Raw genomic sequence first — 144,179 nt, forward strand, 5'->3', positions numbered from 1 at the left:
GACACCCGGTCACCAACTTCTTATTCTCTTCTCTTGCATAAACATGATCACGGCCGTTGAAAAGAATATCTTTGAAACCGTTCAAAGAATCTTCAAATCCAATCCTCTTTAAATTCGGGGGTGATTTCACACCCTTTTCAAGCTTGCCAAACCACTTTTTCTCCTCCAAAACAGCCTCTTTCACTCCCTTCATTTCATGAACCACCTGCAGAGCGTAAAGATCATTCAAATCGAAAAAACACTTTTCATCGAAAATGACAAATTTACTTTTCTTTGATTTTATAGTGTCAATCATTGTTTTAATGTCGTTCAAGGATGGTAACAAGCTCATTTTTAGTCCGTTCTCTAAACTTTCGATTTTCGAGTGCCTGCTGATATACTCTGTAGTTTTTCCTCGTCTCACGGTCTTAGGTATTTCACAGTCAAGGAGTTCTATCCTTTTGATCGAATAACGACGTTCTGTGTCTTTGGCGAGTTCCTTAAATTTTAAATTTAATGAAGTGCATTTAGAACTGAAATTTTTCTCAAGTAATCATAGGGCCAATTATGAGTAACGAAAGAAAGTATATAAGAAATAAAACATTTAACATTTTATCTAATAATGTTACGACTGATTAATAATGATGAATTGTACGAAGACATAAGCATTGAATGGCACTCTTTCGTGCCAAATTGTAGGGGGAGGGAGCTCAAATTGCAATTTTTCTGATTTTTTACCTAGATATCACTTTATCTCATCAAACCCCCAAATTTCATAACTTTTTTGCCCAAAAATTGCCAAAAAATCTCAAAAACTTTATTATTTTATTAGGGAAGATGAAAAACAATCTCCCCACTAATAACAGCCCCTCTACAATAAGGCACAAAAGAGTGCAATAATCGTGCAAAAAAGTAAGTGCACCCTCGATCTAATCGGATCAATATGATGTACTATGATATGGATAAAATAAATTTCCAATAAAATGTTTTATACAAAAAAGGGTACTCACCATTGTTAAAAGTTTGGAGCACATGTTTTCAGCTCTAGCAATACAACAAGAAAGACTTGATTTGTTACTTCGCAGAAAAAAAAAACACAACATCGAACGTTCGAACGTTCGAATTTTACAGTGCACTCCCTCACAGTTATAATGTTAACTTTCACATTTATTCAATACATATATGGAATTTCAACTTTTAACATCCCGATGTAGAACAAAAGGATGCCTTACTTTTGTAGGTATTCGGCCGCTTCAAACAAAGACTTTAATAGTTTGATAGCCAAGACGGTGTGAATAATTTTATTTTTAAACATTTCAGGAATTCGTCCGCTGGCTCAGATTTAGATTCTCAAATTTCAAAGTTTTGCAGGTCTTCGGCCGTTTGTGTAAGTCTTCGGCCGCTGAAAACTGATTGAACATTAAATTTGTAGGTCTTCGGCCGTTAGCGTAGGTCTTCGGCCGCTGGAAAACCGCGCATTAAAGTTTTAAAGGTATTCGGCCGCTAGCGTAGGTCTTCGTTCGTTGACGGAAAAAAAATCCGCGGCGGCACTACTCAATAGCAGTGTAAATGCATCGAGAGCGCTAGATCTACTTTCTCTCCAAAACTTTCGATGATGTAGCGCCGTTAGATTTTTAACAATGCAATGGCTTCTTTACGGGTACCAATAGACGATATCGGCTTTACCGAATTCTCCCCGAATGATTACCCATGATGTATTGTGCAAAAAATTTCACGGACGATATTGATGACGATACCAATGCATCATGGGTAATCATTCGGGGAGAATTCGGAAAGCCGATATCGTCTATTAAAAAAAAACTTCGATCAAAGATGGCGGATATAGCTTAGGGATATTTATAAAAGTGAGTGCCTTAACTGGGTTGATTTTTGTTCTGAAAGGACTATTTTATGCAAAATAACTCTTTTTTGAATATTTCATGCATTTTACGCTTTGAACGCCTCCACTCTCCAAATTAAATGCCCGTTATTAAGGGCTCTGACCATAGTGAATTTTGATATTTGTCATGTACAAAATATGAATTTCTGCCTGATGTAGCAAACAAAACTTTGACATGTTATACATTTTCTGTTAGGCCAACTATCCTTGAGTCTGAAAATTTAAATTTGTATAGACATGTATCAAGTGCCGGACTTAAGGATATAACTCCTGACCACTTTATTTAAAAGAGTATAAACAGAATGCTTTTTGAAAGAGTTTTAAAAACACCTTTGTAGGTTGGTATTTCTTCTTCTTTTTTGTTAATATTCAATTTCATTTCTTCTAAAATTTAAAAAAAGACATTGTAATGGTGCATATCATGAATACATCTTTTCGACCGTAGTCGCGCAGTCAGGCGCGTGCCACTTTTATCCCACTAAACTCGATCCAATCCTTTTTTGACACATTTTTCTTTTGTCTGTAGATGCGAAAAAAGGATTGGGACGGTTTTAGTGGGATAAAGCGGAGAAAATAATTCCCGCACGGCAATTGGCGGCTACGAACGAAAAGGTGTATTGGCCGAATATCGAGAGTCCACTCCTAATTCCATCACCTCTCTTAAGGGCTCTGAACATAGTGAATTTTTCATATTTGCCATGTACAGAATATAGATTTCTGCCTGATGTAACCAACAAAAACATGGGATCTTATACATTTTATATTAGGCCCACTATTCATGAATCTGAAAATTTATTTGCCCGAATGTAGAGTTTACAATTATCTAAAAGTACAACCTTTTAGGATGGGTTTTCGACATTAGACTGAAACTGATTATTTTGTTGATTTTAGTACACGCTTTTTTTTATAAGAATAGTGTACTTTGGATGAGGGTCAAGTATTCTTTTAAGAAAGTGCCAAAATTGAGAGTGAGATATTCTTATAACGTACGTACTTTTATAGACTTGACCTTTTTACAATCATGAGAAATGATCAATTTGAGAGTTTTGGATTTTCGAGTGAAGATTTGGGTTAAAATTACATTTCTTCCTCAAAGCTTCAATTTATCTCTAACAAAGGAAGCAGTTTTTTCTGTTAACCAAATACAAAATGCTGTATTCTTATCAAATTCTGTGAAATTCACCCTAGAGGGTATTCTTGGGGTATTCTTACGATTTGGCCAATTTTCACCTTGATATTCTTATAGAAGATATTCTTATTTAAAAAAAGCGTGTATTTTGCCTTGATTCTTCTTTAAGATGAAAAAAAGCAAAAAGTCTGGTATTTAGCTGGATGATCTACCTTCATGCTACGGTCGCTTTTAGTGGCCTTTACCTTAGTGACTTACTATAATATTATCATGTAACAACAGGGCTATTCATTGTAATAAAGAAGTACATTTCTCAATCAACTTTGCTTTCTCTCCATTAATTTAGTTATCATGGATTTAAATGTTAACTCCCCTGAGAGGGATCTCTCCCAAAAGATGTTCAAAGAAATTGGAAGCAGAGGATCTGATAGTGCTAGCAGAATTGTGTTTGTGTGCACCCCCTGGCTCCGCAGAATTCTGTTTGCGAAAAATATCAACTATATCAGCCATGGTGCAGTGCACTGAACATTGAAAATGGTATAAAACTATAAAAAGAGAGACTTGATACCTAAGCTGGGTATCCAGACTCAAAATTTCAGATAAAAAATTTGTGGTGGAAGTGGAACAGTCTGGTACAGTTTGTTTGATACTGTACAGTATGCGAGTGAACCTCTGTTGACAGAATCTCAAAACTTTGGAAACCCAGGCAGACACACATAATTTATTATATACCATAAAACCTCTTTTACAAAATCAAAAAGCTTTTAAAACTACTTTAAACTACATCAAAACATCAGCCAGATTTACAAAGGCTCCTTTCCATCAACCATTTTGTTTAAAAATGAACCTGGGTTTTCATTTTCATTTAATCATCATTTTTTACAATGTCAGCTTTTTCCATAAATTAACTAGACAGTGGAGTTAAATAGTTTACGATCTGGATATCCAGGCTACTTGATACCTTGAAAGAAACTGGAAGTTATTGAAAGTGTCAAAACACAATATTGACAAAATAAAACAAAAAAGGAAAAACCAGAAAATTACTTTTTTTGTCATGGACAATAAAAAATTGGTCTAATTGGGCTTCCAATCCTTGAATGTGCCACATTTGTGGTCAAGGTGAGCATGCTATAATCCTTGTAAACAGTACATATATTGACAATGATTTGACATTGAACCTTTCAAAAGGCTTAATAATAATAGGTCTTTTTGTTCTCCCAAACAACTATTTTTTAATATGCGGAACTGAGTCAAAAGGTCATTAGGTTCTCCCAAATGACTGTTATGAGTGAGTGTGATATTGTTTAATGCTAGGGTTTAAACATTTAACAGCGTTGAATGGATAATGACAACTCTCAAATCAAATCTATTGGCCTTTTTTAGATCGGTACATCTGTATTAGGGAGTGATAATAAATCGGTAATTGGTATTTCAAGAGCATCTCGGTATCGGTAAAAGACCCTTTTTTATATCAGTATTTCGGTATTTTTGGTATTTTTGGTAACTATTAAAGATCATGTGAATTTTGACAGTACAAAATATTGAAATTTTCAATGAGAAAGGGCACGCCTTTGTTTTCCATGTTTTTCGGCCGACTTCTTGCAGTCTAGACTTAAAAGATTACAGAATTTGGAGTGCAGGCCGATCTTACTTTTGTTTTTCAGTGGTTTCACTTTTGATTTCAAGCCAACATCTTAGTAACCGGTTGCTTGCCCATAGTTACAGGGCTTTGTGCAAATAACTAAACATAGAAAAAATGAAATGCAACAATCTTATTGGTGGAAATCAAATAAATAGTCCACGAAGGAGCGCCACAAAGCAGCCAGTAGAAGAGACCACTTTCGTTTTTGTTGCAGATTTCGATATACAGTAAATTTTTCACAGGGATTATTTTTCAATGTGTTGTGTCAACTTGTCAGCATTGTATTGATGCAAAGCCAAAGATAAAAGAGGTAAAACTAGGCAGCCTAGCTTCTAATCCAGACGGTAATCGATAATGATCGAAGTAATTGATGAATGACTACTTATCGATTAACAATCGAGTTTCGAGTAACAAAATCTCAAAAAGATTGTGAGTATTCGATCACTTTCTTAACAACCCTTTGAGGACTCGATAACCGTTTGAGTACTTTGAATGTTATGGATTACTTTGGATAACTTCGATAACCAATTGATTACTTCGATAACCAATTGCTATCATATTATCTTTAAGAAAAACCAAAAACATATGATCGAAGGTAATCGAAAAGTAATCGAAATGATTGAACAAATCAAAAATGGTAAAAGAAAGTTCCATAATCTGGAGTCGAGTGAGTATTCGATCACCGATAAAATCGATAGGTGGTCACTGACCTTCTTCAATTATCATCGATCATTATCGATTACTTTGATCACAATCAAACCACGTTTGGTCTACTGTAATCCATAGGAGTTTAAGTCTAGACTGTCTTTTGAATAAAGGGGAAAAAATCGTCCAGTATCAGTATTTGAGGAAAAAAGTTATCGTTATATTGGTAATCAGCAATCGTTCACTAAATATTTGAGACAAAGGGGAGTTCTCGGTGTAATTTTGAACACCACAATTGATTATTGAGCGCCTTAAACTACAGTTGGAAAGTAGAGTTTTAACTCTGAGTTTTAACATGAGACTTAAGACTTACGACCTTCAGTACAGTCAAGTATCAATATTTGAGGTATTACGAAAATCGCTACTTTTTGCCGTAATCGCTTTCGTTTTTAACATAAGGTCTTAGCAACGGGTACCACGGGCATAGTTACGGGGCATTGAGAAAAAATCCTGACATAGAATTTCAAAAAGATTCACCCTATCATATTCTACATTACAAAATACACCTGTTCTATGTTGGGTTTTTTTCTTGGTGTTTTGTAGGCTTAATTATCGTCATGCAAAGTAAATAAAACCCCCTGGAAATCCTTAGGTTTTGATAAGCAAAATACTTACATACTATTGTTTACTTTTCAGGTATTCATCCAATCAGAATTCACGCTCAGAAACTTTCAACCAATCAAAATTCAACCGTGACGCGGGAAATGATCCAATCAGAATCCCGAAGCTAAAGACTACCGCCAATCAGAATTTGTTAGCGAGTGGTATTCATCCAATTGGAATCGCGTAACACGAAAGCGAAAGTGAAAGTAAAGGCGGAAATATATTCTTTTTTCTACGTGATTTGCATATATTTAGAACAGAAAGAAACGCCAATTTGTCAAAGATTTGTTTAAAACCACCTTATTTTTTGTTGAGTATTGCCTAAATTTATTGAAAAATATGCTTTTCAACATTAATCTTAAAATCTCTTTTATTATTAAGTATCCCCGGGGCGCTCAACGCCGAAAGAAAAATAAGCGGGCGGAACCGCCCTCGCAGTTTAATCCCTGGATTGAAAAAACCTGGAGAAAACCTTTTCCGTACATATAATGTAGCTAAGGAAGTAGTGATTGGAGGTTTTTGTAATTAGACAGCATGACAAAGGTTTGTTATATTTTAGCATAACAAAGACAAACTCAGGAGGTAAGGTAAATTGTGTTTTGACTGCTTTTAACTGTTTTTCTAATAAAGAATATCTTCAAACTTGACTTCACTGACCTTAGGATCTCTGGATTCAAAAGCTCAAATTTGCTCGAATGAGGCTTGGAATATAGCCTAGAAGCCACCAAACCCCTCTAAAATCGAAATATTCAATGGAAGAAAGTGGAAGTGCTAAAATAGCAATTCTCGCCGGAACTTTAAATTCTGAAAAACGTTAAAGTACACTAAAATCTCAATATATTTCGAGGGAGATTGAGGGTAAAAAATGCTCTGTACTGTATATCAGTATTACAAAGTCCTGTACGTCCCCCACAATCTAATGTCTCATGATAAACAAAAAATTCTCATTTATAACTAGGAAATCACTTTGAAAATTCTCAAATACCCTGATGAAAATCAAGGCTCGGATCCCCACTAGTAGAGCTATTGTTTATACTGGTACATGTCTTTAAAATGGCAAACATCAAAAAACAAACATTGTATATACCTACCTCAGGATGATTTACAATTGGTAATAACCATAAAATGTACCCAACCAAGCCAAATACACCAAACCCAATAAGCAGGCTCTCCCGAAATTCCCTTGAGCAACGATATTTTGGAGGGGATCTTCTGCCTCCATTCCAGCATCTAAACATTCTTACAGTATAGACATTATTAATTTTTCACATGCTGCTGCCACAGACCTTTATATATCCCTCAAATACTTTTGGTGATGTATCAATTTTTTTTTTGAAGCTAAATAAAAGTTAGAAATTTATAGAAAATTTCATGGCAAAAGCTCTATTATTTCAGGAGCTATTACCATTAATTTGACCTACGAACAGAAAGAGCCCCCCCCCCCCTCTAGTACGAATTGGGTTAAACAAGTTCGTATTGTTCTTTTCAAATCATGATATATCATCTGAAATAGGTTGGGAGTTTGATTTTGTAATCTAATGATACATTAAACTGGCCCTTAAATAAATTCTGGCCTGTAAAAAATACCAACACATCAAGTAACTAGATCAAAACAATAAAATCTTAATTGGCTTATTATCATTGTCTATCACTGGTCAAAATTTCAAGTTCATCGTTCTTTCCAAACGCTCAAAACTGGGTTGATAGGGATGGAAAAAACAAGTTAAAATTCATTCGATTTAAGTGTATTGATATTCCATCAGCAATCGACATTTTTCGTCAATTTTCAGCTAATTAGACTATATAAAATAGTCTAATTTATTACCCTATCGACTATTTTGATGGTGTTCTTGACTGTATAAGTAAAAAAGAAAAATTCTTTATTCGTCTTTTAATTTCATTGTGAGTGTTTTTTTTTGCTTTAATTAACGAGCCAGAAGCTGAAAACCATTAGATCGTAATTCATTTTTATAAGTTACGCTTAGGCGAGACGAATTTAATTTGTTGTTCTACGGGCAGATCGTTAGCAAAATATGGGTCGGTCGGTCGGCAAAATAAGAATAAATTCTTCATTTATCAGGGTTGGTAAAGTACCGAATATGTTTTCAAAAAAATATCTGGTCCAAAAATTCACTTCTTTTTTTATCTTCGATGAAGATAATAAAATCTTAGTGTATGGAATGCTTGATTTTTGAAATTTTTCAATTTCTTGAATTAATTTTCAGCTTTATTCAAATTTGATTATTACAAATAACTAGTGTGTAAAATATATTGTAGTTGAAATTCAATATTATATTTTTTTTTGATTTTAGCAAAAATAGGGTCGGTCGGGCCCGTAGAACAACAAATTAAATTGGTCTCGCTTTATAAGAAAAATAAAAATTACTTTTCTTAAGCACAGCCCATGTTGAAAGCCATTTCCACTTTGATAAATAGATATTGATTTGTTTCTTATAAAGATGATGCTTAAAAGAAAAACAAAAACTACCAAATGTTTGGCATAGTCAAAAAACAATACGATTGAATACTTTGAAAAATTAATGTTATTATTAAAAAAAAATCAAAAATACTTAAGTCCAAAAGATCAGGTTTTACAGAAATGTAATTACATATTTGTGTAGCTCCAGCAGTCCGAAATTACATATCTGCGCATAACAATCGCATTAATTTGAAAATGAAGAACCATTATAAAAACAACTATGATCAAATAGACTGTGACTGATTTTTCCGACCCTTAGAGAGACTTTGAAAGGTGAAAAAACCGACCCTTACCGTCCGCACATACCCATCATCCATTTTTGCCTAAGTACTCTCCCCCCCCGGGTGATCATGATAAGAAAGAAAGGTAAACCGCCAGAAACCGCAGAAAAACATGGCGACTATTATTTGGGTGATAGATTTTTTAAATCCTCCTAATGCTTTGGCAGAGAATTCATAGCGAAAGCTACTTGCTAGTAATATCTAATACAGTTTCTTTGATTTACTTGACCATAGACTTGACTTAGATGATAACGCAGTAAAAATAGTATCATAACTAGACGGTTCCCGTCGTCGCAAACACCGGTTTAGCTGATGCTCTCTAACTTTATTTTTAAGGGGAATTCGAATGAGTTTTCATTAACCACGGGAGTATATCTATTAGTTGAAAGATTTCTCGTTAATACCCTTTTATCTTCACAGTGTATAAGAATGGAAAAGATATAGGACAAGACAAATAGTAAAACACTAAAAGGGTCAATGACAAGTCGGGTGTTTAAGATAAAAACTGCAATTATTGCTCTTTTCGGAAATTATTGCCCAAAACGGCAATTTTTTCAACGATGAAATGCTGAATCACCAGAAAAATAAAAAAAGTAAATATATAAATGAAAATTGCCGTTTTCGGCAATTATTGCTGTTTTTGGAAATAAAAGTTGATTTTATTATTGAACACGTGGTATTTGACACCCTCGCGATAAGTAGGCCCACTGTGCCTCGTTTAGCTTTGTTTTCAACTGGTTTTTGTTGGAAATGCAGATAACAAAATCAAGTCATATGTAAACAAATTTACAACGGGGGTTTTTTATCTCTTTCTGGCTGTGTTTCAGCATCGATGCAGGATCTTTTAACATAGTATTTTAGAACTTTTCATGTTATTGAGCAACGAAAAATTGAAAAAATCACTTTTTAAAATCCGAAAAACCTTTCCCTCGATGCAATCTTATATCCTTCAAAACACCTTTAACATCTTTGCCCTTATAAGGTCAACACTTTTCTGCTGACTCTGCATTTCACCGTTAAAAAATTGCTGTTTTCGGCAATAATTTCCGAAAAGAGCAATAATTGCAGTTTTTATCTTAAACACCCGACTGATGACTCATATTATACTAACTTTTCTTTAATTTTCAGCGCCCTATAACTTGATTTCTATTTGGATGGATACCATCAAATTTTGGTCTCATGGCGGTACCCTTGGAAGGTGTATTCATTCCACTATCTTATGGTTTCACAGATTGGTAGCCAAAGAAAGCTCTCCAAGATTAAATGACAGATAAATTCCAATCTGAACATATTTTGGAAAGCTCTGAAATGACGAAAAGATAAGTTAATCACCTCAAACATCTCAAAACAATCAATAACTATGCCAGATATAAAAAAATATCGATAAAATCCATTTATTTTTATCTTAAGAGATTCGCATCTCGGACTTCGATGAGTAAAGAGCTCTAAAGATTTTTTGGCGCTCACACCATCTTGAACATTCAACATGTCGATTACAACAAGAAATCAACAAAACCAACAAGAAAAAGAATTTATGAAAGAAAACTTTAACAAAATAAATGAAAAACTTGACAAATTAACACTAGATGAACTCAACATCCAAAAAGATATAACCGAACTAAAAAATGTAATCATAAAAAACTTGGTCGAGTCAAACAAAAAATTGCAAAAAACTGTTGAAAATCTAAAAAATAAAGTGAACAAGCTAGAACAACGTGAGAAGGAACAAACAATAAACATAGAAAAGCAAAATCAATATGGAAGGCGAAATAATGTGGAAGTCAGTGGCATATGCAATGATGTAAGAGATGAAGAACTGGAAGATAAAGTAATTAAGATTTTGGAAAAGATTGATGTGAAAGTAACGAAGAACGATATAGAGGCATGCCACAGACTTCCACCAACAAGAAACAACAAAACAAAAAGAACAATTGTCAGGTTTGTGAACAGAAAAAACTCAGAAAAATGTTTAAAAAACAAAAAGAAACTTGGAAATGTCAACTTTAATGAACTTGAACTACCGGACTTGCCAATCTACATCAGTGAAAATCTCAACGACCACTTTAGAGAACTTTCTTGGATGTGTCGTTCGTTAAAAAGAGAAAACCTTATCTTTTCCTACAAGTTTCAAAATGAATCCTTGGTTGTCACAGCCAAGGAAAACAGCAATGCCAAAATCAAAGTTTCGCATAAGGACCATCTACTAAAATATTACAACAATTTCTTCAACCCAGATAATAACATTGAAACTACTGAGTAGCTTATTTCATATTTTTTGCATGTCTTCGGGTCTTCGAACAATTTTCTTACTTCTCCGCCATATTAGTTTACAATTTTTTTCATAACAAATCAGTTGCTAAGCACTTTTGTCCAATACGATTTTTCAAGATGGTGTGCTAGCTATGGTCTGTACACTAGTGTTGTTTTTCTCATTCAAAGACAGTGGTGCTTTTTCAAATTCCGTGGTTTTTTGCTTTCCTGTCAGAGGTTTGTTCTTTTTTCTTCTTTAAAAATCTAGATTATTTTATTTTATACCTATTTGTGTCAGTTTTGTTTGTATAAGTTTCTTCCATCCCTTTTATTCTCTGCCTGACCTGTGCTGTGTGTCCCGAGTGTGTCTGTTTTTTAGAATCTATGCCTGAAATATTCCCTTGCTCAGTTTGTACTAAGAATGTCAGTGAAAAATGTAACTCAATCCAATGTGATATTTGTGACCATTGGATCCACCAAAGAAAATGCTCTGGTCTCACGTTAAAACAATTTGAAGTCCTTTCCCTTTCTGGGACCTGGTTTTGTCCGAATTGCATCAATTACTCCCTTCCTTTTCCTGTTGAATTAAACATTAATAATTCTAATGGTGATGCTCCTGGTGACATGAGTGATAAACTTCGATCCTTAATATCTGATCTCAACAAGGTCGTCACTAGCCTTAGTGACGAAATTGATGATGAGCTTGAATTTCAGTTTCAAGCTCATAGCTGTAGTTATGTTGACTGCGATGAATTCAAATCGCTTGCAGCCAACACTCCATCTAAATTCTCTGCCTTTCACCTGAACATTGCTTCACTTTCAAAACATTTTGACGACCTTGAAGATTTGCTTGCCCTCCTCAATTCTAAATTTAGTGTCATAGGGATTTCAGAAACCAAAAGCCTTGTTGACACCGAAACAGAAAGTCCTCTCGAAAAAAAAGAGGACTTTGCTATACCAGGTTACGAAAAGTTTTTTACACCAACTGAATCTTCTAAAGGTGGAGTAGCCTTATATATTTCACACTCTTTCTCTTACAAACCTAGGACAGACCTAGACCAAGTTTGCTATTCTTCATGTAGTCTTGAATCATGCTTTGCTGAAATTATCCTACCAAACAGTACCAATATCATTGTTGGTACTATATATCGCCATCCAAAAATGGTTGGCTTCAATCAAGATTTTCTAAAACCTCTGCTTAGTAAAATTTCTTCTGAGAAAAAGCAACTCCTCCTTCTTGGAGACTTCAATCTTAATCTTTTAAAATGCGAGGATGATTCAGAAATAATGTCCTTCATGGATATCCTCGATTCTAATCTTATACTTCCACAGATCCTTTTACCAACAAGAATAACTGAGGACTCAAGGACTCTCATTGATAATATTATTTCTAGCCCATCTGATAATGGAACTGTATCTGGCAACATATGCTTTTCCATATCAGATCATCTCCCCCAGTTTTGTCTCTTTCCATCATTTGAAGGTAAGTTTCCCGGTGAAGATAATACTTTTTTTCAGCAAGACTGGTCTCGTTTCAACCGAGAAGAATTTATTCTGGATTTTCTTGAAGTTGATTGGGACACCCTTTTTTTGAGATTTGGTCATAATCCAGACTCCTGTTTCAATATTTTTAATGACAGAATGAAAGTACTTGTAGAGAGACATCTACCCACAGTCAAACTTACCAAACGTCAAGTTAGATCAAAAACAAAACCATGGATAACGCCAGGAATTTTGAAGTCAATAAAAAAACGTGACCACTACCAAACAAAACACGCTAAGGCTAAAACTAAGGAGTCCAAAGATCGACTCTATGAATTATATCGTAGGTATCGAAATATGATAGTCACTTTGACTAGACGTAGTAAAAAAAACCACTACATCAGATATTTTGATTTCCATTCTAAAAACTCTAGAAAAGTCTGGTCTGGTGTTCGCGATATAATCTCAACAAGGGCTAACTCAGAATCACCCATTTCAATCATCACAGGTGACTCTTTGACATCAGATCCTGAGAAAGTAGCCAATTCCTTCAATGATTTCTTCACTACTATAGCTGATTCTATTCGTGAAAAAATGCCGCCTTCTTACAATCACTTCAGCAGTTTCATGAAAGATCCAAATCTGCATTCCATCCTCTTAGCACCAACCACTAATCAAGAAATTGCGAAGGTGATTGGCTCTTTCTCATAAATAAAGCAAGTGGTCCTCATAGTATTCCTATAAAAATCCTTAAACTTTTAAGACTTGATATTTCTGTGCCAATATCGGCGCTGATAAACTACTCCTTTCTCAGTGGTATTTTTCCCTCTACTCTCAAAATATCCAAAGTTGTGCCTGTCTTCAAACACAAAGGTTCTCCCCTTGAAGTCTCTAATTATAGGCCAATTTCACTCTTATCTAACATTGAAAAAATTTTTGAGAAAGTGATGTACTCACGTCTTTCTGATTTTCTTGAAAACCATAATCAAATCTACTCTCGACAATTTGGTTTTCGTAAGGCTCACTCTACTGAGCATACACTCATTAATATTGTCGAACGTATCCGAAACTATCTTGACAATGGTGGGTTTGCCTGTGGTGTATTTGTCGATCTACAAAAGGCTTTCGACACAGTTGATCACGAAATCTTACTTGAAAAACTTGATCACTACGGAGTCAGAGGCATTGTTAATGACTGGTTCCGATCTTACCTCACTAACCGCTCCCAGTATGTTTCTCTTTCAGGCTCAAATTCCCTTTTAAAATCTATTAATCATGGAGTTCCTCAGGGTTCAGTCTTGGGTCCTCTGCTGTTCTTGTTGTATATAAACGATCTTCACCGCTGTATAAGAACCTCTGAAACATATCATTTTGCTGATGATACTCATTTACTAAATTTTTCAAAAACTGTATGGAGTCTTTGTGGGAGGGTTAATGCTGATCTCAGAGTTTTAGTCAGCTGGCTTAATGCCAACAAAATTTCTTTGAATGCTAGCAAAACTGAGTTTGTTATTTTTCGTTCCCCTTGGAGACAGATGGACTGTATTCCAAGAATTAAGCTTTGCGGGAAAATTCTATCACCAAGTAAGAGTGTGAAGTATTTGGGTGTTCACCTTGACAATCATCTAAACTGGAAGGTTCATACTTCTTTCGTTGCTGCTACATTGAGAAGGGCAAATGGGGCAATATCCAAACTTCGTCACTATGTTCCAATTCACATCCTTCTAAACATTTATCATGCAATTTTTGCTTCTCATGTTCGCTATGCTAGTCAACTCTGGGGACTGTGTGACAATACTGTCACACATAGAATTCTTACTCTTCAAAACACTGCACTAAGACTCATGACCTTTAGTGAACCAAGAACTTCTGCCACTCCCCTGTTTGCTGAACTTAAATTACTCAAAATCTTTGATCAGGTGAAAGTAATGAATATCTTATTTATTCAAAAATACCTCCAGGGTAATCTTCCATCTGATGTCCTATCAACACTTAATTTTGATGAAATTGATCACAAAACTGGCACCAGGGGCAAAGCTATTAAACTACTAAAACTTTCAACGGTCAAAACCACAAATTTTGGACTTAACTCTTTCTCTCGTCTTTCGTCAAAACAATGGAATGAGTTACTAATAAATCATCCTGACACTGATTTTCACAACCTTGATACTGATGAACTAAAATCTTTAGCTACAAAATTCTATTTAGACAAATACAAAGCTGAAAACGAATAATCTTTGTGTGTGTGTGTGTGTGTGTGTGTGTGTGCGTAATTGTGTGTGCATGAGCTTAGTGTGTTTTCCCAGGGTGGGAGGGGGTGGGTCGTGTAACAGGAAGAACTTTATAGATAAAACTACTCAAAGAAATTTTCATAAAATAAAAGTAAAAATATTTCTTATATTCATTATTTTGTGTCACTATTAATATTATGATAATCGTTTATTCATTTGTTCTTTAGTTCTGTAATAATTTTTCAGTTTCTTCTAGGTTCCCCATTGTATTAGAGAAATCTATTTTTTTTTTGTAAGGGGTTATCCTGCTGTGTTGCAGCGAAAATATATTCAATATAGAGAGCAGGAAATCAGTTTAAGTGTCTTTTAAGTGTGCAAAAATTCCTAGGATCATATATAAGTCAGATATCAGGAAATATTGATGATAATGGTTAGGTAGTGCATAGCTTTAACTATTTTGAAAGATCTAGATGGTTAAAAAACTTTTCTTCTTATTATTTATGAGCTCCCTAAAATATGCTCCAGATTGTGCTAACAATATTTTAAAAGTTATTGGCCCAGCGCTAGCCTGGGAATCCAAGCTCATAATTTTAGAAAAAACAAAAAATACCTCACCTCACAAAGTTCTAAAATTATAGAGCTTGGTGCAGGTAGATTAGTCTGACACAGAATGTTATAAACAGTCTGTGTGTGAACCCTTGTTGACAGAGTTTCTGAACTTTGGAAACCCAGGCAAACACACATAATCAACTTACCATAAAAACTCTTTCACAAGCTCTAAAGGCTTTCAAAACTACTAAAAACCACATCAAAACATCAGCCACATGTATTTAGACTTCCAGCCAACAGCCATTTTGTTTCGAAATGAATCTATGTTTTCATTTTTATTTGTTTTCCTTTTTTCTGCAGAGTCAGCTTTTTCCATAAATTATGCGCGCGCATCGAAATTATCAAAATGCGCGCGAAAGTACTGCTAAGTAATACGCCAAAAGCTGGCCAATCAGGCCGAACCTGCATTGCAGGGAAAAATGTCCCTGCAAGCGAGCTACCTGCACCAAGCGTTAAACAGTCGAGTACTATTGCAAATTAGGAGAAATGCGGGTATTTCGCTTAAATAGGATGAATTATCCTAAATAAGATAAAATCGATAGCTTAGTTAGGAGAAATAGAAGAAAAAGTTGATTTTCTGAACAAATTCAGAGATCCGCGTCTTTATTACTCTCTAAATCAATTGTGCTCATACAGAAGATCATTTTAAACCAAAAGTTAGCTTCTTATCAGCGCGGAGTGAAAAAATATAAGCATTTATCCTATTTTGGATAAAATGTACTAAATAGGAGAAATAGTATTTTTGTTTACTCTCTTTCCCGTAATAAAAAAGATAAAAAATTAAAAAGGTTTGAGTGGACGAAAAGTGTCGAAAGCGTTCAATCGTGTCTGTTACAAGTTTAATACATCTTAATTTCTATATCTTCAAAACATGAGTCAAGTTTTTACTAAAAGAATTAGATGTTTAACATCTGAAGTGTTTCAAGAAGCCGATTTGGAAGATATTGTTCAGCACAACCGATTCAGGTTCGACAATAATCTCCGTAAAAAGCCCTTTTTAGGGTTTTATTCTACAGTCAATGGGTATCATCGCTTTCACGTGAGACCCTACTCATGCAGGATGACTTGTATGAGAGAACCAGAAAACAATTATGACCCAAAGGCGATCAAAATTCTGAAAGAAGATGGTACATGTGTTGGAAGGATGCCAGCGACATGCTGCCGCATTGTATCCAAGTACATCGATCTTGGCCATATAATTAAAACCAGTGTTTACTGGAAAAATGATAAATGGCAACATGGACCCTCCATTGATTTTGGTGATGGCCCTAAACTCGTTTCTTTTTATGCTTTCGAGTTCGAATCCGTCCAGAAGAGAAACGAACTCGCAGAAGAACTGATGAATAAATTAATTGCCGTTGAAGAAGCTCACGTCCCTTGAACAGTAGCGGCCTGGCTTAAATTTCTTGGTGGTGCAAACTATGAAATTGGCGCCCCTGGTATTTTTGTCCTTCTTTGCGCCCCCCATCATTAAGTGAAGATATTAAACTATCTTAACTTTTTCTCCTTATCAGTACACAAAATTCCAAACATTAAACATGACTACTTTCTAACGCGAGATGGTCTTACTTTACTCTCCATTAAAATCAATGGCTGAAAGAGGCCCCCAAAATTCAGAAGTGGGGAGGAAGGGTTCGTTGTAACTTTGGCGCCGCAGGCAAAAAAATTTGATGTAAGAAAGGTCAAACAGTCTAAAAGATCTTCTAAAACGGAGAAAGTTAGTCAGTAAATAAGATCACAAAAACCACAGCGAGAATTAACAAGTTTTGATCATTTTGGCAATCTCTCATTTTGGGGGTGAGCATTCTCTTTAACCCCTGGTGGATACGCAACAGTTCTCTTACTTCTGATTCAATAGTGATCGAAGTTTTGAAAAAATTAAAGAGAACAGATTGTAAGAGGGTAGATAAGCGCCGCAGGCGAAAAAAATTAACATTTTACTCATAGAAAGCGCTATAAACGTGCGGAAGGGCGCCAAATTGCCCAATTAAACATGAACAAAATTTTGGCGCCCCCTTGAAAAGCTCTTTTGGCGCCCCTCTCAGATCTTTCTGGGTGGTGCACTGCACACCCTGCACCCCCTGCCAGGCCGCCACTGCTTTGCATGTTCTGGAGGTTTTTTTTCAAAATAGAAAACCAACACTTTCTCCGTCTTTTATTCTTTCATTCAGACTTTTTTCACTTTTCATCTTTAGTCAAGACATTCACGTCATTGATGCAAGAGCTGCTTGTCGAATATCCTGGATTTTACACTTTGGGTGGTCGTCTTAGTCAGCCAACCTCAACTTCAACTTATGGGCAGGTCGTTCTGATTTTTCTATTGTTAAATTATTGTTATTCAATTGTTTTGTTAGATTTTAGCTGGATTTGATTTGGATTTCCAAATGTTTTTGTGAAGTTTCAAACAAAAATTAATAAGCAAAAAAAGTAAATACCCTTCACACTTGTGACAGTCTTTGACATGAGATGAAAAATTTGAAGTTTATAATCTCTTAAAGTTTTTGATCATCTTATCTGCATATCTTCTCTTTTCTCTCCAACTAGTCCAAACTGATCTAAAATTATCAATCCAATACATTTGTTAGTAGATATTTATCTTTTGATGATAGTTTTATTATATGGTTAAAAATATATATGATTTTGTAGAAAAATATACATTTTTTAGCTCATAAAAAAGCTAAAATGGACAACTGGTGCTAGATTTCTCCCTGTACTTAGCTTACCTTATTTGCAGCTATATAGACTCTCATTGAAGTAAACCTTTCTTTAGAACGTGAGAAAGTGAACAGTATATTTCAAGAGAGCTAATATCTAAGAATAAATTTCCAAAAGACTCGAGCTGTCAAAGAAAACAGTAGCCATTTTTTTTTACCATTTTTTTGATTTGTCTCACTGCTCGTTCTACGTTCGTTTTCAAGCACCTTTTTACGGCGTCGATAGTATCTTTTTGAATGAAACACCGATTGTCTCAATTTAGTCGGTTCCGTAAACTTTTCCCTCTTTTTTTCTTCCCTCATTAATTATTCATGATCATAACTAACATAGTATAATAGAAAGAGAAGCGTGCAACCTCCTCTATTTTCTATCTCTTTGCTTAGTGGCCAAATAATATATCCTGTTTGTACTGGCTGAAGGGGGAGTACCTTAAGGGAAGAAATTTTCGCGAAACACACCAAAATTGTCAAATCGCGAAATTAAATTCCGCGAAATTAGATTTTTTTCTTCTTCTTTTATTTTGTTGTTTTTGACCAGGTGTTACCGTGGAGGTATAAAGAAAGACAGGAGAAGTATGCTATTGTAACCAAGCTCGCCCTACGATTAAAAAAGTTACGATGTATGCATGCTCATAATCTCATATATCGTGCATTTTTAATGAGCTCTTTTATCCATAGGTTAAATCTTATTGGCTCATTTAAGCTTTAGAAATTAGATGAGACGAGATTCATTGTTTCTGACATCAGTGTAAAAAATTTGGACTAAAAAAAGGCCTGTAAACTTGGCAATCCTTCATCAAATATAAGATTTTTCGATCAATGTTTTCTTTCAGGTGAACTCTATTGCTTGATACTTCCTCCAAAATCTCCAGCGATTTTATGTCTACAAATTGAGTCTGAAATCGTTGTGCTTATAAAGAACTTTTCATTTTCTGGCTTGAGAAAATATCTTTCAAAACAAATTGAACGGATAGCGAAATGGAACATAAATTTGTTTCGTGGACGAGTTTTATCTAATTTTCGTATATTAAAAGGCTAGAATCTTCAATACTGATTATTAGAATGTTCAGAGCAAACTTGAGTTCTACTAAAAAGTCTTATTTCATCGGGCGAGCTTAGAATTTCTTTTGATACATTTTATAAAAGAAATCAAAAGACTTTAACGACCAATTACCGACACATTCAACTCCTGTTTTCTTTATACCTCTATGGTGTTACCAAAAAATATGGACACAATTAATTTTTAAGCATTATAACGTGTATTTTTTATCAAATATATAAATAAAAATAAACAACTCCGTGATGCTTAAAAGTTAATCTAAGTTGATAACTTCTTCTCAATCGCGAAATTAAATTCCGTGAAACTTTTGAAATCGGCTCATTCGCGAAATTAAATTCCGCGAAATTTACCATTTTGAAACTCTGATTCGCGAAATTAAATTCCGCGAAAATTTCTTCTCGCGAAAATTTCTTCCCTTAAGGTAATGTATTTGTGGTAATTTGTTATTCAAAATTTACATAGGTTATTTACTTTTTATTTAAATTATACAATCTTATAATTTGTATGTATGGATAATGGGTCTTGGGACCTTTTGATACTTAAAATCTAGATAGATAGATATAGATAGCTCACATTATTTGAAGCAAAACTGGAAAGTTTAAGTCAAAAGCACAACGCTCACAGAATTATGCTAGATTTTGAGATTTTTCGCATAAATTATGCAAAATTTTTTATTTTGCATAGAAAAACTGTAGAAATATTTCCCAAAATGTTAAATTAATACTATGAAATTTCATTAAATTACTCTTTAAAATTGCCTAATATGTTTGATTTTTGCATCAATTTCCGCATAAATTATATGTAAAATGGTGCATTTTGATGTCCTAAATGTTTCAGATGTCTCAAATTTTCTTTAAAGTTGAATGATTATTGACCCTCTATCATTTTTGAGAGTTTGAACTCAGAAAATTAGCCAAAAACTAGTGTGGATGAAAAATATATCAATGTTTAATTTAATTTTTGCATATGCAGCTTCTTGACATATAAGTATTGCTTATATATAATGCGTTAATGTCATTTTCTTTTCCATACATGATGACGAAACTACCCTCCAAATTTCAGGTAATTTCATAACCACATAAAAAATTATTGGATTTTGAAATTGGAAAACCATCAAAAAGTGTATATTTCGGTGCTATTTCATATGCCATTTCTGGGCTAAATTGTCAACCTCAAATGTCCAAAAAGGTGCTATTTTAGCGGAATCAAAATCTCAATATCTCCGGAACCGCTTATCATTAGGAGGTGTATGACCCTTCATTTTTTTTTTTTTGAAGCTCTACTACAAGATGAACTATAGGTTTGATTGCCAGTCAGAATAGTTTCAATTTGACCCTGGAATGGCTAACATAAGATGTCCTTGTACACATTTCATTTGGTAGTCAAACATTATTTGGGTGAAAACAATTTCATTCATTCAACAAAAAGAGATTAGATACAGTTTGCAGAACATGGCCAATCATCCAGATTTCCAGGGCAGTCTTAAAATTTTCAAAGTGCAAGACTGCAAGGTAGATTTCTAAACAAAGACCCTTAGCGGGACTTTGGAAGTCCAAAAAAGGTACCCTTTAAGGCCTGGGGGAGCACTCAAGGTAAATGACCTACAAAACGTTCGGCCCTTAAGGGTAGGTTTTTCATAGTTCAGCTAGTGCACTGTAAGGGTAGGAAATTGTGATAAAAGGCCAATTTTTTGGTAAAATTGGCACAAAATTGGTCAATTTTGGAGGAAAAATTCCACGTTTTCTTGGAAAATTGCAAGAATTTTCGCCCTTACAGGCGAGAAATTTTGAAAAAGTGCACTGTAAGGCGGTCATCGAAAAATTGTTCTATTCGCCTCACCCGCCCGCATCAAATTTTCCGCTGATTTTCCAGTGCAGAGATGCAGAAAAAAATCTGGGAAAAGCAATTTGTTCTTTTAAAGTATAGCTTTTTTCTCATTGCTCTGAAGACCATCGAAAATTTGTTTTGCTCGCGTTACAACCCGCCCCTGAGTTACTGACGTGATAAAAAAAAACCCGGGAATGTTTTTGACCGCCCGTCCGCCCGCATGCATTTTTAACACCCGTTGCGACGCGAACAGAGCATTTTTTCGATGACCGCCTAAGGGTATGATTTTTCATAGAAATTCACTGCACTCTAAAAGGGTCCGATTTTATGGGCCAAATTTTGGGCCGAACGTATGGTCGTTTTCAGATCGAGTGCCCCCAGCGCCAGCCCGGGGGGTACTACCCTTGTCGACCGACGGGGGTGCTCCGCTGAGGTTCGAAAAATGGACCCTACATACGTGGGACTCGAAATTTGCGAAAAAAGTGACCCTGAATGGCATGGGACTGAAATTCCAAAATTTTCTCAAATTTTCTACTTTTTCCCCAAATTTTCCAAAAAAAGGCACCCTACGAGGGACTGATTTTTCTATTTTGGTGTTTTTGCGACCCTACCTGGGACTCGTGGAGGTTAAAAAAGGTACCCTGACCAGCGGAGCATCCCCGTAACCCATCTTGCCCTAGTACCCCCCCGGGCCCCCAGGCCTTAAGGGCAGCACATACCGTACCCTCCATTTGCCTAAGTACCCCCCCCCCCCCGGGTTCACTACACTGTCACTGTACAGGTACAAGTTTAAAGGCCACAAATACAGTAGATTTCAGATCAAGAGCACTCACCTCCTTGTTCTTTTCAATAGAATATGTTGAGATGATACTAGTTAATCCAACCAAACCAAAAACAATGAGGAAAATGTCTATATACCTAACAAACAAATACTTTATCCTCGACCGAGAAAGCATCATTGTTCCACCTTTTACTGGACAGTACTATGGTACTACTCTGCTACTGCACCAAAAGACCAAAAAAATTATGTTTATGCTGAGCGTGTTGTTTGATTGGGTTTCTGTTTGATTGGCAGTTGCTAGGTCCTGACCGCAGGTGAAAAAATTTTGTGTCGATTGACATTGGGTGATGGAATGGATGACGGTCAAATTGCTCCACATATTGATATATTCATACAAGATGGCGGCTTTTCCACTACATATTGCTACACAATGCTGTCTATTTAAAAAAAAATCTACGTAATGACTAGAGGCCCGGAATCTTCGAGTTTGAAAAATGACGTAATTGCTGATGTCAGCAAAAATTCAAGGGATAGTTTTAAAACATCTTGTAGTTGTATGTATGCAGCATCATCGAACAATTAAAAAATAATTCTCATAGATAATGATGTACATGATGCGTTTTCAAGCAATCTAGGCATATTCTAAAGTAAATTTCAAAATTTTTCTCTTGCTTTGGGCGGCGAAACTCTTGGAACACCGCACCGGGTACGGCAGGTACGTCACTCGCCGTACCAGATATTAGCCTCCGTCTCGGAAGAGGACTGGGCCCGAATTTGCGGACGTTTTCACAGTTTCACTTTCGTTTTCGGCTATACGACAGCGTTTTCAAGCAGAAAGCAGAGGAAATCTGTGAAATTATGGCAGGGAATGCTAACCTATTTTTCCAGTGTTTTTCAAGATTGGAGCAAGATTATTGTTCTAGAAAGTTCATAAAGGCCTAATAGTTTCAGATTAGTATGATTTTCATCAGAAAAAAAACATTTACACCAAAGCTCCTTATTGATATGTGAAGGCTACCAAAAATAGCAATGTCCTCCATCAGAACAACTTTAACATAAGGGACAAGGACAGTCAAGAAGTCTACTTTGTTGAAAATTTGCACAAAATACTTAAATGGTACTATGGAAGCCCATTCTATACTCCTAAATGATAGTTGAAAGATCAGCAGTTGAGAGGGTTGATTTAAAATAGAACTCAAAGCACACAATAAAGTATACATATACTTATATTTGTCCAGAAAGAACTGGCATGTTGTTTGCTTTGTTTTGGTGTTTAAAAATATGTACTTATCAGTCCTAAAAAAAATTCAAATTCGAATATAATGAGGGCAATGAGTCTGGTTAAATGTTACTATATTTACAAGAAAGGATTACTGAAAAAAATACTACTGTATATACTACTGATCTACTGATGAACTAAACTCAAAAACTAAAATTTTACCATAAATTTACATTACGACAATTTAAAAATCCATGCAACAAAGAAAAAAACATGGCTCAAAGTTTTAAAAACAGAGCTAGTCAGAGCTTCCATTCAGTAGGTATAGAGCTTTCAAAATTTGAAAACAGATACTGCAGATACTACAAGACATATAGCTACTATATCCACACGGTTTTTTCGATTCATGAAAAAAATAAAGTATTTATCAAAAAAAGGTTCTCTTTTTTTTTGGTAATCAATTCCAACAAACAACAATCAATATAACAGTTTTTTGAAAACCAACCCACAGTGTAAATATTATCAACCAACTAAACCCACACCGCCAAAATTGTAAAAATAAGTCAATATAATTTCTATCAACAATTTCTCGTAAAATGTTTTTTTTCCAACATTCTGATACCAATCATGGCTGGAGGCATCATGTGTAGAGTGACTGTGTGGCATTTCATTGTTTTTAATGATCACGATACCAAACATCAACCAAATAAAACTGACGCCAAGCTAAATCTGTCGATTAAAATTCTCCATGAAAATTATAATTGAAACTTATCTCGTAAAATGCTTTTTTCAACATTCTGGAGGTGTTCAAAGTTTGAGGTATCATATGTAGAGCCAAGCAATCCATGAAAAGTCATTTGCTATCCCATTTGCCATGAGATATATGAGTCAACAAATCAAACAAAAACCAACAAATCATGTCTCTTCACTTTCATGTCACATCGTTTTTATATGGGATATCAGAAAGCCAATCTACAAGAAGAGCCATCTTCCTTTATTATGGAGTGTTCCAAACTATTAGTAGGTTGTTTGGAAGTAAAGAAACCCACACAGTTTGTTTTATTTTGAAGATTTAACTTGAAAACATACTGCATCTTTCCAGCAGAAACTCATGTTTCAACCTGCTACATAACATTGGTCAGTCGGGTCTGCTACTAACATGTAATAGTTTTATTATAGCTGAGCTCGGAATCCGTAGGCAGAACTTGTAACATGTATTATGTGTGTAATTATGTCAGTCGACTTGAATCATGATACATTACTTACATTTCACTGGATGCATTTTCGCTGTGAAATTATCCGCAAAATTTTCTGACCGCGTTCTGAGACGGAGGCTAATTTGCTAACAAATGGTCAGTGCTAAATAAAATCAAAGATTTTGTGTCACAAAACAAGGCATACTTGGCTAACAATATTGTATTAAGGCCCTTTTTCAATCATAAAAGAGCGAAAATTGTCGAAAAATTTCGTGATTGCTTCGCTCGCGTTGTTGTTTTCCATACATTTGCTTCCATGAGAGAGGGGTCGAGCATTGGAATCCCGGAGGGGGGGGGGCACTTAGGCAAAAATGGATGATGGATATGTGCTGACGGTAAGGGTCGGTTCTTTCACCTTTCAAAGGGTCGGAAAAATCAGAACGTTTTAAATTAGTCTCTCTAACGTCTAAGGGTCGGAAAATTCAGGATTTTTAGGAAATTTTTTGATTTCCAGAGAAAAAATTATAATAAAGTCTCTCTAAGGGGGTGGGTCAACTTTTCAGCAAAAATCAGTCTCTCTAAGGGTCGGTTTTCGGAGGTTCCGTCCGCACATACCCCTCATTCGCCAACCCTAGTACCCCCCCGGATTGGATTGGAATTTGAGTATCCTCTGGTCGTACTAAGCTTGTGATGAAGTCTACGGCTTCTCAAACCATGATTGGCCCAACCTCGATTTGAAATTAAAAAAGACTTCCTACGGTTCTGCGAGGAAGAAAACTCCTCACCAAAAGCCCACCCTACGCCAGAGGGGTAGTTCTTTGTAACTTTGGCGCGGCAGACCTAAAACATTGCTTTACTGAAGCTCAAATAGCTGTAAAAGATTCCTTAAAAAAGGTCGACGCTATCGAGAATAAGGTTACAAAACTGCAGAAAACTTCATATTGGCGAAAATGTTTGGCATAAGAATAGGTTAAAAAATTTTTTTTTCACAACACACTTTTGTCCTCAAAATTTTCGCCATAAGAAGGTATAGCGGAAAACATTTTCTTCCAGGTATTTTTCTCAACTCTTAACAGAACAAATAAAATGACTTTCTTTTCAAACGAGTTCTTTTGCCTAATAAACACAACAAGCTACAAGTTAAAACTACAATGGTTTGATAAAAAATAACAATTCCTTCTTATAAGCTCTATATTTTGTCAGGAACATTTAAAATTTTGGTCGGGGAAAAGTGACGAATTTGAGATTTTGGTCGGGGAAAGTGACGAAAAAGCCTCTCTTCTAGGTGACAAAATTTTTCCCGACGAAAAAAAAACCCCGACTAAATAGAACTGCGACATTTTTCCCCGATAAGGTAAGCCGCAGATACTATAGAGTACCTTAATTACACGAATACCTTATCGGCCAAAACTTAGTCGGTCCTTAGTGACTAAATTTTAACGAGGTGACTAAAATTAGAGTCGACCATTCTAAATCTAGAACGCCATGGGAATAACGGTAAAGATAGTGAATGCCAGGTCCTCTGGGAGTGAAAGTGAAAAAAGACTGCTCACTGGGATACCCATGTATCCCTTTTTGTCTAAATTATCCCTACCCCTATACCCCACCCCTCTTGAAGTAAAACCCCAGTGAAACAAGATATTTCAATATTACAGTCCAACCAAACCATGTACACGTTTTTTTTTTTATAAGGAACCTTAACTTTGCTCTGAGCCTGGAGTTCCTTATTTTTACAGAGAATTTCAGTCTCAAAGCTCCTTATCGAGTTCCTTACTACATAGGAAATTTTGAACTTTTTGCCCCTTGAAAGATCAAAATTTGGTCAAATTAGTCCCAATAAGGTACATTATTTTCAAATCCACTTATTCTCAGCCTGAGCAGTTCCTTAACAATTCCTTATTTTTTGAACCATTTTCAGCCTCGGGTTCCTTATAAACGTGTTCCTTATTAAAAAAAAACGTGTATATTGAAACTTTGGAAAAAAAACAAATTATAAATCTTGGTCACAAAACAAACAATTTCAAAACAAATTATAACAATTAATCATTTTTAATATTTACAGTGAAAATTAACGGTGTAATAAAATAAAATAGGATCATTAAGAAATTAATATTGCATAATAGGAGGATTACACAAGATAAGGATTGTTTTGTTTATAAAAAGGTAAGGTTTCATACTCAAATGTTATTTTTTATTTATGTTCAAATTTCTGGACAGTAGGCAGAAGCCCACAAAATGCAAACAAACCAGGAAACCCTGGGAAAACATCTTTTTGCAACATCAAATTTTATGCGAAATGAACAAGACAAACTTATTATAATCATGCCCAAAAAGATTTCCAGATCTAAAATCTAAAATACATTAGATGCATAAAAGACACTAAGAAAATATTGAATAAAGCAAAAACAAGCTAAAATTTACAAACTTAAAATTACAAAAATCAATAAAACAAAAAATAAGTTACAAAAGTGTATGAAAAACATGATTTTAAACAATTAGTAAAAAAGATCTGAGCAAAATTTATGCATTATTTATATACGATTAAAACAAGCAACGAAAAAATTACTGTACAACACGATAAAAATATATCGATTATCGATTATCAATCAATAAATTAAAATTCTCTTCATAATTTTGTTCTCTGTTTTAAAAAAATTATCTACCCCCTTTCAATACGTCAAAGACAAGTATCAACTGGTATCAAGACATAAACTTTTGAAATAAATGTCCAGTTCCCAGAGTAAGGTATTTACAGTGGAAAAATTTGGAAGCCATAATTTCTGCACTTGTGAATTTTGTACGTACATGGAACGTCAAGATTTCAAAAACTCGCCTAAATCATAGGAAAAAAACTCGATGGAATAACATTAAATTTGCCGCACTTGAGTTGCCGAATTCTACACTCGAGGTTATGTTAGAACTTATGTGCACTCGAGGTGAAAACTCGTGTAAACTTGCCCCTGAAAATACCTCATTGATACAATTGTTGTGAAATCATTAGTATCTAAGTACGCATGATATGACTGAACAATCAAGTCCCAAAAATTCCTAATTCCAAAAGCATTTCTGCCCTCGCAAACGGCACCAAACGTTTCCCCATCAGATAGACGAATAACATTGCATCAGGTGATTCCATGATTCCATTTATTTTGTTTAACCCTAATTCTCATTCTGTGATACAATCGTCATAAGCGAAAACCTGGCTCACATGACCAGTAAAACCATTATGTCGAATCCCGCTAACCTTTAAATCAACATTGAGATAATCGATTATTGTGAAATCAAATGTTCCAGCTTCCACTTCAACGGCATTCCAAATGATGACTTTTTGTAATAGTTCTACTTTAACCATTGATGTCGCGGGACGAGTCTCAAGTGCCACATCTGCTAATGACCAACATGAAACGTAGATGCACTCTACCGATCATATCACACTATGCTTTTGAATAATTGGCATATACTAGAAACTAGGCTTGCTTTTATTTCTCGAGCAGCATAGGGTCACTCTGCATGATTAATATAAGGAGTTGATCAACGTATTGTTTCAAACGGTGATTCTCATTTTCTTCGGCACGCAACGCGTCCAATACGTCCGTCTTATCTGCTGTTTGTAGTTCGTCCGCAAGTGTATGCGTTTTCTTAAAAAAAAAGGAAAGGAAAAGTCAGGTTATATACTTCAAATGCAGCGGCGTCTCCATTCGCGCAGTTATAAATCAAAGAAGCAAAAGGAAATTCTGAATTCTGAATTGTTTTTAAGGGTTTGTTGTCTGTTGTTGTTGCAGAGGTTTGAGTTATCGAGACTCTATTGACTTAAAACTTCTTCTCGATTGTTGTAAAGGTCCCGAATAAACGTCCCAACCTGAAAGATTTTCGGACCCCCCTCTCGCTCTTAATAGGATCCCCTCATTTATTTATTTTTGAAAATATTTTCAGTTATCACAAGCTGAATTGCTCTAAATAGCCTGTTCTCAGCTTATCATTGCCTTATTTTGGGGTTTTTTTGGAGTATGATTTCGGCCCGTTTATTAGGTTTTAAAAAAATTCGGTCCCCCCTTTTATTCGGGAGGGACCCCCTACTATTCGGGACCTTAAAGTATCAGCTGCTGTTATAAAAGTGACGTAATGTTAGAAGACACTGCCAGGGGTGCGTATCCTGAATAAAAACCATATTATTTTTGTACCTCCATTTCGATTTTAGTATTCTGTTCAAACATCTGATTACGTAAATCGTCTTGTGCTGTTCTCAGATTGTTGTTCTCCTGAAGAAGAAAAGAAGAAAATCAATTTTTCCAACATTTCAATTCATCATACATTTATAAACTTTAAATATCTTGTTATTTTTTATTATTCCACCTCCCCTTCCAACTTATTAGGACCCCCGTTTATTAATTTTTGAAAACATTTTCGACTTTCAATAAAAAGAGTCCCTATCTTGGTCTAAATAACCAGGCTTTAGCCTATAATCATATTATTCTAGAAGTACAATTTCCACCCCCTGGTAAATAGCCCCCCCCCATTTATTAAAATTTGAAGATTTTTCCAACCACCCCGTTTTTAGGCACCTGAGACTAAGTGGCCTTCGGACTAAGAAAAAAGCAACCATAGGGGTGAGTATACAGGGAGTATACAGTGAGTATACACACCTTTTTGATGATTTCCATTTGCTTGAGTAAATCTTCATGTTCGTCATATTGTGAGATAGCAGCATTTTTCATATATTTCAAATTCTCAATTTCGTGCGTCAAAATCATGACCTCTTCCACCCGCTCATGTTGTTCGCGTTCAAGATCATCCGTCTTGACTTTCAATTTGTACTTGTAGTGTTCGATTTCTTTCTCTTTTTCAATGAGCTCTGCTTGAAGGTTTTCGATTTTTTGTTGTGCTAATCGACGCTCCTGTGGAAAAACAAAACACAAATTTTTTAGACTGAACTCATTATGTGGCAAAACTGCATAACATTTCAAATGGGTGGACACACCTATACTAAGAAACCAAAGAACCTTGTATATTCGAATGGAAACAGGGTGGCATCGGTCGCGGTACTAATATTAGCAAGTTTATGTTTTTCCACTTTTGAGGACGGTAGAGTGACTGAAGCGATAACCCGTAGTTCTGACCCGCAAAATCGAGGACGATAAAAGTGCTAATTACCATCGCCCTCAGCTGGTCAGGATCTAGCCATATTAGAACCTTACCGTCTCGCAGAAAAAACACACATGCATAAACTTGGTATATTGATACATCTCGAGAGGGGTGTATTCTGGGCTTTCTCGGGTGTTTGCGTGTTTTTCATGCCTTGAACATTAAGAATATAGCCTACCTCTAGAGAATTTTCAATTTCTTTTCTCAACATCGGTTCCACACTTTTCAAATTTTCTATGTGCCCTTCTGCTTCTTCTAGTCTAAAAGATGAACACATGTTTGATCAGTTACTTGATGAGGGCGACCCGTAGGCTCCCATTTCTCTAGCTATATACCCGAAGGAAGGGAAGGGCGCCAGTCCTTTCACTAGATGGACTTCCTCTTGATCTATCTCTTTAGTTGCGGAGCATCAAGCAGAGAGGCATCAAGTACCATTTTGGGAATCTTTGGTATAACCTGGCAGGGGGGTCGAACCTTTATGCTACGGGCGCTTCATAATAAGTTCACACTAGAGCCAAGTCAATGAACTCACTAGACGGTTTTTTATAAAAGCACGAGGCTTTCGATGACCAAAGAGTTAAGAATACCTTATCGGGGAAAAAAATGTCAGAGTTTTATTTAGTCGGGGTTTTTTTTCGTCAGGGAAAAATTTCGTCACCTAGAGGCATTTTCGTCACTTTCCCCCGACCGGAATTTCAAATTCGTCACTTTTCCCCGACGAAATTTACAATTTAGTCACTTTCACCCAACTAAATAGTCCAAATGAAATGGTTTCCTTCACTAGCTCGAAAAAAGTAATTCGACATTTAAAGCACTAATTTCGGTTAATTAAGGTGTAAAAAATGTAGATTTTAATTTTGGTTGAGGTTTAAAAAATCGGGCAAAAGTTTTGGTCGGGTTTAAAAAAAATCGGGTAAAAGTTTCGATCGAGTAATAAAATATCGGAGAAAAAATTCGTCGGGGGAAAATTTCGTCACCCCCTCATTTTTTCCCCGATAAGGTATTTTAAGGATTTGCGCTAATTATTGTGAAGCTAGTAAACTAATCATCGATGAATAATGCAAGCAGAGACTGGGACTGAGCCAACACGATATTAATGAACTGAAAGATGAATAGAAATCAATAGAGTGGGGCTCAGGCCCTCGAGCCCAGACCCCTGAATAGGGCGAGCAAACATGAGCGAGAAAAGGAAAGGAATCAAGGACTTGGAAGGAAGAGCTCGAAGGAAGAGGACTTCGAAAGAAGAGCTCAAAGGAAAAGGACTTGAAAAGGAGAACTTGAAGGAGAAGGACTTGAACAGAGACTATTGTTAATTATATGCCAGAGTTATTAATTTAATTGATGTCATTATATCGTACATTATTTGATAAATATTACTTAATTGGAAAAAGACCTAAATTCCCTTCGTCACACTGAAGGTGAACCAGAAGAACTCGCTTCGCAAGAATCAAAGATCCAAAAGGAGGAAGCTACATTACACCAAAGAACGAGAACAGTAAGAGATTGTAGTAGAATACCACTTAATTACACAGAAACTGAACTATTGTTGATTGGTAGTTTGGTTGATTTCGCGATTAAGGACACGTTATTTTGAAAAGGACAAAAGTGATTTTACATCAGAAAGTATTAAAAACTATCAAAACGAGAGTTTTACACAAAATCAATTATTTAAAGTTCAACGAGAAGAGAAGTTTAACGTCAAACTCTCGGTATCAATTATTCAACAAACTTGAACGCAGTGAACCTTTGCCGTAACCAAGCATTGGTTACAATTGATCCAAGCATTGGTTACAATTGATTCAAGTAAAATAATACCTAACATTGTGCAGTAAATTTTGATTTCAATTTTGTGTTTTGAATCGAAAGATAAATAAGTAAAGGAAGAGGAATACAGCATCTAGAGGTAACACATTTGGACAACTTATAAATCATTCAACATGCAACTCGCTAAAACGACAGTGTCGATGAAAGCGAAAACAAGCAAGCAATGACGAGCATCTTCAAGATGAACGTAATCCAAATGACTTTGGACGATATACCACAATTCAATGGAACCAGTAATGAAAATATCAAAAGCTATTTCGAACGTTTCGAGAGCATAGCAACCATTGGCAAGTGGAGCTCCAAAGAACGTTTGAACGTTCTAACAGCATATGGCTTACAAGGTCACGCGATGCACTATTACAGAGCGCTACCAGCAGACGTGAAGCCTTCATACAAACTGATAAAAGAGATGTTGCTGAACTACTTCTGGTCGTCCGATATCAGAATGTTAAAGAAAGCTGAATTAGTCAACCTCAAACAAGAGGAATGTTCATCACTAGATGTCTACCTTGAAAAACTCCAAGAGCTAGTGTATCAATTAAATTACAGCAATGAGCAGAAATTGGACTCACTCATCGCCGGACTGAATGAGGATTTACGAATATCAATCATTTTAAAGAGATTCAAAACCTTCAATGAAGCAGTGGCTTACATCAGATTAGAAAACGCGATCAAGCCGAATTACAATGTGAACTCCACCAAACTGCTCAAAGAGCTGAACGAAAAGATTGACAAATTAGCAGCTGGCGCGTGTACTGTCCAATCTTCCGGTGCAACACCAAGACGACTGTCATTAAATGAGTACGCCGGTGAAAGAGATCTCGATGAAGAAGTATCCGAGGTGATCAAACAAAAGTTACGAATGATAACGCCTCAAACAATCAATACGCTTGACCAACCAAAGATTGCATCAACAACAGACGGAATGAGAGCGATCGAAAGAATGCAAGCCAAAATCAAGAATCTCAAGCGACAACGGAACAGACCTCCTCAACAAAATAGAGGAATCTCCTTAAATGGACGCCGCTACACTTCAACGCGAACGCCGGTAAGAGACCAGAAACCTCGAAAATGCTCAAAAATTTACCCACCACCGAATATTATCTACCGACCACCGGAAATTATTCGCCAACCACGCAAGTCATTTATACAACCACCAAAGATTCATCCACCACCTATCATTATCGAAGTTCACTCACCACCGAAGGTTCATTACCGACCACCAAAGATTATTCGCCGACCACGTATAACATGTCAACAACCGCCGAAATTTCACTCACCGAGCGAAATTGTTTATGAACCGTCAAAACTTCACTCGTTGTCAAGGATTACAAACCTGTCGCCAAAGATATGCCATCTTTCGCTAAAGAAATCGCAAGAAATGATTCAACATTCATCTAGAATTATTCGAACCCCCTCCAAGGTTATCCATCAGCCACCAAATAATTCACAGCATTTGTCAGAAATTAAGAAAACACTGTCCAAGAATGTTGAAAAGTCTTCCAGAATAAACCAGTCCGAGAATATTGTAAAGCCGTCCAAGATTGTTAAAAAGCCGTCCGAGATTGTCAAAAAGCCGTCAGAGATTGTTAAAAAGTCAACCGAAATTGTCAAAAAGCCGTCCGAAGTTGTTGAAAAGCCGACCGATATTATCGAAAAACCGTCCGATATTATGAAGAAGCCAACCGAGAGTATTAAAAGTCCATGTTGTAGTGTTCAAGAGCCGTCCAAGAATATTGAATACCCGAAGAATATTCCGAAATCATACGAGAGTGTTCAAATATCCACAAAAGAGTCGACAGAATGTATGAGGTTTCAACTGAAATGCCGAAAATACCAGATAAATCGAAACAGAAACAAGATACAACTGAGTCTGCTACTGAAAATAATTTTACCAACGTTGTACATCCTGATTATGAATATCATATCGTTGATAAATCTTACAATACAATATCAAGTGAAAAGCCAGCAGCAACCAGAAATCAGTGAAAGAATTCTCAACGATGATAAAATATACGACCAGAACAACCAATGGCACAACCGAAAGATCTACGAGTACAAGAAAAGAATTTTTGAAAAACAACAAATTTATCCCAGAAACAAAAATAAACTTCGTTCATTGTGTTGAGTACTCAATACTTAACCATGCTTGATAAAGTTGATATTTAATGAAACACGAATATTTAAAGAACTGCACAGAGCACCAAACCAAAAAAAAAAGAAAAAAGTTATATCGAGTCAAAATTGCGTACATTGAGAAGAACAGTTAACCGACTACAACCAAGACAAAATTTAGCGCAGAGAAATTGTTGAATAAATTCCGAGATGTCGAATAGAATGCAGATATGTTTACGTACCGAATGAGATTAACAATTAACTAAAGACTAAAATATTGTTAAAAGAGAAACTGAAATTGAACAAATATTTTATTGATTTTATGAAATTTTTAAGAGATGAATTGAGTTTATGTAATACTAATGAATCAGACGATAATTTGTAATTTAGTTATTTTCAAATAAAATATTTCAGCATTAGAAATTGTTAATTATACGTAAAATTTGATATATAAAGGACCGACATCAAAGTTGAAAACAACTTGAAGATCTGCGAAGATGAAAACTTGACATGCAGTCCAGAATACACCGATTGTGTAATGTTTTAATTTAGTGACGAGAACGTCACTGTCAAACAACGAGGATGGTAAGTCATATCAGTGTACTAAGTAAAATCCAGAGAAGAATAAACCATTAAAACGGTTATGAAAACTCGATAAGTAAACAACCACAATTGAGCACTTAATTGCACCAAAACATCAGCACGAAAGCAAAAGCATTAAAAAGTTAATGATTCCTGAAAGAAAGAAGTAAGCGAAACCACGATCCCAAATTTTTTTTGAAGTGACGAGGACGTCACTTGTCGAACGTCGGAGATGTGAAGCTAGTAAACTAATCATCGATGAATAATGCAAGCAGAGACTGGGACTGAGCCAACACGATATTAATGAACTGAAAGATGAATAGAAATCAATAGAGTGGGGCTCAGGCCCTCGAGCCCAGACCCCTGAATAGGGCGAGCAAACATGAACGAGAAAAGGAAAGGAATCAAGGACTTGGAAGGAAGAGCTCGAAGGAAGAGGACTTCGAAAGAAGAGCTCAAAGGAAAAGGACTTGAAAAGGAGAACTTGAAGGAGAAGGACTTGAACAGAGACTATTGTTAATTATATGCCAGAGTTACTAATTTATTTGATGTCATTATATTTTACATTTCCTGATAATAATTGGAAAAAGACATAACTTCCCTTCGTCACATTATTTAGGAAATCACACAGGAATACTCACAGAATGGTGAAAATAAGAACATTAAGAATATTTTAAAGACTTAAAACTCGAAAAGTTAAGAAGTTCCGAAGGTTTCAAAAATCTTTGGATCTTTTTATTTAAAAAACGTGTATGACAGACAATGTATATGAAACCATTAAGTAAATCTGATGTGAGCCACGTTTTCACTGTGTGTACACTCATTTTAAAAACGTTTTCTTCCAAATGAAGAATACTGTTGCCAACCAAAATTCAAACCCGTGAGTGGCACATAAATCCTTCCTATTTATCAAGCCAAAATTCACAGGGAAGAAAAATCAAGAAAATAACGTATTCAAAATATAAACAGTCGATTTTTAAAAATATATCGTTAAGCAAACAGCGAATTGAATTTTTAAAGCAAACATTTAGATTTTAAAAGAAAATTTGAACTCTAGCCTGCAAGTAGGAGCATGACCGAGGATCAATAAAAACAACTATTTTGATACAAAAAAGGGAAGAGTCGAAAAAGCTTTAAAGGATTTAAACAAGAACAACTAAGAAACCAAACTAACGAAGAGGTTTATGCTCGCTGTCTATAGAAAAGTATTACGGGGTCCTGGAAAACGAATATATACATCTCACAAAAAAATAATTTCTAAACTGAACATAATATTAGAAGTATGAAAAAACAATCGAATCCAAAAGTCAAATCAGCTTGCTGGTCAACAAAAACTCCAAAAAGATGATATCAAATCTAATTTACAAAACCAAAACAAAAAGTTGTACACAATCACATCATTCATAAACACGAGAATAACAACATGCTTAAAAAAGACGTAATATTCCATTTCATAACTAATTACCTAATTAAAAAAATATAGTATTCGTTATTACTCACATCAACCCTTTTGGGAGAAGGTTGGAATTTCAGCTAATTAGCTTAACAGAACAGAAATGAAAGTATTTCCTGCAATCTCTTCATAATGAATTATATACTAAAGATAATCTGATCGGCTTATATAAATTACCGGCTAGAGTTTCCGTGCAATACGCTTGAATTCTCTGTAATTCGAGTCTCTATAATTCGATCTATAACAACGGTTTGGAAAACTGTACAACTAGAGTCAATACACCTTTTCGACAGTAGTCGCGCGGTCAGGCGCGTGCCACTTAACTATTTAATTATACCACTAAACTCGATCCAATCCTTTTTTTAGCACATTTTTCTAGTGTCTATAGGTGCGAAAAAGGGACTGGGACGGTTTTAGTGGGATAAAGCGGACAAAAAAATGCCCGCGCGGCAATTGGCGGCTACGGTCGAAAAGGTGTATTATCGTCGGATTCTTGGAGAAATAACCAAAGTTTTTTTCAAAAGGACAAAAAATCTTTAGAATACACGTTTTTTATAAGAACATCCAAAAATTTAGAAGCCCGAAGAGGATGTTCTTAACTTTATGATTTTCAAAGCTAAAACTAGGGTAGCACAGCTCGGAAGAAAGATCTAAATGAGATTGTCTCAAAGTAACATTTATAACAAATCCCGAATAACAAAAAACGATAATGCGATCCCCGAATACATAATGAACTTACTTAATTTGTAGACGATCGATATTTTCAGTGTGATCTCTTTGGACTTTTTGCTGGAAAAAGACAAATAAAGCATTAGTATTGTTAAACAATAATAAGCTACATTCTAGGTCTCATTGGACATTCGACATAAAGAAGTATTTGGAATCCTCACCAACTCAATAGCATCAGTGAGAAAACATTGGACCTGCTACAAAATGTAGTACTTAGCCGATAGACCGTTCAGCTTGCTTGTTTGTCTTATACCACGTGAAAACAATCGATAGAACCTTGATTCTTGAGTGACTCATAAATCCATGTTAAATTGTAAAAATAAATCCCTTCGTTTAGTATACAATCATGGTCGAAATCTATTGAGAATTAAGCTTATTTCCTCGTTTCTCGAAATTTGGAGTTCGGGCGAGAAAGTCGATTTTGGGCCATCTCTTAAATGTAATCGGATATTTCAATTTGGCTCGGGTTTATAGACCTCCACGCTATATTATGAACCTTATTGGACCATTTTTGAACTTTTGGATTCTCACATCCTAAGGTCTCATGTTAAAACTCAGAGTTAAAACTCTACCCTTCCAACCTACTTTAGAGCACTTACAAATCGATTGTGGTTTCAAAACTTTCCGGTGAATTTCCCTTTTTTCTCAAATATTACGACCATGATTGCAGCTTAGTCATGGTATACAGTTAGTATACTTTAGTTATATATACGATAGCCTACACTCAATTCAAATGCATTACACACAAAATAGATGACAATCCACATAATGAACATTGTTGCGGTCTACTTTTGAAAAAGTTCAATGAAAGTGGAGAAATGATAAAATATAAGGGAAGGGAAGTACATTAGTGCAGATCCGTTGATTCATTACCGATAAAATATAATTAATATGTCAAAAATGTCTGCAAAAGCAATATTGTTAGGGAAATCTGAATTTCATATTAATATGAAGGTTAATTCAGTATTACGAGTTCGTATAGTACAATTGATAAGTGTTCAACGTCTATAACTTCCACGAATAGTATTACCTAATTCTAAAAAGTTTTTCAGTTTTAAAATAAGGCCTTGTAAATCTGTAAAATCCATAACTGGAACAAACTTGCGTTACTCATGTGTGTTCGAGTTATGAAGGCTCCCCTGTGTAAGCTAATATTGCTGCAAAAAAGGTCAGCCTTAGGTTCTATTTTTTTATAGTCGTTGTATCAGACAAATGGCTTTAAAGGTTTTCTTTTTACTTAAGTTTCATATCAGGACAGTGTCTGCCTATTTTTATATTGTGCTGATATAAGCAAAAAAATGTTTTTCTTTTCCTCTATCCGACCAATCTTGCTCCACATCCGTCTCAATTCAATATTCAAAAGCTTGTGATCATTGAAATTGATGAGCAAGCATACGATATCACTCTTATTTAAAAACAAAATCTTTAAAGAAAAATCTTCAAGCTCACTCACCAGTTCTTTACGATATTTTTGACTTTCTTCTTGTACTGTGACTTGAGAATGATTTTTCTGGTCGTGTAGTTGTTCTTCCAACGCATTTATTCTATATAAAAAGAAACATTATTGTTTATGAATCACTGAAAATACTCAAATTCGTAAGTAATTATTCATAAGTCATTTTAAGCCACAATCATGGCCGAAATATATTGAGATTTTTAGTGTATTTTAACGTTTTTCAGAATTTCAAGTTCGAATATTTCGATTTTAAAGGGTGTTGGTGGCTTCTAGGCTATATTCAAAGCCTTATTGGAGTAAATTTGAGCTCTAAAATCCTGATCATACCGCGCTATGATCAAATAGACACCTCATAGGCTCAGCCTCATTAATGCTGACGAAAAGAACAAACAAATCAAAAACTTCCCAGCTGGCACACAACGTTGTTTCAACGTTCATCTAACATTATATGGACGTTGTGAACGTTAAATAAACGTTGAAACAACGTTGTGTGCCAGCTGGGTTGGTTAAAGGTTTTTTTTTACATAAGTGTCCCCGTTTCATATCAGACACATGTTTCATATCAGGATAGTGCCTGCCCATTGTTATATTGTGCTGAAGCAAATGACCAATCTAGCTCCACAACCGTGTCAATTCAATATCAAAGGACTTGTAAATCAAAATTGGTGAGTAAGCAAACGATATCACTCTTATTTAAAAAGAATACCTTTAAGTAAGGCCAAAAATGACAGAAATTCAAACAGGAGAAAATTGGACGTCTCTTAATATAAACAGTTCTACTATACACAGCATCCACCAACTTTTGGGTCCCCAGGGGTTGTCAACCTACTTTCTCACTAATTTGCTATCATGATTGGATATCATGTTTTCAAAAACATCTCACACAGTCTTCTTTATTTCCCGTGAAAGTGCAAAAAATGTAGAAATCCAACTGAAATCCAATTTTTCACCAAAAGAAAATATCAAAACGCATAATTTCAAATCCCCTTCATTTTCAAATTTCACAACTTTTTTGAACTTTTGAGAGAAAGTATAAAAGAAAAGTTGCTATATAGAAGAAGAAAAGACTTGAAAATAAATATTTGTTGAAAATCGGGTCTTTTTGTTACAACCAAAAAATAAAGACAAGAAACTGAATTTCGTGCTATCTACTTTGTACGATAAACATTTTATTTTTTGACAAGTTTCAACATTTTAATTTTTCATTCTAGGAGGGTACCAAATTTACCAAATATTCATGTCTGACAAGGTCTACTTTTCAAATTCGAGCGGCACATACCCTTCGAGGCCTTCAAGGTCATTGCCTCCGAGTATTGAACATCTTTCACTGGTACTGACCCTTGAAAGACTGGATATGATCAATTCATTTCGTATCATAACACCAATAAAAAAAGATTTAAAACAATAAAACGAATAAACACTGCAAAAAGGCTAACCGACTGATCAAACCACCATCATCACAAGATTGAGAAATCACAACCATCACAACAAAACAAATCTTTAAAGTCTAAAGAGCTCTCTCTATAGCAGTAAGAGGGGGTAGAGGGGGCAGAAAGAATCAAAACCTTCATAAAATATTGATGCAATTTGATTCAATCAATCATAAAGAACATTGTCTTAATAAATTATTTACTATCGATTATTTTAACACTGTTTGTACCTACATCAAGTTGAATGTACCTCTATTGAGCACTGATAGAAATAAATCAATTTCACACCAATGTTCTTAAACTGAACTTGATTGGGCGATAAGAAGCGATAGAAAGCGATAGAAAGCGATAACTTCTCAAAATTAAAGCGATAGAAAGCGATAGCAAGCGATGGAAATATGAAAAAACAGATGTTTTTGAAGAATTAGAAGAGAAAAACTTAAACTACGAGCAGAAAGAAATCAAACGAATATCAAAGCAAATCTAGGAAAAATTGCAAATTTTTGCTCAAAAATCTTGATTTTTTTTGCTCTAAAAGAGTTTAAAATTTGAAAAAATGCACTGTAAGGGTATGAATTTCACCGATTTTTTTCTGCACTGTAAGGGTGCAATTCTAAAAGCCATTTATTTCGCCGCACATACCGTCAGTTGGTAAACCCACTGCCCCCCCGGGATATGGATTCATCATCAGAGGAAGAAGCCATTCTTTCATATATTTTAATTTTTTTGTAGTAAGCTGTCGTTTGGTCATGTCTGTTATATTTTTATTCGTTGCAGTACGTACTCAAATAGCAGAACAAAATCAAGAGAAACTCTCATATCACACACTTTTGTTTTGAAATTTTTTTTCACGAAAAAAATCATTACTTTGAGAATCTGTGTTCAAAAATTGTCGGAACTCTTTTATGTTAGGCGATAGAAAGCGATAGATATGAAAACTTTTTCATCTTTTTATTCTGGCGATAGAAAGCGATAGAAAGCGATGGAAAGCGATGGAAGGCGACAGAAAGTTATCGCCATGTTTCCATTGAAAATTGAAAAAAAATATTTTCCCTCACTTTCTGTCACTTTCTATCGCTTTCTATCGCTTCTTATCGCCCAGTGGGAACCAAGCTTTAGAGGAGTTAGTTGTGAAGAATACACGTTTTTTATAAGAAAAAAAAGGCTTCGAAGGCCAAAATATTAAGAGAACAAGTTAAGAATATTTTAAGGCTTCGCGGACTCGAAAACAGTCGATTTCGTAGGAAAATACATAACAACGGGGAAAATAAGAACATGTTAAGAACATGTTTAGACTTGAATCTCTAAAAATGTTAAGAACATCCGACTGATAGCAAATTGACAATACAGGCTCAACCTATAAAGACGGAAATCTATTTGGTTCCCCAAAGATTTAAGTTTCGTTTAAAGGTATGATTGCTAATTATTCTTACAAAATAAAGAGTTGTGCCAGGTCATCACTATGTAGAGTGAATTGTTACTAAGTTACCAAAAACGTACCATACAAGACATTGAAACTTATAACCACGTCAAAAACGAAGCCGTCTCATATTTAGCCTACGCAAAACAAAAAGTGATCGTTGCTAAATAAAATGGCTGGTATCCAAAATGAAGGAATCTTTTTTTTATGGTTATTTTTTGTGGTACCCACAGCGAAGTATTGCTATGTAAACGACAAACGGCGCATCAACAAAAAGTATTGAAGGAAAAGTAGATCTAGCGCTCTCGGTGCTGCATTTCATCACTTTTGAGTAGTGCCACCGTTAGAGTACTGCTTTCATATCTATATATAAAGCTCAGTGGAGATATAACCAAGAAATAGAATCATTCACATTTAAGTTTGCTTGAAAAAAAGTTAAGAAAAGATAAGATATATCACAACCCTATGCAAATAACCCGTCGCGTTCGCGCTGCTCGTACCATCATTACTTATTCTCAGAGATTGGGCTTTTTAGGTAAGATTCAGCTGAATTGTCAATATTTTATTTGAGATAGAATGTTATCACGAAATAAAGTAACAAATGGGTAATCGGAAAAACAAGTTTAGAACATGTTTCAAATCACCAAATCTGTTAAAATTCCAAAAAAAAGTTAATCTCACACTCACGTTCTTATGTTTCAAATTAGAAAACAAAATAGACCTTTTCATAAATAACGTTACGAACATCACTTGCCTCGTTTTAAAATTATTGTCATGGTGATTTACTCCCAGCGGATTTTATCAAAGCTACTTTCTATTCATAAAGAATCATTTAATGCTCAAGAGACATAATCACCATTGTAATTGTTTGAATACGAGGCAAGCGAGTACCTCACCAAAAACCGGGATTTTTCATTCCGTTTCTTAGAGAGTTCCACTTTGATGATTTTCGAGAAAGAAAAAGAAGCCTTTCAAGTGTATTGATGCAAATTCGATTTTTTTGCTACTGCAAGAACTTCGAAAGTTTAAAGTGACGCCAAAAAATCGAATATTTGCTCTAAACATTCGAAAAAGTCGCAAAGTGGAATAGACGTTTTTGACGGTCAATTTGACGGTTGACGGTTCAAGATGGCGGAAGTAAAAATGTCGCAGAAGTAAACATGTAAAGAAGAACGCGATTGTAAAGTCAAAAGAAAGCTGATTTCTTATACAAAGTTGCTTGACAAGGAAACTTACTGTAAGCTACAATTTAATAACCGCTTCAACACAAAAACAACGAAACTCAACCAACTCAACCCAGGTCAAGGTGCTAGATAAGGTCGAAAAATCCTGAAGAAAAGACTGCCGCTGCAAGGTAGCCGGAGTGAGAGGGCGAACAATTACCTCGAAGAAAAGACGCCTGTAGTCAAGGGTGCAGAAGGTCAGTTGAAATAGACTGACTGGCTCGAATATATAGCCAGAAGAAAAATCCTCTGCAGCCAGGAGGTAGACGCGTCTCTCCGACAGAGTGAAGAGTCTAGAATACATCAAGACCTGGTGTTTTACGAGAAGACAGGAGAAATGGCATCCAGCCAAGACTCAGAGATCTCAACAACCATAAAATGTGAAAAATGTGGACAAATTTGCAAAACCACTGGAGGGCTGAAAAGACATATGCAGTCAAAAGCTTGCAAGGAAAAAACCCCGCCAGAAGTAGATACTGTCCAGACCAAGGTTCAAACCACAAACACAACAATGACATCAATCAGTGACGAGGTCCTTCAACAAGCCACAACAGATACCAACAAGCTGCCCCCGAAACCTCCTGATCCACCACCATCTGCGCCAGATCCAGTGAAGCCTTACGATTTCAAATGGGGAAGTTGTGATGGTGATTCATTTGTAAAAAAGGTGAACCATTCGTACGAGAAGATTGTATACTGGAAGAAAAACATATTTCTTCTTCCAAAAGGTGCTGCTGGTAAACAATACATCCACGAATTAACCAGGCTGATCAATGCATGGGTAGAGAACTCACCACTGAAAAGTATCGCCCTAAAGGCCATCATGATAATGCCAGCGCTTCTCCTTCAAAAGCCATCCAAAAAGTCGAAGTCGAAAGACCACAAAGCAGCACTGGAAAGAAGAATGAAACAATGGAGTGAAGGATTCATCCTTGATCTTCTTAAAGAAGGATCAACGATTCAAGATCGTCTAAAATCGCCAAAAAAGACTGTGAGTTCGATAAAATCAACATCGAAAAAATTCATTGAGCGGATGTCAAAGGGCAATGTCAATGGTGCCATCAAACTTCTAAGTGATAACATGGTTGATGGTATCGTCCCTTTGAATGATGAGACACTGGAGATACTTCGTCAGAAACATCCTGAGCCACAACAAGCTGAAGACGATGTTCTCTTAACAGACAAACCAATCGAAGTCCATCCTGTTATCTTTGAAGAAATCGATGCTGATGCAATTCGTCAAGCAGCAGCAAGAACTAAAGGTGGCTCTGGACCCTCTGGAATGGATGGAGATGGCTGGAAGAGATTGCTGACATCCAAACAATATGGTCAAGAGTCTACTGATTTGTGCAAAGCATTGGCGAGATTTGCTAGAACTCTTTGTACAGAAATTCACTCTGAAGATTCACTTCAGCCAATCTTAGCTTGTCGTCTTATCCCGTTGAACAAAAACCCTGGCATCCGCCCGATTGGTGTTGGTGAAGTACTCCGACGTATTATTGGAAAGGTCATTGCTTCCGTCGTTAAAGACGATGTCCTTCAAAGTGTTGGTTCCCTTCAAGTCTGCGCTGGTCAAGAAGCTGGATCGGAAGCTGCTGTTCACGCAATCAGACAAATATTTGCCAATGAAGAAACCGAAGCTGTTCTGCTCATCGATGCGGCAAATGCATTTAACAGCGTGAACCGCATGGCGTTCATCCATAATGCCAAAGTCATTTGTCCGTCCCTCTCAACGTTTGTCACCAACTGCTACCAATACCAAGCAAGATTGTTCATCATTGGTGGTGCTGAAATCAAGTCAATGGAGGGAACCACACAGGGAGATCCCATAGCAATGTTCATATATGCTATTGCTATAATTCCCTTGATCCTGAGAAGTGTCGAAAGAATCCAATCAATCTCAGCCGATGCAAAGATTGCAGCATTCGCAGATGATCTTGCTGGTGTTGGCAAGCTGGTTGGCCTTAAGATTCTATGGGATGAAGTCTGCCGACTTGGTCCTAAATATGGATACTTTCCTGAACCTTCAAAGTCATGGTTGATCGTTAAACCTCACAATGTTGACCTAGCTCAAACTGTATTCGTTGGTTCAGATATCAAAATCACAACAAATGGACGTAAACATCTTGGCGCAGTTGTTGGCTCTCTTCAATTCCGCAGAGACTTCATGATGGAGAAAATCACTAATTGGTCAAATGAAATCAGAACGCTATCTAACATTGCAAAGTTCGCTCCACATGAAGCTTATGCATGCTTTATAAATGGCTACAAGCATAAAATCACGTACTTTATGCGAACAATAGATGGCATTGACGATTTTCTACACCAGCTCGATAACATCATTACAACAGAGTTCATACCAAACATCACTGGTGGTATCCAGCCTACAGGCAATGAACGAAAGCTATTTTCTCTTCCACCAAGCATGGGTGGGCTGGGAATACCTATCTTTGCTGAGGAAGCCAAGAACGAGTTCAAAAACTCAATTGAGATGACACAAAGTCTGGCTAACAACATAGCCAACCAAGAACGATCATATAATCTGGATCAAAACGAACAACGAAAAATAAAGAACAACATCAAGGCTTGTCGCAGAGAAAACCATCGAACGAAGGCAGATCACGTGTTCGAGAACATGACAACAACGCAGCAACGCTTACACGAAATAAACTCGACGAAAGGAGCATCAATCTGGCTCTCGACTCTCCCACTCAAAGAGGAGGGTTACCAACTCGACAAAGGTGTGTTTTGGGATCTCATCAAGATACGCTACGGGAAACCGCTAAGCAGACTTCCCGAAACATGTTCATGTGGTGCACGATTCGATCTTCAGCATGCCTTATCCTGTAAGAAAGGGGGTTTTGTTACATTGCGTCATAACATCTTAAGAAACATCACCGCCGATCTTCTGACTGAGATCTGTAAGGACGTACGAATTGAACCTCCGCTTCAGGCGATCACTGGTGAAGAGATGTCAAAAGGCTCTATAAAGTCAAATGAAGCAAGATTGGATGTGAGTGCTAGGGATTTCTGGATTCCATATCAGAAGGCATTTTTCGATATAAGGGTGTTTAACCCATTAGCCGGACGTTATGGAAATATGGATATCGAGAAAGCTCACGAAATTAACGAAAAAGAGAAGAAGAGGGCATACAATGAGCGTGTGATTCAGATTGAGCATGGGAGCTTTACGCCCCTTGTATTCTGTTCAAATGGAGGTAAAGGACGCGAATGTAGAAAATTTTATCAGAGACTCAGCCAAATGATTGCTGAAAAGCGTGGAATTAACTACAATATCGTGACAAATTGGATAAATCGAAAGATTTCATTTGCCCTGAACAATTGTATCATCATGTGTGTTAGAGGTTCACGGTCATTGAGAGACCAAAACCTCACTGAATCAAATGACATTGAAATTGCTGAAGCAATTTCCAAAATCAATTTCTAAATTTTTATTTATTTATTAAATTTCCCAAACTAGCTATTTTTAAAAGAAGTTTATTAGAATTGTTTTATAGCGTACCGGGAATGCCTCCGGCTTTTATTATTGTATAAGTTAAGATAATATATTCGATACTCTATTATTAAAAAAAAAATGCTATATCAAAAAAAAAAAAAAAAAAAAAAAAAAAAAAAAAAAGTGGAATAGACGTTACAGCGTAGATAAAAGCCTTGACGTCTAGTATAAGCTAACAACTGTCAAACTAAAAGAAGAAAAAGAGAACGTCCTACAACAACAGAAAACACAGGTGACTTACTTATTCATGAGCATTCTGTTTTCTTCTCTCATTCTTTTTTGTTTGTCATCATGGTCATCTTGATCCATTTTCATAATCGTCAACTGACTGCTCAACTTCTTTATCTAGTGAAAAAAAAAAAGAATGAAATTTAGTTCAAGAAGTTTAATCCCCAAATACAATGGACTCTCGTTAATTGGAACTTCCATTATTCGAATCCTTCTTTCGAATGAATTCTCATCCCCTTCAAGGATGATCCTTCTTTCTTTATTTAGAATCTCTCCGTAATTCGAACAAATTAGATTCCTCGTTCGAGTTCGAATTAGCGAGAGTCAACGGTATATTCTTCTATTCTGGACAGACAAATTTTTACCCGTCTTCAAACCATAACTCGACTATTTGTGTACAGATTAATTATCAATAATCGATTTTATCGATTGCTTACGTCTGGCTGTCTTAAAGTTTCTTTATTCTCTCAAAATATTCTGTATTATTTAGCATCCTTTTCCAGTGTTTCCATCCACTCCACTCCAAATGCAACCGCCTAGGTTTTCTAATTTTAAGGTTTAGCGCTTCCGCTTTTTCCAATTCCCTATTTACTAGGTACCCGAAAACAAGGAATCTTTTATCAAGTCAAAGTCAAAATTTACAAGACGTTCAAAGAATTCATGATATTCATGACGTAATGTTTCCTACGGAAATACCCCGGTTTAAGCCAGTAGTGGCAAATTTAAACTAGACAAAAGTTGTATAAAATTTGCCACTACTGGCAATAACCGGGGTCTTTCCGTAGAAAACATTACGTCATGAATATCATGAATAGCTCACCTCTTCAGAGAGGAGTCCGAAATCTCCTTCACCACCACCGTCCGAATAAGAATGTCGATGTCCGTTAACGTGTTTCATTTCTTCCATACTCCCATGGAGACTTGTTCGTGCGCTCTGTACTAATCGGGATGCATGATGGTTGCCTGATAAACGTCTTGATAACCTTTTATTTAAGAAAGATGAAAGTTAAGATATAACCAAATTTAAGTAGAACATGCATTTCTGGAAAGTTGATGGATGAGTTGTAAGGGTGAACTTCTGGATATCTTTTAAGAAAATTTACAAAAAACCGAAAGAAATACACCTAAAATCGTGCACTCATTCTTATAATGATAATTCACTCAATACACGGGTTGCAAAATTATATCGGTGCAGTCAAAATATGTGATTACTCGGAAAATTCGAACCAATCAGAAGTAAATGTCATGTAAGAAGTACAAAAAAATTTCGAGTGAAAGCGTGATTTGTCTTCAGCCTTTAATTTTGCAACCTGTGTATTGGGAAGATCACACACATAGCAAAATGAAAATACAAATAAAATAAGAAGCATAACAAAGTTTAACCGAAACACACACCGCACGCAACATTCAAACAAATACTTGCATTAAAAGTGGACTTTTTCACATCATCGTATTAGAAGTAAGGGAGCTCGATATCCGAAATCGATCTTTATTCAAATAAAAATAAGCTGACATGCAAGCAGTGAAATGACATAACGTTTAGTAATATTTAGTAAACATATCATAACTTATTAAGGGACTACGTAAAGTAGCTAAAAACTAACATAAAACAAGTGATACTTTTATGGACCTACCTGGTTATGCATTTAACACATATATAATTGATATCTACGTGAGAATGAACGTTAAACTATCATTCAGAACACAAATAGTGACAATTTATTAAAATTAGTCGTTTGTTTCTTATAAAAAAACGTTTAGAAACCAAAATTTCATGCTCTTGAAATATTCTTTCATATTCAAGACTTCGTGAGCATAAAAAAACATCTATCTCATCAAAAAAATGAGTAATTTGACTAAGAACATTAATGTATGCTTATTAATAGTTATTCTTATAGATAAACATGCGTTTTTTGAGCCAACAAATCTTTTTGCAAAAATCTGCTTGACCCATCTTTTACCTACTTCCATGCAAAAAATCAGAAAAAATCAATGATCCAATTTTTCACAAAGTCCAAAAAACCCACTTTTTAGCCGTTTTTTGGCCCAAATTTGCCCTAAAACATTTTTTTTTTTCGAAAATTGGGCTCCGTCATATTCGAGGGTTTATAGTTATGCATCTTTGTGCAAAAAGTCTTAAAGAATGAAAGAGCCAATCTCGAGAAAAGCTAATACCTAAGTAATTGATAATGTGCTTATAAAAAAATATTGAACTTGGCCAGTTTTTCTATAAAAACACGCCAAGCAACCAAAATTTCATGTCTAAACACACATATTCTTCAAAAGTAAGCCCTCATGAGCAAAAAAAACTTCTATCTCATAAAGAAATTGAGTAATTTGACTAAGAACATTGATGTATGCTTATTAATAGTGATTCTTATAGATAAACATGCGTTTTTTTAGCCAAATAAATTTTTTTGGAAAAATCTGCTTTAGCCATCTTTTACCTATGATGGTACCCTACTTTCATGCAAAATATCAAAAAAATTTAATGATCCAATTTTTCACAAAGTCCAAAAAACCCGTTTTTTAGCCGTTTTTTGGCCCAAATTTACCCAAAAAATTTTTTTTTAGAAAATCGGGCTCCGTCACATTTTGGCCACCACCGTTTTGCACCTTTGTACCAAAAATCAAATGATTCCTATGATTCAATCTCGAGAAAAGCTGGTAACGAACGGACGGACGGACGGACGGACGGACGGACGGACAGAGGTGAATTTATAGGACCTTCACTCCACCGGGGTAGGTCCAACAAGCAATTTTGACAACACAGACAGGGTTATGAAAGGTGCAATGGATAAAGAAAATTTGAAGAAATAATTCTTTTTATCTCGTGCTAAAAAAACCTTCAAAATAATTTCACTGTGTGACGTAGTTTCTAAGCTAAAAACAAGTAGTTTTAAACCCTTAGACGGCTTTCGTTTTCGAATAGTAGCCAGTAGTAGTGACTATTTGAAATTAGGTCAGATTCATACTTTTGTGATTGGTAGGTCTAGGGATCTTGTTAAGACTAGATTCTTGATCTTTGACCCTGCCTTGAATCTACATTATAGACCGTCTAGAAATTGGTTCTGAGTTATGACATTCCAAAAAAGACATTTGACGTAGATCTGAAATATTGGCCGTCTAAGGAATGAATTTAATGATAAACGACGAAGAAATCTTTTACGTGTTAGGCGATAGCAAGCTTCCAGATTCGAATTGCGGTTCTGACGTCACTGACCCGTCCCAGTCTCCCTCGCCAAAGGCTTCAAAACCTTCCTCGGTTGACTGGTACTCGCTGGTTCGACTCAACTGTCTGTGTTGTAAATTATATATATTTTTACGCTCTTTTTTCGGTAATTTTCCGTTGGGTGGATATGTTGAATAGATGTTAGTATTACGTTTCATTTGCGCGAAATAGCTGTTGGGAGGAGCAATAAATTTGCCGTTTTTCATTGGTGAACTATACCTTGGCTCATCAAAATCATAAGTTGAAGCTGTACTATGTGATAACGTATCGATCTATAAACAAAGAAAAAATGTAATATTTTGTGAATTTGTAAATTTTGAGAATTGTAAAGAGATGGAAAAACAGCTTCTTGTAAACAATGGAAATACATGTACCAGGTCCCTTGCCCTTAAAGGAGTTACTTTCGGTTAATGGATTTCTTTTGTTGTTGATAAAAAAAATCTGCATAATTAGCGTGATGTGATGATGTAATTATGCGGAAACTTAAGGGGCTTATATTTTGGGAATACCTCACTCAGACCAAAAGATACCTATATTTTCTTACTCAGAGTTTCCTAGCAATCCTAATGATATAAACGCATCACGGCCACATCATTAGATAAAAAGTCTGAATGCAGGAAGGTAAGAAATTTAATCTGCTTTTCCCAACCGAATTTTATCGAAACCATTTAATATCATTGTGGTGAGAATTTACCGGGCAACAAAATGGTGTAAAATTTGTTACTTCACACTGAAAGTTTAGACAGCAATCTGTTTGAAAAACGAAAATCCACTTTTATGATAATAGCATATTAAAACCGGGCATTTTTAGGACGAGCCGTCTTTCTTGAACTTTTTCTAACGACATAATCAAAGAAAACAAAAGCGTTTTCAATAGAAACGTTTTTCTATTCCATTTCATTTCTCTGGAGAGACGGCAAAAATTCCGTACATACAAATCATTAAAGCACCGATAACGCTATATTGCCGTCAGCCGTATCTTGGCCTTAAAAAAACTGGCTTGGTTAACCAGGCTAATGTGACCAAACAAAAATGGTGATTCAGATTGCATAATGCTATTTTTAAGTTATGATACACTACCTCCTCAAAGAAGCCTTCACTATCAGTAAATGAACGTCCTCGAGCTTCATCATTGGGCTTTTCAGGAATTTGTTCCAAGATTTCCGGAACAGGAGCAGCAGGATCTTTATTTTTTAATGGTAGTTTGACTTCCAGACTGTTGACTCGATCCCGTGGCGAGGGTTCGACATCATTAGCTATAATAAAGTTTCATATTTCGTGAGTTCAGATTATTAAACTACTGATAACATTAGGTCGGGATAGACTAAGAAAATGAGGTCAAACAGAAATAGATTGTTGAGACAAAAGCTAATTCTTAGCTGTTTGTCCCCTTTCTCCCATTTGCAATGTTCAATTCTTGGTGTGAAGGACTGAACATTTTTACTGCAAATTCCTGTGTTTTTCTCAAACATTTTTGGCCATGATTGTAGAGTACAGCTCTTGAATAACCTGCATTAAAGTGACCTGAATAAGAGTCCCCTTTACTTTAGACTCAAATTTTGATTAGCAAATCAGCCAATCGAAAATGTGGTTAATTAATTCTGTCTCTAGAGTAACATCAGATAAACATAATTAAAGAATGATTGTGAATCTGATTATTATGTCCATTATTAGAGTAATTTCTATAATTGATTGAAAATCGAATATAAATGAGATTTATGGGCCATTTATCGCAACCTTGGAATAAAAGGGTTCTACTTGACATTTTCTTTGATTTTGTTAAAATCGTTTGGAAAAAATTGGATGAAAAATAACCTGGTTCCACATTGTTGTTAACCTAAAAACCATGCTTTTCTGAAAGATTGTGTCCTACAACTACGAAAAAATCAATTTAAATGTTTTTACATTCATTCCCCCTGTTTTTATTAAGCAATGATTTTTTTCAGATAGTTTTTAATTTTTTTTTTCCTTTGCTAGAATAAAACAAGGTTCTATTGGTTTTTTTCTTCAATTTTTCTTAAGGGTTTTTCGTATCCACGTTATCCTTCTTCCTTTTTTTTTTGGTATTTTTCCAAGGCCAAACATCTAAAGAAATGCATACAAGTTGCATTAAAAGTGAATTTAGGGTGGTTTTTTTTTTCCCAATTATTCTGCTAAGAACCTTTTTTTCATTTAAATCTTTTTTTGTAAAATTAACGTCTAAAGGTTTCTATTGCCTGAGAACCTTTTTCAATTTTTCTTTCCAACGAAAAAGTCCAAATTGGGGATGAGAACCAATAATACCAATATCTTCTTATTTTGAGAAACTGAAAAAAGTAACAGTAAGAAGGAGTTTTGCAAAATGTTTCTTTCTCTCATGGCCAAGTTTATTTTCTAGGCAAACGCCAAAAGTTGAAATTTTGTGATAGAACCCTTTTATTCTAAGGTCGCGTTATGACTGTGTTTTTAATTTTTTCTAGGAATCTAAATAATTTGGACTTGGCCTTATCTCTGCTTAAAAACAGCTATAACCAAGTCGTAACAGAGAAATCTTAATTTTTCAAAACAATCAATTTTACTTCACCCATACAAAGGTCTCATTTTCTGACAGATATAAGGATATAATATTTATAAATATTTCAGCATGATAGTGTGAATTGGATCTTTGACATGGGATCAAACTGTGTTTTCTTTTACTTTCATAAGGACATGGTATAAAAACAGAAAACTTCTATTTTTAAATCTTAATACTTATAAACTGAGCTTTTTTTTGCATTTTTAAATCTCTCATCTATTTTACATGAAAAACATAGTTTTCCACTTTATTGCTGGAAAAAGATTCCCCATTCAAAATCAAAGGGGATCCACCCCACTGTTGATCCCAAAATTAAAAATTATTCATGATATTTCATTCTTATTTCAAAGGGATTTGTTTAGTAATTTAGTAATTTTTAGAAATGACTTTTCAAGATAATTTTCTAATCCATAATCAGGTGAAACAAACAAACAAACACTACAAACACTAAAGGCTCCTATCCTCCCGCAAGATAAAATGTAATGTAATGTAAAACATACCCTGCTGAAAGATTTGCTGTACTTTAAAGCAAAATTCATCAAATGATATTCTTCCATTCCCACTACCATCGAGTTGCCTTAAAATCAATTCAAGTTCCTAAAAATGAATAGAAATAAACAGGCTCAATCCAACAGACTAAAAGCTAGTTTTTATATAATATTAGGGGGGGATGTTAGGAATAATTTTTAAAGCCCATTTGTCAAAAGTTGCCTTTGGGTATAAAAAGAAGAAAAAATCATGTTAAAACCCTGTGGCACTTTTTTCAAGGTTGCCACGGGCAGGGTGCCACCGCCGCTCCACCAGCAAAATCGAAATTTCAAAAATTTTCAAAACATAGTGAAGTGACCCCTCATTTGAAAGGTATTTTCATGCTGATTAAGAAAATCATGTTTGTAATGGTAAAAAACACTATGACAAGAAGTAACTTGAGAAAGACGTTCAAAAAATTGCGTTTTTAGCAAAATCCTCAAAATTTCGTCAACTTTGCGAAATTACTTTTTGTGACAGTGTTTCTCAACCTCATCATATTGATTTTCTTAATCAGCATGAAAATACCTTTCAAATGAGGGGTCACTTCACTATGTTTTGAAATTTTTTGAAATTTCAATTTTGCTGACGTAGCGGCGGTGGCACCCTGCCCGTGGCAACCTTGAAAAGAGCGCCACCAGGTTTTGACATGATTTTTTCTTCTTTTTATACCCAATGGCAACTTTTGACAAATGGGCTAAGAATTTATACCATTTTTGTAAAATAACATCTCCCCCTAATAATATGATCAACCCGTTTTAATGCCAAACAAGAAATACTTCTTACTCAGAAAAGAGGGAAATATTCCTTAATAAATGCACCTAGAATTTCCAGCAATTCGAGTCAGGAAATTGGTTTTGGTATTCGTTTTTACTGACTGAACTAATCAAACTCCTATTGCTTCAAAAATTTGAGTGTTCAATTAGGTTTGATTAATTTTTTTACAAAAGTAATAAAATGTGAGGTCACGTCTTGAAACAACTTTTGATCTTTCACTTGTTTGCAGGATATCGTTGCATAAAAAAGTAGCTTTAATTTATCTGACGCATGAAGACACTGCCTAAAATAAGCTCCTTTTATTCCTGTAGAAAACCTTTAAAATACAATAAATTTTAATACAAAACCTTAGACTGGCCCAAGAGTCACAACTACATTTTTAAAACCAAACAAGAATGATGCAAAATTTGTAGATATTTTTGTGGGGTCCTTGACAAAAACTTTTTATCGGCATTGGCCTGACTACAACCAAAGTTATTGCTTTCCAACTGAAAAAATATTCCAACAGCCCACCTTCAGACAGCCGCCGCACTGTGAAGCAATTGTTCTTTCGGGTCAATTTATTTTGGAGAAAACTCTGAGAAAGAATTTATTCTTATCATACCCCTAGGTATATGGGTTCCTGTTTCTATATAGGTAATATTTCAATTTAAGTGGAAATCTTGTGTTTTCACTGCCAAAAAAAAACTTTTTATACCCAATAGCTTTTTTAGATGCTTTCAAGCATTGGCTTTTCAATGGTAAAGTTTGTTTTCCACCATTTTAATCGCTTCAATAGTGGTTGCTATTCAAAACACGATGGCTGAAAAGTTTTCAATCTCACGTCTGAGAACCGCATGTGTGTGATATCAGCTTTGTAGTTTACTTTTGCGCGCTATTTTGGAATATCTTGGTAAGTGCGGCATTTTTTATTTGGCTTGGAAGAAGTAGGATGCGTTTTGACCAAAAAAAGTGAATTTTTCACAATCCATTTTTCTTATTTCTTTTGAAGTACTTTTTGTCAAAAGTGACCCTCATTTTTTCACTTGTGCTTACGGCTATCAGACGAGCCTACTTTTGCTTCTCCTGATTTTTAAATTTAAGAATCTGGCTGACTCCCCTGACAAGGGGGAGAGGGGTTCAACTACATATATACAAATAAAAAAGAAAGTATTGGGACAGCAATCTTTTTCACTATTTCAGCCAATTTCTTCCTGATTTCTTCCACAAACTCCAATGAAAGAGTTTCTCTCATTGGCCAATGTGGGTGCAAATAGACAAAAACTAGAAGATTACGGGTGTGACAGTGAGATCAATGCACACTGACAGGATGCCAGGATGTGCCTGACTGACCATAATTTTTGCATGCAATTCAATATGGCAGATGGAAAAATAGTTTTGATTCCCATAGACCTTTTTTCAAAGAGGACGTCCTGTTGAATAATTATGTAGTCCAGCCATAAAATTACTGTATCATTGCATATTGTAATAATTATGCATGGTTTTATCATTGTTTTTCTGCTGGACTACATAATTATTCAACAGGGTGGCCTCTTTGAAAAAAGGTCTATTGAAGAATCATATTCTGGTTTTCATGTTTATTAGATGTTGTTTTAGAGCTTTTTATTTAGAGCTAGCCTGAATGGAGGCGGACATGATTGGAGAAAATTGTGATTTCAAAAAGGTAAAACTTTGTTTTGAAATGTTTTGTTGTTATGAGCAGGAGGGGGGAGGGGTCTAAAAAAAGCTTATCAGCTCAGCCAATACCCATAAAAAATTTAAAAGTTTTTTGTCAAGGACCCCTAATGTCTTAAAAACTTTCATTTTTTTAACCCTGAAAATGAGAAAGTTACGTTTATAAGCCACTAAAGATTAGCTACATAAATGAGTTATCCGGTGGTATATATGAAAAGTTCAAATCATCCTCCCTCCTCACCTCTCCACTATTTCCAACAGAATGTTGTTTTCCAAGTTCAATCAAGTCGTGAATTTTAACAAAGCCATCTCCATTATAATCACAAGCATCAAAGACTGGTTTCAAGTGTAAAGCAAAATTATTTTCATTCTCGTCGTGTAGAGCCTCTTCATGATTATGATTGAATGGAGTCATGACATCAGTCATCTTTTTTGTGTGTTTTGTTTTATAGCAATTTCAGCCTCAACTTTAATAAAGACAAACAAACCATTATGGAAATTCTTCTGTGGCTGGTGAAAGTTAATGTCTTGCGTAACACATCGTTAATTCAGGATCAACAATTATTTGTCATTTTCATCAGCAAATTTGAAATGATTTCTAGCTTCCTGTGTAATCTGTCTTCTGCTCTGGCTTGCTCGAGTAAAAATTCAAGATGGCTGCGAAAAACATAAACATTCGATTTGTCCGCTTCTAGACCGCGCGAACCGCTAAAAAGCCACGCGGTCTGTTATCTGATATTCCGATGGGCGTATTGGCGGCCGCCCACGCTAAAGCTCTAAAGGAGCGGACCAATTAAAATATGCCCGACCTTCAGAGCAAAAGCGTGTCGTAGCATATTTCCACATCTGGTACCAGATAACGCGGTCTGGAAAAATTTTCCGACCCTTACGCCTTTTTAGACCTTACCTTATCTATCGGGTAAAACTTTGTCGGGGAAAATTTTGGCCAAGTGACGAATATTTTTCCCCCGACGAAAATTTTCCTCGGCCTTAATGCGTTTCCCAACTACCAGCAAGTGACGAATATTTTTCCCCGACGAAGTTTTCCCCGACGAAGTTTTCCCCGACAACATCCTTGTGTTGTGCTTCTTCTATGCTATTCTACTTCTAATGCCAAGAGAGGTTTCTTTTCAACCGCTTTTCTTTTCGATTCAAGGGCTATAATGGCTATGAGAAAAAGACACCAATACGTGAGTATCACAACTCGAATAAATATTTTCTCTGGTGAAAACTTGGCCTCTGTAAACTGTAAGAAATTCCAAATCACGTTATCACGAGTTAAATTTCCTATCTATCATCACGATCACGTTGATCACGTTGGTTTTTTATCACGCACTTTAAAATCTTAAATCAGGAACTTGAAAAAACGCCAATCACGCAATCACGAAAACCGCTGGGGGATAGCCTCATTAAGGTCACTGACATGTTTATGTTATAAGTACTTTGCTTTAGAAATCTTCTCTGGTTTCCGTATTCAAAAATTCTAAGTTTTTTAAGTATCCTATTGCATGTTGGCGTATCTCGGAAAGTAGGTTTCTGCTCATCCTCTAGCGAAAAAAGTTTCTTATAGGAAGTATATCTACGTATCTATAGAGGTCTGCGATACAGACTACTCGGAAAGGGGTCAGAAATATGAAAATTGTCAAAATTCTGCAACCAAAGAGAAATTACAGGGAATATTCCTCCTACTCGTTCACCAACTACTATATTAATTAGCCCTGAGGCCATTTATAGCTTTTTGATAGACTGGTTGGCGCTGATAAGTGGCCCGGTGTAATTTGACAGACTTCATTTTTGGCTTTACTTGAGGTGGTAGCAAATACATGCCACTAGATCCAGTCCCTTCTTGAGAAAAACAAATAGAAAACTTTTGGATTGTTTTGAAAGTTAGGAGGTATTTATAAGTTTTTTATTATCGTCTCATAAACTTTGATTAGATTTTAGAATATATTTTATTGTTTTGTTGTTTTCATATAATTTTCAAAAACGAAAGTGCAAAAATTCAAGATGGCGATATCCTTTAGTCTACTTCGCTGGACTCAGCGCCATTAAAATCATCAGAAAACTAAGCCCAGTAAGAAGTAGACTCTAGTCTAACCAACTACAGGCTTTCTTTAAAAAATAGCGTAATGATATTAAAATTCAAAATATGTCAATTAAAAAGTAACGGAAACAAAGGTTATTACAATGTCCTCGATGTACTGTCAATCTGTCACAATTATCAAATCAATCATGATTACAGTACCCGTACATTATTAAAGGTTTTATTTTTACATAAGTATTCCCGTTTCATATCAGACACATATTTCATATTGGGACAGTGTCTGCCTTTTGTTATATTGTGCTGATATAAACAAAAAAATGTTTTTATTTTCATCTTTATGCTGAATCTTTCTCCAAATCCGTTGTCAATCCAATGCCAAAAAGCTTGTAAATTCAAATTGATGAGTAAGAAAACGATATCACTTTACAAACAAAACCTTTCATAAGGAGGAAAGCTCTCATATCGGTGGGTTGAAAGTGTTTCTTTTTTTGTCTTCTTTTTTTGAGAGCCGAGAATTTCATCATCAAACACAAAAATTAATGGCAGCGTTTAAGTGAATGGGATTTTCCACTTGCAGAATGCATAAAAAGTTTAAAAAGCTGCGTAAATGCGTGAATTGGAAAATTTGCATGAACAGAAATTAAAGGACATAATTGTAAGGTCTTGAAAAATCTTCATATTAAATACTAGTTCCATTTATACTGAGACGGAAAAATCGTCTGAGACGAGAAGTTTGTAGCATGTGATCCGTGGAGGAGATCCTATTTATTGATTTATTGAAACATGAATGGAAAGTACACTCCTCCATAATGCTCATTTTTTAAATTGCTCGTCTCAGACAAATTGCTCATCTCAGTATAAATAGAACTACTTCACTGTCTCAAATCTGTCAAATGAAAACGGAACTAAGCCAAAGAAATTATTGGAAAATATAGATATTAATATCTTTTAGAATGAAATTATAATATCCATGCACACACGCTATTTACACGTTTTTCTCTATATTATTTTTATTTAGCAAAAAATAAACATTAGGTAATCATCGAAAAATAAAATAATTTCCAGGAAAATTATACATACCATATTATGAAAATTTGAATTATATTTTATTTACATCTTTTTACTTTATTTACATCATCAAAACAAAAAAGGTGAAGTCTATATCCCATGCAATCATTAGGCTTCTGCTCATCCTCTAGCGAAAAAAGTTTCTTATAGAGGTCTGCGATTCAGACTATGCAATCATATGCCTAGACCAGACGTTACTAATCGATAAAATCGATTATCGAATAAAATCGATAGCTAATAGATAATTAATCGATTGATTAAATATCGACTAAAAACGATAATCGATAGCTAATCGATACTCACAATTTTTTAGCACTCAATTAAATTATCACCATAGATTTTAGATCGATAATATCGATTACAGTGTTAATAATTGATAATATCGATTAATATGGATATAATCGATACCTCAACCCTATCGATTTTTAATCGATAATATCAATAAAACTTGGATCGATATCTAATTGATATAATCGATATCTTATATCTGATCGTTATAATCGATACTCACAATTTTTTAGGCGCCGATTATTTATCGCTTATCGTTTTTAGTCGATATTTAATCAATCGATTAATTATCGATCAGTAAATCGATTAATTATCGATTAGTAACGTCTGGCGTAGACTGCACGCATCCCCTCTGATGTTTTGATATATACGGGATCTATATCGTGTATAAAATTCCTGTCCGAGACTTACCCCCGTCTTTATGCTTTCGAGTTCTAGAAACTTGATTACTAGGTTTTATATGAGAGATCTTTAAAGGGGATCTAATGTCAGAAAATTCATGTACCTCATTTTTTTACATAGGAAAGCTCTGATAGAAACAAAAATATTGAAAAAAGAACGAACTTAAAATCTTTTAAATTCATTAAGTTATTGATACTTGAATTTTCCCTTTCTTTGAGAAAAAGAGGATTTTGTGACGTCATGGTTGCACTTTAGTTTCTTAAATCAGTCGTTGAACAGGCACATTTTTAGAAACAGCGTCTTGTAATGGCTTCAAAAAAAGCTTTTGTTGGATAAAAAAGATATCTTTGTAATCGCACTTTAAAGAACAAACTTTTTGATAGGTATTCCAAAGTATCCCATCTATCCTGCCGAATTTTAGATGCAATGAATAAATCATAATAAAGCCTTATAGAAATTTCTACGATCGAAGCCTTAAAAATAGAGGGATAATCCTGTTAATCAACACAGATGTGTGCTAGCTTCTAAAACAAAACGCCAACTATGACGTCACATGTACAAATCTTTAAAGGGATATTATAACACATTGACTGAAGATCTTTTGATGTAACATAGCTCTTTCGAAAGCTCTCGTTATAAATTTTTTTAAACTTTCCAAAAAAGTGTAATGAAGGATTTGACGTTAGATCCCCTTTAAATCATTAAATTTGAATAAAAATTTGAAGGGCTATAGGTTAATACAGTCATTGGATTTCTGAACCTTTTCATGAAACAGGTTACCCCGAATTTGGAGTAACTCTCAGACGGGAATTTTATACGCGATACGCATTCCCTATATTAAAATCAATTTCGGGGAAGCGCGCAGCCTATCGTATGCTTGGCTATGTTAAACAAAGTAAGTCGCTAGTTAAGCTAGTTTATCTCCAGTTAAAAAGTCGATTGATGTTTGTAATTCATTGACTCAAAAGTGAAAGATTTTGTTACTGGTTTGGCCCTAATTTGGCGAGTCACTTCTCAAACAAGGAAAATCTATCACGTGAAGTACCGTTCATCAGTTGTCAAGGCAAGTTTTTCATCTCAGATGAACAATAAACTCAACATGACAAATTAGTCAAGATTTTCAATAAGTTCTAAGACAGTAAAGTCTCATTGCATACTGCGATGAGACGGTGGAACTTTTAACACTGGTTTAGCTAGGGTACTACATCTTAGTCGATAAAAAAAATAAATATTCAATAATCGTTGGTTATATATAATACGTAGATCGTAAAGGAAAGTTACTATTTTGAAACTGAAGACAACAAAAGTTGATATTTCCAATGATGATCTTTCGTGATTAACGGTCAACCTCGGGTGAAGAGTTCTGAAAAATGAAAATAAATATTTATTAAGTTTGTGTAAAGAATTAAGTTTTCAGTTAATTTCATACTCAAAGTTTTTGCCATCCAGGATGGCAATCTTCAGTTATTTACGATATTCAAGCTACCAAGCTAATTCTGAATCATTTTCGTATTTGCATGAAAACTTTAGGGTAGACGATGCTATCGTCCGTATAATATATTATTATGATATAACATAGTTTGTATATTATAAAACATAATATGTTGCGCGGCGGATTGAGTCTGTGACAACAGCTACCCCCGAAAAAAAAAATTCCCGTCTTCACGTTTGTTCCTCTTAGATGAAACTCGTCTTAGACTATAGCATAGTCTAACTTTAGGGTTATGATTAAAGAACAGATCGCTGATTTGAACCACTTTCATGTTTAGCTCTAAACGGTGACAGCGCAGACTCCTATTACGTAAGCAATCCGGATCAGGATATGTATACACGTTTTTTTATAAGGAACCTTAACTTTGCTCTGAGCCTGGAGTTCCTTATTTTTACAGAGAATTTCAGCCTCAAAGTTCCTTATCGAGTTCCTTATTTACTAAGCTGCTAACTTAGGATTTGTTAAGTATGCAAATTCTGTATCTACATTCTTTTCACTTTTTTCACCTTTTTACACATTCAATGTCGTTTCAGCAATATTTTATCATCTTTTTGTTTGGGTTATTGTAAATAATATACAAGTTCAAGTCTAACTCTTACTGTTCCTTAACTTGATTTCTTATTCTGAGCCTGAGCAGTTCCTTAACCATTCCTTATTTTTTGGCCCGTTTTCAGCCTCAAGTTCCTCATAAACGTGTTCCTATAAAAAACGTGTATTAGGAATAAAATATGAGAGCATAGAAATTAGGTAGGTAGCACAGGCATTTTAATCTCGAGGATTGAGTAAGTGTTTGAGTAGTATTTTTACTACCATTTTATATATTTTATGTTATAATGTATATGTATGTATGGAAAGCCCAGTCAAAGTAAAAGCTGTTTACAAAAAAGGTATTCGGTATTTTTGGACCGGACACTATAACTTGTAAAACTTGTAATCTCTTCCACAACTCTCTGCCGAAGTGAAAACTCTGCCAAAAGTGAACAAGATCAAAATTGAAAAAACTGACGTCACTTTTTCTTTTAAAAAGTGATCTGAAACCATTGCATTGAGTTGAGAAAAGTCATGAGAAAATAAGAAAATCTGGAAACGGTCGACAACAGCAGCAATATCGTCGAAAACCACGAATCAAAAATAAAAGGTTAGAATTTCTCCTTGTCGCTGAAGATTTAAGAGAAGAAAAGATGGGTGGTAAAAAGAACAAAAATAAAGAAAAAGGTCCTGGTTTAACACCAGCGCAACGGAAAAATAATGCTCGAAAATCATTGAAAGATCAAGTCGAAATCAAAAAAACCTTGAAAAGTATCCAAGAAATTGAACGAGATGATAAATTATGGGACTCGGAATCTGCGAAACTGGCTGAGCTTGGTAAACAAGTTGAAGAAGGTAAGAAAGATTATGGAAAAGTAGAAAGTGAACGTAATACGAGGTTGTGTACTACTTTTTTCCATACACCTAACTCAAACCAAGAACGAAGAGTCGATTATAAAAAAGCCATGACGAACTTAGACCATGTCAACATGCTCCTGAAGGAAGACTTGGGTAAGGAAACAAAGAAATACGCCTCATGGTATAACGCTTGTGTTCATATGTTGGATAAAGAGAAAATAGCCAAGGAGAAATGCCAGTTATTCCATACAAGTGATAAAGGAAAGATAGAGGATCTGGTCGAAGAAAAAAGAAACGCAGAATCGAAGCTGAAAGAATTGAAAGGCATTTATCAACAAATGGCGGAGCTTGATAGGGAACGACAAATCAATAATGTCAATTTGACTTTAGAAGAATATATGACGCTCAAGCATAACCGTAAGTCACTGCCTCGCCGTTTCTATCTTCGCTCGTTCGTTTGAATAATAGTTTCGCCGTTCCTATATTTGCTCGTTCGTTCAAATAATAATATCGGAGTTCCTATAATTGCTCGTTTGTTCGAATAATAGTCTCGCCGTTCCTATAATTGCTTGTTCGTTCGAAAAATAGTTTCGCCAATCATATATTTTCGCGTTCGTTCGAATAATAATCTCGCAGTTACTATATTTGCTCGTTCGTTCGAATAATAATATTGGCGTTCGTATATTTGCTTGTTCTTTCAAAAAATAATATCGCCAATCATATATTTTCTCGTTCGTTCTAATAATAATCTCGCCGTTACTATATTTGCTCGTTCGTTCGAATGGTCATCTCGCCGTTCCTATATTTGTTCATTCGTTCGAATAATAGTTTTGCCGTTCCTATATTTGCTCTTTCGTTAGAATAATAGTCTCGCCGTTCCTATATTTGCTTGTTCGTTCGAAAAATAGTTTCGCCAATCATAGTATATTTTCTCGTTCGTTCGAATAGCAGTTCCGTTTCTATTGTGTATTACTTGGCCGATTCCGTGTGACGTCATTTTCACCCACGATCAGCCCTTTTGGTAGAAAGAATATGTACAGGATGATTTATTAACACCTTGATAGCTCAAAATCTTTAAATATTTACCGATTGGACCTACACATAGTTTCTTGTTTGATTTTGGTTCGTGGGTGAAATTTATGTCAGTTATAAACAGGCAGCTTGCTTGAAGTTTGCTTGAGGATAGTCCCTAACTGGATTTTGGTGAATCGGTCAATATACCTTATCGGCCCTAATTCAACGCCGGCCCCTTTTACGCCGGCCTTTATTACGCCACAGCCGCCACAGCCTGATTTTGGGCTTACGCCAATTAGGGCCGTTAATAACACCAAAATTTGTAAAAATGGCTACTTATGCTTCAAATTAGTAAATAATGACAAAAATTTACATTCAAATGTCATTTTTCAGTAGTAAACTGTTGAAAATTCCATCGAAAATCACTGATTTTTAAATCTGAGTTTTAAATATGGAGTAAAACAATGGATAATCTTCCTCTTCAAATCATACCGAAAATCCTTTAAATTGAGAAATAATGATAAAAAATTAACGCCACTTTTAGGTTAAAATTGCAAATCTTGGCCTTTTTTACGCTGGCCCTTTTAACGCCGGCCATTATTACGCCACAAGCCCAAAAATAACGCCAATAAGGGCCGGTGTTAAAAGGGCCGATAAGGTACATAAAATTCGAGAATTTTCAATGCCTTTTTCATTCATTCTTTTTTGGAAATCAGGTTCATCGAGAAGTATAGACGAATTACGAAAGCTCTTGAAACAGGTCAACACACAATCGCGACAGATACAGAAGGAGTTGGAAAACCGTCGTACAACCTGTCAAAAGATTAGTAACCAGATTAAACAAAATGAAATCGCCTCCGTGGAGGAACACCAACGATATAAAGACATCGTGGTGGAGAACAAAAAACTAATGGCGAAGCTGGAATATTTGAATAAGAAACAACACTCCGTCGCAGAGGAAAAGAATCAAGCTTTGATTGACATGGAACGTGAAAAAGAACGAGCATATCATGAAAGTAAAGAAACGATCGAAATCGAGGAAAGGATCAAACAATTACGACTTCAACACGACTTAGATAGAGCCTCCGAAGCTAAATACGAAGAGATTTTACAAGCAGCCAAGGAACAGGACTGGGCACAAGACGTGGCTTTGAAGCATGAACGAGACAATATCACATCGTTGACGGAGAGAATTTGTATCGAGAAAAGGCTGGTCAACACTCAACAAAAACAACTAGAGCAAGTAAATGGGTATAACGAGGACATGTTACGATATGTTGATAAAACCACATACAAAATGGTAGAGGAGTTCCACGATGACGGGAAAAGACATTGGCCATGTGAAATAACACGCCATTAATCATTCATTTCAATATACAGTATAGAAGATTTTGTAATTTTTGGAAAAAATCCCTAGTAATTAAGTATTTAATAAATAAAGTATATTTCAGAATGACCTAATAAGGGTAACATTTAAATGGCTCAAAGTAAAACAAGTTCTAACCGAAAGATTGTGCTACAAAAAAGGAATTTCTTCTTTAAAGGTTTTATTTTTACATAAGTGTTCCCGTTTCATATCAGACACATATTTCATATCTAGGGCAGTGTCTGCCTTTTGTTATATTATGCTGGTATAAGCGAGAAAATATTTTTCTTTTCCTCTCTCTGAACAATCTTGCTCCACATCCGTGTCAATCCAATGTGAAAAAGCTTGTGAATTAAAATTGACGAGTAAAGCAAACGATTTCACTCTTATTTAAAAACAAAACCTTTAACAGGTCAACAATTTTCATTTTTGGATGATTTATCATGAGGTTAAAGTATAAACCAGTGTTCACTTTTAATTAAGCTAAATCGTAGAGCTTAAATCTTAGAGGGCTAAAGTTTTTTGTTTATAACATACGAGGTATGGTTCTGCGAGTTGCGAATTGATTCTATTTGGTATTGGTCCAAAGTTTTAAAAAATTTTGAAAATCATTGCCTCTAGCAAACAGAAGGCCGTTATGGAGGCGCTGCTGATTTTTTTTCCGTACATGGACGGAAGTATCATCGACGGTCGGGAGTATCTCATCTTTGTTGTTTGGTTTTGTTTTTTGGAATTGCTTAGGTCAGGGTTGGTAGTAACGGCTTGTCACTGTGCCGGGTGCATACTCGGCGCCTTGGGCCCCGCAGGGTTGCTAGTAACGGCTCGAATTTCAGTCAGGTTAAAAAAGGGGCAATTTTACCCATATTATAATAACATTACCCCCGTCTTTTTTGTCATCTTATAAGTATTTCCAAATTTTGTGTTCTGTTGTGCGAGTGTGGCTCAACGGATAGCGCGCTGTGTTTCTGATCAGATACTCTTTCATTTGGTGGGTTCGAACCCCGGTCGGGTCGATATTTCAAGGTTTCAGATAAGTTTAAGATACTCCCGTCCGTCGATGATACTCCTGACCGTCAAGATGAGATACTACCGACCGTCGATGATACTTCCGTCCATGTACGGAAAAAATTTGCGGAGGCGCTATCAGTCCTCCTGATTACTCATGATCCATTACGACTGTGAAATGGCCTATATACGAGGTATGGTTCTGCGAGTTGCGACTTGATTATATTTGACGAGTTACGACTTGATTATATTTGGCGAGTTACGACTTGATTTTTTTGGCGAGTTATGAGTTGCACTTTTAGCACATCTATTCACTTGATGTTTGAATACAACTATACCGCCCAATAAAAATGATTAATTAACTTACGCCGTTGGACGATTGGTTGGTCCTTTCATCGCCATCTTCTTCATTAACTGATCTCTCATCGCCCGCCTCGAACGGTAAGCGGTCGTTTTGGATCGCCTCTTTCGCTTTCTCGAAAGCTTCGTTCCGCTCACCGAATTTCTTCTGACGACCTGTTGTTGTAAATAGAAAAGTGTGAAAAATGAATAAACCATTTTGTTAAGGGAAAAACATTTCGTATGCTAATCAGAGGTATCCGCTTTTTAAAGTGTCAACTAATTGGAGGCTCTAAAAAACTGACCAGTCAGTGAAAAATTATTAATACCATCAATTTCTGCAGTGATCGCATTAAAGAAATCTTCTTCAGCTCTTGCGATGAGATCTTCTTCTTCATCTTCTCCTCGGTGTCCTTCTTCTTCTTGACGCTCTCTAAGGGAAATGTTCGGACGGTGAAAGTAAAGAGAAAGTTGTTCAAAAGTCTTTTGTGAACAACCAAAAGTTTCGACCTACAAAATGGAGGACGATCGTGCCAATTTCCCGTACCCGTTTGCTGAATCGGATTTTTTTCCGATTTTTATGATGGCTTTGCTTGTATTGGTTTAGAAATCACGAGAAAGCAATTATTTTAGGTGTAAAAAAGGCGCGTTATTCGAATGCTAGAAATAGTTTGCACTCTACCAGAGAGACTCGGGAAAGTGCCACTAGAGTTTTGACGAGAATTTTCTTGGTTTGATTCAGTTGTAGCCTAAAAGTAACATGCGCCGAGAAAAAAATGTTTAAAATTAATTCATCACCGGTCCCTTAAAGCCGACCACGCCGCTAAGGGTTGAAAGGTGTATTAGAGAAATTGCGGTAAAATGAAAGAAAAACGACAACCTACTTTTCCTGTTGACTTCTAGATCGTTCTTTCAAGCGCATTTCACGATGTCGTGCTTCTAAAATCTTCTCTCGTTTTGTTTCACGTTCAAACATCTACAAACAATAAGGAAGAGATAATGATCAATACAAACAGTTCACCAAATTGGGTGATCATAACTTAAAACGATAAAAACTACTGAAGACATTAATTCCAAAAAGACGACAATACAAAACACTTGACAATTCTACTGCATATTTGAGCCTTCGAGCAAATTATTTGATCCATCATTTCAATAAAATGATCGCATATAAGCGAGAAAAAAGGGACTGACCGCATTTATTGCTGACTTTTCGTGACGAAGTAGTGTGCACAAGCTATCTGATAGCTCAATAAGTGTAGTTGTCCCTTGATGCGAACCGCACGCAACTAAACGACCTTGATCTTGTACTTTGATGGAGTTCAGTGGCTCGTCACAAACCTATGGAAGAAGAAAACAAGCTTCAGGAGCCTATAAATTGACTTATAATAATAAAGTTTATGTTTCATAATGTTTTTGTGAGTGAGTATCTTAAGAAGACTCGATTTGAGCTTGGACAAAATCTGCAAATAACAAAAATCGTCAAAGCAGCGATATTAATGTGATTTAAAAGTTAAAAGGTCTTAGATAATAAGTCAATCTGTTTCGTCGAGAGGGGCTTGTTTTAAAACCTGAGTAAAGTCGTAAAATTAAATGTTCATCGGATAATTCCCATAGAGAAACGTAAGTCCTGAGTTCTTTTAATTTATGTCAATTTGCAAGGTCAATAGCACACCGCTATGCAAACGTCATAATTATTACTTTTAACATTTGACCGAAATTCAATCCCATGATCCTTTTCATTTTGATTCGTAATGCGTGCAAGTCATTACTTTTGTATTGCCAATAAGTGTAATTAACTTGCAAAAGCATTTAATGCAAAAGATGATGGGATTAAAACTCGGATAACCAGTAATTTTTATGTCTATTTTTAGAATAACTTCAACTCTTTGTCTCATTATTTGAGTAAAATAATGACAGTCGAAGCACGCCTTTACTAACCTGAATGCTTAGTGTTGGTTCATTTTGTTTGAAGAGGTAATCCCATACGTCCAACACACCATCCATACGGCTACTGTAAAACACACCAGGGCGAACTGGACTCCAACAACCGTCTGTCAAACATGACATGTGCATTCTGCGAAAAACGAATGGATTTCAAGCAAAATAGTTCAAAATAATTCCATTGTAAAGTTGGAAAGCAAAAAATTATCTAAATTACAATGGAAGGGTAACCCATTAAATGCCACTGGCATCATGTAAGGTTGCTCGACTTTTCGGTCCTATGCCACCCTGTTTTTTACCCGCCCGAATAAAAAGTGAAGTCTAAATTGACACTTATTGCTTAGTTCGGGTGTGTAGGCGCATTTGAAATCATAGAATATTAAACAATTTATAGGTTACGAAGTTATAGCATTTACAGTAATGGTTTAATGCAAACTATTATTTTTATACTGAAATCACTTAAAATAGAGTCATGTCGGCTAATACACTCTTCTCGAGATGCATAAATTTATTGTTGTCCTCGTTTTCAAACAGATTTCATTGCTATAAAATTACATATTCACAATGATAATTGTGTTGTTTACACCTCATGAGACATTTTGAATTTCAAGTACTTTTGTTTTAGAGTTAATGTTTGCCTCTTGGGAATTTAAATTGATTTAAATGTATAATTTCAAAGCAATGAAATCTGTTTGAAAACGAGGACAACAATAAATTTATGCATCTCGAGAAGAGTGTATTGCAACCGACGGGTAAAAAACATCGTAAAGGGGCTAGTTTAGTTGACTGAAAAGTATCTTCTACTCAAATTAAAGAAATGTACACAGAGAAATTCGACGTAATGTAACTTTGTTCACAATTCGACGACATGATTCTTGAATAATTTGAATAGCATAAATTGTCATAACAATAATATTGTTATACAAGTTCGCAGGCCACCGTGCGATCACATGGGACTCTATGAACCGCTCTTTGTTCGGTTTACAATTTTAAGATAGTTTTTTCCTAGGGCTCCCCCTCTATCCCGAATATTTCTTACTTTGTCCACATGATAGACGAGTCGCGAAGATCTTCGGACCAAAGCTGGAAAAAAACAACGTAGATTTCTTTATTTCATATCACATTTTCATCATGTAGATTATTAGAACTTTTAGACAAAGGGAGAATCGTAACAAACCATGATAAAATGAAACAAAAAATAATTAATGGGCTTTTCCAAAAAAAAAACCGTTTACCCCCTGTTGAGGAAGGTCCATCCCTTTGTGGCTGGAAATGATATAACCCCCTGGAATTCCAGGCAATTTTAGGTTTAGACCCCTCTGGAATTTCAGTTATTTTTGACAGATTTTTGTATCTCCCTATGGAATTCTGCCACATATCAAACCTTACCCCTTGGAACGGAAATGGACCTCCTCAACAGGGGTTATACGTTTTTTTTTCTGGAAAAGTCCAATCATTCACAGCAAGGACAGGTAACTATATCAACGATTGACTAAATATGATTGATAATAATTACTTTGTGCAAAAAATATCTTTGTACATACCCTAGCAACCCAATCTCCAACTGTCAAGAAATTCTTCGGGAAAAATGGATTTCTCTAGAAAAAAAACATGTCATGAAATCATTCATTAACAGTATATCATAAAATAAAAATAGATAATCGATATGCATACCGTATTACTTCGAATAAACGCCCCTTCCTTAACGCCCCTCCTTTGTGGAAAAATTTAATAAACGCCCGGGGGCGTTTAAGGGCATGTTTTTTTTTGACTGTACCAAAATCAGGTTTTCGAAAATCGTGAAAATCACTTTATTTTAATTATTTCGTCATTCGCATGATGAATTTTCCCAAAATTTTGATATGTATTGAAATTTGGGAAGGGCTTTAAAATGAGCTATTTGAAATTTCAAAATTCGGAGTATTTCAGGATTAATTAATCATGGAGTGTTTTGGATCATATCTCACTCCATGACTCATTATTCGGTCCTGAGGAGGTTTCTATGCATTCCTGAGGTAGCCTAAAATCATAAAATAGCCTGAGGAGTAATTTTTTTAAAGGCCGGAGTGAGTTATGATCAAAACAAACAAAGGACTTTTTTAATCATTTTTCACTCATTTTAACAATTCCCGTTTTCTTTAGTTCGTTCCTTTCTTATCAACTAAACAAAAATCTCAAACCACTTCCCCGATAGATAGACTTGTCAGGAAAATATATACGATTAGAATTAGCACCTAGATTTCAAAAATGATCAATTTGATCCCATTTTCCTCCGGTTATTTCCAAAAAAAAGAGGTCGATGTGAAAATTCAATCCTTTGGCTACACCCTGATATAAGTTTCGTATATAAATTGGACACGACAAAGGTCAAATATAGAGCCGACTTTATAAATCCGAAATAGACTATGATTTTTTTCATCCTGAAATACTCCGGGATTCAACAAGCGATATCTTAAGTTCCATAAAAGCTATTAAGATGGGACAAAAAGTATCTGACAGAGCTACTAATCTATTTTCTTATTTTTGAATAACGATAAGAAAGGGTTCAGCTGTCTCTGTTAGTGCCGATTTGAACCGGGTTGGTTGACAATCGGCATTTTGGTACAGTCAAAAAAAAACATGTCCTTAATCGAAGTAATACAGTATTCATATTAGTATTTTGGTGATCAATCAGAAATTTTAGAAATGCTTAAATTTAAACTTGTGATTACCTTCAGGGGCCTAATTTAAACATATCTCACCTTGTTAATTTTTCAAACTTTTTTCTAGACCCTTAAACCTCATAAGGAGACCTTTGTTGTAAAATGAAATAAAAGTCTCTTGTTTTCTTTCTTTAACAGACATTTTTATTTGAACCTTATCATCAACATAAAAATAATGTGCAATCTGATTGGCTAAAAACGCGTACATGAATGATGTATTTCATATTGTACCGTACAAATACAAGACCGCGTTCAAAAAAGGGGTCTGGTAAGCGAGAGACACTCGTACAATTATAGATTATATTTATTCTCGTTCAGAGTTTTCTATATTTTTAAATATGAAAAACATGACGAAAATTCTGAACTCGAAAAGTATATTCCATATAGTATTCTGTACCGCGTGTTAACTTATTTGTATCTTCAGTTTGCATCTGCAATTTCAAAACCAACGCCAAATAAGCAATACTTCAAACATAGTGGGCAACACCCCTCCAACCCCCACCTGAAAAAGGTCACCCCCACCTACATAGGGTTACCCCCACCTGAAATCTCATATCAGATATCAGCCCAACCCCCACCTTTTTCAGCAACCCCCACCTAAATTTGTAAAATCTTCGAACCCCCACCTGAAAATTCAGTTTATCCTTTTTTCCTTTAGGAAACATATGTCATAGGTAATGGATATAAAGAGATGTGCTTTGTTTAAACACTCACTCATTAAAATTAGTCATTTGTTTATATTTTTATCTAGTATAGTATGTGGAAAGTTGAAAAAGACAAAAAAGTACAAAATCAAACAAAGTTAAATACAGAAAACTTGATAACCCCCACCTGAAAAATGTTACCCCCACCTACATAGGGTTACCCCCACCTGAAATTTCTCATCAACCAAACCCCCACCTATTTTTAAAAATCTGAAAATCCTCAACCCCCCCCCCCAGAATCCTGGGGGGGGTGCCCACTATGTCAAATAAGTTTGTATTTTAATGATGTTTAAAATTTAAAGTACCACTCACCTGCAGGGCATAAATGGGTCCATAATGTTGACTAAACGAGCATACAATTTTATCAGCTGGTGTTTTTGCTTTACGATTACAAGATAACACAACCCCCTGTTCGGTACCGACCATAAATTTGGTAGGCATAGTTGGCTCGTACTCGAGCACTAATCCACCCATTGGCTTGTTTTCTTTAGGATTTTTATTAAGGTATAAGTGTTCTGTTGGTTCACCCAGCTTTCGGATATCCCACCAATAAATATATCCATCTGTACTGGTTGTAAAACATTCGGTACCTGAGAGATACAAATAAAGTCATTAAAGATAAGTACCTTTTTGGCAATTTTGTAAATATCGATATTTCTATGGTCTAGCATGCTAAAAAAATAATTCCAAGAAAGTAAAAAATAAGCAAAAAGTAATGGATGGACAAATTGATATTATCCCGTAACAATTGTCGTATTATCATACATCATCCATATTACTGTATTACACGATTTGTAAACGCCTCCAGCCTAATATATTTGTTATAATTGTTACTTTGTCAGCTTTAATGGTTGGATATAATGAAATTGTCTCGATCTGACCTCATTTCATTCATTGCTCAAATTCAAGACACTAACAACCAATCGGGCTGGAGTCAGCAAGGCGAATCCCCCAAATGAAAACGTAAACAAATAATTCTTACTTACCTGTTTTAGACTGAATAAACTTGACATCGTATACTGGGTCACGGTGACTTTTCTCAATAGGGGTGACTTCGACTGGTTGTGAGCCTTTCCTTGTGTCCCAGAATCCTATAAATTTCAAATATTTTAGGGTTGTTGAATTGGTAAACATTTCGACATTTCGAACTCTATCTATCCAATCTTGACCTCTATACAGTACAAATAACTGAAAGTTTGAAGCAAAACCACACGTTGCATTCAAAATTGAGAATTAAAAGCAGTGGAGTGAAAAAAAAAGAAAAGAATGAACTAAATACAAAGTTGCCACGATGTATATTTTTTGCCTAGAAATGAAAGAACCAACCTTTTAAATTGGTAGCATGGCGTTCTAAAGTTACTTTAGAACGCCATGATTGGTAGACATTATGTTTTGAAAAACTAATTTCCCTTAAAACAAAAACACAAGGGAACCGTCCCCATGGGGCCCAGCCTGAAAACCAATCAGTTGTCCACATGTAAAGCAGTTCCAATGTGTCAAGGCTTAGGGTATTAGTCGAGAAAACCTTACCTAATTGACCGTTATAGCTACCAGCTACAAGAACATGTGCATCTTTTGGGTTATATTCAATACTGACTAATGGTGAAACTGGTTTCAATGTGAAATCTGGTTTGTTTGGATTTTCTAAAATTGCAGGAAAAAAATTAGATATGAGTGAAGAATCCATCCCTTGTGTATGGTACAAGACTCGAAATAACGATTCCAAGTGGGTCGGACAAAATGTCCGATCAGGGTTGCTTTAGCTTGAAAATTATGATTTTTAGGTCGGACATGAAGCTATTTGGGTCGGACAATGTCCGATGTCCGACCGTTATTTCGAGCCCTGATGATATATTGAGTATCTCCTGACCAAAGCGCAACTTTTAGCCTCTATTACCGTGCAAAAATAATACAGATTTTATTCTAAAAATACTTTGGTTTGCCTTTGTACCTATTCAATCAAATTACTTTGTGTCCCTTCTGTTGTTTTGTAAAACTATACAATGACCATTTCTTTATCAGACAGAATTTTTAGAAGTGTTCTTTGAACATAAAATAACAAACAAACCTATATCCCAAATATATGAATCGAAGCACGTGTCAGGACTAGCTTTTTGAAATTCGAGAACAGAATATGCAATAGCCAGCTTCTGTGCACCATCTGGAAACCATGAGATTTTGGTGGCTGTCCTTTTAATATCATTAGGATCTCTAAGAAAAAAGGTCGTAAAAATTGAAGGTTTGAAACAAAACAAACATATTTTAGAATTATAGATCAAGAATAAAGAAGAATGAAATTTTTTTCTAAAAATTGAGAGAGAAACTAAGAATCAATGGCCCATGGGAAATGCTCATGTTATTGTTTCTTTTCTTTTAAGTCGATGTATAGAAGAATGATTTTTGATATTTGGCTTAGAGGATACCTTTTATGGTCCTAAGAAACACCTCCAAAGTAATTGACCCAATTATCTTCTAGGCTGCTGGCATCCACAAACGGATTCGTGCTCCTTATAGAGAATGCTTAATAAGCGATATTTCCTTTGTCCAGAGATTTGCTGCCTTTAGCCGATATACGGCTAAAGACATTTTTAGCTGGCAAGTGTCTACAAATATAACATTACGTAATATTTAAATTTTCTATGAGACACCAAATCATAGATTGGAAAATATATTTGAATTTCGAAAAAAAAGTAGGCGGAAGGAAGTTTGCTTGTTTTTCTTCCTCCTTTCTTGTTTAATGTGGAGATTTTGTAAAATATTAGAAAATAGATTTATTGAATTTAAGTGCCCTGATGTATCTTCTGTGTGCACCAACAAAATTTTGCTTCATAAAACTACATTTTCATGCTTGATTTTGGACTTGTATGAGTGTATAATTTTTTACCACACTGGAATCGTTGAAATTTACAGATATGTTGCAGATTATTTCAAGATATTTTTGTATATACAGTACATTTTGGGGGTTATATTGAATATTTCTGACATTACTTCTTTATGATTCTACAAAAGGGAGTCATAGTGTCCTCCTGGGTTGGTTCCCCCCACTAAAAATCAAAATTTTTCTCCATTCCCCCCTCTTTTATTTCCCCCACCATATTTCAAAATTTTTCGGTTCCCCCCTCTTTTTTGAATTCCCCCAGCTATTTGAAGATTTTGCGGTTCCCCATATGGTTAACATAAAAATGCCTGTAAATCAAGTTTGAAATTTTGGAAAGCTTGAAAAAATAGCCTTGAAAGTGCTGGAAAAATGAAATTGTATTTAAAAGTTGGTTTATCCCAAAAGATTTGCTGATTTTATTGCTTAAACAGGTTTTGCAACAAGATCACCTTGAGATCAGTGAAGTTCCCCCAGTCAAAATCTCCTAAATTTATGGTTTTCCCCCCTCTTTATTTTCCCCCAGCAAATTTCAAATTTTTCATTTTCCCCCATACTTTAAAAAAAGGGCCAAAATCAGAATCCCCCCCCCTTTATAAAGGGGGGGGGGAGGACACTATGGGAGTGTTGTTATTCCCTTGTTAAATGTTAAAACAAACAAAACTTTTCTTCAGCTTTGGCATTTTACTTTTCGATACTGTGTGGCCTTTGTGTTTAGTTTTTTCATGTACTTAACTTCAATTCTTTGAAAAGATTGGAGTGTTTTTGGTTGTTTTCTTTCACTTTTTTGTTCATATTTGTATTTTTGAGTTTCGACCGAAGAGCTGAAGGAAAAGATTTGATAAATTTACAGACCAGATATCTTATAAAAGTGAAATTCAAAAATAAATTTACAGACTGTAGAAAATGCGCGCATCATATTGTTTTTTATCTTTCTTTCTGTTTTGTTTTTCTGGTCTGGGATTCGAATTTCGAATGTAAACATTCTATTGAAAACATTTGAAACGATTGTTTTTGCGCGCACATCAATGGCAATCAAATTATTACCTCGCCAAGATTCTGTGAAATACATCGAATTAAAAAAACCAAACCGGAAAGCGGTTGGTAGATCATTAAGCAGACCTATACTACCTAGGGTTTTGTAGAGGTCTGCGATTCAGACTAATTATCTTCCGAAGCTGAGATATTCGACTTTAAATTTTTAAATTTATACTTGAAAACAATAGAAATTCAACTTAAAGACTGTATAAAGACTCATTTTTAGAGATTTCAAAGTCAAATATCTCAGCTTTGGAAAGAAAATTGGGTCAAAAGATTTAAAAGTGTCTCTCTGGACCATAAAACGTATTTCTAAGCCAAATATCAAAAGTCATCTGATAATCCCTTAAGGCTAATCAATATCCTACAACTTTTAATTAAATATAGTGAAGTTATATGCATTGAAGAAAATACAAACTACAAATGAAATATACCTGAATACATTGATTGTTTTTGCTGAGGGAGTTTCATTGATACAGTCTCCTATGACATTACCAAAATATTCTTCATAGATGTCAATAGCATTGTTTTGTTGTATACATCTTTCCATTACCTACAAAGAGAAAAGGTGTCAGATTTCAGACAGAACTGAGTTTATGTAACAGAGGAATCGAGAGCGACAGTAAGTGAGAGAGTTGATGTACGGCTCTATATAGTCTTTGCTCACCTAAACACACTACAATATTTTGGTGTTTTTACCGTCATCGGGCAATGTGGACAGTGATTTATATGACATGTCAACTTTGCTTTATACCCTCTCCTTCGATTTATCTCGAATACATAAACGCGCCAGAATCAAATTTTCTGACCGTCATTTTAGTATTGCACGTTAGGATGGGAATGCATGTTTCTATATTTTAAGTCCTTTCCTTACTTTAAAAGAAAGACGATTTTCCAAAAGAACTTACGTCATTGATAAAAGGTTTAAGCCACTAGAGGACGTTTTGAAACAAATGGAAAACGAAGAAATAACAAAAACAGAAAATGGGAAACTAGGAAACATCATCTCAATGATGGTCAAAATTATATGGGGCAAATTTCCTGGTATAAATTTCTAGTGGGGAATTTTTCCAGGTGGAAATATTTATGGTGGGATATTTTTTTTCCAGGGAGAAAATTCTGAGGGGAAAATTTCCTATAATCAAATAAATACCTATATAAGGTAATTACTAATAAGAACTGCAGCTAGGCGCTCCCAATGAAGAGGTAACCCCTTTGTTAATTTGCTGAAAACTGAGGACGAAGACGTGGTTTATTTAGTTTGAAAAGAACTTACATCTCCTAAATTTTGAATAGTGTTTATGTATTGTTCATCTTTCTCGATTTTCTTTCGAAATCTCATTGTTTGTTCAATTTCAGCAGGGTTTATATCTTTTGGCCAACCACCTTCAGTGTGATTCATTCCACGATTCTCACATTCAAAACGCTCTGTGTTCACCTAAAAAAGGAATCAAAAACTTTAAACATGTAGTGTAAATCGAATTTTGTTTAGTTATGAATAAAAACAGTCTCACTTGGTCATGACAGGGATATGTTATAGCGTAGCTGGATGAAGGACGAGAATTCCTTAGCGGATTGCTTCTTTGTCTTTTCTATTGTAAACTGTTCATAATAGAAACCCATCTCTGTCCCCTTGAGTGTTCTGTTTTTATAAGAAAAATGAAGCAGACAAAGTATTCATGCAGTACGTTTGCATATATTTTGCTATGATGTTCCCGCTTTTCATCAAAATAATATTTGCAAAAGATACCCCGAAAGCTTCTTTGTAAATGAAATCTAATTTTATCAGCGTGTGTTATGAATTTGAGAATTTTTCATGATTTCTCTTTAAAAATTTCGGATGTAAATATTTTGACAAATATTGTTTCAATTGACTTGAAATTTTTTCCATAATCAGACATACCAACTTGCTATCTGAAAATATGAGTTAGAGAGTGAGGCACCCCGCGGTGTAGCGCGGTATTTCAAATGAAAAAGAGCTATCTATAATCTTACAGAATAAATTTCTTATAACTTTACTAATGAAAACAATGTTTTTCATTTTTTTAAATTGTCATTCACCAATGTTTTACAGACCCTCTTGATAATTAAAAGTTTTTAATCGTGAACAATAAATGCAGCAGCAGAATCATTGGCTAAAAAGAAATCCAAATTTCACGAATTTGTAATTAAAAAAGTTTAATTTCATATCAAATTTTAATGTCAGGGACAGAGATAGAACAAGGCTTTTTCAAATGTGCGTTATCCAGCTACGCTATAACATATCCCTGGTCATGATAACCTTCCTGGGCAAGGTACTTGGGGAAAAAGGGGTACAGGGATGTGTCGCGTAGGGTCGCAAAAACACCAAAATAGAAAAATCAGTTCCATCAATAAAGGGGAATTTGAGAAAAATATGGAAAATTCGAGAAAATTTTTGAAATTCAGTACCCCCCACCCCAGAAACAATTTGCTCTCCTCCAAAAACTTTTGGCACATAGCCAGGGCTGACCAAACCCTAAAAATTATTTTATTGTATAAACAGAAAAAAAATGTACAACAAATTAGCCCAGATTTAACTAAAATATTAGTTCTTTCAAATTACAGTAGTAGAGGTGAATAGACTAAAAAATAGCCCAATATTCTTAATGTATTACTATAAAAAACATTGTTGAATTTTGGGACTGAATCCTCTTCATCTGAAATGGAAGAACATTTGAATACTGAATGGGTTAATGAATTAAGACAGAAATACATTTGAAGGGATAAACAGATAGTTTGGAATATTTGGTATGTGGGATCCTTCTATTGTCCTTAGCAAAATCTCAAAATATTTTTGCCTAACTATTTTTCAAAGTTGAGATACAGTATTTAAGTTAAAATTTTTTGGCTTTTAGGATGGAAACAATAGAATTTCAATGTAAGAGTCGTGTAAGAACCCATTTTTAAAAATTTCAAATTTTGATATCTCAATGAAAATTATTACATGAAAATACTTTGACTTTTTACTATGGACCACAGAAGGTTTCTGTAATCTAAATATTTCAAACTATCTGATTATTCCTTTAAGATAAACAAAACTAAAAATGTTTCTTACTTCATGTTCTGACATTTCTTGAACACACTGTATACCAACATGGCATGGATTTCTTTCAATATAATCTTGTGATAAGACTTCATCTGGCAATATGTCAACGTGAAGCTCTGCTGATCTATCTGAAAAATTGCATTGTCGACCAAATTCTGATCTCTTCTTTGTGTAAACGTATACAATCTCCATTTTATTAATCTAGTTGAGTTTTAGTTAAATAAGGTTTATCTTGTTTTTGGTTTCTTTTTTTCCTGTATATAAAAAGAAATAAATGTTGAAGCATAACTCATAAAAAACAACCTAAGAATTTAAGATATATTGGAAATTGTTAAGTTAAAACATGAACATATAAACGACTGGACGTCCATTTTTTGCATTTTTGTAGAAAGCCATCTCAGGAAAGTTACGGGGTGTCCAACTCCAATGCAAACCAATAGCAGATTTTTAGTATTGAATTTAAGATACAAGCGACAAGAAAGCTCACTTCAAAGGGACAATAAAAGATAGATGTCCAGTTGTTTATATGTTCATGGTTAAAGAAGATGATAAACTCTTTTTAACAGAGATGGCTAGTCTATCGCATCACGGAGAGAATTGCTAGGATTTATTTATAAAGAAACTTTGATTTTTCTAGGAGCAAGTTTTAAAAAATGATGTGGCATATTCATCAAAAACAGGAACATGTATTTTGATAAACTTAAACTCTGAATGATGTTTAAGTCAATGATAGAAAAACAAAAGTCAAGATTTTATTTTTTCTATACTAGATTATAAAGAACCTTTTGAAGTTAATTTGTCTTTAAAATCAAAATAAAGAGTGTTAAAATAAAAAAAGGGGTTAATTCTTATATCTGACTTTGATGTTGATATTATACTCAATAATATAAAAAAAATTCTTCTCATTTTAAACTGAAATGCATAATACATATGATACAATAATAATTTAAAAAGTAAATGAATAAAAAAATGACACAAGAAAAAACTCAAACGTAAGGTGTTTAAAATGATGTGCCTTTTTAACTATAGACCACAGTTCAGTAAAGGTGATTTGCTAATCAAAACAAGCAACTAGTATGGTGAGGTCGGGGAAGCAAGAGAATGGTCCTGGCTGAACAAATTCAAATTTTTTGAAGGTGGTGCATAACTTTGCTTAAAAATGCTTCAGCAGGGTGGAAATAGAAATTCAATCTAGTGAAGATATTTGTGGGTTAAAGCTGGTTAGAGAAGGCTTGGGGATGACTTTTAAATCAATCCAAACTATATGGTTAAAGGCAGAGCTAAAAATAAATATAACCCAATATCATCACTATGATCCAGCCTAAAATCTGATAAAGTAGCTGAATGGAAAAAGCTCCAACCAGACAAATTATTATCTTATCAATCAGAATTTCGTTATACCAATCAAATATTTCATGGAATGGGAAAAATCTGATATAAGATAAAAAAGTTCTTTCTTGGTAAATGGTACATTCATATAAGTTTACCCCAACATTACCAACGATCATTCCAGTTTCTTTGACGCTCTAGATTTCCCTTTGTAAGTCTATCCTTGTTTGACTTTTTAGAGCTAGTAGAAGATGCACTCATCATACTTGCTGAATCATCAAAATATTTACTACTTGATGATCGACCAGAAAAGGGGCGTCTTCCATGTGATGCAGATATTGCACTAACCGGTCGAGATGATCTGCCAATTCTTCCAGAAAACTGTTCATGCTTAGAGTGATCAGAAAGAAGGGTGGTTCTTGTTATTCCACTAGACGGTTTAACATTCTGCAACTTGCCTAGTAGACGAAGATTTTCACGTTCAATCTCTAGTTGACGTTTGTTACGATTGATAGATGATGCTGATTGTACCCTAGCCTGAGGTGCTTTCTTTCTTACAATGGCAGGCTTTTTGGCGGACAATTTTGTATGAAGTAATTGCTTTAAAAGCCTTTGATTCTCTTTGTCAATTGATTTAACTTTCTCATTACTAAAGGACATATTCATTCGTGAGGTTGATGAAGAGCCATGGAGACTTGGGACACTAGATTGAGGCCTTTTCCTGATTGAAGATGATGCTCGAGAATTCATTGAAACATGCGATTCTGAGTCACTCTCATTTCCATCAAAAGAAGAATACTCAGATTCATCTCTGTACTCTAACACTGCTGTTCTTGGTCTTGTCTTCTTTCCTGGATTAGATTTTGATCCTTTTTTGAAATGCTTGTTCTTAGTGTCTCCCAATGCTTTCAGCTGACGTTCTTTATCCTCTATCTTATCATTGATTTCAATGACTGCTTTCAAAAGTGAATCAAAATTTACTGATTTTTTAGGTTTAATATATTCCTCTTCTTTTTCATCTTCTATATCTTTATCAGATTCTTCATTTACTGTATTGCCCTTCTCTTCAATATCACTCTTGGAAGAGATTGATACTTCGTCTTCTGATTCAGATTTATCACTGTCTTCATCAGAGTTGGAGGAAGATTGTTGACTTGAACTGTAGGAGTTTGTTTCATCTACATCATCATTATCGTCTGATTCAAAATTGTCACTATCATAGTTTGATTTCTTGTTAATTTCAATATGTCGAATACCTTCTGATTGGAATGACATCGTTTTTACTTTATTCAAATTTTAAATTAACATCTAAATTTAGAAGAGGATATTTTTTCAAATTCTTGATAGCTTTTGACAAATTCTACATTGTAAGAAGTATGAAGAACTAGCTTTCCTGACGTTGTCCCAGACGACTTTTTACCATGATAATTTAAAAGCTCACTAAAAATTAGATAAAACACATTTCAATGTTATAAGTAGTTTAAAGCAAATTCTTGTATTTGTCAACCATCAACCAACCAAATTTTGTTATTCAATTCCTGAGACAGCATTTCGATTTTTAAGGCCTTGTTAATACACTAAAGTAAAAATTATTCCGCACATGTAAATGGGTCAGTGTTTGAGGTCCGGCAAATTTTCCGGGAAATGGCCTATCCGGCGGTTCACGGATCTAGGTGGGTTCCCTCTCCCCTGTAGATCTTTTCAAATTAGTTTTCAAGGTCGGCTTGGCTCAAATTTTTTCATCTATAGCTCAAATTTTAGGCAATTTCTCATAGTTTTTGAGAATGTTAATTTCATTAGAAAGCGTCGGGTTATTTTTTCATGAATCCCTCTAGAAGTGTTTGGCGAGGCATTTCTTTGCTTGCGAGTCAAGTAAACGATATAGCACTTTCGCAGCATTAATCTTTGATACGCATTTCGGTGGGACGCTAGTGTGACTAACTGACATTAGAGACCAACTTACAGTAGCGATTTCATGGTCCAAGTTGCTTATTGATGAAAATCCACTAGCACTACTAGGAAAAATAAAAAGATCTATTCCCTAGCATAGTTTCAATTTCAACCTTCCTTATATTCCTATCCCTATATAAGGGTGTTGAAACTAGATTGGTAGGTATATCGCTATCAGACTGACTTACAAACAGCAACATGACATGTCCATCCAACACACAAACAACTATAACTCATTAAATTAAAAAGTTGAAAATGGCACACTAAGTTAAAAAAGAGGCAGTAATGTTGCATTTCTGAAACTTTCAAAAACAGGCTAGCAACACACAAAAACACACTAGTGAAAAAACTGTTTACCTATTCATTTTGGCTGACAGGAGACAGAAGGCAAATCACAGCACCATATCCAGGGAAATTTTCATTCATTTTGTCCCTTTGGAAACAGAAAACAAAAGTCCCCCGTGTTTTGTATTGGTCTATTCTTAGTTAGCCAACAAAACCAAAATTGGAATATTTCAGATTAATTGCCCACTCGAGCACGGAAAACATAAACAAAGATGGTAGTGCGGTTGTGACAGATATTTTTACTGGAGAACACGTGTTTTCATGCTTCTCTTTTAATTTGGTAAACTTTTGTTGAAATTGTATTGTAAGCGATGATAATAAACAGGAAGATCGCCATGAGTTTTGGCATCATATGTTCTATGAAATCCATTTCAAAATTTGCTGGTGTTCGTTATTTTGCTGCTACAACAACAAACCATGGAACATCATGGAGTCAAAAGTGGTTCAAAAATGTCCAGCTGAAGTCTCCTGTTTTTTACTGTGATGCAAATGATATTGAAGTAATGAAAGATCCTCACGAGTTCTACAACAGTTTGAAGGTATATTCCATGTTATGCAAAATGCTACACTTTATTTGGAATGATGAATAGACCTTTTTTCAAAGAGGCCACCCTGTTGAATAATTATGTAGCAGTATAAACCTAACTCTTCATACAAAAATTACGGGAAACGCATGTTTGGACTTTGTACCCTATGCTGCACTCAAGCACTTAAAAGCCAAAGTCCCGCAAAGGCGGGACAAAAATCAGTTTTTTGAAGTTTGCCAAAAAACGCCACATAGAAGATTACTTTAATCGTAGAAAGTTTAGCGAAAGGCGAAACTAATTTTAGCGTATATTAGCGAGTCAGGAAAATCTTGATTTTTTTTGGATTTATTTTAGCAAATCACGATTTCAAAAAATTTCGCGTGGATAGCTAAATTTTAGCGAATACTCGTATTACATTATTATTGATTGAATTCATTTTCTAGCATTTCTTTGCACTGAAACCCTTCCTATTGATAAAAATGTATCAAGGCAATATAATCAGAAATTTCGCGTGGATAAATTTTAGCGATCTGGCGATTCGGCGTGTTTTAGCGAAAATAGGGAAAACTCGCTAAAACGCTAAAATTAGTCTCGCTAAAATTTCTACGATTAAAGTATTCAAATTCAGTATGTGAATAGAGCAGTAAAAAATACAACTTTTCTATTTTTCCTTTTTTTTGCAAAAGTTCTAGGCAGTGTAGACCTAACTCTTCATACAAAAATTACGGGAAACGCATATTTGGACTTTGTACTCTATGCTGCACTCAAGCACTTAGGCCAAAATCCCGCAAAGGCGGGACAAAAATCAGTTATTTGAAGTTTGCAAAAAAACGCCACATAGAAGATCTTTCAAATTCAGTATGTGAATAGAGCAGTAAAAAATACAACTTTTCTATTTTTCCTTTTTTTTGCAAAAGTTCAAGTAATGAAAATAAAGCAGTTACATCAAAATGCCTCGAAAATGTCAATATGAAAATTGCATAATCAGAGAATGTCTGTCTCGCTCATTATAAAAAGGCCGAGACAAACTTTCAATAATTGGATTGTAACATCGAGCTAAGTCTCTTTTGTTAAGTCACCAGGGGGTAAATAAAACAGACATTTATCGTTCGTTTCAACTTGACAATTCGTTTAAAACTCAGCCTCCTAAATATTTGGGGTAGGTAAAATATGTACAAAGAAATTCATATTTTTCCAACCCGGCGAATCTTTAAAAAAGAAGCGAACAATAAAATATCATTACCCTTTCCAAATAAACCTCTTCGGTGGCGAGCGTAGTCTACTCTGACGTAATTGTAAAATTTATGTGATGGGAGTTTGACATAGTAATGTAATGTTGTTTTGGGAATTATGCAGTTCTCTGGAATTTCGATTGAATTTATTCAGGTTGATTTTTTATGACTTCAAGTGGTACTTTTTCTAACGAGTTTGATTACTCTGTTCTCACACTTATGTCTTTTTTTTTCGCGTCCTTTTCCGTGATTACTTTTATTTATATTTTTAAAGACAGGTAAGAAGGCATATTGATGTAACTGTAAAGGGATAATGATAATTGAATACTATCCATTGATGATCCGCGGCACTATCGTAAAGCTAGAATCGCTTCGCTACACTGCTAGGAATAAAAATAAAGGGATAATGATAATTGAATACTTTCAATTGATGACAAGCGGCACCATCATAAAGCTAGAATCGCTTCGCGTACTCTTCGCTTGAGAAAATGATTGACAGATTGAAGTTTTTCACCCGCACAGGAGTTCGCGGAGCGTTCTCGGCTCAATCCTCGGGGTCGCGCTAAAAATGGTAGACTGAGCTATGATAGATCATTTCAATGGAAGTTGTTGGAATGTTTACAAGGCTCTTGACAGAAAATCGTTTGTTTTATTGTCAATGATGACAGTGCGGTTATTAATTTTGTTAAATCTGACAAATTGATGTTTGTAAGTGCACTTTATAGTTTTGATTCCCATTGAAGAATCATATTCTGGTTTTCATGTTATTAGATGCTGTTTTAGAGCTTTAGGTCTACACTGTTTGATTGCATTCGAATTCGAATCACAGCAATCTGCTATCGTGAGTGGTCCTAAATCCGACAGCCCTGCCTAAATCCGACCCCCCAAATAACTGCTATGAAAAAAAATTCTATGTTTACAAACATTCCCTCTCCAAGTTGAACAATAGACCTTTTTTCAAAGAGGCCACCCTGTTGAATAATTATGTAGTCCAGCAGAAAAACAATGATAAAACCATGCATAATTATTACAATATGCATGATACAGTAATTATGCATGGCTCTATTATTGTTTTTATGGCTGGACTACATAATTATTCAACAGGACGTCCTCTTTGAAAAAATGTCTATAAACTATTGTAAGAACTCTCTAAACAAAACATCTAACAAGATGACTAAAATGTCAAGATGTCAATTAATGTGATCAAAAACGTGTGAGTTGTAAAAAAAATTACCTCTATTATTGATTATTCTGAATCCGTTGCTCCTGTTTAAAATGTTAACAATTTTGTAATAAATAATTATATTTTGTATAAGAAGCAATTATTGTTATTTGGTTCAATTGGTTCAGTGTATCAAATCTCTCAGTTTAGTTGACACTGTGGTATCTTCATTGCGTCACAGCGGAAGGTTTGTTTTTATTTTAGTTTGTATCTTTGAAAGACCCCATCGGATTTAGGCGGGGTTGTCGGATTTAGGACCACTCGCGGTATCGAATTCAAAATATCGATAAATTTCAATTTTTGTAGAAAAATTTATCATTCAACAAAAACTCTTTGTTTTATCCTTATTGTATTCATGATCTGGTCCTACAGTCAATTTTTTAGGTCTGTAGCACCACTACAGTCGGAATTATGTGAATTCCGATTTGGGGGATCTGAGAGGGAATTTCTAGGGATTTTTAGGGATCTGAGAAAAGGAAAGTGCTCTGTTTCAAGAAACCTTATTATAGTTTTCGGAAATTTTAGATTTTAGTCTGTTTCGTACATCAATTGCACTATTAAAACTCAAGTTATTAAAAAAAACGAGTCAAAGTTTCCCCGATTTTTCATACTTCCATCACCAGATCACCGTGAATTATGTTCGATTAGTTCAATTAAGTTTATATTCGATAAAATTAAGTGCAATAGCCCACTCCTCTAGAGCTTTAGCGAAAACCAGATAAAAGTTAGTAGCGTAGCACACAAGACAATGAGATTGATTAATAATGCGAGCAAATGTAATTGAATCAATTTAACGTAATCGAATTCAATGGAACATAATTGAAGCAATCGAACAGCAAATCCTGGGTAATATTCAATTACAATTGGATTGCATACTGTAGTTGGCGAACGCAACAGTCTTTTGAAAAACTAATTACTCCACAGCAGTTACCTAGAGACAAGATAATTTATCATGTTTTTATTGGCTGAGGGAAAGTAAAGTATGTCGAGTAATTAGTTATTCAAAAGACTGCCGCGTTCGCCAAAAAATCTATTCAACAATTGAATGGCAATTATTCGATTGCGTTTAATTGATTTGAAGTTTGATTCTTCGATTAACACCATCTGGCTTAGGGTAAACTATTCAAGTAAAGAAGAAATTGTAGAAGAAAGTTACATAGGAATAGAGTTGAAGTAACAAAGAAATTAGATAAGAAAGTCATGTAGGAATAGAGTTCGAATAACAAAGAACTTGAAGCAGAAAGTCACAAAGGAATATATAAGTGAAAGTGGTGAAGAAGAAATTAAAGAAGAAAGTTTCGAAGGTATAGAGTTCAAGTAACAAAGAAATTAGAGAAGAAAGTTATGGAGAAATAGTGTTCAAGTAACGAAGAAACTAGAGAAGAAAGTTACGAAGGGATAGAGTTCAAGTAACGAACAAACTAAAGAAAAAAGTTATGGAGGAATAGAGTTCGAAGAAACAAAGCAATTAGATATGAAAGTTACGGAAGAATAAAGTTTGAGTAACGTAGAAATTGGATATGAAAGTTATTTCTAAGGAACTAGTAATAAAGTAGATAGTCCATGAATAAGCGAACGCCAAGATTAGTTTAGGTCACTGAAATATTGGTCGGTTATTTTCACAAATTCCAAAAATCTTCAGGTCGGTGATCTTTTGTTCTGGTCGATTTTAACTGATAACCGACCGCTATTTCGATTACTGAGGTTGTTCCATTAATTTTTTAAACTTCCTTGTCAACGCATTGTTTTTGTCTGGTGCAGAAAAGTATTATCAAATAACACTTGACAAACTGTCCAATGTTCTACATTTTGGAAATTCATGACACCAGACTTTTTTCCTTTAGCGTTTTAGCGCGCATCAGACACACCAGGCTAATTCACAACCTGACCAGTGTAGTTTAGAATTGTTGGGTGGGAAAAAGTTTCCTCGTTTGACATTATGTGTTCGGTGCTTTCATAAGTTCGGTGTGTCGGCAGGGTTGTTTTTGTTTTTTTAATCATACTTTAATCATTCAATTAGTTTGGTTGTTCGACAGGCTCAACAAGTATGATTGATTGAGTCTGGTCTATATACTTTGATGAGATTAATTTTTACAAGATTTAATTTTGCAATTTTTTTTATTTTTGTTGCAAATCATGTTATTCTATTTCATCGATATTAAGGTTTTTTTAAACTATATACAGGGGGGGGTCAACATTTAGAATACCAACCCATAGCCCAAAAACCTGACTTTTGACCTTTTGAGCTAAGTTAACACCACCACCCCAAAATTGGTATCGATACCAGCTTGAAAATCATAATTTTCAGAAAAAGGGGGGACCCACCCCCTTAATTTGGTATCGATACCAACAAGACTTTTTGAATTTGACAAAATATCTTGGGACCCACCCACTAATTTAGTACCAATACCAATCTGTACCAATCTGACAAATTTGACTTTAAAGCTGTTTAAAGGGGACCCACCCCCTCCCACACAAACATGGTACTAAGAGAAACTTAAAAAAAAACTCATTTTTGAAATACTCTTTCTTCAACACAACACAAAAAATGTCATATGCTAAAATAGAAAATGACTGAAAACTGACAATATAATAAAAACAAACCCAATGAAGCTAGCAAAATCAATTTGAATCAATATTATTTGAATATAATTAATGTGCAAAAACTAGGAGAAGCTATTATTAGTACATAATTTTAGAACAGAATAGATTCACTCATTAGCAAATGCTATCACAGAAAAGATGTTTTTGCTTCAGGCTTGATCAAAAATAAAACTTGAAAATATCGAAAAAGTCCAAAATAAACAAACTTCAAAGTCATTTATACTTATTACTCATTTACAGTCATTATACTCAAAAGCTAAAACAAATCCAATTGAAACCTGTTTAGACTGATATGCACCCTGGGCCTGGGGTATTTTCTAGCTATAAGGGCAAAAATTAGGAAAGTTTTGCTGTCATTTTGATATGGATACCAACTTTCTGAATCACATTATTTAAAAAAAGGGGGACCCACCCCCATCAATACCAACTTGACTTTTCAGACTTTTAAAGGAAAAAAAGACACCACCACCTGGCTATGGGTCTGGTATCTGGATGTTGACCCCCCCCCTACTATATAACACAAAATAAGAAAATGATAAATATTTTATGGTAAAAATGATTCTAGCTTAATTTCACTCCAGTTCCAATTTCTAGCTAAAATTACTAAAGGGTAAAAGAAACATTGTCCATGTTGTCTTTTAAAGTTTAAAATATAAAAACAGTTAAGCGATATATTTCGGTGGTATCGCCATTCTCAAGCTTATAAAAAAATAATTTATTAATTTTGATGAATCTAATTGGTCATCAAGTCCTGGTTTCTTGAGAGAAATAAAAGATGCTTCAAAATTTTTACGAGATCTCCAATTCTTTGGGCCATTGAGGATAATTTTCCATTGGAATTTGTGATCTGGGTAGGGTAAGCAAAAAAACTGCTTTTTAGAAATGGAGTCATGTAAATATTTTATGCATTTTCTTTTGTTTTTAGAATGTTTTTAATCGATTTTAATTACTCTCGAATAGATCTGAATTTTTAGATGTAGATAGGAATTTGTGAAATCTGATAGAAAACTTTTTTTTATAAGCTTGAGAATTGTGATACCACTGAATTATATCGCTGAACTGTTTTTAAATTTTAAACTTTGAAAAATGGCTTCAAATTATAACATAATACAATGTTGTCATTTAACTTTTCCAGGAATTATCTTCAAATGCTAAAGAGAGAATCACCTTGGCTTCCCTTTATCTTGGCAATGGAAAACTTGAAAAAGATTTGGTAGGAATTACTCAATTTCTTTTTTAAATATTTCGTGAAACCCATCTTTTCTTATCAGATGAATTCCTTTATTTTTAACCATAAGCTGCCATAAGTACTAGTTCCTAAAGCTCATTCCACGAATCGTTTCACTTCAATCATAGAGAAAAGAGGCGTGCCTTTTATGCTGTCAAAGCAGAAATAAGAATAGAATTTCTCCAAATTTGTGCTCCTACGGCGCGGGAGGGGGAGAAAGTCGTTCTTTTTTGCTTCAAAATGCTGTGTAACCTAACTGAAGACGCTAAATGGTGACCTTTAACTCTGATCATAGATTTGGTCTTTCATTTGAAAGGTCCAATCTCAAAATTATTGCCTGAGAAAACTATAAATTTTTTCTGTTTGTCTGAGCATAAATTTTGAGATTGACCCTGTTTATGTAGATCTCACTATGCAAAATGGGCCAATCTCAAATTTAAGGCTAGCTAGACAGAAAAACTGTAAGCTTTCTCACATACTAATTTTGTGATTAGCCCTTTTGATTTGTCAACGGTGATATTTACGTTTTTATCTTAGGTTGATATTATTTATAAAACAATGGACAATGCTTCTCAACCAATCAAATGCAACGTTCTACTAGAATACACCAGAGGATCAAGAGGCTCGAACAATTCGAGAACAATGCTTTTGCCAATAGTCAACAAGTTCACTAAAGATACAAATGTTGCCCTGTTTCACACACCAAATTTGAGAGGTCTTTTGAGGAAGATTGTTCCTGAACGTTTTAATGAAACAATCAATGTATCGCATTTGAAAGTTTACTTATTCGACGATACACTTATTATTAGTGGGTAAGATCCCCCTTTATTCCTGATTTTTCGCTAAGGGGTTATTTTGATTTTAAATTTGAGTAGGGGGAGGGGGTTAACTAGTGTTATTTATCATATTTTTATCATTTCGGCAATTTTTTATTAGAGTTCGATAAATAAAGCCATGTTATCTTTCTGTTTCCAGATGGTCATTAAAGTGTATCCTCGCTGACCTTAGATATCTCTGGACCAAGTTACTCAATGCCGGCCAAGCAAAGTCTTTGATCGGAGTTTTTTTGAAATTGGTACCCGCGGAGAGAGCGGTAGATCTTATTTCGCTTGTACACTAATGATATAGCGCCGTTTATCGGTAGGCAAAGTTTCAAACACTACAATGGCTTCTTTGCGGGTACCTACTCTCAAAAAACTTTGATCAAAGATGGCGGATATAGCTTGGTCCAGGGATATATAAAGGTCAGTGTGTCCTTTTTTATTTCAATTATCCTCTATATGCAAAATAATTGTAAAATGTAATGAGTGTTCCCTGGAAAATGGAGAGGTTTATATTTTATTGTACACTTCTTTACTTTGTCTTGTTCTCAGGGCGAATCTTAGCAACGATTACTTCACGAACCGGCAAGATCGCTATATCATGTTCAAGAATAACAAACAACTATGCGATTATTTTGATGATTTAGTTCAAACCATCTCCCAATTTTCATTCCAACTAACACCACATGACACAGTAAAAATGAAAGACAATTTTCCCTTTCATCCATACAAAAGTCGTAAAAAAGATTTCAATAAAGCTGCAGAGAGACTATTAAAGGATTTTATACTGAAATATTCAACCAGGCGTGAAATTTTCGATGGAAATTGCGTTGAGAGATTAACTTGCACTGCAGGAACAGAACTACCGAAAGACCAACATTCAACTCTAAAGAAAAACAATAAAGATACTCTAATATTCCCATTACTTCAAATGAAAACAATGGGTATAGACCAAGACGAAGAAGTCACATCCAATATCATTTCATTTGCACCACCACCCAGTCAATTAGTTTTAGCAACAGCATATTTCAATCTTACTGACCGCTATTGGGATGCAGTATGCGAGAATGATTCCGAAAATCGCCTGATCATGGCACATCCGAAGGCAATGGGATTCTATAAAGCTCCCGGTATGGCCGGTAAGTCCAGTTTTATCTTCTTCAAACGTACACGTTTTTTTTTTCATGAAAAATAGGCTGATTATGTCAAGAAGTTTAGAAACATGTAAGAAACATTTAAGGCTCAAAAGGCCGATTTCTTAAGAAACATTGAGGCTGCTTGGTAAAACTAGTAAAACTAGTTTCAAAACTGCAGCATCTTCTCACTTTTTAACTCTCATTAAAATGTGTAAGTACAGTCTACAGTACAGGTTATCAAAGCATGCAGTTCTATACAGATTATCATTTGAACCATTTGAAATTTACTTTAATTTACTAATTTACTGACAAACTTGAGTATGTTTTATTTTGATTATCGTGATAAAAATTTGTGATTCTAATTTATTGTCTCTCGACACTCTATTAATGTCTTTCATATTCCTTGATCATTTGAGTTACACGCTTTTTTTTATAAGAATGGTGTTTTTTCATTTCATCATGGATATTCTTAACGTTTCGGCAAAAATCATCCAAAAATATTCTTACGGTATTCTAAGGTTAAGATCGAAATTGGCAATCTACAGCGGTTAAAATGCATTAAAATGGCATTCTTAGGTTCATTTGCTAAATTCCATGATGGTGATATTCTTACCATATTCTTAATTTTTTGGCCATTTTATAAGAATGGTGTTTTTTCATTTCATCATAGATATTCTTAACTTTTCGGCAAAAATCATCCAAAAATATTCTTACGGTATTCTTAGGTTAAGATCGAAATTGGCAATCTACAGCGGTTAAAATGCATTAAAAATGGCATTCTTAGGTTCATTTGCTAAATTCCATGATGGGTGATATATTCTTACCATATTCTTAATTTTTTGGCCATTTTATAAGAATGGTGTTTTTTCATTTCATCATGGATATTCTTAACGTTTCGGCAAAAATCATCCAAAAATATTCTTACGGTATTCTTAGGTTAAGATCGAAATTGGCCATCTACAGCGGTTAAAATGCATTAAAAATGGCATTCTTAGGTTCATTTGCTAAATTCCATGATGGTGATATTCTTACCATATTCTTAATTTTTTGGCCATTTTATAAGAATGGTGTTTTTTTCATTTCATCATGGATATTCTTAACGTTTCGGCAAAAATCATCCAAAAATATTCTTACGGTATTCTTAGGTTAAGATCGAAATTGGCAATCTACAGCGGTTAAAATGCATTAAAAATGGCATTCTTAGGTTCATTTGCTAAATTCCATGATGGTGATATTCTTACCATATTCTTAATTTTTTGGCCATTTTAATAAGAATGGTGTTTTTTTCATTTCATCATGGATATTCTTAACGTTTCGGCAAAAATCATCCAAAAATATTCTTACGGTATTCTCAGGTTATCATGGACATTCTTATAAAGTGTATTCTTATAAAAAAAGCTTGTAGTTTTAAACTCGTTATTTTCTTTTCTTACAGGTGGCATACCAAACGCTTACAGTCTAATTGCCTTACGGCGTTACCGTCAATTACAAAACAACAGACAAACAGACAAAACTAAATTCTATGAATTTCATCACCCTGGTTGGACATTTCACGGCAAAGGATTGTGGGGTATATTGAGTGATGTCAAAAATGCACCAATAGTTACACTTATAGGATCACCAAATTTTGGAAAACGTTCCGTGTACCGTGACATGGAAGCACAGGTTGCCATAGTTACCGTAAATAAACAATTGAAAGAAGATTTGATAGAAGAAAGAGACTCATTTTTTGAGAATACAACTTTGGTGTCTCGTCAAACTTTCAACGATAAAGAGAGGGCACCTTCTTGGTGGGTTTGGGGTATAGCCACTTTCATGAACAATTTTTTCTAAAAGATTGTACTAGAAAGGTGTCTATTTTATCCCCTCCCCTAACTTGAGACACTACAAGGGTTTGTATGTGATCATGTACTTTTTCGACGTTTTTTGACTGTTTTTATAATGACTTTTGACTTTATACCTCCATATCTTGATAACTACTTTTCTAAAATTAAAAAATGATGGATCAAAATTTAAGTTTGTCTTTCCTCTTTACCACGAAAAGAGAATTTAGTTAAAATTCAATTTTTTTTGGACACAGTTACCCTCCAAACTCTTATACTTTTTCGTGGTTCACCCGGTATAAATTGATAAAATTAACCATTATAAGTCTCAAAAGTTGAAATTTAAGAATGAAAAATTGTCGTGTCAAAGAGTTTTATCAGAACCTTTAAGTACCTGCAACTGTATCAATAAAATCGAAAAGTGTTTCATCATAAATCGTGTTGTGTCAGGTTTTATATGCAAACCCGATTGAAGTGGAAGCAAAATAAAGAGGCTGGCAAGTTTATTTTCTTGAAAAAGCTGAATAAATGAAAAAGCGAAGTAAATTTCTCGAGTTATATAAAATCTATCAATCCAATGATAAACTTGTTAAAAGGTAACTTTAAATAGAAAACTTCAATATTTTATATATATATTGGATACTTCATAAATACATCAGATTTATAACTAGCTGTCGAACTTATATTCCATGAACTGTTTCTTAAGGGACAAGATTTGACTTGATTCTTTGGACTTTATTTTCTATAAAAATCGTCTCGTTGATCGTTGATTGTTACTATAGTATGTTAGTGTTTAGTATTTTGAAGGCTCGGAGGTAAATTTTCGAAATTCAGTCGCTCATAGAGTCGATTTTCAAACTTTGGGTCTGACATACCCCGTCACTTCACAAAGTACCTTCCTCCTCTCCAGGCCTAAAGACCGACTCTCTTACAGAAGACTTTGTATTTTTAAAATTTAATCTATTGTTGAATTTGAGAAATCTAGAAATTCAAACCTTGTGCGACAAGAGATGTATTTCATCATTTTGTTCGTTATTTTACACCTCTCAAATGCAATTACTTTGAAAAACTGTGGTAAGTTTCGCTCCCATACATTTCTTATGAAAACCAGTGCAGTGTGCTATTTAATCTTATTGGTTTTTTTATTTGATTTCTAGTTTAAAGCCAGCTGAGGTTATGGTTATTTTCTTCATTTTAAACTTTAAGAGTCTGCTATTTTTATAATTTTCTTTCAACCCACTATTTGTAAATGTTGTTAGTTTTAAGATTAACTCTATCAAAGTGAAACTAGATTATTAAAGGCTTTTGTAAAAAATCAAAAAAAAATTGTATCCAACATTTAAAAACCATTGTTGAACGTAATGTTCCACAAAAAGTCACGTAGAAAAATTATGAAGTTGCATGAATAGTCATCTGTCCAACAACGTCCAACATAATTGGTCAGCCAAACTGAGCTTTAAAATGGGTGTTTGCCTAAAGTGGCAACCGTATACTGGGAACTCTAAGTGGGAACCCAAGTGGGAACTCTAAGTGGGAACCCAAGTGGGAACCTCAAGGTGAGAACCCAAAAGTGGGAACCCTAAAGTGGGAACCCCAAAAAAACGAATCATGAAAACATATCGAAAACATCACTAATCCGCAAAAACGATATGTTTTCATTTTTTAATCTTTTAATCCCCTATTGTCCTAGAACCATTCATTATATACTACTCCTATAGCTGTCGGTAGAGTCAATCAAATCTTGGGTTATGTTTACATTTTTAGACAAAGATGCACCAATTCAACTATCACTCACTCAAGCACCAAAACAACTACCAATCCAAAACAATGCTACACTTCACATCTCAGCTGGTGTTCAAATCAAGAATTATACTGTTCCACGAAATATCAGAGTTGAAGTAGATGTCTCTAAGAAAATCTTGTTTTGGGTCAAAATTCCCTGTTTTGGGTGGTATGTTAATTGTTATTGTTTTTATGTGTTGAATGACCTTGATACTCTTGGAAATTGCTCGATGTGGGTACATCCGTTATATAAAGGCAAGATTCGCGCCACGTTGAGTAGTGCTTCCACGAGGGTACCAATTTTCTATAAACCTTGATTGTGGAATTATCGGACACAGGTGTTCGTAACGTTATGAATTGATTGAATGTATGTTCAAACTGAAAAATAAGTTTGATACAAATTGATCTAAGTTGATAAATTACAAATTTGATTGAAAAACTTACTTTAGAAAATTTGAGTTGACAAAGCCTTGATATAAAATAAAGTTTAGAAAATATTAGCTTACCAGCCTGCCAAATGTGAATTGATATGTGAAAATAATTCCAAATGGTTCAATGTAAATGTATATGTAAATGTTCAAAATGAATGTTGAAAACTTGATTCAAGTTTGTTCACTGAGTTCTTGAAAACATTCTGGTCTCTTCATACCACACTCACGCCTTATGATATGTGATTACCACACTTTCGTCGATTTTGACGTCTTCGCATCCTTTGATGAGTTGGCTACCAGAGTCGATGAAGAGCTTCTGAGGATAACCATGGTGAGATGCAAATCGTACGAACGCTTGGATGAAGGCGACAGTGCTGTAGTCGTCCATGATCTTGATTGATGTAGCTGAAGTGGTCATGCAGCAGAAGACCGTCAACCAAAGCTTGATTGTTGATCGTCTGTGGTGATTGCAGTATGCCTTTACAGGCCCTGCAAGATCAATCTGAGAATAATAAAATGCAGGGGCAATTGTTAATTGAGGAGACGAGAGCTTGCCCATTTCAATGCTCACAGTCTTCTTCTCGATGTACCGACATCGAGTACAGTTTCGTTTGATACGTTTGACAATTTCACGTCCTTCAAGAACGTAAGCTCTCTTAAGGACAAAACGTAGAATTGATTCGTTACCACTGTGTTTCACTGTTTCGTCATAACAGTGAACCTCGTTGATGATGCTGTATGCTAAAGGCGAGTGTTTGTCGACGAGTGGAACGAAGAAGCTTGTTGATTGCAAGTCGTGCATTGATGATGCCATTGGAGTGACGATGTTGATGGCTTCTGTTGGTAGAAACCGTCCTGAGTAGTAAAGGATGCCACTGACTTCTTGGCTGACTTTGTTGTAGACAGATGGCTTGTTGAAATGTTTGACCTCCATCGTTGCTTTGCGAAAGAAATAATCTTCCGCTTGCTTGATGTCGTCTTTGGATGGACCATTGCTTGATTGATCGAACTTTGCTGTGGCTGATCTCGTCTTTTTCTTGTTGTTTCTCATCCATCTCATCTTTCTGATGCTCTTGATAACTATTGCTAAAACTCTAACAACAGTTTTGAATCGAAATTTGTTTGGATCAATTAAATAATCCGAGAAGGTGTATCTTGCTTTTACTTCCGATGGAACAACAAAGTTGATGTTGCATGTAACATCAAGAGGTGCCTTTAAATCTATTGACTTTAATGCCTGTGTTTCTTTGTGAAACTCTTGAAGATCTTTAGAGGTAAGAATAATTTCGCTTACCTTTTTAACAGGAAACTTGGATTCATCTTGGTGCATCCAGTCTTGGCCGACGAACCATTCTGAGTTTGGCTGGACCTCTGATAACTGGACACCTCTCCTTGTTGCTAAGTCAGCCATCATTTTGATTGGAGTCGATGAATCGCCAGTCTTCGATGTTTGTGAGTCGATGGACTTCGATTACTATGTTTTCGAACCCACTGCTTGAGTTGAAGCTCAGTGTTTGATATCCAATGAAGCACGATGGTGTTGTCTGTGATTTTCAAGCATCTCTTGTGATGTTGTTGGAATGCTCTCTTGACAACTTCACCAGTGTGTACGTTTATCAATGCTGCAAACATCTCTGCTCGAGGTGTGTTGATGGTTGAGGAAGAGTTTTTGATCGTGCAAATACAAGTTGTGACGAATACGTACCATTTCCTTTTGAATACGAGTGTAGATGGCAGCACAACTAGTGATGGGCTTGCATCACCGAAGTCGAGGGTTGAGATGTCGAGATTGAGTGCATCTTCAGGAATGATTGTGCGGTGAAATTTGATGTCTTTGATTTCTTGGATCATGTCGAAGTGGGATGTCCATAGTGAGCGAAGTGAGTCTGGAGGACGTCATCCCATTGAAGTTTGTGATTGACTAGTTTCATGCAGATCGAGTTTGAGACCAGCAGTGATTGGAGTCATCTTTCCAGTTGGGTCGAAGATTTCAGATACTTTGGAAACGCAGTGTCTTCTTGTGAGTCGAGATGGAATTGTACCTGATGATTCTGTCGGTTCTTCCCCCTTTGCTTTCGAGCAAAATTCATTTCGGAGATGTCAAGTGATAGTTTGTCGATCTTTGGGTACCAGATCATTCCCCCAACAAATAGACTTGCCATCATGTGAGAGCTTCAGGTGGGTCACTGCCACTGAAGGTAAATCCTTTGAGTCGAAACCCACCTTTGTTGACGACGATTCTAAGCTGTCGGCGGTTTCCATGGCTTCCTGTAATGAATCTTGACCTGAAATGCAGTCGTCGACGTAAACGTCCTTGTTGACAACTTCGTTGACGCGAGGGTACTTGTCCTTTGAGTGGTCAGCTGTCTTTCGTAGGGCAAGTTCAGCCTGGTTTCCACTTGACTTTACCCCATAGATCAAGGTTTTGATGATCTTCTCTATGAGGTGGTTGGTTGGATTGAGATCGGTTTGACCACAAATACTTGGAGGCCAATGGGTCTTCGTTCAATTTAACCGTATTATACATTTTACTTACATCTGTATGATAACAATGCGTCTGATACTCCAACGGATGAGGTTTCGATCATCTTATTCATGTTGTTGCGACCTTGGCAAGTTGTTTGAGGCTATATCCACTGTAGTAGGCGGGAGGCGTCAACCACTACTCGACAGGGTGTGAGATGGAATTGGTCTTCCAAACTGCCTCCATGGAATGAAGTTCTGGACTGGTTTTTACATAATTTGATTTGTTGTTCGTTAGATAGATTTTTGACAAAATCGACATGTCTAAGTCGTGGAGCTTTTGCTCGGAGGCGATGACGTTTCTTGTCGATTGGAAATTTTGACAACTTCTTCACTTTGCTCGTAGACTTGAGTGCTTTCCATCGATTGGGATTGAGTTTTACTGTCGGGTCGTTGTACAAAGGAAGAATCGATGGCTGATGCTTTCGAGTCCTGTGACGGATTGGTCGTAGACTTGTTCGGACTTCCTCTTGGATGCGTAGGGTTCGATGTTTCATGGTTTTTGCATCTTTGCACGATCGACATTTGATGCAACGATAACTCACTTCGGAACCGGCAGATTCGACCTCGTGAATCTCTTCTCTGCCTTGGAGACGAAGATTTGATCATTGTGGACGTGGTAGGTGTCTTCACCGAGTCTTTAAAGCCGAATAATGAACATCGGGTGATTCGATAGCCAGAAATACGCTCTGAGTGACTGGAGATGAAGCTTGTTCGATTTGTGATACCAACGTGCAGCATTTGATTGAAGACACGATTGTGGACTACCGATTACACCACGAGATCCATCACTGTTTTTGAAGAATGACGATAGATGTTAAACCTGATGGAAGTTGAAGATTATCTCGGGTGGTACGCGATACTTGATTCCGATGATAAAATCGACATCACCCCAATGGACCTTGGAAGTTTGGTAGTAAGCTGGCGTCTTGGTTGGTTATTCTAATTCGTCTTGGATATCTTTTTCACTTCTTCAATGATGAGTTGAAGTAGCTTAGTACGTTCCAAGCAGACGCCAGTGAATGATGCAACCGGTTGGTGTCGAACATGGGATGATACGGTATACATCCAGGGAGATTCAGTATGTTGTCCCCGATTCCACCAAGTGAATTGGACGCGTATCTTTTGTACAGTTGCTTGGGGGTAGTCGTTGGATGGCGTTGAATTTTGAGACGAAGTCACTACATCCTGAATCGTAGAAGAGGATTGTTGGTTGTTGATTGTGATCGTTTGAAGTTGATAGATGGCTATCAGTGTGGTGGGACGAATGATGGCCTTCTTTCGATTGAAGTGAAGTCCCATGTCTTTGACGAATGTGGAAGCTGTTCGTTTTCTCATACATTCCTGTATGGTGGATTGGTCGTTTCATGCTTGTGATCCTCACATACGAGTACGTGCTTTCTGGTTTGAGTCCGCTATTGTGTGAACTGGATTTTGACATGTAAAATCGTTGACAACGACCTTCCTTATGGGGATGGGCAAAACGCTCCAGGGAACAAACATTGGTAGCAAAGCCTTTAGCCTGTTAACTCGTTGAATCTTCACGGGGGTGAATTAAATTTTTCACAACGAAGTACTGGATCCTAGAACCTCCTGGGCCACTGTAACGACGGGTCGGTGACCACAGATATACATAATTTGGATCTCTTACCCCCCTCCTCCTGATGGTGTCCACTTTGACGATTTTAGGTGGATCATTCTTGGGTGGTCGTTCTTAGATCTTCTTCGATTCTTAAAAACACTTTCCTTGGGTGATACGATCCTTCTCCGGAAACTGGTGAATTTCCCCAGAGATCTTCTCCTTCCAGGTCTTCTTCACAAGTGATTTAACCAACGATTTGTCTGTGTTCACCGATCACCTTGCTAACTTCTCGAGACTGTTGCTGTAGTACAATCTTCCTTCAACATTGGTATTTGGCGAGTTCATGGTGTTTGATGAGGCTGTGAGTTCACCAAGTGATTCGATTTCTTCTCAAGGTTTTGGATTTGAGCGTGAGGTTAAGTTTGTCGAATTGTTGGAGCTTTTGTCAAGCATCACTTGTGGTGCATGCAAAATTTTCTTAAGCCTCTCATAATCTCGTCAATAGCATTTGAATCTTGACTAACAACAATGCAGTATGTTCATAATTCATTTTTAACAAGTCTGGTAACAAGTGTTTAGGCGTATTTCGAAGATGGAATTTCTCAAATTTCTCTTTGAAGGTGAGATGTCATAAGTTGAGTCGTCCCCCAAATTTCTTAAGTTCGATCGTTAACTACTGTCAAGCATCATTTGTGTTTATCAACTCCCTTTTTTCTCAAGTTCAGTCTAGTTATTTTTGTAGAGTTGAATTTCTGAAGAAAAGTTTTCATACCCTCCTCTTTGGCCTGACCACCATATTGAACAAGTAGAGTGATTTTGGTGTCAGGTCTGTGAGACGTCTTTCAAGGTGAGGGATATTGGTACTGGTTTGTGATGTCTGCGTCACTTAGCTCTGGAAGTTTGTCTGAGAGAGTTCATTCTCCAGTGATGATTTGAGGGATGTATGCTTGAGCTGATGTCTTTGACCAAACGAGTGTCTTGATTCGTTTCTTCTCTCTTTTACTTTCAATGTCTTGATTTCAGCTAGTAAAGTTTTGGCACCTTGCTTCATTGAAGAAAAATTTTCGGAATTCTTTGTCGGGGACAATCTTCTAGACGAATGAAAAATCTCGAAGGGTGTTCCTTAATTTTCTCTAATGATGTGAAATCTTTATCCAGGATTTGATGCTTGCTGATGGATCAACTTGATGCTCGTCTATAAGTCTGCAAGCTCAGCGTGAACGATCTTGTAATCGATGGCTAACGATGCAATCTCAGCAGCCATTTGCGTGTGGGATAGCTACTTCTGATGTAGGAGGTTTGTTTTTCACGACTTACAAAGTCTTATAATTGATTTGGTCTTTTGTCTCAAACGATTCCTTCTCATTGATTTGATATGGGTGTGTGAAATTGATTGGATGACGTGAACGTCAGCTTGAGTCTGTGTGCGACGGTTTGTTGAGCGTCAGCAACGATTGGTTAATGTCGTACGACAGTTTGTTGAGTGTCGGTGACGATTGGTTTGATGTCGGATGATGGTTGTGAGCATCGGCGACAATTGACTTGATGTCGGATGACGTTGTTGAGCGTCGGCGACAATTGATATTTGTGCTGTTTGAATGTGGAATTATCGGACACAGGTGTTCGTAACGTATGAATTGATTGAATGTATGTTCAACAAAAATAAGTTTGATACAAATTGATCTAAGTTGATAAATTAAAATTTGATTGAAAAACTACTTAGAAAATTTGAGTTGACAAGCCTTGATATAAAATAAAGTTTAGAAAATATTAGCTTCAGCCTGCCAAATGTGAATTGGAGTAAAATAATTCCAAATGGTTCAATGTAAATGTAATGTAATGTTCAAAATGAATGTGAAAACTTGATTCAGTTTGTTCACTGAGTTCTTGAAAACATGCTGGTCTCTTCATACCACACTCACGCCTTATGATATGTTATTGAATGAGAGTGAAAAAAGCTGAAAAGTGAGATCTGATATGCGAGCTCTCGAATGCTCACGGGAGACATTAATTGATAAATATAAAAAACTAATTGACAAATGACGTCATAATGACCTATGCGTATAATAATTTTTTTTTTTTTTTTAATTGCTTTTCTTATAAATAAATAATATCTTTTGCACGTTCGTGCTACATTGATCAAGACAATGATTGGTCGAAATCATAATAGTATATTCGGTGTTTAAATAGGGCTCAGTGGGTGAAACAAGTGACAGTGATCTTTTCTTTTTTAAGTCTAGCTCTCTACAATCATCGTCAAAATCTATTGAGAATTTAGCTTATTTCTTTGTTCTTCGAAATTTGGAGTCCAGGCGAGAAAGTCGATTTTGGGCCATCTCTTAAATTTAATCTGAAATTTCAATTTGGCACGGGTTTATAGACTTCCAGGCTATCTGCGGAGCCTTATTGGACCATTTTTGAACTTTTGGATCCTCAGATCCTAAGTCTTAAAAGTCTAGCGTTGAAACGCTACCTTTCCAACCTTCCAAATCATTTGTAGTGTTGAAAATTTGTGGGAATTTCTCTTTTTTCTAAAATATTACGACCATGATTGTAGATCTACAATCAGCGCCGTAATATTTGGCATAAAAGTAGAATTCCCTCAAAATTCTTAAATGCTTTAAATTAAAGTACAGTTGGAAAGAAGAGCTTTAACTCTCACTGAGTTTTAACATGAGACTTAAGTTACAAGACTTAAGATCTCAGGATCTAAAAGCTCAAAAGTTTTCCAATAAGGCTGAGCATGTATAGCCTGAAAGAGGGTACCTCCCAAATCGTAAAATCCAATGAAACAAAGTGGAAGTACTGAAATCGTAATTCTCGCCCGAGCTTTAAATTTTGAAAAACGTTAAAATTCCCAAAATTGGCAATATGTTTCGGCACTGATCGTAGTGATTGTTTTTTTGAGACTAGGATGTATGTAAACAATGTATTCAGAATTGAAATTTTGCCTTTTCGCCATTAGTGTTGTAAAATGTTTTTAAGGTTTTAGTTTTACATAAGTTTTCTTGTTTCTTATCAGACACATGTTTTATATCAGGCTGGCATCTCCTATTGATATATTGTGTTCGATTTCCTGTTGAATAAACAAAAATCCTTTTTTTCCTTCTCTCTAACCAATGATGCTCCATATCCGTGTCAATTCAATATGAAAAAGCATGCAATTTAAAATTGATGAGTAACCAAACGATATCAACTTAGTTTAAAACTATGAAGTTTAAATTTCAGCAGCACAATTTTTAGGACAAAATTTCAAAAATTTATTCCTTTTTATTCAACTTGTTTCTTTTAAGTGATTTTTCATTATCATGCGACAAGATGCCAGAGATTTGTATGGTGAACGACTTTTGTAAGGATTGTTCTGTCAATGTACGAAACATTAAAGTTCGAATGCCAGCTGATATTGAACAACAACTTCCAAGATTTTTACCAAACTTTGTCATAAATGTAAGTATTGGTGTGGCTGCTCAAAATTTGTACCCAGTCCCTTAGTTAACGTTTTCCTTCATTCTTATATTGCGTGTACATTAGTAAAATCAACAATTGCCCTGGGTACGAAATTTTTTTTGTACTGGCTGCGACTTTTTTGTTTTAAAGCAATCCTTGTACAGTTAAGTACCTTTAAACTACCGGGTGTGCCACAAATAAGTTACCCTCTTTGATTTGATATTGTAGGCATTGAAAAAAAGAGATTATTATAAAGATTGTTTCGGAATCATCCAAAGGAAACCTAACTTAAATTGGGTGTATTACTTTTTAATTTTACTTCATTGGTTCAAAAGTTATGTTCAAAAACCTAAAATATCTTGAAAAATGTCAAAAAAAGGTCAAAAAGTCATTCCTTTACTACTTACTATACAAGTCAAAGAAATCATGGAAAACAGGTTTTCAAAAGTTGGGTATTGCTATTCATTGATTCTAATATACTAAGGGAAGAAAACCTTGAGGGTGGTGGTAACCTTTGATAAATGTAACCTGCTACCACGTCAAAGATACTTTGCAACTGTCTCTAAAAGGTAACTTTAACTTTCCCTGATTAATTTCTTGCTATTTTTCTATTCATATTTCGTAGGGTCATTATTGGGCAAGATTGAGGCTGATCAACAAAGACAAACCTAAAGAGACAGTGGCTTGTATAGAAGTTGAAACTGATGTAAAAAGTCATGCTAAGAAGAAGTAAAATCTGAAAGCTAAGAAATTGATCGTTTTTATTTTCAACATTTAAATCCATCAATAGCTCTTTCAGGAACATACAGTTTACCCCTCGCTAATTCGAACTCAGACGGGAAATCTTTTTTGTTCGAATTACAGGGATATTCGAATTATAGAAAGTATTTTATAAGGGTTTCACCATTGAGTTTCAAGCCCGAAGGGCTAGAGGTCAATCTCTTTGGTAGGATTTGAAGCCAACAAACCCTACCAAAGTTGCGCGGCCTTGAGCGACCCGCCTGGTTTTTACACAAATGACAGATTGAAACTAAAATTTACCGCTTAATTTCGAAAAATATATCACTCGAAAACAAAGGAATTGCTAGATTCAATCCGTCATCAAAAATACGGCGCATATTTTAAGGCTTCAACTTTTCTTGCCTGAGAAAGGTTACAGATTGACCTCTAGCCCATCGGGCTTGAAACTCAATGGGTTTCACCTTGACGGGGGCTGGGAATAAGTTCGAATTATAGAGATATTCGAATAATAGAAGTTCGAATAAGCGAGAGTCTACTGTACAGTACAAATTTTGGAATAACTTATTTTATGTATGTTCGCATGGATAAGGACTAAAGCTGCTTCATGAATATTGCAATATACCACTGTATATCTTCCTTCTTCATGTACACGTTTTTTTTTATAAGAACATCTAAAATTTTTGAAGCCTTCGGATGCTCTTAATTTTTTGAGTTTATTGCGCAATTTTTCAAGAAACTTGGTGTTTCAAAGTCCGTGAAGCCTTAAAATGTTCTTAACTTGTTCTTAGTATTTTGGCCATTAAAGCCATATGTTCTGATATATAGGTTGTTCTTATAAAAAAACATGCACCATTCTTTTCTGAAAAAGAGCCCTGTATGAGCCATATTCAAAGCACATGTTTTTTCATAAGAAAATAAAAATTTGAAAACAGACTCGGAGATGCTTAGAGCGAGGTTTTAACAAGGTTGAAAAATGCTTATAGGGATGATTATATCCCAAGCAAAACTTTAGGGAAATTTCCGAAAACCGTAAAACCCCCGTAAAACCCCAGCCAAACAGCCATTTTTCGTATTCTCAAGGTAATGCTTAGCGTGTGCTCATTTTTTTTGCCATGTCTGTGAGCCTAGATATGCTTATAAGTGCAATGCTTATAAAAAACATGTACTCAATTTCAAACTAACTCAAAGGTTCGCCCCTTCATGATATCAACAATATGCCTAGACGATCCTATCGTCTACACAAGATCACTGAAAAGGGAATAGTTTAGGAGGCGGGATAAATTTGAAAACGGTAGTTAGCCCGGGGCGGAGTATAAGCAGTGGCGGAGGTGTTTACAGTGTTTGTTCCCAACTCCACCACCACTATTTTTTCCCATAAACCACCCTGACGCCCTGACTCTGCGCATATAAATTTTCCCCCGTTTACTGACCCTCTAACGGACGATAGCATCGACTACAATGTGCTGTGTGGGAGTTAAACCAGATGAGATGGAGTTTTTATAAGATACTTTAATAATTGGTCATTTGAAGTAATAAAAATGACGCATTCTTTAGAAAAAGTAACAAAATTGTTTTATTACTGGAGTAAAAACTCCATTTAGTCACAGTTAAACGGTCTTGCATAACAACCCAATCGCTTTTATTTAAATTCTTCCGGTTTTCATCTTGATTAGCTTTTATCACAAATTGCTCTACTATACAATACTTTAAAATTTTGATTTATCATTCAGTCTGGAGAAATTATTAGGTACCAAACCTCATAACAACGGCTATCCAACGTTCATAACGGCCCAGGAATAGATTAAAGTAAGCATTGAAGGAACAGTCCATGTGCGACCCGGTTATCCGGTTTTATACTGAGGGTGTCCCGAAAAAAAGTCCTGACTTAGAACACTACTACAAGTAGTTACTTTTCTGTAATTCGAACTAAAATATTTGTACCCTCAACTGAAAAGCGGTTTAAATTACCCTCTACAACTCGAACTCTCCTCTAATTCGAAGAAAAATTTTGGTACCTTGAAGATCGAATTAGAGAGAGTCGACTGTGCATCAGTATTACAGTGTAATAAACAACTTACAGAAAAGCTCCGCAAGTAAACAATATTGACAGATTAAAAGTAATAAGCGTTGACAAATTATGTCCTTTGCAAAGACACTATTATTGATTTATAACTTTGCCTCTGCTTTACATCCAAGCAATTTCCTGTTGATATCTTTGACAATTTGGCACTTTATTCTTTAAGAATTACTGCTCTTGGAGCTTTGTGGGTACAATATACGATTTTGTCTGGTTTTAAATTTATGTTTTTTTGCAATATCGTAGTGCTGTCAATCATGGTCACGTAAAAGTGGTTTTATGCAATCACCGTAAATTTTTGGTTGAATTTACGGTGAAAAGTTGAAATCGTTCGATGACTTATTACCGTAAATTATTGAAAGACTGGTGCTTTTCACCATGAATTTTTAATTTTGTTTTACTTTAATTGATATTATTTCGGAAGAATGTATTTTGTTGATAAGAAATTGGTTTATTGGGCAAAAATGTCTTTGGTTTGATAGCTCGTTTAAAGAAGATGCAATATTTTTGTCTTTGTTTCTTCATCTTAGCACCCAATTATAATTACTATGGAATATCGTTGGAAATATAATAGGGCTTTTTGTATTTCTTAGCTTATAAAATTTGGAGCTGCTAATTCAAAATAATAACAAGATTTTTATTTTGTGCACGGGGGTCGTGAACACCGAAATACCGACGCATCTGCCTTGTATCCCCGTCAACGCCAAAAAATTTGCTAAAATTCATATTTTGTCACATCATGGGATCACACTTTTTTTAAATCAAGTTAAAATACTCAAAATTGACCACCCTTTTCTGAACGTAAAAAGGTTTTTATGCAATCACCGTAACTTTGTGGTTGAATTTACGATGAAAAGCTGAAATCGTTCGATGCCTTTTTACCGTAAATTATTGAAAGACTGGTGCTTTTCACCGTGAATTTTTTAATTTTTTTCTTTGTTTTTCTTTGTTTCTTCATCTTAGCACCCAATTAAAAATTTGGAGCTGTTTATTCAAAATAAAGACAAGATTTTTATTTCGTGTACGGGGGTCGTGAACACCGAAATACCGACACATTTTTCTTGGATCACCGTCAACGCCAAAAAAAATTACTACTAATTCTTGTAAAATCAAGTTAAAATATTCAAAATTGACCACCCTTTTCTGAACGAAATATCTTTGAAAAAAGCGGTTTATCCTACCAATTACCTATTCTTAAATGTTGAAAAGGATGACCTAATCTCCTTTCTAACAGTCTGTATGATATCATAATCTTGGGAAGAATTTCTATTTCAACAGTCATTTAAAAAGGAAGGAAAGCTTTGTCTTCGTTTATTACCCAAACGGATCAAGAAGAACTGCAAAATCATTACGAAGGAGAGTCTTTGAGGTCCATATAAGGGTTATTGAACGAGTCAGCACTCTCCCGCGTAGAGTTTTATACTTCCAGCAGACGTTTTTAGAGATTCAGGTAGAAGTGTTTACTGTTTCATTAGAGTAGGGGCACATAAATTGAATTTGTTTATGATTGTAAATTGGCTATGATGGAAATAGATCCTCGATTAAGCTCATGCTGGGTTGATGCTATTTTAAGTTCTTGTAAGTAAGAGAAAAGTTTCAATAAATGGTTTTGTTGCTCAACCCAGCTGGCATCCAACGTTGTTTCAACGTTCATCTAGCGATATATGGACCTTGTGAGCGTTAGACAAACGTTAAAATAACGTGTGCCAGCTGAGAAAGGATTCCGTTTGGGCACTTGTTTTGTGATTTACGGTGCAGAAAATCAATGGTTAGATTGTCACTAAACGTTGAAACATACACAGTGAAATGTCCATAACTCGAACCCGTTCGGGGAACACAAATTTGTTTCAGCTAAGGAAATTTCGAGTTTTCAAGTAGGGTATTGAGTATAGTATTTAGAGTAAAGTAAGGTTCGTAAGGTATTGTTAACTGAAGTGACCATAAACTTGTTCAAGTTAAAGGGGAGATATTCGAGTTATAGAGGTTCAAGTCAAAGGGACTCCATTGTAACTGGAATAGAGAATACCGTATCGGGGAAAAAAATGTCGGAGTTTTATTCAGTCGGGTTTTTTTTTCGTCGGGGAAAAATTTCGTCACCTAGAGGCATTTTCGTCACTTTTCCCCGACCAAAATTTCGAATTCGTCGCTTTCACCCGACTAAATTGTCCAAAAGAAATGATTTCCTTCACTAGCACGAAAATGGATCTTGTAATTCGACGTTTAAAGCACTAATGTCGGTAAATAAAGGTGTAAAAAAATTAGATTTGAATTTTGGTTGCGGTATAAAATGTTGGATAAATGCTTTGGTCGGGGATAAAAAAATCGGGTACAACTTTTGGTCGGGTGATAAAATGTCGGGGAAATATTTCGTCGGGGAAAAATTTCGTCACCACCTCAGAATTTTCGTCACTTTCCCCCGACATTTTTTTCCCCGATAAGGTACCAGCTGACACATAACGCTTTACACTCATCTTTTAACGTTATCAGGATGCTTGGTGAACGTTATAAAGAAAAGGTAGATTAAGTTGGTGTTTCGTGCTAGCTTGCTCCAGGATTTTCCAAGGACGAAAAAGTGTTCGCTGGTTTTGTCCTCTTTATACATTGTCAAGATTTACTGGACTTTGTTTAGATAAACGCTTTAGTATTTTAATGTAATTTTTAATAGTTTTCGAATGTATACCAGCTGGCATTTTAATCATTTAGTGAATTCACAACCCATGTAATGCTCAGCTTGCCCTACAGATTCTACTGTTTAAAGAGAAAGGTATACAGGCTCAACTCAATCCTCATGCTTTAGGCATATGCCCTTTTTGGGGTAGGTTTAGTATCTCTCATATAGGCTCAACAAAGGAGAAGTCCAGAATTTGGAAGCTTTAGACAGGTTTGATCATCAAATCAAGACTTAATTCAGTGTATTCAGCTTCATTCCAATCGCCCATTTTAAAAGTGGTTATAACTTAAAAACATTAATCCATATGATTTTGACAGAATAAATAAGCTCATTTAATACAGTTAAACCTATCAACCTGTCTAAGCCTTGTTACATAACCCCATCTTAGACAACAACATTAAAATGCTATCAACATGAAAGACAACAAATCTGATTTTTGATTGAACGATTTATAATAGTGCAAATTACAGATATCGAAATCGCAAATTATCAATAATTTAGTATTAACTACTGTCACAAAATACCGCTGCATTCTGTTTGTTTGATACAATGGTCATGTTGAAATTATATAGTCAATTAGCCTAATTAGGTTGATTGTCATTGAAGCTTAGCATTTCATCAGGTGTATCTATTGGAAGGATTGGTCCATTTGTTTGATTTTTTTCAGTGTGTCACAGTATTACTCTGTGTGTTGAAGCATATGAAGCGAAAAAAGTTCAAGTTGTTGTTTTCATGGGAGGAAAACTCTGATGTCCCTATGCTATTTTGTGTTGACTTTTTCAATCGGGATTTAAAATCTGTTGTAATAAGCTCGAAAAGCGAAAATAGTTTGGCTTTTAGACACCTCCTTCTCACAGACCCGGCAAGAATTTTTCAGCCAGTGGAGACAAAAATAACAGACTGAAACTCGATTGGGATTGATATTCCCATGTTTTTTTTGTTTTATGGCTGGGGATTTCAATTCCTTTGTTCTCAAGTCAGAAAGATCAGCGGGGATGGAAAATAGCATAATAATTTTCAGTGAGGATTGGTTTATTTGATTATTTTCAGTGGGGACAAAAGTTGGGGGATAATTTTCAACTGGGGATGATATTTTTGCCAATTTTTCCATTGGTAGCGGTTTGTGAGAAGGGGGTGTTTTTAGAGATGTAATTTTCCTGATAAACAAGTAATTGAGTAGGTTTAGATATTTACTATTTAAAATTTAAAAGGGGGGGGGAGTTTCATTAAGCTCTGTGACATGGGTTTGTATATTAACAATTTCAATTTGCATGTTTTAGTTCTCATCCTTTTTTCTCAACCTATTCTAGTACTCTAAAAACGACATAAAAATGAAAGCAACCCTTCTAACACTAACACTCGTACTAACACTCAACATTTTGGCAATCAATGGAAAACATATCAACACTTTATGGAGGATACAACGGACGTACCAACGTGATATCATCCACACCATCCCTGGTGATTTGAGATGTTCTGATGTTGATGGTGCCAGAGCTGATGGTTGGAATGGCGTATGTTCATGTCCTGTTAATCGTGTTTTCCATGTCAATAATGACGGCACTGCAGCCAAATGTTTCAGTAAAGATTCGTTATGCGAAGGTATATAATATTTTTAGTTCTAATAAATTCGATATTTGATAAGTCTTTTGGATGTTTTCACGGGAGTCACGGGATAGCCGACTAGGCTATCTAACTGAGGGGGGCGTACGGAGTTTGCTATTTCGGAAATACAGAATAATTTTGTTAGAATTTCCGAAATTCCCTAAAAAAATACGCGAGATCAAAAAAAGTAGGCGGCAAACGCTATTTCGTATTCTCAAACCAGTGAAATTTCTTGTTGTCACGTGATTTCTTTGGCAGGAAATCCTACCAAAACTTGCTTCACTTTGTAATAAAGGCCGCGGATCTAGCACTTCGGGCTTTACAGACCTGTGGCCACTGGGCTATCGCTCCTCTTCTTCAGATAGATTGATTTTATGACAGGTCTATATTCATTATGCGTGACTTTTTCAATTCAACTATTGGACAAATTTATAAACACCTTACAATAACACGACATATGAAGTAAACAACACTTCTTCAAATTATTTCATTTTCTAAAATTAATTTGATTCAAGCTTTTTCATCTGGTCACGTTTTTGATAACATATACATGACCTGCGGACCTGCTTTATATATTTTTTCAAATACATAATTCGCCTCAATGAGAATAATCCTCAATATGAAAGGTGTCCTAAATTTCAGGAGACGTTCCTTAATACTTTCGTACAAATTTTGATTTCTACTTTACATCACAGGTCAACAAGATGGTAGATGTAACCTTGGTTACGGATGGACAGACTATAAGCCATTACCGAATGGTGAGACACGCCTCGTATTAAGGTAACTTCCCTAAGAATATGTTTTGTAAGCATAACGTTTATATATTTAGGCTCAAACTCGGTATAATAAACATACCTCCAAGCTGGAATGCAAAAAAACTTGTTCAGCTTTTCTAAAACACTGACCTTGGGTTACTTTGAAAGCTGTTTGAGCTTTCTTAGACCAAAGATTCTCGCCTGCGGCGCCAAATTACAAAAAAACTGTAATTTTTTGAGCCGAATTAATGTTCCGACTTTAAAAACTCTAAATTTCCATGAACCAAGAAAATCAACAAAACGAAGTCCAAGCCTATAAATGAGCATAAATTAAGGCTGAAAATGAGATTTTGCTAAGCATGATTGATCACTAGAGTCGATCATTTAAAAAAAGAATTTTATTATTAAATTATAAAATTTTGATTACGTCAGCAAAAAATAGGATTTTTCGTTTTTTAATAATTTCTGCTGACGTCATTGAAATTGCGAAAAAATTTTTTTTCAAATAACCGACTTAGATACATCTTTGGTGAAAGTTTGAAGACAATTGGATAAACCATTCTTGAGAAATTCAATTTTTAGTTTTTATGACGTCATCGATTATCACGTCATAATCAGTTTTTGCGGATTTTCGCGAAAATCAGCGAAAAAACAATTAGGCTGCACATACTACATCATAGTACCCTTCATGTTCAGTCATTTATTTTCTGCGGACTAATGCGATCTAATTTTCAGTTTTGGAGACATAACTTACCCGAGAATGGTATTCTTAGAGGTTCAGTTGCCAAATTCAATGATGGTTGTATTCTTACCATATTCTTAAGTTTTTGACCAACTTCATCATAAATATTCTTATAAAGTATATTCTTGTATAAAAAAGCGTGTATATTGCTTTTAGATATGTTTCAAAAGCATCAGAGATTAATCCATTTAGTGAAGGATTTGGTGGTATTATGAGTGAATGGTATGGCAATCATTGGAGAACCATCCAAGAATCAAATCATTTGGAAATGTTGGAGAATGAACGATTCAGCGAGGTAATACAAAATCTCGTCCCCGTGTATCCCAGGCTTTATTTACTTTACTGTATTTGCGAAAATTAGTCCTCGCGAAATATTTAAAAACCCGAAATTGGCCAAAAGCCCTAGGGAAATGAAAGAAATCGGGCGATTAGCGAAATTTTGTTCACGCGAAGATTTTAGATTCTCGATTCGCGAAATTAAGCTCACGTGAGAATCAATCCACTTAAGGGTACGTTACCGAAGGATGCCGGAGAATATTATCTGGCGCTATCAAGAACCATAAAGAAACCGGTAATACAAAGGGAACGAGGTTGTGTCTTCTAAAAAAAAGTAACCAATTAGTAGAACAAAGTCTTAAACCTCAAAGTATTTGTGATTATTTTTTCAGGTACTGTTACCAAAGGAGAAAATTGAATCTGGAATTTTACGATTACAATTATGGTGCAATAAAACGATTTCAAAATCTAAAAAGATCCTTTATCTTCGACTACTCCAAAATGGTATGATTTACTTCTAAACATATCATGGTGTAGAACTATAAACTGAACTACTGAACTTACTAAAATGAAACTCAAGCGGGAAACTTGAAACATGTTCAGTTTCCACAAGAAAAATCTATAATTCATTGAATTATATGGATTGAAAACCTGTCTTAAATAAACCTGGCTGGCGTTATTGCTCTTCAATGTCATTTTAGTATCCACCTTGCGTTCATACAACGTCATAGATGAGCATTATTATGACACCCCTTATAACAGACCCGGTAGATTTTTTCAGCCAGTGTTGGTAAAAATAAAGGACCAAAACTCGATGGGGATTAATATTCCCATATTTTTTAGTGCTTGAGATTTGAATATCATTATTTTTGAGCCAGTAAATTCAATAGGGATGGCAAAATAGCACAATATTTTGCAGTGAGAATTTGCTTATCTGATTATTTTCAGCGGGGACGAAAATTAAAGTATGATTTTTCACTGGTGAGGATAGTTTGCCCGATTTTTCCAGTGGGAAGGGGTTCCAGTGGGTCTGTGAGAAGAGGGTGTTTACAACAACGTTGTTGTTTAGGATGAGGGTAGAGTGGTGAAAGTTTTTTCACCAATTCCTGTATTTTCGTACAGTATACCTTATAAAATTCACTTACCATCAAAATTTATTTTAATTTCAGCAACTTATCTTTACCCTCCAACTCTATCACCTCCAACAACTATCCATAAAGCAAGAAACAAAACTGGCGAAGAAACCAAAAGTCCAAAACCAAGTTCTAACCTTGTAACCACTCAACAAAAATTACCCAGGCTGAACGATTCCCTATTGGTCACTCTAGAACATATAGAACAGGTTCTAGGTAATAAAACAGCTCTGGAAACCCAACTGGAAAACGAGATGCGACACAAAGATCTACTATTAGTTATTATCATTGGAGTGGTAGCTGGCTTTGCCATCTTTTTATTGATTATCATCATCACCATTGCCATCTTAAGAAGGTATAAAGTAAAACTTTTGAAGGAATTCATGATAGCTAATTGCTGGTTGGAAGTGACGTAAAATTAGCCAATACGTCACTTTCAATCTATCTGCTTTTGGGTCCGTGGAAGACATTGCAATGGTGTACCAATATCCATAATCAGATGGTTGAGGTCACACACTAAATCTTTACAAATCCACTTTTTTTCCAGTTACAAGCTTTTGATTTCTTTTGATAAAAAACAATTGAATTCCAACACAGGAACCGTTTAAGAATCCAATTTTTAGAAATTTCAAATCTCTATAACACGACACTGGATAATTTTTAGGTTCTGCTTTCCATCGTAGAAGGTCTTTACAGGAACAATCTCGCATTGTCTGATCATGTCCCTTTTACGTTCACTTCAGGGTCAATTTTTTTTTAAATAACCCGATCTCATACTCACTCAGGAAGAGTGTCAGGAAAAAAGTGGAACCAAATCAAATTTATGTATCTATGAAATCTTTTATCGCACTGGGTTTGGAATTGTAACCTATACCTATTACCTGTACCTATTACATCGAAATCCTTTATTCAAACACTGTTACTATTCTAGCTATACTGGCTCTTGTCTCTTGTCACCTTTACGATCATATTTCGATTAAAACTAAACTTTTTTCTTTATTTTAGATCACGAGCAAAGGAGAACGAGGTAAATTTCTTCCTAGATATGGTAAAAGTAAAAAAATCAGCCCGCGAAAGCATATTGCGTTCCTTGTAGTGATCTGAAGTTGCAGGTTAACATATCCCTGGTCAAAAAATTTGAAAAAGCAACTCGGAATATCTAATATTGTCCCTCAAGGTTCTGGGAATCCTATATCAGATCTTTTAAAGAGTTTTCGCTAAGGGTATTATCCTTATTCTTGCTGGTTGAAAACTTCTCCAAATGCGTATCTGTTAAATGTCGAGTCCAATTCACTCAACGCCTCCTGCATCAGTAGAATGTTCTTAAATGAAGTCATGAAGATAGATACAATGGCTTATTTCGCCTAGTTAATTAAGCCCAAAAAGTCCAAGATACGGCTGACGACAACATATTGTTATTGGGAATTTAAAGATCTTTTATTTAAGGGATGTAGGATGGTTTGAGATACATTTTTGTTTTTCAGTCACAACTGAAAATGAAATTACACATATAGAATCAAACCCTTTAACTCGAGCAAGGTTTCTAGTTTCTCACTTAACCTACTCCACAACTCAAAATTTTCGTACTCGTACTCGTTCCCCATGCATGTTCCAGTTACAGAGACTCCATCGTAGCTTAAATTTTAGGCTATAGTTAACCGACGTTGTTATTATTGTTTTTCAGTCAATTTCACCTACGTCATCAACACATACGAGCACGTCAACATTTTACGATACAGATATCGTTTACGCGAATCCAGCTAGTATGAACCTCAGTAAGTCAATGATTTAGCAAAATTATCACGTATATTTGGGGTGGTTTGTCATCTATTAGATTCTGGTTATTAGTGAGATAATGATGCCCCCGTCTGGATCCAGAGATTCAGAGAACCAGAGATCCAGAGATCTAGTGATCCAGAGAACCAAACGGGGGCATTATTATCTCCCTAATAACCAGGATCTAATAAATGACAATCCAACCTATATTTATCATTAATAAAAATGGTTAAAATGACAAGTTTGTTATCGATATCCCACCCAAAAGGTTGGTTGGTGTTTGCTTCTGTCGAAGTTGATTGTTACGGTGAAAATTTAAGGACTATAGTAAACTGGCACGCCAGTCGGGCTGGAACGGTATCACGTGGTTAAAGTGAGCGTAGGAGTTAGGTAAGTGTAGGAAGAAATTTTGTCGGCGGCAAGGGCTGAAAGCTTAAAGCTGCTGTTAATCAGCAGCCTCTCACCAATTTTGCTCGTTCTCCTACGCAGCTCTTATTTTAGCAAACGCCCGCCTCTTTTATGTTCCCGCCCTCTGACATGATTAATTAACAGACTAGTTTGCTAGTATAGGACTATAGATGAAGTGAAAAAATACCCGCTTTGAAATCTTCAGACCCCTTAACTCTAACCCCCTAACCAACCCCTTGGAATATTTCACAGATCCTTAGGTTTTCCTTACTAAATTCTTTCGATTCTGATTACAAATATTTCACTTTAATATTTTCAGGTCGAAAGGCAGATAGCCATGTGAGTAATTTTTTGTTTGTTACGGCTCTAAAGCTCGGCTCTTTTTATGTGACATCAAAATAGTATGAGACAGATAAGGATATGCTTTATATTGCTGTGAAAGCTGAAAAAGTTGATTTTTGAAATACTAAATGTTGTATTAAAAGAAATTTCCTTGGACAAATAATTTAATGGTTTTTCAGCTATGCAGTTATTTTTTTCACCACTAATATTGTAATACAATAGACTCTCGCTTATTCGAACTTCTATTATTCGAATCTTTCTATAATTCGAACTTATTCCGGCTCCCTGTCAAAGGAGAAAACCTCTTAAAATACTTTCTATAATTGGAATCTCTCTGTAATTCGAATAAATAAGATGGCCCGTTCGGGTTCGAATTAGCGAGAATCAACTGTACAGTATTCCCTTCTTTACATTGTAGGAGCCAAGGAAACATGCTCATTATGAGGAAGATCACCAGCAAACGTATGCTACTCTTGAAGGGGATGGTTTCCACCCACAAGGATACCAAACATTAACAGATCATAGAAGCAGCATCACTAGCACTCGATCAATGATCCCAACAGAAGAGGGTGGTTTCTATCAGCAGGGGTACCAAACTTTGACTAATCATCGTAATAGTGTAACCAGTATACGAGAAGTTATTCCAGAGGAGAGTGGTTTCTATCAGCAAGGCTATCAAACTTTGACAAATCACAGAGCTAGTATAAATAGCATACGAGAGGTGATCCCAGAAGAGGATGGATTTCAACAACAAGGTTATCAAACTCTGACAAATCACAGAAATAGCGTCAATAGCATACAAGAGGTGATCCCAGAAGAGGGTGGTTTCCACTCACAGAGTTTAAAAGGTCAACGACCAAGCGTAAACAGTATCAACAACGTTATTCTTGAAGAAGGTCGTTTTCATTCACAAAATGTAAAAGGTCAACGCCCTTGTGTAAACAGTACTCAAGGAATAATCAACACTAATGTATCTGAGGAAAACGAAGAACCAGTAGAAAATGAATATTTTGAAACTGAAGAAATTTATCACGATCCAAACGATTTTGATTTTAAAAATACTTCAAATCAAGAAAAGAAGGAAAATGATTTAGAGCCGTTTTACTTCCAAACTGATATCGCAGTACAATCACATCAACATATAAGACCAAATTTAAATTTACCTTTACACACTCGTAATTATGCAAATGATGAAGAGATTTATGTTAACAACGACCCATTCGAATCTCCTGTAGAAGAAAACGGGCCTTATGCTTATTCAACGGTTAATAAAGCCTGGATTACACCTGATGATGAAAATAATAGCGAAATTGTCAACAATGATTTTGAAACTGATTTTAATAGTTTTACGATTGTTTAATCATGAAGTTACATTTAGATCAATGGATGTTAAATGGAAATTGAAATTGAAATGGACAACCTGTTTCTTTCCGCAATTTTTCCTGGGATAACCGGCATGAGATTGGAAAGGGTTTGTTTCTAATGGTATGGAAAATCTTGTGTTTACTCACGAAACTGCCTAACTTTCTGAAGCTCATTTTTCAACTACCCGAAGTCCTGGTCTTTTTCTGCTAATAAAGTGGCAAAGGAATCTTAGTGCGGTAATGGGAAACTTATAAAAAACGATGGTAATTACAAATACTTGAGTTCGAATAATAGAGGTTCGAGTTAGGGGGAGTTGGCTCTGCAATTATTAAATTGAATTTTGTAGATTTACTTGCCAGGAATATTTTTTCGTGTAGACTAGAACTATACAAATGTGCTATTTTGATGATTTAATTCAGAACTAAAACATGTCCATTACTTCAATTTTCGCTTACTTTGAAAAGTAGCAAAAAATCGGCTCGCATTGGGCAGTATTCAATGTACCTAGTACTACAATACATTTTTTAAGAATTTTGTACATTATATTGAATTTGTAAATAGTAAAATGTAAAATTGACTAGAAAATTTTAAAATTAGAGAGTTTGATACGTTCAAAATTAATAACGAGAATCGTAGTTTTCTTTCCAATTAATCCTCACTAGGATATGTCATAAGCTTGTTCTAAGCTCAGATACAGACACGACGCAACGGGTACGACAGGTACGGTGGCCGCCGTACCAGATCTTCACAAAAAATCCCGAAATCTTCCTTTTCGTCGGGAAAATCGCTTACATTTTCTGATTCGCTGTGCCAGATTTAAAAAGCTTCCGATCTTTCTCTCATTCGAGTAAAATTTAGGCCCCTCAAAGGAGATCATAACGTATCTCATACTAGTTGCTTATACATCATTCTTAAATTAAAGAAAGAACAACTTTTACCCCTTTCTGACCCCTTTCTTTTGTTTATACATGCTTTTATAAGAATAAACTATATAAGAACACAAGGCTTCGATGACCAATATTAAGAATAACAAGTTAAGAACATTTTAAGGCTTCGCGGACTCGAAAACAGCTAATTTCTTAGGAAAATGGACAAAAATACGCAAAGAAATGGCGAAAATAAAAACATGCTAAGAACATTTTTAGACTTGAAACTCAATAAGTTTAGAACATCCGAAAATATTGGATGTTTTATAAAAAACGTGTGTTCAATTTATTCTGCTTCGTTAGCACAGCAGAGGTGCGTGATTTGAAATTTATAATTCAAATACAGTTGACGCTCTCTAATTCGACATTCTACTATTCGATAGGCTCCATTATTCGATGAAATTTAAAGTCCTCGTCAACAAGAAGCTCTCATAAACGACGCTTTCGTACCGACGGTATTCGATGAAAATCCAATTCCCCTTGAAAGATCGAATTAGAGCGTCAACTGTATACCTGGTAACGTTTTCAGTTTTATGGTTTTGATATTGTTCGTGTAGGATGTTTTAATGTTTTTTCTTAAACACGTCTGGGTTTTTTGACAAATTATAAACGGAACTTCCCTGACCAAAAAAACACAAACTTCTATATTTGTAATTCAATATCATTTCGGCATTCAACCACAAAAAACATAATTTCCTGAATTATGAAAAATAAATCTCAAGGACATGGAGCGATCTGAACAAATAAAACGGAATCACTAATTTCCGACATCTCTCAGGCATTTTTTTGATATCATTCTTATTATACGGAAATTATAATGCGAAAATAACTGATGTTTCTAAATTAGCTCATTATAATCTCATAAGTGTAAGATTTAATCTTCGGTTTCGTTTAGTTGCTAATGAGTATATTGCTTTTTGACCCTTGAAGAATCCAACCTAATAAATATGCCATCATTTAGTCTAGCAAGCTAGACGGCTAATTCGGACATAGCAGTAGAAATAAAGCAAAATGTAATGGAGGGAAACATAATTTTAGTCGTCTAGAAACCTTTGTGCAAGCTAAAAGTTGCATATTGATATTGGTTTGCAATTGTTAATGAAAAAATATCTAGGGGGTTTGTTCTGAAAAAGTGGTTTGTTTTGATTTCGTAAATCGATTTGATTGGTTTAGAAAAACAATCGAGATGCACATTTTTGGCCGCAACTTCAAATTTTCTATTATCTTTTGATTTTAAATGCAGGTAAACTCCCATTTAAAAAAAAACTATAGTTTTTTTATTCGGATGAGGTCAAAAACAGGGTGGAATCGCGCACAGCGTCCTACTGGTACAAGACCGAAAAAAATTGAGTCTCATATTATCCAGTTGTACTTAATCAGTTAATGACGATTACTTTTCTACGAAATCTATTTTATCATCACTTTCCCTTTATATATCGCGAATACACCCCTTCCCACTAAAAAAATTGACTAAAATATCTTCCTCACAGGAAAAATATCCTCCAATTTTCGTCCCCACTGAAAGTAATAAAAAAAACAATCCTCGCTGCAAAATATTATGCTATTTTTGCCATCCCTGGCACTAAATCTTCTGGTTTGAAAACAAAAGAACTAAAATTCCTAGCCGTAAAAAATAAGGGGATATCCATCCTCATCGAGTTTTAGTCCGTTATTATTATCCCCACTGGCTGAAAAAATTCTGCCGTGTCTGTGAGAAGGGGGTGTGTGAATAAGGGTACCCAACTGGCATACAACGTTGTTTCAACGTTCAAGTAACGTTATTTGGACGTTATGAACGTCAAATGGACGTTGTTTTGACGTTGTGTGCCGACTGGGTATAGATGAACCAGGGCCATTGTTTGGTGGAATTGGGTAGTCAGTTCAAGGTGCTGACGGGGCGTTGATTGAAAGTGTCTATAGTTGCGAAAATGGGCCTCAAAGCGACTTAACCAAATAGAAATAGAAACCATGTGTCGGTGACTGGATAGCACTTATTCTGTCAGTGAAGTAATAATGATTTAGTTTCCTTGTTAGTTTTCCTTGGAGGCATTGAACTATTATTAGAGAAGGAAGAATGTGAAAAAAGTTTAAAAGAAAAGCAAAAAAAAAAATTAAGCAAAAATTTAGCTTGAATAAACGGAAACCAGCAATTACTCATCTTCTACCGACTGCAATTTTAAAGAATGGTGGCAATTATAATATCATTATATAGCTATAAGTAGATGATTAAGTTTTTCCTATTGTCCAAACTCTAATGATGACAGTTTTACAAAATATGATTGATTTCAAGATGGACTCATGTTAAGCAGCGTGTGATGGCGTATTAAATATAAGAGTTTTTAGAGATTGACGGATTAGATTAATGTATGGTAGATTTGTTTTCTATGTTGTTGTATTTTATGAATATTATATATTCGAGCTCCACGTGTTTAGAGGAAGAATTGGCAAGATCGGTAAGAGAGGAATTGGATATAGGTAATATATAGGAGCCCCCCCCCCAGTGGACCCTTAATTTACAGAATAACGCAATACTTTTCCCAAATTCACGCATTCACGCAATGTTTTTTCGCAATTCACGCATTCACGCAAGTGAAAAAGCCCATTCACGCATTTACGCAAACCGCCGGGGGGCTATATAGGTACAGTGAGATAGAAGCTTGTATAAGTGAGGGAATTTGTATTGTAAAATTATTGGTGAAATAAAGTTGCAGTTTGTAATATTTATATTTCTCCTTGTTCTTATAAACTTTGTTCTTACTTAAAAAAGTTTTTTTAAGAAAATTTACAAATTTAAGGTTTGAAAGTTATCTGTTTTTTTATATATTAGAACAAACTATATAGGAACATAAGGCTTCGATGGCAAAAAAATTAAGAACGCTTTATTAAGAATATTTTAAAGCTTTGCGGACTCTAAAACGCCCGAATTCAAAAAATGGATGAACGAATAAATAAGAACATGATAGGGAAGAACCTTGTTAGGCCTAAATAAAGAACATTCAAGGGCTTCAAAAATTTTAGATGCTCTAATAAAACAAAACGTGTATGAACACCATTTCAAGTCATTGTATACCTCTTTTTATAAGAACATCCAAAATTTTTAAAGCCTTTGGATGTTCTTAACTTTTTGAGTTTTAGGCAGAAAATGTTCTTAACATGTTCTTATTTTTGTCATTTTTGAGTATTTTTTGTCCATTCTCCTAAAATAATTAAATGTTTTAGAGTTTGTGAAGCCTTAAAATGTTCTAAACTTATTCTTAGCATTTTGGCTATCGGAGCCTTATGCTCTTATATAGTTTGTTCTTATAAAAAGAACGTGTATCTGTTTGGTACTGTTGGGAAGCTTTATGTAGCGACTATAATCATTTCAAATAATGGTTTTAACATGATCTATGTCGAAACTTGAATATCCATTGACGTGAAATGCGGTTTGTGTTAGATGAGAGAAAAATGAAATTACCCTGTGTTTCAGGTTTCAGCAATTTATTAAATGAGGGACATCACTCAATAATTATTTTCTTCTTGAATTATTTCCATATTTTAATTACTATCATTTTAATTATTTGTATTCGTAAATATGAATGAGCCATTAATATAAATTTTCTCACGTCAAGATTTTCACATCAGGTTAAGAAAAAAGTACCTCCTTTGAGTCTTTCCTTGAGGAAGCCGAAATACTTCAAAAATAGCTTTTTTTGGATATTTCGGCAACAATTTGCATATGGATTTCAAGTCCGGTTGTGTGGGTTTCTTGACACTTGCGACTAATTTCAACAATGGGGTGATAAAAGGTTTTGGACTTTTGCCCTGCGAAAAAAAACACCCCTGTCTCACAGCCCCGGTGCAACTTTTTCCTTGGTTGGGATAAAAATTCCTTTTGAAATCCCGATTGGGGATGGAAGTTCTATTGTTCCAAAATCCAGTGGGATGGTATTGCGGAGTGCATTTTTTTAACAATTGCCCAGTGGGGCTAAAATTCCAGGGTATTATCCCAGCGGGTGCCAAACTTTTGCCCAATTTTTCAATGGGGCTGGCGTACAAGTAGGTCTGTGACACAGGGGCGTGAGAATGACAGATGTCACTGCTCTCTTTAGAACACAATAGGGATGCCTCATAAGTAAGGATAAAATTCGTTACAAGAAGTAAATTTTGTCACTGATTTTTTGAAAAGTAAACAAAAAATCGACAAAGTAACATGTCTATAAAAGCGGATACTATTGATACAGAAATAGACAAAATTTATGGAGGAGAGTTAGAATTACCATATAAGGAAATACAAAGGCAAGACAATTTGTTTCCTTCGAACCTTCAATGCTGCGGATATTTAGTGAAATATAAACAAAAGGAGGGACACAGTAAACTCTTCAACAAATAAACATTGAAGTAAAAAGATCTTTGCTGGTGCCTGTATCATATTCATGTTATTTGTTTGTTTTAATATATGATATACCTTGGCTTGGTTTGACAACAAGTTCTGTTCAATAATTATTTGAGTTATATATTATTGGATACCAGTGCATCAGTTGAGATGAAACTTTCAAGAGAAGATACTTCATTTTAAAATAAAAGTATTGTGACTATTCATCCGGACGATTCCCCGACTGACAATTCCCCGCCGAACTCTCCGACCGGAATCGTCCGCTGGAGGAATTGCCCGGTCGGGGAGTTGTCTGTCAGGATATTGCACGGTCGGGGAATGGTCTGTCGGGAAATTGTCGGTTCGGTAATGGTCTGGGATTCTGAGTGTTTTGTTGAGGCGATGCATAATCTAAGCAAACAGAAAAAAAGTACTTACAAAACCTTTTTGCTTAATTCATTTGCCTAGACAAGTTCAGACTTTTGATATTCAAATGCTAAGCCCTTTTCAATTTCTAAAGTGTTTTAGACGTGATTATTGACATGCTTTTGTTAATTGTTTGTTTACTTCGAAAGGAATGTGATCTTTGCATCCTTCTTAGCCCTTTGAACGAATGAGTTGTACTTAAAAAACTACCTCTTGAATTCTTTAAGATACGTTTTTGTGCAGATGACTTATTAACTTTTTTGTTTACTTTTTGCTCTGCTACTTTTTTGACTTAGAGGGTTACGTTACGCATTGTGGTTCTGGCTTTAAGATACGTTGCGCTTGTAATGGAAAGGTCCACTATTCGTCTAGTAGAGTAAGTGACTTTAAAGGTATTGCAGTAGTTGATTGTGCGATGGGGGACGTTTTCACCAATATTTGCGGGATCTTTTGGATAAATAATTTACTATCAAAAATTATGACAATCTCTCTCCTAAATCTCTTTCTCATTAAAGTTACAGGGTAACTTTTTCGGCATGTATGTTGTAACACCCCTGTCTCACAGACCCGCACTCGAATTTCAACATGGGCCCCGGCGAGCCATTTTGAGTGAGGGGGCCAACATTTTTGAAAAAAGTGTCGCCCACCATGGTTGAGCGACGAAGAAAATTTTTAACTTTTTACACCCTCAAAACACCTTAAAACGATTATCTAATTGGGGAGATTAATAGTTTTTGTGGTTTGATTTGGTCTCAAACCAGCTTAAAATAGTAACTCTTAAAAACGTATGACATGGTCTACCAAAAAGTGGGGGGGGGGGCACGGACCCCCCGCCCCCGTTGACGGGGCCCATGTTCAATCTTTACAAAGTGTACCCCAAAACCATCCCTCTCTGGAATTTTTATCTCCAGGAAAAAAATTTCATTATAGGGTTGTATTGTATCATACCACAGAGCTCTTAGCTATTCTAAGTAATAAAGGATTTGAATATCTTATAAGGTCTTATGTATCTTTGTCATCGAGAATACTATTTTCACTTTTTTCCCTGGAAGAAGATCAAAGTAATATATGTGAATCTACACCTCGTACACGTTTTTTATATAAGAACATCCAAATATTTTGAAGCCTTAACTTTTTGAGTTTTAGGCCGAAAAATTAAGATGTTCTTAACACGTTCTTATTTTCACCATTTTGTGAGGATTTTTGTCCATTTTCTTAAGAAATAAGGCCATTTTAGAGTCTGCAAAGCCTTAAAATGTTATCAACTTGTTCTTAACATTTTGACCATCGAAGCCTTATGTTCTTATATAGTTTCTTCCTATATAAAAAACGTGTACACAGATTATAGCAAAATATTCACCAAATATAGCTCAAACATATCACAAAACAAAACTCTTTGTATGTAAATTACACGTAAATTTGAAGGTCCTATGTTTAGTACAATATATACCACAGAAACACCCATAAGAATTTCAAAACCTCAAGATTTGAACTAACAAATATAACTATTGTCGGCTTATTTTTTAGAAGAAACGTTTTGCTCTTATCAATAGTAAATTTTTCTTTCCCCTTTTCTTGATTCACTCTGGCAAAATTTTCATTCAAATTTCCAATATTCACCAAAAAGGAGTTTGCCACAAGGCGAGCTTATACTGAGCACCACCAAATAAGGCGATATGAAACTTAGTCCGTTCACAAACCCGATATCTACATCTAATTTCAAAATTCATTTCCGTACTACGCTACGATAATCGTGAGATACACTCTGGTACAGAGTATATGAAACTTTGATAGCTGAGGAATCGTTTATAATGTGAGCAAGAGTATGGACACAGAGTTGAGATGTAAGGAGGAATTGGTGGGATATGCTGTCACCACACGTTTTTAAAAGCAAACTATATAAAGAACACAGGGTCCTCGATGGCCGAAATATTAACATTTTAAGGCTTCGCGAACTCTAAACCACCCAATTCCTTAGGAAATCGCACGATTATACTCACATAATGGTGAAAATAAGACAATTTTTAGGCTTCAAACTAAAAAAATTAAAGAAAATCTCAAAGCTTCAAAAACTTTGGATGTTCTTATAAAAACGACTATAAGACTCTGGGAGATGAGACAAAAACTTCCCATCTTTCTGAAGGTAAATCACCTATCGTACGTGCATTCCTTAAGGGTCCTTTTCCCAAGCTTCCCAAAGTGCATTGTAAGGGTCAAAACGAGCAAAGATGAAAAACAGGGCGCTCTAAGGGTGTAAAACTTGAAAAACCATTCATAACTGTTTTTGTGATAGCGTTTGCTTGAATGCAAAAGTTCACATGGTAAAATGCACGCAATACTTTGTAACTGTGTTCGTGAGTTTTTGTAATCATTCTCTTCTTTATACGTTTGTGTCACACTCTTTTTCTTTTATAATAACAATTTTATAAGAACAACGAAGCTCAAAATCACCAAAAAATAAGATCAATACAGAGCTTGAAATTACTCAATTTCAAGCAATGTAGGTGCCAAAGTAGTAAAAATCATGGACATAAAGCCTAACATGCTAAAACATCACCCTATAAATAAGAACAGGATGAGAACAATAGTCAAAGTGGCAAAAAAAATAAAAACAGCAAAGCTTCATCAAAGGTTTACTGGTTCTTATAAAAAGAAAAAAGTATAACTTAAGGTGCTCTGTGATGTTTTGACGAAGTTTCAGATTGAGATCATAGATAGGAATTTGAAGTTTTCTAGAACATCTTGGTATTCGTTTAATCTTCTTTGGGGAAGTCAACAAGTTATATAGACTAGCAAACTAGTCTGTTAATTAATCATGTCAGAGGGCGGGAACATAAAGGCGGCGGGCGTTTACTAAAATAGGAGCTGCGTAGTAGAACGAGCAAAAGTTGGTGAGAGGCTGCTGATTAGCTTTCAGCCCTTGCCGCCGACAAAATTTCTTCCTACGCTTACCTAACTCCTAACGTTCACTTTTCCCGCGTGATACCATCCTAGTCCGACTGGCGGCCAGTCTACAAGTTAATATGAATTTAACATGCGTTTAAAATGTTCGTTGACGTAGCATTAAAAAGGAAGGATTGGTAAGATTTTCAATTTTTAATAAACAGGGGAAGCTTTAATCTATACTAGGCTGTACGCAATGCATGCCCTGAAATAGATTTTGGTACAGGGAATGTGTAATGTGTATAAAATTCCCGTTCGAAAGTTACCCCAGTCTAGTTTTTAAAAGTATATTTTACCGCACAGGCTAAGTGAACTTTACGCTTTCTCAGTTTATCTATTGAGACTGTTATCAATATTGTCAGATCAGCTTTATAAAATTTATGTAGTGGCGATGAAGTCGCCATAAATTGAAACAGATTACCCCAAATTTTGGGTAACTTTCGGACGGGAATTTCATACACGATATACATCCCCTCTATACATCAAAACATCAGAGGGGATGCGTGCAGTGTAGGTATACGATTGCATGGGATACATAGACTTCACCTTTTTTTGTCTTGATGATGTAGATAAAGTAAAAAGATGTAAATAGAATATATCGAAACATATCAGAGGGCATGGTGTGCAGCCCTGAGAGAATGCAATCCATCAAATAATGGCCCTAGCCGAATACCAATATCTCCATAGGTCTCTTCGGTGAGGAATCTTCAATATATCAAATTTTTGTTATTCTTATGAAAGCTAGACGTTATCTTTATATAAGAACATTCAAAACTTTTGAAGCCTTCTGATGTTCTTAACTTTTTAAGTTTTAAGCCTAGAAATATTCTTAAAATGTTCTTATTTTCTCCATTTTGTGACCATCTTGACCCATTTTCCTAAAGAATCGTGTGTTTTCGAGTTCGCAAAGCCTTAAAATGTTCTAACTTGTTCTTAGCATTTTGGCCATCCAAGCCTTATATACTTTGTTCCTATAAAAAAACGTGTAAACACATTAGATGTTTAAGAAGTACTTAAAATGTCCTCTCTTTACTCGCTATATATAACGGTAGAAGCTGCTTAAACAGGGTAATAGCCCTTAACAGTGTTAGAACTTACACGTTTTTTTTTTATAAGAACGTCAAAAAATTTCGAAGCCTTCGGATGTTCTTAGTTTTTTGGATTTGAAGCCTAAAAATGTTCTTAAAATGTTCTTATTTTCAGCATTTTTTGAGCATTTTGATGTAATTTCTTAAGAAAATGCATGTCTCCAAAGCCTTACAATGTTCTTAGAATGTTCTTAAATTTTTGGGCCTCGAAGCCTTATGTTCTTATATAGTTTGTTCTTATAAAAAAAACGTGTAAAAGTTTTAGTGACGTAACGTTATTCGAGAAGTTGTTCTTCGGATTGTGTAACATAAACAAAGAAAGGATATATTTTGGGGGAAATTAAGCATCCTGCCTTTGCGGGTAATTGTTTCCCGTCGTTGCTTCTCCGCCATCTTTCTTTTCAATCATCGGCTGACAGCAATTTTCTGTAAACTAGTACGGCCAACACAGATCCTATAAATCAGACTCCATTTACATACCCCATCTCTGCCAGATAACTTGAAAATAATTTTACCGCCCACCCACCCAACATATCTTTCTTGTTTTGCTCCTCTTTTCTTTCTATTTCAGGTGAACACAATGTCATCAATCAATCGCCACCCAGCGTCTTTTGTTGGTCCTAGAGTTTTTCCTGAAGGCAGGTTTTTTAGCCCAAGGACCGACCATTTGGGATGTGCTGTGTAATCACTAACCGGTAGTTTTTATCTCAAATTCTACCCTTTTTAAAAATCCTAAATCCTTAATAGTATTAGGACTTAAAAGTTTTAGTGACATAACGTTATTCAAGAAGTTGTTCTTCGGATTGTGTAACATAAACAAAGAAAGGATATATTTTGGGGGAAATTAGTTTCAGGATTTACGTACTGTTAACAAGAGTAAGGTGTTAACATTATAAATAAACGTGAGAATGAAATTAAAATGCTCTATACTTACGTACTAGGAGCAGGGGCAGGTGCTTCGATGAAAAGATATAATCCAAGAAATTGGGCTACAGTAAATAATATTGTAATACAGTGGTTGACTTTTGGAGAGAACAATGTGACAGAAAATTATGGCAGATAGGAAAATCAAATTAGTAGAAATAATTAATTGATAACTAAGTTACAGGTGTACATACTAACACTCCCTTCTCACTTGCCCGGTAGGATTTTTTTTGGCCATTGGGTGTAAAAATAATGGACTGAGCCACGATGGGGATTTATATTCCTATATTTTCTATACATGGGGATTTCAATTCTTTTGTTTTTCAAATCAGAAAATTCAATGGGGATGGAAAAAATAACATAATATCTTGCAGTGAGGACAAAAATTGGAGAATAATTTTCCACCGGGGACAATATTTTGGCCAATTTCGCTAGTGAGAAGGGGTCCCAGTGGGTCTGTGAGAAGGGGTGTATACTATTCACTTTTTGTAGATTTCAATTGTTTTCAAACTTTTACTCATTCAGGTTATACTTTTTCGCTGTTTTTTTTTTACTGTATAACAAGAGGGGTTTCAGGGGGGTACCCAATTCCGCGATTCCGTGATTCTGGCACCGAAAATTCCTTTGAAACTCAATGGTTTTGTCTATTTGATACCAATTCCAAAATTCTGCTCAACTTTTTCCTGAATACCGTTTTCCCGCATTTCCCAATTTTCCGTCTGCAACAGAGGACCCAATTTCCGAAATTCCGTTGAAATAAGGGTCGATTCCGCTCCTCAGACAACCTTGAAACCCCCTGATAATGAATCTTGAATGAAGCTTGAATTTCATGCCTAAAAATGTTCTTAGCACGTTCTTAATTCACCATTCTGCGATAGCCTTTTTGTCCATTTGCCTAAGAAATTTGGTGTTTTAGAGTCCACAAAGCCTTAAAATATTCTTAACTTGTTCTTAATATTATGGCCATCGAAGTCTTATGTTTTTATATAATAGTTTGTTCTTTAACCCTTTGAGTGCCAGGGTCCTTTTTTCTAAGTTTTTTTTAAAAAATCGCTAGTTCAAACTTTAAGGGCTTATATCTCCTGATCTAGAAGGAATTAGAAGCTCGTATATAGCTCGTTGGATAGCTTAGAGTCTCTGCTTTCTTTTGGGCGCCTTCGGCGCCGCCCGATTTAGGAAGGGCGTGTGGGCGGCGGCCAAGGGGGGGGGGTAGGTTAGGGAATTAAAGCAGTCAGGCCCGCTGCGCGGACCTGACTGAACTGATGAAAAGGTGCCCAGTGGTAAAAATTTCAATCAATTCACTAGAAGACAGAATAAAGTAAAACAGGGCCAAATTTGGAGGTTCTTGGATCACTCGTTGACCAAAAATAGTCAAAAAACGGTCAGAATCTCAAAAAAGTGAATTTTTGTCAATTTTTTGCATTTTTTTGACTTATTTGCTTAAAATTTCGCTGGAAAGACTCACTTTTGAATTTTTTTTTGCTTGACCATAAAGGACAATCTAATTCCTACGAGTTCGACCAAAAATAACGATTTCTAACTCAAACTGGGCATTACAGGAGGGCTTCGCCCTCCTATATAGCCCATGTCGTATATATACGACATCGGCACTTAAAGGGTTAAAAAAACGCGTGTATATACTCGTTGAAAGCCTAGTACTCAATTTTTCGTATGCGGGTAGATTATGTCACTTTTCACGCGCACTGTCCATACTGTTGTCATGTCTAATTTTGTAATTTTAAGACTGAATTTCAAACGGCTGATGATAACAATATTATTAAGTGACGGAATTGTCATCAAATGTTATAAATGATGCATTGATAAGAATGTTTAATAAGTTTTAAAGTCATGCACGTTTTTTACAAGAACATAAGGTTTCGATGGCTAAAATACTAAGAACAAATTAAGAACATTTTAAAGCTTTGCGAAGTCTAAAACACCAAATTTCTTATAAAAAAGACTCACAAAATGGTGAAAGTAAGAACGTGTGCTACGAATATTTTTAGGCCTGAAACTCAAGAAGTCAGGAACAACCGAAGGTTTCAATATTTTTTGGATGTTCTTATTTAAAAAAACGTGTATTTTCACGTGTTTTCCTCTTGATTTTGTTATTTATATACAACCTCTCTTATGAGAGAGGTTTATATTAATTTTTTGTGTTTTTTAAGTAGAATTTGAAGCAATGAGGTGATAAAGTGGAAAGGTGCTGGAAAATCGTTATTTAATCTTTTGTAGGACCATGAACATGGTAGGACAGGAGGGGTGGAAAATTTGTGTAGGAGAGCAGATTTTTATGACACTGACTGTAATTATGTATTCATAATAAAAAAGAATTACCGTGTCATAAAAAATCTGCTCTTTTACACAAATTTTGCGCCCCCACCCCTTGTCTAAGCTACTAGGACATACTCAATATAGGCTAAGAATCCTGAAAAATCAAATGCACGTTTTTTACAAGAACATTCCAAATTTTTGTAGCCTTCGAATATTCTTAATTTTTTGAGTTTTTAAATTAAAAATGTTCTTAATATGTTCTTATTTTCACCATTTTCGGAGTATTTTTGCCAATTTTCCTAAGGAATTGGGCGTGTTTTAGTCCTCAAAGCCTTAAAATATTCTTCTTAACTTGTTCTTAACATTTTGACCATTGAAGCCTTGTGGTCTTATATAGTTTTTTCTTATATAAAAAACGTTACGCCGGGTGAATTGATAAGTTTTGTGTTAAAGTACAGTAAATCATGTTATTGTATGAATCTAGCTCTAGCTTAGATATCAAGGCGGTAAACTTTTCTTTTTATTTTCTAATGTTTCTGATTTACCACAACAATGACAAGCTGTTTGTATTCTGAAATCTGAAGGCAGCGAATGCGTACTGTAAATTATTGCATGCATCTAAAAGAATTTTGCGACCACAAACATACCATCTATATCTGTAAACAGGCAAACAACAGTAAAATCAAAATCAAAAATATTGCTGTTTAGATATCCAGGCTGGTATGAATCTAGAGCGAAACGTTCTTTTCGAAATTATTATCAGGGCCTTTGCTACTTTTTCTGAAAATGTTCCTCTTACTTTGTCCTAATACACTTGTTTAAAAAGGTTTCACGTATAAAGTTGCGTGAATACGTAAAAATTCAGGGTCGGAGTTAAAAAAGCGTATTTTTCAAACATCAACCCTGTTTCACCTACTTACGACATTCACTTTTGTATTAGAACATCTAAAAATTTTGGAGCCTTCAGTTGTTCTTAACTTTTTGAGTTTTAAATATATTATTATTCTAAATATATGTTCTTGGTATGTTCTTATTTCCGCCATTTTTAGTATTTCTGTCCATTTTCTTAAGAAATTGGGTGTTTTAGATTTAACGAAACCTTAAAATGTTCTTAACATGTTCTTAATATTTTGGTCATCGAAGCCTTATGTTCCTACATAGTTTGTTCTTATAAAAAAACGTGTGAAGGTCCGTTGTGCAGTACTAGTTGTGTGACACGAAAAAGTAAACATTTGGGGTGAATTCTCATCGATCATACTTTAAATTCTAATTAAACACAAATATGTACCTATCAAATAATTACTGTTCCATGTAAAGGGCCACCCAAAATTGATAAAAAATGAAATATTTAGTGAGCGTTTTGATGAAATAATCTCATAGTATATAGGTAAGCTGTTGAACGAGTTTGGGCTTACAGTCAACTCTCGCTAATTCGAACTCGAATTGGGAGTCTAATTTGTTCGAAATACAGAAAAATTCGAAATATAGAAAGTATTTCATGAGGGTTTTTCTTTGGCGGCGGGAAGTGAAGAAGAGTTCGGATTAAATAGAAAGATTCGAATAATAGAAGTTTGAATTAACCCAGCTGGCACAGAACGTTGTTTCAACGTTTATCTAACGTTATATGGACGTTGTGAATGTTAGAAAAACGTTGAAACAACGTTGTGTGCCAGCTGGGGAGGAGCGTCCGCTGTATTCTCATTGCATACAATCGTAACTCAGGTAAACACAGGTTTTTTATAAGAATGAACTATATAAGAACATAAGACTTTAATGGCCAAAATGTTAAGAATAAGCGAAGAACATTTTAAGGCTTTGCATGACCCTAAAACACGCGATATCTTTGGAAAATGGGCAAAAATACTTACAAAATGGTGAAAATTAGAACATGCTAAGAACATTTTAAGGCTTAAAAAGTTAAGAACCTCCGAAGGCTTCAAAAATTTTAGATGTTCTTGTTAAAAAACGTGTAAGATGAAGGGAGAATTTTTTGTGAATACTCCGAGTATATTTTTGAATGGAAGTTAATGGAAAAGTTTTTATTTCAGCCGATCTATATCTTAAAGCCTTTCTCTAGACTTTTCACAGAGTTTATGTAAAAATACGAAAATTCTTTTATCTAACGGCAAAATTTTTAACGTTTGAAGTCGTTTTTTTAATGAAAATCGATATTTCATTTTTCACACCAAGTAATTTTCGATTCAAAAGATCTCTTACCATGACTGAGAATCACTTAATAAAAATGCACACAGTTTCAAAATAATTCTCTTTTTAATGGACTCGCTGTTTCTTACTGTGACTGCACGCGCGTGTGACGCATACAGTATATTAGACTATTGATAAACCTTTTAGTTTTACACAACAACATTTTTGATGGATATCTACATTTTCATTTTTTTCGTTAACCGTACGTGGGAAAAAATAATTATTCGCCAATCTTGGGGATTTGCAAAACTCAAAATTAAGGTAATCGTTAACAAACAAAGTGGAATACCTCAAAAAATTTGAGAGAGAAACACACACTTGGGAAAAGCCAATTCTCTAATGTACAATGTTGTTTCAGACTCCAGGAGTGTGCCATTGAGGCGACTTGGATTTAACAGTAGCGATCTCAGGGGTGTCAGGAAATTTGTGAAGGACAGCACGCAATTTTCCCTGTTGAGAAGTAATTATCTTTTAATTTTATGAATAGACGATATCGGCTTTACCGAATTCTCCCCGAATGATTACCCATGATGCATTGTGCAAAAAGATTCATGGACGATATTGATGACGATACCAATGCATCATGGGTAATCATTCGGGGAGAATTCGGAAAGCCGATATCGTCTATTGACAATTACTTTGTCATAGAAATCTGCTCCTCTACACAAATTTTCTGACACCCCTGAGAATGCTACTGTTTAACCCTTCATCTTTTTAACCGAGCATTATTAGTCTGAATCGCTAACCCCTACAAAAGCCGTGGGTAGTATAGAGAAGTTAGTAAAATGAATCGTTAGTGAGTGGGGGGGGTTGTAGGGGTTCGAAATACCGTTTTCCCGTCAAAATTTTTGCTGAATCCCGGAATCCCGAAAATTGAAAAAAATAATAACACCGTCACACCGGTTTGTACAGGTTCAAATACCGGCATAATGACAAAAAAAAAGGCCAAATACCGTCACCGTCTGATTTTAAAATACCGTTTTCCCGTCTTTTTTTCGTCAAATCCCGTAATACCGTACTAAAAAAGGGCCAATCCCGTCACACCGTATAAGTACACCCCCCCCCGTGAGTGGCAGAAACAGAAACTTTTTATCTATTTTTCTTGGAAAAAAATCATAAAACTTTATATTAAATTTTGAAAAATATTGAATGTAGTACTGTATATAGCATTTTCGATCCCAATTGATTTTAAATTTTTTACAAGGGGTGTTACTTTTAGACCATAGTGAGTTGTTTATTAACAAGATATTTTCATTGGAAGGGTGTCCCTTTTTCTCAACCTTCGGGTTGTGATACAGGGGTGACAAAAAGCTTGTCTTCAATTTACGATAAGATAATATACGATGAAATTTGAAAAGGGCCTTTGAGATTCTCACACCTTCTTATGCTTATAACAAGAACAACATAAGGTTAGGAGCATAAGGTTTCGATGGCCCAAATATTAAGAACAAGTTAACAACATTTTAAGGTTTTGCGGACTCTAAAACACGCCCAATTTCTTTAAAAACTGGACCCCCCCTAAAAAGTGAAAATAAGAACATTTTAAGAACATCTTAGGCTTAAAACTCAAAAAATTAAGAACATCCGAAGGCTTTGAAAATTTTTAATGTTCTTATAAAAAATGTGTACAGCTTGTTGTTTTGAAGAAAAAAATTCTTATTATTGAAAAGTCGATTACTTTCGATCATTTTTGAAGATTTTGTCTACATCTGTTCGTTCGGATGTGTTCTTTTTTTACTTTTTCGCCAGCGATTTCAATTTGCATTAGAAATTGAAGTCTGAAAAAGCACAAGATTTTCTGTGTTAAGAGAATCTTCAATCATCAATATGTTTTTTTACATAATGCATATTGAAGTCTGAGGAGGTTCAATATGATATGAAAAATAAGGAAAGGTCCGAAAGTTTGTAAACAAAAAAAAAGTTCCCAGCTTCTTCCTTGAATTGGTAAAAAAGGAAAAACATCATGTATGAAGATGTAAATGGTTGTATGAAACTTGATCAGTTAAAAACAGAAAACTATACGAACCAAAGTGGGAAAACTCGACAGGGACAGATATTTCCTTGATTTCACCTTGATCTCGTAAAGAAAAAAGACAATCTTTTTAGTGATTTTTTGTTTGGATTTTCAAGATATTTTTCTCGTGTTTTTCGATCCAAGAATACCATTGGAGGTACTTCAAACGTGAATTAGACTTCGTGATATAATATCATTATAAGAGTATATGGAGTACTACCGTGAGTATCACAGCTCGAATAATATATTCTTTTTGAAAACTTGGCCTCTGATACTCAGGGTAATGGAGTACAGGGCAGTAATTTCGGACGATTTTTACTCATTTTTACACTAAGATACCGACTATAGATACACACTTTTTTATTAAGAAGAACAATTTTATAAGACCGCCAGCCTCAGCTGTAGACTCTTTAGAGCAATAGCTCTATTGTTTGGAACAATATAAATCTAAAAACAATCTCAGTCAATTTACTGGACGATATTAACACCCCTGTCTCAATTCCTTTTGCTAAATCCTCCTCAAATAAGGTGAACACTCTAAGTTAACATTCCTAAGTGCAGGAGAGATCACGGACAGTAAAAATGCCGTACACTTGAAGTGCATGTTTTTCATGAACCCTGTACGTATTGCAGTATACAGTTACCTCTCCTTAATTCGAACTTGAGCAGAGCGGGAGTTCTAATTTGTTCGAATTGGAGCAAGAAATGGAAAGTTTATTTATTTTCCTCATTTATTGCAACGAGTTTCAAACTTAGCCAGTACTTACCCGACTTTTGAAAAAGCGCTTCAAAGTGTTATTGACTAGTAAACAAATAAAGAAAAGTTCGTCGGTGGTCGAAAAGGTACTTGCTATAAAATTGTTTTCTCTATTACATAGTGAATTATTCATCTCTAAGTAGTACTTGTAATTTATCCATCTTCTTTTCTACTTATATTTTTAGACTTTTTTTTGAAAAGAAAATATAATATTAACAACAACAGAAGAAGAAAACGCTGAAAATCAAGAAGAAAATTGGGAGTGTTTTTCTTTTTCATTCTTGATCGTATCTCACGCGGGAGTAAAGTAGGAAATTGGAAAAAGAAGAAAAAAGAAAAAGTCACAAATTTGGAGAAATTCGAATTATGGTTGTAGAAGACTGACTTATCTTAAAATTTGCAGAGCTTTTTGAGTTGTATATCATTGGATGTTTCCTTTTTGTGGTTGGGCTTCATAATTGTTTTGTATTTGGAATTGACTGGAAATTATCGATTTTTTTTCAAAATGACGAAATCAGGGAGCGGGGAACGAGAACGAAAAAGAGGTGTTTACTATGATCGATTTACGAATGAGAATAAAACTGAAAGAATAGATTTCACAAAAAGAGACCGAGTTTCATCATTACCGGAAGTCTTTCAACCCCGGGTACACTATTGGCCGGAAAGATACGGTGATGGTGAAACAAGCGATGGAAAGAACCAAATATCAGAACTTCACCGACGTCATTCGTGGAGCTCCGGTACAAGTTACGGTGGATTTGACTTCAGAGATTTTAATAGACCTAGCCGAAAATTGAGTCAACAGTCATCGGGACATGGCAGTTCTAGTCATAGTATACCAGAAATTATTGAGGAATGCTCAGGAGATGATGAAAGTATAAGACCGGAGCCAGAATTCAAACAAACCGAATATATGAGGTGTAGAAACTGTTTCCAAAAAGATAAAACTGTTTTGATAGTGAAAACTGATAAATACCCTTATTGTAAAAAATGTCGAGATTTGCTGCGGAATAAGAATAAATACGGAACAATGATACCTTTGATGAACACGGAAGTCAAAAAATTTGGACCTGTATCTGGGTGTGGCGGTGATTCGGCTTCTATTTCACCGTCACGGCGTTCTCGAAAGAGCAGCTTACCTGAAACAATAGATCTTCCCTGTATTGAGGAACCATCGACGGGTGAAGAAGGAGCGGACACTAAAGAACTACAATTGATCGTCGAACGTGAAGTGAATAAGCTGCTAAACTTTGGGAACGCTAATAACCACCACAAAACAACGAATAAAGGATTGTTTCGTCATCAGAAAAGAAGGAATAGTGATAATGACTTAGAATTGATTACAGTTGGCTTTAAGAATATGTTGATGAGGAAAAATACTAATTATATTCCTTGATTGATTTCAAACGTGCTGATGTTATGGCTGATCTCAACCTCGTCCCTGTGTATCCCAGGCTTTATTTACTTTACTGATGGACGCCAGAGAGTATTATCTGGCCTTATCAGTAAGCATAAAAAAACTGATAATACGCAGGGAACGAGGTTGAGTTTGAGTTATACTTTCACTAAGGAGACCCACTTCTCACAGACCCACTTGGACCCCTTCCCACTGGAAAAATTGTTCAGAATATCGCCTCCGGTGGAAAATTATACTCCAATTTTTGTCCCCACTGAAAATAATCAAGTAAACCAATCCTCACTAAAAAATATTATGCTATTTTTCCATCCCCACTGAATTTTCCAACTTAAAAACAAAATAAGAATTTAAATCTCCAGCCTTAAAAAATAAGGGACTATCAATCCCCATAGAGTTTCAGTCCGTTATTTTTATCCCCACTGGCTGAAAGTCCCCCCGAGTCTGTGAGAATGGGGTGTGTAAGGTCTTCCAATTTATAGGAGTTGAATGTATGCAAACCTTTGAAGCAAGGACCTTGTTCCACCATAAGAAAAACAATTTTCTTTTCTTTCATTCCAAACATTTTTCATTTTTATTTGGACCAATAGCGTTGAAGGTGTTGATTAAAGTTATGATTTCTACGATCGCAAGCTAAAAACTTTTAATCATAAGCTTATTTTCATTATTGTCCAAATCTGTTTTCACTTAACTGGAATCCAGGCAACTAATAAAGTAAATGTGACTGGCTCCACTTTACTTGAAATTTTTATGGTAATATGCATTTTTGTGGATGTAAATATATTATGAATGATGACGGATTTTTTATTTTGAATTTTTTTTTGACAAATTATTTTTTATTTAAAAATTCATTTTCGCAAAATTACAAAATTACAAATACAAAAATTATTATAAAAAAGTGATTATTATTAAGTAAATTTCGACGCCTGAGATAACTTTTTATCTAGCTATTATTGTCGTTTTTTAAAAGGTTTTATTTTCGCATAAGTGTTCCCGTTTCATATAAGACACATATTTCATATCAGGACAGTGTCTGCCTATTGTTATTTTGTGCTGATATAGGCAAAAAATGTTTTTCTTGAAAAGCTTATAAATTAAAATATGATGAGTAAGCAATGAAAAAAATCACGTACACCTTTTTGAAAAATCAAAAAGAAATCAAAAAGAAATCAAAAATCAAAAAGAAATCAAAAAGAAATCAAAAATCAAAAAGAAATCAAAAAGAAATCAGAAATCAAAAAGAAATCAAAAAGAAATCAAAAAGAAATCAAAAATCAAAAAAAAATCAAAAAAAAAATCAGAAAAAAAATCAGAAATCAAAAAGAAATCAAAAAGAAATCAAAAAGAAATCAAAAATCAAAAAAAAATCAAAAAAAAAATCAAAAAAAAATCAAAAATCAAAAAGAAATCAAAAAGAAATCAGAAATCAAAAAGAAATCAAAAAGAAATCAGAAATCAAAAGGAAATCAAAAAGAAATCAAAAATCAAAAAGAAATCAAAAAAAAATCAAAAATCAAAAAGAAATCAAAAATCAAAAAGAAATCAAAATCTCGTACACCTAATTTTTAGTGATTTACCCCTAAGCAAACGATATCACTCTTATTTTAAAACAAAACCTTTAAGTTAACGAAGTGTTTTGTTAACGCAATTTTTATTTTCAAAAGTCAAAAATGTGTCACCTTTGGCTCTGTGACATGGAGGACTTTAGATGGATTAATTTTGGCGGGGATTAAATGTGGTAGACATATTCATTCATTATATTTTGATAAAACAAAGACGATAATTACAGTGTCGTAAAAACCGCGCTCTCATCCATAACTTTTGCGCCTATGATTGGTTTATATATCAATTTTCTCATTCGCCAAATGAAATTCCCGCAAATTTTACAAAAACATCATTTATTTGAAAAATAAATTAAAATAAATTTATATAATAAATAACTTCCTCTTACACACAATTAAATCCCAAACGGAGATTTTTAGCCAAATTTCCCAAAATGTTTTGTAAAGACATCATGCTAAAGCCTTCACTTTCATAATTATTCTACACATTTGTTTTTTTCCACGGCTGACGTTTTTGATTTTTCTTAAAAAGCGATGCATTGTGGGATTGTTTCAGTAGTATTACAATAGAGTTCCAACAAGGAATTCCTAAGAGATTTCTATTGTAATACTCCCGAAACAATCCCACAATGCATCGCTTTTTTATAAAAATAAAAAACTCCGATAAGATCTATACCTACATATCTCAGCATCAAAGCATCGTCCACATCTTCCAACTAACGTCAAATGAACGTTGAAGCGACGTTTGTGGCTAAGCTCTTGTAAAACGTTTACAAAGTATTTTCATTGGCTAAAAAAAGTTCAAGGTGAAATTTTTTCTGCACAAAGCATTGGGGGGAATTCTCGGAGGTCAAATCTGAGTTTTCACGTTAAGCCGATATCGTCTATTGCCGCGCGGATAATTTTCTTGTCTGTTTTACCACCCTAAAACCGTCCCAGTCTTTTTTTCGCACCTGAAGACAATAGAAAAAAGTGTAAAAAAAAGATTAGATCGAGTTTAGGGTGGTAAAACGGACAGAAAAATGCCCATGCAGCAGTTAGCGGCTACGATCGAAAAGATGAATTGCATTTTGATTCAAGACAATATGGAATCATCACTACCATGATCAAAAGCCATAAGTTTTTCTCTCGACATTTGCATATCTTCCTCAGGAACTCTTCTCACCACGCGACTACTCAAGTATTCTACTACACTCATAATTAAAACTAAAACCAAAATGGCATCTGCACCAACCAACAAATAAAAACTTTTTCCATTATTTTGCTTGACGCGCGATGTCTTCCAAAAATCGGATGCTTCATTCTTTTTGTCAATGGCTCTTGTTCGTGCTTTGGTTAAAATATCTGCTGGATCGAATTGATGGAGAAACAAGACGATCGCCCATGTATACGCCACAGCTGGAAAAGAAATATCATTAAATGAATTCAAAAACTATACATAAAGATGATTCGCTGACAAGATTCAAACCAAAGATTCCAGTTACGAGTTTAAGACTCATGAGCTCAGCAGAACTTCGCTAAAGCAACTGGTTTTCAGTAAGGTTCGGGTCGCTAGTAAAAAACACAATACAAAATGACTTTGTCACATTAGGGCAATCTCTCGTGCTTAGGGCAACTTGTAGTAGCATTTTTTTATTTTACTGATAGGTGATGCAATCCTTTCCTTTGAACCTTATTAGAATCATGAAAAAGCCACTTATTTCCCATCCAAGACACATGACCAAAGTGGTTTTCACACACAATTTCTTAGTGCTGGGCAAATCTTAAGGTTTCACTTTTTCTTGCTTGATATAGGTTGAAGATTCCCTTTTAGCCCCTTTGGAGCTTCAAACTCAATGGATAGGGTTGTATATATAGGCCATGTTACAGTCGAAATGGATCATGGGTAATCAGGACTGATTGCGCCCCAATAACAGTTTCCCGTTGGTCAGACGCAAAAATCTTATAATAATAGACTATAATAGTAAGTTGTCATTAGCGCGCAGTGGTCCTGATTACCCATTACGCTTTGCAACTGTGATAAATGGCCTATATAGTATACCTTTATAAAACGAGATTAATCAAATATTTTGACCTAAAATTTTGACAAGATATACGAAATAGAATTCTTTTTTCTTGTGTAAAGTTTCAAACACACCACAAAGCAACGTCAATTTATAAACAATCAAGTTCATGTAAAGTTTTTTTTTGGGCCACCCATGTACAAATACTTACATGCTCCAAAAGTACAGAAAGCACACATCGCTTGAAATATGTTTCGATTTTTAAGGAAGTTTCGAATGAGAGGTGTCTTGAAGAACGCGGTAAGAACAGCAACAATGGTGAACGAAATACCAGCAACTGTTAGATCACTGACTTCATCGATCACTAAAAATTAACAATTTTCCTCATTCAGAATCAATGATTTACAAAGAAAACCCAATAATTTTTAGGAATGAAATAGGTTTCGTGACCACAGTTTAGAGGAACAAAGAAGCTCATATTCTTCATAACTCCTGAGAACAAATTGAAGACCAATGTAATCTTAGGAGGCTAAAATATAAAACCTCCCAGCTGGCACACAACGTTGTTTCAACGTTTATCTAACGTTCACAACGTCCATATAACGTTAGATGAACGTTGAAACAACGTTGTGTGCCAGCTGGGCTTTAATATGGTTGCAAAGATAATGTTAAGTGGATAAACTCAAGGCTTTGGAAATTATAAAGATAAAGATTTTTACTAACTAACCTTATAATCCTTATACATTCGAGTTTTTTGAAAATTCAATTTTTCTATTTTTAATGACTGGGGATTTCAATTCTTTTGTTTTCAAATCAGAAAATTCAGTGGAGAATGGACAAAATAACATAATATCTTACAGTGAGGATTATGGCTTATGCTTCTGATTATTTTCAGTTGGGACAAAAATTGGAGGATTATTTTCCACCGGGACGATATTTTGGCCAATTTTTCCAGTGGGAAGGGGTCCCAGTGGGTCTGTGAGCGGGGGGTGTCTGTATGTCAGTTGACTTACCATCAATTGTCGAGTCAAACATTTTCCTTGACCAGCTATCCTCATCCCAAACTTTATTAGCTGTTTCTTCTTCAACACTGTTCAAAAATTCGAATTTTTTACACGAATAAAATTGTGGTAGAATTTCACTGTAAGTCTTAAAACCAGTGAACATTATAAACATACACATATCTTTGAGTCCAATATTAACATCGATTTTCATTTTCCCATTGTCGTATTTTAGTAACGTTTCTCTAAAGTTTTCTAAGAAATCACATTGCGAGTCTTTATCTTCTTGGGTTTTGTTTTCGAAATCTGGTATCAAATCATCCTCTTCTGTTTTAGGGAAATACTTCCGTGTAATGAATTCACCTGTAAAATAAGAAATCTTGAAATTATTACACGAGTATTCGTCTTAACCCTTAGACCACGAGGGACGCGTATATGCGTCCAAAATAAGCCAAAATACAGAGTCTCAGACTTGAGGCCATAGCTCCTGACCACTTCTATTGAAAGTTGTAAACCAAATGCTTTTAAAAAGAGTATATAAAAATAGCTTTCCAATGCTACCAAAACCATCTTCTAAATCAATAGCTACAAGCTTTTATGGCACTTTAAAGTTTTGAGTTTCAAGAAAAGAATTTAGAAAAATTTCAATGTTTTCAAAAAAACGGTGCGCACAAAGGGTTAAGCTTTGGTAATAACTTTTAAGGCAATGTTTAACCTATTCAGGTCCTTTGTTTTGAAAAGAAACAGCGAAAGTTTTCGAAATACGTCAAACGAGGAAGTGGGGCAAATTTTTGAGCCTCAATGGCATGTCCCTAAGTCCCAAAGAGTAATATCCCCCCGAATAACCTAATTCTTTGCCCCCATTGAAATAATTTCTAAAGATACATTACCTTGAATATCAGAGGTTGAGTTTTCAAAGAACATATCAACCTCTGAAGACCAATAATAGAAATTCTATCGCGTATGTGTCAATTTTAGTGGATATCAATCTTGACTGTCGAGATTCGTAAGAAGCCTGTCAGTGACTGTCCTAGGTATCAATTCCAAAAACATCATGAGTGCGCTAGCCTTACTCACTAGTGGTTAACGCTGGGCTAACGCACTTGATCCGAGAAAATGTTTGTAAGTGTCTTGCAAGTTGGCAGGTAGTATAAACTACAACTTAAGACGGTTCTAACGAGAAGACTCCTAGACCACTCAATGTAACACCGGGCATCCGCGTATGTGTTCGAGCTACGGAGACTCCTCTTTTGCTTTTTGCTATAGCGATCGTAGCATGACGGTACACTTCCCTACCTTCGGATAGACAGTTAGAGAAAAAGGAGCCTTCGAGTCGCCCTCGACTACGATTGTAAACTTACTTACTTTTGCTATAACCTTTGTCTGCACACATACCCAGTTTCTACGGCTAATTTCAAAATTCATTACCTTAGAGGGTCTGTTGTCATTGTCTTTTCTCATCTGAGATTTTTCAAACCGATCGCTGAGATGGAGTGTGGAAGAGAGAGGAGAGACGATAAGAGTTGTGTTGCTATTTATAAATCATACTTCATCACAGAGGTCTCCGTACGGGAATTTTTTTATCAAACAGACAATGCGCATAGAGTGTACTATGAAGCGATAAACGTGAGACACATTCTGGTACAGAGTGCTATAACCTTGGCACGGCAAAAACTCAGAAAAAGCAAACTTACCAAAGGGTTTAGTCTTGAGGATCAACTTTGTTTTCATCCAATCAGATTGCGTTTGAGTGTACGAACTAATGCTTAGTGACGTCACAAGTAAAAACAATGATAAAATGGAAAGTGTTTGATGCAATGGTAGTGTATCACCCATCTTGTATCAATTAAACTTCTAAAAAAATGAAATTCGTTTTGCATGAAAAATCGTCTTGCCTTTATGGGCTTATGTAGTATTTGTTTTTATGAAAGTTGCAAATGTCTGCTTCTTTCTCTATGGGTTTCCTTTTATGGTTTGAAAAATTGAATCTCTTATGATTATGCTAATTATTTGACAATAATTTCCTTGAATTTGCTAAATCAGTGTATCAAGTAGACGTCTAAAGAAATTTGATAGACTCTTGTTATTCTAACGCGCAAACTCTTCTAAAAGACTTTCCACGTTATTGGAATCACTGTAACATTCATTATTATGCCGACCCATTTGTTTACAAGCATTTAGGCAGGCCAAACTGTAAATAGCAGAAAAATCAAAATAATAATATAATTTACAGCTTTGATAGGCTAGTAAGAAAATAAAATAGTTTAAGGTGAAGAGGGGACATCCATGGAAAACTCAATCATTGCCACCGCAGGGAGCCTAAAACGACCGAGGATGACATTCATAGCTTCACGCCTAAGGATAGTTGGACAAATAGCTCACAATTTTTCGAAATTGTTTGTCACTCGTCTTAAACCGGTTAAATGGTTAACCGATTAAATGCTTAACCGGTTATAGCCCGGTATTAAATTTGTCTTTTTCTTATCCCTAGAGAATTAATGAATCTAGAAAATTCCCTATTTTGGGAAATTCCCTTTTTTATACCTCAAGTAGTTATTAAGCGCTCCGTGTAGCTTAAACAAACGTGTACGTACAGCACAGGGTCTTTAAATACACGGTTTTTATAGAAAACCAATAAGTTATGGCTCTGGCTGGGCTGCTCTGAATTTTATGAGTTTTTCAGACTTAAATGTTCTTGTATCTAATCCAATCTGTACTTCTCAGTAAGACTGTTCTTAAATTGTTCTTAGGTATTGGCCAGATTTCAGCATTGTATTTTTATAAAATTGTTCTTATAAAAAAGCGTGTAAGGCAATGCACGGATATCACTCTAAATACACGCCAAAATAAAATGGGCTTTACTTTTGAAAGTATAACCGTAAATCACTTCCTTGACACATTTGTTAGCATTTGAAGACTGAATTTTGTCTCAGATCAGATGAGAAGTCAAAAATCATACATTCCTTTTGAAAGCAAATTCAACTCTATGTGTTCGTTTTGCGGCGGTGACACTTTAATGAAAGTTATGGCTAGTAAATATTCATAGCAAATTGATTTTATGTACGGCCTGCGAAAACGATCCATTTTTGCCACTACAGATTAATACTGATGTGATTGCATTTTCTCAGAATCCCATTTCATCATGAGTTCGTCATCAAGTAATCAAAAGATGTTTATATGCCAATTAACGTCATCAAAATAACAACAACAATATGCAATTCTCGATTTATTCTGGGAAGATGATATTTATGACTAAAAAGCTTTTTTTGCAAGGACTCAAAAGCATTGAGTTTCAAGCCCGAAGGGCTAGAGGCGAGACTCCTGGATGGGAAATGAAACCACTTATTTCCCATCTAGAACGCCTGCGCGTAGTTTTTACACAAACACCGGATTGAAACTAAAATCTAACGCTAGATTTCGAAGAATGTAGTCCTCCAAAACAAAAGAACCGCTAGATACAATCCGTAGTCATGATTACAGCGCGTTCTATGCACGTTTTGGGTGGGAAATAAGTAGCTTCAATTTCTCTTGCCTGAGAAGGGTTAAAGTTTCGCCTCTAGCCCTTCGGGCTTGAAACTAGTATATAGTATATACTAGAAAGTATGTAGAATGTCGAGCGAAAATAACCAAATTCGTCTCTGACGAAAAACTGTCCCAGGTCAATATTATCTGAACCAAAAAAAATTCTAATGTTCACCCAAAAAATAATGCTGTAAAAAATCAGGACTATCAACTTAAACGTACGAAACTTACTGTTCTATACTAGATTGTCCTGATCTTACGAACATCACTTGCCTCGTTTTGAAATTATTGCTATGGTGATTAACTCCCAGCAGATTTTATTAAGGCTACTTCTTATTCATAAAAAATCATTTAATGTTTCAAGGAACATAATCACCAAGGAAATTGTTTGAATACGAGGGAAGTAAAGTTCGTGACGTAATTTATGAAAAGGTCTATCCAGCCTCTCCGCATTTGCAAAAAATAATAAGATAAGCACAAAGGTCAAGAGACTACATACAACTTCAAACAAAACAACACCTCAAATGGAGCAGGCTGGGACCCAATCCCACTGGAAAAACTAGCGAAAATATCGTCCCCGGTGGGAATTAATCCTCAAACTTTTGTCCCAACTGAAACTAATCAAATTAAAAAATCATCACTGCTAAATATTATGCTATTTTTCCTATCCCCACTGAATTTTTCTGACTTCCCAACTGAAATCCCAATATCAATCTTGTTTCAGTCCGTTATTTTTATCCCCACTGACTGAAAGAATCCTACCGGTCTTTGAGAAGGGGGTGAAATGAAATTGAAACCTATTAAATTATTAAATCTATATTCTGATACCAAAATTACACAAAACCTCTTAGCATTCAACAAAACATAAACACACTGTTTCAAGGACTATCAAAGGTTCAAAGTACTCATTCAAACCAAAAATATTAAACTTGAAACAATCTTCCTAGACTATGCTATAGTCTAAGACAAATCTAAGAAATACGCCAAAAGCCGAAGAAAATTCTCAAACAGCTTTTTTGCCTTTTTTGCCAGTCGAAACTCTTCGATTTTTTCTCCGTATACCGCCATAGTCTGATTCGCAGACCTATACTTCCTATAGGTCTGCTTAATAGTGTATGGATTGGTTTCCCGCTACGGTGGCTCTTATGGTGGCCGACTCGTGCTATTTGGCGAGTTGCTAAGTTTTATTGGAACTCGAATGCGAGTTAAAAGATAAACAAAAGAAATCAAAGTGAAGACATTCCAGTGTCAGACGGATTCCATTTTGCCACAGGCACGCCTTTTTGAATGTTTCTTTTATTTTCGAATGATTTTTTTCTATTTTCGAATGTTTTTTTATTTTCGAATGTTTTGATATTAGAGCTTTGAGTCAACGAATATGAATTTCTCAAAAACTTTGAAATAAAATTTCACTATAACTATTTGTTTCTAGAGTAGAACCCTCTTCAGGTTACTTAAATGAGACATATTGGGTTTCATCAATAAAACTGATTCCAACATTCTTCCCGTCCCTGTCAAAGTTTAACAAAACAAAGAATAACAGAATAAGCTGCTGCACTTTTTCAAACAACTTTAAGTAGACACAAAGTAAAAAGGAAGAAGGCTCTGGAAAGAGATAAAGCCATAAAATGATATTACTATTGGACACTTACAACAACAATCTTTCCCCTATCATAAGCTTCTAAAATAACCACATACCTGTCAAGACCTGTTACTGTATCTTTTCTACATTCGTTCAAAACGAACAAAATGTCCATCAAAACAAATCAAAATTCCACATTATAAGCTTGATAACAAATGTTCTAGACGGTAATTCTTTTCTTGGTACACATATTATACACTCTAAAACTTGTAATTGTATTAACAAAACTTCTTTCGCCTTAAACAAACTACCCCAAATCAAAAACAAGTACTCGAGATTGACGAAAACCACTTCCCGCTTCGACGGCCATCTTGAATTTGAACAGCAAACGATATGCTACTTCGTAGCAGGTAGAGTACCTTTGCAAATTAATCATCATAAGCACTCGCCAGCAAAAATAGCCCTCTCGCCGAAATTCGGCGAGAAGCGGCATTTTGTTGGAAAGAAGATTTACCGAGTATTAAGCAGCCTCTATAAGAAACTTTTTTCGCTAGAGGATGAGCAGAAGCCTAATACCGCCATAACGCCATACCGTCATATTTTTTT

The 144,179-nt window shown here is 35.2% G+C and overlaps 10 protein-coding genes across 13 annotated transcripts in view; 4 read left to right on the plus strand and 6 right to left on the minus strand.

The window, feature by feature from the left end:
• The window catches only part of LOC136797439 (uncharacterized), a 2,660-nt gene extending 2,329 nt beyond the window's left edge, over positions 1 to 331 (minus strand). The window contains exon 1 of the mRNA XM_067054014.1: positions 18 to 331. Within this exon, the coding sequence (XP_066910115.1) occupies positions 18 to 331 (314 nt within the window). The remainder of the gene's footprint in view (positions 1 to 17) is intronic.
• LOC136797490 (mucin-2-like) overlaps positions 1 to 21,965 on the minus strand; it is a 34,035-nt gene extending 12,070 nt beyond the window's left edge. The window contains exon 1 of one of the 2 annotated variants that reach the window (XM_067054064.1): positions 21,725 to 21,965. In XM_067054064.1, the coding sequence (XP_066910165.1) occupies positions 21,725 to 21,850 (126 nt within the window). In that variant the 5' untranslated portion in view covers positions 21,851 to 21,965. Of the gene's footprint in view, positions 1 to 7,049; positions 7,293 to 21,724 lie in introns of those variants that run through there. The other variant, XM_067054063.1, reaches the window with a different exon arrangement.
• A 4,439-nt stretch (positions 21,966 to 26,404) lies between these two features.
• Positions 26,405 to 54,593, minus strand: LOC136797491 (rab11 family-interacting protein 3-like). 2 transcript variants are annotated; one of them, XM_067054067.1, is made up of 12 exons: positions 54,213 to 54,593; positions 51,493 to 51,589; positions 49,519 to 49,694; positions 48,658 to 48,710; positions 46,027 to 46,189; positions 45,220 to 45,323; positions 37,386 to 37,476; positions 35,943 to 35,992; positions 29,408 to 29,489; positions 28,731 to 28,982; positions 28,269 to 28,346; positions 26,405 to 27,725 (listed from the first exon to the last, which is right to left on the minus strand). In XM_067054067.1, exons 1-12 carry the CDS (start codon positions 54,396 to 54,398, stop codon positions 27,567 to 27,569), a joined length of 1,491 nt encoding a protein of 496 aa, XP_066910168.1. In that variant the 5' UTR covers positions 54,399 to 54,593; the 3' UTR covers positions 26,405 to 27,566. The 2 variants fall into 2 exon arrangements, with proteins under 2 accessions (XP_066910168.1, XP_066910167.1); XM_067054066.1 differs by having other exon boundaries at positions 48,376 to 48,710; positions 54,213 to 54,493.
• A 5,779-nt stretch (positions 54,594 to 60,372) lies between these two features.
• On the plus strand, positions 60,373 to 63,097 carry LOC136797492 (centrosomal protein of 83 kDa-like). The gene is made up of 2 exons (XM_067054068.1): positions 60,373 to 61,068; positions 62,382 to 63,097. The coding sequence occupies exons 1-2, from the start codon at positions 60,447 to 60,449 to the stop codon at positions 63,023 to 63,025; spliced, it is 1,266 nt and encodes a 421-aa protein (XP_066910169.1). The 5' UTR covers positions 60,373 to 60,446; the 3' UTR covers positions 63,026 to 63,097.
• A 1,297-nt stretch (positions 63,098 to 64,394) lies between these two features.
• LOC136797446 (dynein intermediate chain 3, ciliary-like) lies at positions 64,395 to 76,960 on the minus strand. Its single transcript, XM_067054021.1, has 14 exons — positions 76,715 to 76,960; positions 74,915 to 75,076; positions 74,073 to 74,191; positions 71,794 to 71,936; positions 71,256 to 71,369; positions 70,712 to 70,816; positions 70,038 to 70,315; positions 67,864 to 67,917; positions 67,359 to 67,402; positions 66,317 to 66,452; positions 65,570 to 65,716; positions 65,260 to 65,351; positions 64,705 to 64,808; positions 64,395 to 64,552 (listed from the first exon to the last, which is right to left on the minus strand). The coding sequence occupies exons 1-14, from the start codon at positions 76,895 to 76,897 to the stop codon at positions 64,395 to 64,397; spliced, it is 1,839 nt and encodes a 612-aa protein (XP_066910122.1). The 5' UTR covers positions 76,898 to 76,960.
• A 604-nt stretch (positions 76,961 to 77,564) lies between these two features.
• Positions 77,565 to 79,378, minus strand: LOC136797494 (cilia- and flagella-associated protein 97-like). Its single transcript, XM_067054070.1, has one exon. It carries the CDS (start codon positions 79,307 to 79,309, stop codon positions 78,200 to 78,202), a length of 1,110 nt encoding a protein of 369 aa, XP_066910171.1. The 5' UTR covers positions 79,310 to 79,378; the 3' UTR covers positions 77,565 to 78,199.
• Positions 79,379 to 80,476: 1,098 nt separating this feature from the next.
• On the plus strand, positions 80,477 to 90,934 carry LOC136797493 (CDP-diacylglycerol--glycerol-3-phosphate 3-phosphatidyltransferase, mitochondrial-like). Its single transcript, XM_067054069.1, has 5 exons — positions 80,477 to 80,868; positions 87,050 to 87,127; positions 87,680 to 87,954; positions 88,516 to 89,102; positions 90,535 to 90,934. The coding sequence occupies exons 1-5, from the start codon at positions 80,641 to 80,643 to the stop codon at positions 90,930 to 90,932; spliced, it is 1,566 nt and encodes a 521-aa protein (XP_066910170.1). The 5' UTR covers positions 80,477 to 80,640; the 3' UTR covers positions 90,933 to 90,934.
• A 388-nt stretch (positions 90,935 to 91,322) lies between these two features.
• On the plus strand, positions 91,323 to 101,438 carry LOC136797495 (uncharacterized). 2 transcript variants are annotated; one of them, XM_067054072.1, is made up of 4 exons: positions 91,323 to 91,518; positions 92,687 to 92,873; positions 100,534 to 100,687; positions 101,313 to 101,438. In XM_067054072.1, the coding sequence occupies exons 1-4, from the start codon at positions 91,500 to 91,502 to the stop codon at positions 101,418 to 101,420; spliced, it is 468 nt and encodes a 155-aa protein (XP_066910173.1). In that variant the 5' UTR covers positions 91,323 to 91,499; the 3' UTR covers positions 101,421 to 101,438. The 2 variants fall into 2 exon arrangements, with proteins under 2 accessions (XP_066910173.1, XP_066910172.1); XM_067054071.1 differs by lacking the exon at positions 91,323 to 91,518 and adding an exon at positions 91,882 to 91,996.
• A 6,060-nt stretch (positions 101,439 to 107,498) lies between these two features.
• LOC136797447 (uncharacterized) lies at positions 107,499 to 109,882 on the plus strand. Its single transcript, XM_067054022.1, has 4 exons — positions 107,499 to 107,778; positions 108,477 to 108,561; positions 109,435 to 109,573; positions 109,787 to 109,882. Exons 1-4 carry the CDS (start codon positions 107,508 to 107,510, stop codon positions 109,880 to 109,882), a joined length of 591 nt encoding a protein of 196 aa, XP_066910123.1. The 5' UTR covers positions 107,499 to 107,507.
• A 26,557-nt stretch (positions 109,883 to 136,439) lies between these two features.
• On the minus strand, positions 136,440 to 140,386 carry LOC136797496 (uncharacterized). The gene is made up of 4 exons (XM_067054073.1): positions 140,164 to 140,386; positions 138,482 to 138,832; positions 137,680 to 137,832; positions 136,440 to 136,863 (listed from the first exon to the last, which is right to left on the minus strand). The coding sequence occupies exons 1-4, from the start codon at positions 140,303 to 140,305 to the stop codon at positions 136,541 to 136,543; spliced, it is 969 nt and encodes a 322-aa protein (XP_066910174.1). The 5' UTR covers positions 140,306 to 140,386; the 3' UTR covers positions 136,440 to 136,540.
• Positions 140,387 to 144,179: the final 3,793 nt, after the last annotated feature.

This window comes from Clytia hemisphaerica, unplaced genomic scaffold (genome assembly GCF_902728285.1).
Source record: "Clytia hemisphaerica strain Z4C2 unplaced genomic scaffold, Clytia hemisphaerica genome assembly, whole genome shotgun sequence".
In the NCBI taxonomy this organism is placed as follows: domain Eukaryota; kingdom Metazoa; phylum Cnidaria; class Hydrozoa; order Leptothecata; family Clytiidae; genus Clytia; species Clytia hemisphaerica.

Coding starts and splice junctions, on each gene's coding strand:
- LOC136797491 (XM_067054066.1), bottom strand. CDS start 54,398: ATGACTGATGTCATGACTCCATTCAATCATAATCATGAAGAGGCTCTA. Junction 45,324..46,026: donor TCGGACTCCTCTCTGAAGAG/GTGAGCTATTCA, acceptor TTTTTTCACTAG/ATAAAGAAGTTGAGCAGTCA. Junction 28,347..28,730: donor AAATGGAAATCATCAAAAAG/GTGTGTATACTC, acceptor TTTCTTCTTCAG/GAGAACAACAATCTGAGAAC.
- LOC136797492 (XM_067054068.1), top strand. CDS start 60,447: ATGGGTGGTAAAAAGAACAAAAATAAAGAAAAAGGTCCTGGTTTAACA. Junction 61,069..62,381: donor TATGACGCTCAAGCATAACC/GTAAGTCACTGC, acceptor TTTGGAAATCAG/GTTCATCGAGAAGTATAGAC.
- LOC136797446 (XM_067054021.1), bottom strand. CDS start 76,897: ATGGAGATTGTATACGTTTACACAAAGAAGAGATCAGAATTTGGTCGA. Junction 71,937..74,072: donor AAAACAATCAATGTATTCAG/GTATATTTCATT, acceptor CTTTTTTCTTAG/AGATCCTAATGATATTAAAA. Junction 67,918..70,037: donor GACCCATTTATGCCCTGCAG/GTGAGTGGTACT, acceptor TTTTTTTTCTAG/AGAAATCCATTTTTCCCGAA.
- LOC136797494 (XM_067054070.1), bottom strand. CDS start 79,309: ATGTCATTCCAATCAGAAGGTATTCGACATATTGAAATTAACAAGAAA.
- LOC136797493 (XM_067054069.1), top strand. CDS start 80,641: ATGATAATAAACAGGAAGATCGCCATGAGTTTTGGCATCATATGTTCT. Junction 80,869..87,049: donor AGTTCTACAACAGTTTGAAG/GTATATTCCATG, acceptor TAACTTTTCCAG/GAATTATCTTCAAATGCTAA. Junction 87,955..88,515: donor GATACACTTATTATTAGTGG/GTAAGATCCCCC, acceptor TCTTGTTCTCAG/GGCGAATCTTAGCAACGATT.
- LOC136797495 (XM_067054071.1), top strand. CDS start 91,933: ATGTATTTCATCATTTTGTTCGTTATTTTACACCTCTCAAATGCAATT. Junction 92,874..100,533: donor AAAATTCCCTGTTTTGGGTG/GTATGTTAATTG, acceptor GTTTCTTTTAAG/TGATTTTTCATTATCATGCG. Junction 100,688..101,312: donor TACCAAACTTTGTCATAAAT/GTAAGTATTGGT, acceptor CATATTTCGTAG/GGTCATTATTGGGCAAGATT.
- LOC136797447 (XM_067054022.1), top strand. CDS start 107,508: ATGAAAGCAACCCTTCTAACACTAACACTCGTACTAACACTCAACATT. Junction 107,779..108,476: donor TAAAGATTCGTTATGCGAAG/GTATATAATATT, acceptor TTTACATCACAG/GTCAACAAGATGGTAGATGT. Junction 109,574..109,786: donor AGAATGAACGATTCAGCGAG/GTAATACAAAAT, acceptor AATCCACTTAAG/GGTACGTTACCGAAGGATGC.
- LOC136797496 (XM_067054073.1), bottom strand. CDS start 140,305: ATGGGTGATACACTACCATTGCATCAAACACTTTCCATTTTATCATTG. Junction 138,833..140,163: donor CCTCAAGACTAAACCCTTTG/GTAAGTTTGCTT, acceptor CTTATTTTACAG/GTGAATTCATTACACGGAAG. Junction 137,833..138,481: donor GTTTGACTCGACAATTGATG/GTAAGTCAACTG, acceptor GTTAATTTTTAG/TGATCGATGAAGTCAGTGAT.